Below are 119,486 nucleotides of genomic sequence, written 5' to 3' on the forward strand. Positions count from 1 at the left end.
TGAATTCGTGGTTCACTTGTACCCACGAAACCCACGAAAATTGGTATCCAACGAATTATAATGAATCCACAGTACGGGCGATCAATGATAAAAAGAAGATTAAAATAAATGTGACCTGAAACTGGACTCAATTCTGAACGTTTTGATGTGAAGTAAAAATCTGCAGATTTTTGGTCCACACTTTTTCCGATCGGGTGCTTCATATTTTGAAAGCTCATGGTTAAAGCTTAACTATGTCTGCGAAAAATTTACTCATGTAACATCGTCGAATAAAATTACTTACACGCTAACAACATGTTTACTTGTTGACACAAAGCTGTACGATTTATATTGTTTATACGCTTCATGATTATCTAACAGGAATATTCGTCGTAGATATCATATATTATGTCGTCAGACAAAGGACTTCTTGTGAAGGTAAACATCTGATACTAGACATCAGTGTCAAGGAAATGAAGATTCATCCGTAGATAGATACGTCTTATCATAGAAAAGTTAGTAACAAAACGAAACATGTACATTTGCAAGCTATGCACGGGTTATAAACAATAACAGTTTTACAAATAAAAGCGACCGCAACCTGTGCAGCAATTCTAAACGTTTTGAAATAGGAAATATCAGTATCTCTATGGTCCACAAAATGTCAAAAGTCGTATGGACCCAATATATATGTAATCACTGCAAGATTAACACATAAGCACACAAACGAGCGGAAGGTACATATCACAAAAAAACTCGTGTTTACAATTTCGTAATTTTCGTGACAATTCTTTATTGTACACGAACATCACGTTCACTTATTTGTGATACGGAGCTGTACGATTTATTTTTTCAACACGCTTCATGTTTGTATAACATAAATATTCTTTGCAGATATCATTGATATTGTTAAACAAAGAATTTCTTGTCAAGATAAACATCTCATACTAGCGCCGATTGTGTGGTTCTTATTACGTAAAAAGTAAAATCACAAAAATACTGAACTCAGAGGAAAATCAATTCGGAAAGTCTATAATCACATGGCAAAATCAAATAACAAAACGCATCAAAAACGAATGGACAAGAACTGTCATATTCCTGACTTGGTGCAGGCATTTTCAAATGTAGAAAATGGTGGATTGAACCTGGTTTTATAGCTAGATAAACCTCTAAATGTTAGATATCGGTCGGTATCATTTATAAACGTAGTCTTGGAAAAACTATGTATGTTGCTCATAACCTTATTTAGCTGAAAAAGATTAATTTTGTTTACATAAGATAAGTGGTATCAGCATCTAAATCAAAACCTATAGTTTGATAAAAAAACACAAACGGTTTAAATGCAAACGCAACGCTCTGTGTCAATTAACTGATTTGTTTTTGGCGCAAAACCATATTGAAAATGCGAGAACAAAGTTATTTACAACGACGTTTATCGTTATGAAACACAATTTGAGATTTTGATGCAATCTATTTTTTTAACTCACAAAACTATAACTTTTATAACTATCAATCCAACGTGCAAATACTTCCATTCTAGCGTTATTGTATAATAGCGGACTATTTATTAATATATTTCGTTTTAGAATTATAAATAGACCATAAAGAATTTGATTTCATCCAAACAATTTCTCTATCTATACAAACATTATAATGAAATGTATGATAATCAAACAATATTTGGCATGCAAATGTTTGATCACTAGTCACACTGCATGATTTTAGGGGTATACGCATAAATGTGAAACGAAAACATTAAAATATATCGAATCGGATGATTGACATTCAGTTTGATTTATTTGAATTGCAAGAGCAGCAACACAAAAAAAAAAGCCTCTGCATTTAGTATTCTGGAAAACAAATATTTTCCAATTATTGTGCAACTTATTGGTCTGTAAGATATTACAAATGATGATACTGAACACAGTTAACACTAAAGACTAAACAACACGAATATGCTCTTCTTTTATATTTACTCACGTCTAAAAAACTAAAAGTTACGAATGATAGAATAAACCATATCTGATGATGTTCAATGCTATAAGTCGGATATGGCATGTTCGGAAATATCAACGTGTTTATGATATTTTACCCTTTGTAAAATACAAGTTCTGAAAGTTAATCCAATTTAAAATAATCATGTTTGTTGTGTATGCAAAAGTCACAAACAAATTCTTAAAAAGACAAGGTTTTTTAAAAAGTTTTTAAATATTAGAGCATTTTTGTCAGGTAATCTTTTTATTTTCATCCCTTTTTATCGATTTTATTGATTTTTTGTTTCATAAATCATTCTTTATCCACAATAATTTACTCCTCCGTATTGCATTTCAAACAACCTGAAGTCTCAATCTGTTGTTTCAATGTGACCTTGTTTTTATTTCTTTCAGACACTAATTTAACGAAAATTATAAATCAAGAATAATTGTCCTGTTAAGAAAGTAGTTTACACCGTTATCAATCGTGCTGAAACAATTCAAACCAAATGTTTCTTTTTTAACAAAAAAGAAGGTAATTATACAAAAGAGGACAATGACTTTTATAGTTTTCAATAAGTTTTTCACTGTAATCACATCAGTGGCTATATTTCTTGCGTTAAGAATTGAATCTCTCAAGTTTGACATTTCAATTTTAGAACTGTTGTTACCAATTTATTTGTTTCCTTATTATCTTGTATGAGTCTAAACTAATTATACGATGCACAATGAATACAACAAACACCATTGTGTTTAAATAACCACAGTATAAACAGAAAGCGGTCACTGTCAAATGAAATGCAAATAAACGCTGCTAAAATAGTTTTTACGAAGACATGAATATTGCGGTGTATTTTTCTCTCCCTAGCTTCGCTTTAACACTGGCACATTAATGAGTTGAAATGATACAGTTTCCCTGACATTGACACTATTACCTATAGAATTATATTACAGTCTCTGATTTTATGCGCTCGTCAAAGATATAATTTTATATTTGTACTTAATAGATAGTTATTGCTAAATGTTAATATGGGTCCTTTGTAAGAGTAGCGATGATACATGCATAATATTTTAGGTTCACCTTTAATCATAATACATAACCATTGGCGCATCATGGCGATCTGAAGAGAGTTCACGCAAAATACGGAAAGTTCATACATGAAAGGCGACATGTGAAAAACGAGAAACTATAATTGCTAAATGCTATGGACGTATAAACATTTATATCACCCCTAGTTTTTGGTGGGGTTCGTGTTGTTTATTCTTTAGATTTCTATGTTGTGTCATGTGTACTATTGTTTTTCTGTTTGTCCTTTTCATTTTTAGCCATGGCGTTGTCAGTTCATTTTCGATTTATGAGTTTGACTGTCCCTCTGGTATCTTTCGTCCCTCTTTTATAGATTCATTGCCACTACAGGATCTCTCCTCGCTTTTGATATTTCAATCTTTCTTTTTACTTTTATAAAAGTTGGAAGGTAAAAAGACTCACAAGTCGTATATAAACTGATAGCTGAATGCAAAAAAGCCTACAGAAAACAAAGCAAAAATAAACCATCTAATAAAAACATGTCAAATGAACACAAACACACGCTTTTATTCATATTAATTCATATTTCGATCTGATATCTTTTCTTAAAGGACATGTTTACTGTTGGAAATTTACCAAATGCTTAGCTTGCCACTGAAGGTATTGTTTGTGTCAACAATATTTTACAACCAAAATTTATTATTCCAATCTTGCTCATACTAAAAAATTGGCTGCTCGGTAGATGGCACCATACTAATGTTCAAGTTGTTCTGAACCAGTGGTAGCTAATAAGATATGATACAGAGATTCGTAGTCAATATACTAGTTTCTGGAATAAAGTTTTTCACATACGATCTAGATAAACAACTACACAAGCCACACTTCATTTCGTGAAATCCGAAGGTTTTAATATTCTTTTATATTGATCTAAGGTATCTGTATCATAGTTTTGTTGTTGTAGTGCCTATCATGTCCTTTTTTGTCATGTGTCCTTTTTTTTTTAATTTTTGGGTAATATATATGTCCAATCAGTCTTTCTTCTCGCTTCCGTCCTGTTTGATGCAAAGATATATACTCTTCCTAAGGTCATGAAAGTGTGGCTTTTATTGATTTTGTGATTGAAATGTTTCAACACTAACGCGAATTCAGAGAGCATGAATTATTGCCGCTTAATTTCAAATTATTCCCCTGGTTGTAGATTATTTACTTCCTGCTTCGCTAGTGAATAATAACGTTTAATGACTAGCATTACACAGTTTAACACATTATGTAATAACGATGATCTCCAATTACCAAAGTAATATATATAATGACAGTCCAATGAATCATTTAAGATTGAATAAACAAAGTCGATATATCTGGCCTTTCTCAAGTAAAGCTAAGATAAGCTGACATGATCTGAAAGACTTTTCAAAATATAAACACTGACAAATTCTAGTCTTTGTGTGCATTCGTTTACAACATATATAAGCCGTGGTTTTTTTTATTTAATATACAAGAAGCTTTTTTCTATTAGATATACGATATAGATTTTGGTCATTACGAAAAAAGTCATGCAAGGCCTTTGTTGATAACATCATCGTCCTTCGAGTTGTCTCATCGGTAATCATATCACATCTTGTTATGTACGTAAGTAATCTGTAATATAATGGTTGGTGGCGGTTGCAGTCTGTCATATATGTTTCTCCTTTAGTAATTAAGAAAATATGAAGACGTTGTGTTTCTCGTCAGAATTATTTTACAGTGCCCTACAATTGTCGATGTCGTCGTCCTATAACAACTGGTGGAAACTTGTTTCATTAGCAATCATATCATATGTTGTTATCTTCATAAACATTTTTTTGCAGAGAGTTGTCTCATTGGCAATCATAGCACAACTTCTTTTTTATATTTATTATCTTTTCAGCCTAAGTAATTAAAATAAAAATCATGTAACACAGATCAGATCATGCTAGACAAAACACTCTTTCATGACACAAACAAAATGTTGATCGAACTATACCTAAAATAGACAGACAAATGTGTTAAATTGTGTTCAAACAAAAATGTATTCATTAGTAAGAATCAAAGGCAGAAGACGAGATGACCGGTGGAAATGAACAGACCCTAAACTATTCTCTCAAATTGCGTTCGCAACAATATTCCAATATTAGACAGGGATTCTGGGTAGATTGGTAATATGTACACATGCACGTCTGCACAAATACACATTTAAACCTAAAATGTACGTTATATCACTGAACTTGTATATATATTTGTTTAGGGGCCAGCTGAAGGACGCCTTCGGATGCGGGAATTGTTGGTTGAAGACCTGTTGGTTTCCTTCTGCTGTTGTCTCCTCTATGGTCGGGTTGTTGTCTCTTTGACACATTCCCCATTTCCATTTTCAATTTCATTTGTTCTATTTTAATATCTTACTTGAATTATATAAAGTTTTACTTCTAGGTTGAGAAATTAGCTTTGCACCTTGTGAAACAATGTAGATATAAAACATGCTGAATTTGTTTGGTTCTGAAATATTTTTGCATTATTTTTTTCAACTAAAATTTCAAATGTACAGTCCGTGAAATGAGTACTCAATAGAGGCCATGTAGTTTTATTATCCTTATATGGTAAATCATTTTAAAGTACACAATAATTGTTAAATTAGAGAACACAATAGTTTACCGATGTCTAACTCTTATCAATTCATTAAGAAGATACGAATCAAGGAACAATACAAAAATATTCCAAAGAAACACAACTGGTTTCGTCGGCAAGGTAAATAGTTATCAAAGGTATCAGGCTAAGTATCTAATACATGAAGGCAACAGTAGTATACAGGTGTTCGAAAATCATAAATCGATTGGGAGAAAACGGATCCCGCTAACGTGTTTAACCCCGTCACATTCTCTATGTTTGTGCCTGTCCCAAGTCAGGAGCCACTAATTCAGTGGTTGTTGTTTGTTAATATGTTACATATTTGTTTTCTCGTTTGAATTATTTTACATTGTCATTTCTGGACATTTTATAGCCGACTCTGCAGTATGTGCTTTGCTCATTGTTCAAGACTGTACGGTGACCTACAGTTGTTGATTTCTATGTCATTTTGGTCTCTTGTGGGGAGTTGTCTCATTGGCAATCATACCACATTCTTTTTTTTTTAATATAAATCCGGGTTACGAACTAAAACTGGGGTAGTGTAATAATGTACGTTTTTTGATTGAGTTAAGCCTGCCAGTTGATATTTTATCGTGTGTTTTTCTATGTTGTGATGTTTTCCTATTGTTTCAGAAAAAGAGAGAAGGTTTGGATCCATTAAAACGTTTAATCCCGCTTCAAATGTTTGCACCTGTTCTAAGTCAGGAATCTGATGTACAGTAGTTGTCGTTTGTTTATGTAATTTATACGTGTTTCTCGTTTCTCGTTTTTTTTTATTTCATATAGATTAGACCGTTGGTTTTCCCGTTTGAATGATTTTACACTAGTAATTTTGGGCCCTTTATAGCTTGTTGTTCGGTGTGAGCCAAGGCTCCGTGTTGAAGGCCGTACATTGACCTATAATGGTTTACTTTTTTTTTAAATTGTTGTTTAGATGGAGAGTTGTCTCATTGGCACTCACACCACATCTTCCTATATCTATAAACACATCAACTATAAGAGGAAACAACGAAACAACAGAAATACTGAAGTGCAAAAAAAAAACGACAATGCAACACACACAGAAACGAACTATTTTTTTTTACTTGGTACAGGACATTTTAATATAAAAAAAATGGTGGATTGAACCTGGTTTTGCGGCAAGCCAAACTTCCCTCTTTATCAAATATATCAACTAAAATGATAACATTACATGACTACAGTATAAATAAATGCAAAAATATTACGGACAGAGAAATACACAAGTAAACAATACAATATGACAATTGTTATCAAAGGTACCTGGCCTACAATTTAATGCGTCAGACGCACGTAACGTCTACATAGGATTCATCAGTGACTCTCAGATCGGAATAGTTTTAAAGCTAAACAAGTACAAAGTTGAAGAGCATTTATGACCCAAATTCAAAACGGTTATGCCAAATACGGCTAAGTTATCTATGCCTGCGATAAGAAAATCCTTAGTATTTCCAACTATGCATACTTTCGCAGACGTAAATTTATAAAAATGACCAAATAATTGATATTCATGTCAATAACGAAATGCTGACTACAGCGGTGATGATTCCTAAAGGAACGAAACGTCCATCAGCAGTAGCATCCAAAAAAGTTGTTCAAAAGACGGCTAAGGTTATGTTTGCCTGTGATAAGAACATCCTTAGTATTTCGAAAAATTCATACTTTTGCAAACAATAAATTTATAAAAATGACCATCTGATTGATATTCATGTCCACACCGTATGTAATACTGACTACTGGGCTGGTGATACCCTCCAGCAATGGCATCGACCTACTGATGTAAATAGTTATCAAAGGTACCAGGCTTTTAATTAAATAATTGAATGCTCCGTAATGGAAATGGTAGGAAGTAGATGACTCGCAAAGTTCATTGATACTTTGTACCTATATCTTACCAACAGCCATCTATTATCTATTACGTTTTGTCATTTATATCTCGACGAAAAATTAACAGCCGTCTGCGAATTATCCGGATTCCATAATTGATTAATAGCTCCAACATTGGTGAACAATTTCGCTTTGGCGATTTCTGCACTGTCAATTGTTATTAGATTAAACGCATCAGTAGTTTGTTAATAATTACTGGCTACATTTCCGAAACAAAATGTCTATAAGAAAGAAACTGTACTTTCATGGTACATTTTCATTTTTAATCATGCATACATTAACCCAAAATATTCATAAAACGAACGAAGAACAGAAAATGCAAATATAGTCCATAATTGATTGTTGTTGTTATTGGTTTTGGTAGGCGGCTTACTTATGTAGTGATTGCGCCTTAAATTCATAAAACATAAATATTATGTATATATACTCTCAGTCCTTAATTTATATGATATTATTACGTAAGTATTTCTGTATTGGCCTTGTTATTGGTCCGAGGCTTGCTGTATTGGCCTGAGGCGAAGCCGAAGGCCAATACAGCTGGCCGAGGACCAATAACAAGGCCAATACAGAAATGCACGTAATAATATCTTTATTAATTAACTACAGTGTTACAATATTTTTTTAATTTCATTTCAAAAGAGATAAATATTTTTACCTTGCAGTAGAACTATCCAAATCTCAGTTTGTTTCTTTTTATTAGATGCAATACATAATGATGTGGTGCTGTTTCCAGGTGTCTTCAGCATTTTCTCATCTGATGAATTTTTCTACCCTTTTCAGTTACTATAAAGTGTTACAACTTAAATTTAGACGCACCACATAAATAGTAATTGGAAAGGTACTGCCATTGCATGTGTAATGCAGAAACTAATTTAAAATCGATGTGTACAATCGTGAAATTATGAGGTCGTCAAGAAATGAACTTTGTGATAATCTACTCGTTCCCCAAACCTGAAATAGTTTTATCGTCACGTCTGCTTTCAAAATACCTTTTAAATGAATGTGACCGTCTTTCGCCTGAAATGTATGCCATACTGACATTTTCAGCATGTTTAAGATAACTAAATGACAACTGTGAACTGCGTCTTCAAAACAACTGTTTACTTTCAGTTTGTGTTTATCGTGACTTTCGATGTAAAACCTAGAGACGTTCCGAAATCCTGCACTTGTGTCAACTCGGCCAATATAGAATAACTCGGCCAATACAGAAAAAAATCTGTATTGGCCCAGTTATTCTGTATTGGCCCAGTCTACACATTATATTGCATAGGCAGTTTTCATCATATTAAGTCCAATAACAGTGTAGTTAATTAATAATTTTTAGTATAACGTCTAAGCAAGTAATTATATGAAACTTTGACAAACATGGTTGACTGTGTTACAATAAAGTATTTATAGGTAGAGAGAAAAAAATACACATAACAGAAGGTACATGTAATAGGAAAAAGAAAGAAAAAGCAAATGATAGTTCCTAATAAAATGTACATTATTAATTGATAGGTATCATAAAATTGTTTAGAAATTTTATCTGGTTGTTCACCTTTTTGTCGTCTGTGATATACCTATAAAAAAAAGTATATTTAGAAACATAGATATGTGCTAATTAAATGGTACCAATGTAAGGACGTCTCCCACGATTGATGTAGCAAAAAAAAATCCTTAAGTAAGGATTGATTATAATTTTTCGTTTTCCATAACGGCAAGTTGCGTCTATTTTCCAAATAAATTTCCAAAGACATACTGGTATTTAGTGATATCTCCTTCCCTGACGAGAAAAAACACTTCTGTCATTGAATGAGAAATTACCCCTCCCTACACCTTTAATCATGTACCAGTCGGTGATGTCACTCACACTGAATTAACTGCACTTTCTTAATGAAGTGGGATAAGTGTACGCAATGACATGAATTGTACCTATAACAGGAATATTCGTCGTCGATATCATTGATTATGTCGTCAGACAAAGAACTTCTTGTCAAGATAAACATATCATACTAGCGCCTTTTCTTTGGTTCTTATTACGTAAATGTTAGATATTGGTCCGTATATCATTTATTTAAGTAGCCTTGGGAAAACTATACATGTTGCACAAAACCTTATTTAGCTGAACATAATGAATTGTTTTTCATAATATCAGTTGTATCAGTATCTTAATCAAAACCCAATGATTTACAAGAAAACACAAACGGTTAAATTGTATACCAAACTTTCTATTTGTACTTGTTTGGCTTTACTTTGATACGAGCGTCACTGATGAGTCTTATGTAGACAAAACGCGTGTATAGCGTACTAAATTATTATCCTGGTTCCTTTTGATAACTATTTCAAACTAACAGTTAATTGATCTGTGTTGGACCCAAAACTATAGAGAAAATGTTAGTACAAAGATATTTGCAACAATATTTATCTTTACGAACAACAGTTCCTCTAATGCTAGGATTAAATTGTGATTTATATGCAATCAATATTTTTAACTCACAAACTGATGATTTTTTTGTCATTTTGTTTTGTAGAAAATGATGTTTTTATTCGACAATTAAATCTTGATGAAATTATTTTACCATAATGTTTTGTAGATTAATCTTTAAAAATAACCGTTAAAGACCTGGACTAATATCAGTTATGAATTAAACAAACAAATAAAAATTAAAAGTTAATTAAGACTTTGAATAGAGTAATCATCTATTTAAGTATCAATCCAACACTTATTGTCTTCCAGTCGCACGTGATTGTGTGATGGGACACCATTTATCGAGACAGTTTGTTTTATAAACGAACCAGTTAGAATTTGTTTTCTTCCAAACAACTCACAAACAATTCAAACTTTAAAATGAAAGGTATGAAAATCAAACTATATTGGACATGCACTATTCATACTGTGTGATTAAGTGATATGCGCATACATGTGAAACGAAAGGATTTAATAAGATCTAGGCGGATGATTTACATTCGGATTATTAGAGCAGCAAAAAAACCAACGGTATCTGCATGTAGCATTATGGATAACTTAAAGTAAAGTATAATGAATGATAATACTGAACACGGTGACACATTATTCTTACATTGCCTACATATAGATTGTTTCCCCTTCAAGGCTTTTCTTTGATTGATGGTTGTTGCTTTCAAGGAAGCAAGTGAACCAGGAGTTCGTATTCGAAAAGTTTATCCTTTCAACGGATTTAAGAACGTCATCAGGATAGATCGTATTGATATATTCGCACATATCTGCCTTTACACTATTTCATTGATTTCGTTCTATTCCCAAAATCTATAACATTTGTCGGCCAAAATTCTATGTGAATAGTTTTAGTACACTGCATAGTTTACTAATGCTAAGATGTATTCCAATGAAGGAGGTGATAATTGTCAAGTGTAAAGATACTATTCAAAACAAATATTCTTACTAAATCAAAATACATTTTTATCTCTGGTAACTGTCGTAACTAATTCTATCATGCCATGCTCTATTCTCATTTGAACATGGATAGGCATTATATTTGTAAACATTGTATACCTCGCTAACGCTAAGTATTAAGATGTTGACAAATATAATGCCTACCCATGTTAAAATGAGCATAGAGTATGGCATGAAAGAATACAACTTCTTAAAGTTACTGTATTTTTTTTTATGTTTGTTATGTTTGCAAAAATCTTAAAAAAAAATTGTTAAAAAGACAAGGTTTTTAACGATTATTAAAAATATCAGATGCATTTGTTACATGTGATGTTTTGTTTTTATTTCAACACTTTTTGTCGATTTTAAAGATTTCCCGTTTTATAAATCAGGCTTTAACCACATTAATTTACTTCTCCATATTGTATTTTAAACAACCTAAAGTCCCAATACGTTGTTTCACTGCCACCTTGTTTTTATTTATATCAGACATGAATTTAATGAAAACTGTAAATGAGGAATAATTGTCCGATTAAGAAAATGATTAACAGTGTTATCAATCGGATTCGTTTTCAATCATGCTAAAACAATTCAATCCAAATGTTTCTTTTTTTTTTTACAAAAAAGAAGGCAATTATACAAGGGAGGACAATGACCTTTAATGTTTTCAAGAAGTATTTTCACTGTAATCACAACTATGACATATTTATTGCATACAAAATTGAATCTCTCAAGATTGACATCTTATTTTCATTAATGTATTTGTATCTTTATTATCTTTAATGAGTCTAGGGTAATCATACGATGTTGAAAAAAATACAACAAACATCATTGTGCTTCACTAAACACTTCTTTAACATGCATTGCATATAATAAGTCTATTACCTACTAGTACTTGTATCTCAAAACTCTCAGTCATCCTTACTGACAGTAAAAACGGGAATGAATAATGTACTGCCAAATGAAATGCAAATAAACATGGGATAATAGTTTATGTGCTACAATTTCACAAAAGAAATAAATATTAAGGCGACATTTTTCTAATAATCTGTTTCTCTTTTGCACAGATACATTTAGTGAGGTTGACATTTTATGTGTATTACCGATAAAATTGCATTACAGCACTAGGTCTTCGGCGCTCTTAACATTTTAATTTGAGACAGGTTTAGAAACTGGATAATCTTTCATGCCTGGTCAGTACCTGTTCTATGTAATAATGGGTTCGTCTGTAAGAGGATGACAAGTTTGGGCTTTTCCGAAATTTTAAAATATATAAATGTGCGCAACAAACATTCATGGCGATCTTAATGTAGCTGATGCAAAATAAGAAAAATTCTCCTTGTACGATCTAGACCAAAAACTAGAAAAGTCAACAATAAGTAAAATATACTGCATTTGGCGAAATGTGTTATATTGGTCTACGGAATTTGTGTCATAGTTCTGTTAGTGAAGTATCTATTATTCTTTACGTGTCTGTCTTTTTCAATCCTTTTAGCTTTAAAACATATTTATGATAATTCAGTGTTTCCTCTCGCCTCCATCGTGTTTGATGCATTGATATATACTCTTCCTAAGGTCATAGTGTGGCTTTTTTTTTTTTTTTTTATTGACATGTTTTAACACTCACACAAATTGAGAGAGCAGGGATTACTTTCGCTTAATTTACAATTATTCTCCTGGTTGTTGGTTGTTAGTTTCCCGCTTCGACGAGTGAATAATAACGTCGAATGTATTTCAAACTACTTCCAGTATACAGTCTGAAGACATTATGTAATACAGATCATCTCCAATTACCAATTGAAAGCAATATATATCTATGTATTGACACTCCAATGAATCAGTCAAGATGAAATAAAACAAGATCGATATATCTGGCCTTTCTCAAGTAATACAAAGATAAGCTGACATGAGTGGAAAGACCTTTTAAATATTAACACTGGCAAATTATAACTCCTTACGTACATTTATTTACAAATTACCGGAATAAAATAAACTTAATGTCAATACAAATACGCTTATGTTTACCTTTTGCATATTTGGCATTCACAAATTACAGAAAATATTACCAGATAAGTAAAAGAGATGTTGAAGATACATGAGGGACAATCCAACATATCATATTGCTTTTAAATTTTTTTAGTGTTTCAAACAATTTAAGGTTTTACAATATTGATGTTCTATTTTATGTCACATTGTACAAACCAAGAAATAAAACCCATGCCACTATACTGCACAGCTCTCTGTTTGAAACATGTTTGAAAGTTGAACATGTTTATTTATTGCTTACAAACAGAAATCAAAATCCAATCCAACCACGAATTTGAGTTGTGTCAGAGTATTAAAAGATGTTTAAATATCTATATTGAAAAGTATGAGCGGAGATAAAATGACCTTATTCGTTGCTTATTTTCAGACCTGTAAACAATATAGAAAATCATCAGTAAGAATGTCAAGGTCATTTACAATTTGAAATGGGTCTATCAAAATTGACAACATGGGTATTCAGACGATATCTTTTTTTTGGCGGGGTTCGTGTTGCTAAGTCTTTAGTTTTCTATGTTGTGTTTTTTGTACTATTATTTGTCTTTTTATTGTTTAGCCATGGCGTTGTCAGTTTATTTTCGATCTATGAGTTTGACTGTCTCTCTGGTATCTTTTGTCACTCTTTAATCACTCAAAAAGTGATTATTTCAGGTAAAGCTGAATTGATATGCTTTAAAAGCCCGTTGCACACCAACTCTCTGATTAGACAAATTCATCGGAGTAAAATTACAAAACAAGACTCATAACAGTGTATCGCTACCTAAAACTACAGTGCTCGGCTTAACATTTACAGCGCTAGAATTTACATCGTGTGCGCTAAAGATCTTAAATCTACAGCTCTCTTTTATTACCCTCACATTTCTGCGCTAGACTTTACATCTCGTGTTATAGGCTTTGAAGACCACTGCTCTTTTCTTTAGAGTCTTTATAAATAGACCTACATGACTTGAGCATACAAAACTAATGTCAAAACGCAAACGTGCTAATATAATGAGAACCACTAAAAAGAGATTCATACATGAAAGTTAACCAGGCGTGTTACTGACTTCATGTCGAAAAGTCCACCAGATTTGATTTTAGTTAGTTCAGGTATAGTTTGGTCCGTTAGTTTTAAATTGATTTTATTGGTTCATGTTTTCACAAATGGTAAAATATATTGTGTTCTATTTGGTAAAACCCCTTTTATAGAATTGCGTGTCTTAACTATGCACCAAACGTTAGTTAACGTTCAGTTTTGATTTATGGGTGTTTGTATCATTAGCTCTTATGTCTAATAACTATTTTGATGTATTAAAAGTTAATAAACATCGTTAGTTACAACAAATAAATATTCCTTATGGACCTTTCCAGACACAGCAGGTGTTCACTTAAGCATTTTCTTTTGTAATGGTCTTTTTCCCAGGCCGCTTTCAGCTTTCAGAAGGTTCGCCATTTTAGATTGCACACAGTAAGTATGTTTGAAAGTGGAATGTATTGTTCAGTAATTCTAGTTGTATCGTACGTTATCTATTTGTGCAAAAAAATTGCTAATTTTAGTTTTAGAACCAGTGGATTTTAAAAAGAAACTTTAAACATAATAAACATTACAACCTTAAAACTTTAAAGGAATCAATTGTAAATCGAAACATCAACTGAGATGGCCAATGGAAACGAAAAGATCCAATGTATCACTTTCTAATGCGAACGCAAATTACAAATTTCACATTATATGGGATTGCTTAGTTACATAAAAATTGTTTACACGTGTCCTTTTGCAAAAGTATGTGTTTTGAGAACTATAGTGTAGATGGACTGAAAACATTTTCCTAAATACTATATTATTGTAAAGTGTCATGTCAATGAACGTATTCTTGTGGTAAGATATGTCTTAGGAAAATATTAATAATATTTTCAGGAAGTGTCTGAGACATTTCGTAAGATGTAAAGCAAAGCTATCTAAGAATTGTTTTTCTATCTACGATTGCCCAGTGACAATTCTATAAAAACACTATAGAGCACATTAATTAATGAATAAAAATATGTAGTGAAGTAAAAAAAAATATTATTGGTGCATCTTTTATTGAAATCAAATTTACACAAAATAATGGTTTAACGTATATCCAAAGATACATTACTATATACTAATAATTAAATTAACTTCAAACAACAACTTAACAAAAGTGTCACAAAACTTTGTGGTATGTTTTTATAGTGCTGTAATTTCAGTTTTATAAGCTAGTTTTGTTCTCAAATCAACTAGGTTTTATTACATGCATTGATTTAGCATGAAGAATACAATAACTTCATTTTTATCTGAAACCGATATTCAAATTCTGCTGACTGAAGTAAATAAGCATAGGCGAGTTTAATCAGCAAGCAAAAGAGCAGGTTGGTGCTGCTACAAGGCAACAATCGCACCCGCAAAGTGAAAAGGGATTAATATAAATTACAATAACTTGTTTCCCAATCCAAAATATGTTTAAACTAGGTATGGAATGAAGTTTATAATTAAACAGATGGGATAATGAAAACTGAGAAAGCAGTATACTTGCACAGTTCATTGATCCTTTATATTGACGACATCCAGCTTTCATGAGTTATGTATCATCATTTATATCTCGAAGGGAAATTAACCGCCGTCTGTAAATTATCCGGATTCTATAATTGATTAACACACCAAACATTGGTCAACCATTTGTCATTGGAGATTTCTGTACTGTCAACTGCTATTAGATTAAACGCATCATGAGCTCTGTTACAGTACTGGCTACAGTACCGGACAAAATGTGAATAAAACGACGACAGAGCTCTAAAGGTATATTTTTATTATCGATTCTGAACACTTTAATCAGACTTATCATGTAACGTACGGAGAAAGAAAAAAAAAACAAACAAGACGAGTATAAACTTTTTAAAGTATGTTTGTTGATGTTTGTTTTTGTAGCCGTTAAGTGTTTCTGTTTTCCGTCGATTCTCTCTAATATTCGATGTGTTTCCATCAGTTTTGGTTTATGATAAGGATTTTTTTCTCGCTTAATCGATTTAATACTATTGACCAGTGGTATACTTATGTTGCCTTTATTTCAGACAAAAGTCATTAAAGATTCGTTTTAGCTATATTTAAAATAATACTAATCTAATTCTTAACCATACCTTTATGACACTGCTTTAATATCAAAGAATTCTCTTTATGCACTGCTGAAGTTTACTCAAGGAAACTGGTTTTTAAACCTCTTTTATGAATTGTCCTTTCCAAAATTTGAATATTTAGTTTCACATGAAAAAACTTTACAAAATTAAACAACAAAAGAGACGACTTTTCGTTCTTTATTCTTAATATTCCTTTTTCCTTGTTCCTTTAACCACTCTTAATACTTTGTTTATTTCCCAACGCCTTGCTATGCCCGTGTCTGTTTAGTGACGTTTACGATTTCATTGAACTGGACAACTATTAAGTCAATGATTAGGTTACAACACATCACTTCAAAATTTTAAGTTAGGGTTTGGTTACGAAATCTTATTACAAACGAGATATCACTCCTTATTCGTACGATAATGTTGTTTGGGGAGACTTAAAAGTTAGGTACGCTATACAGTTATGAAATCTAATGGGACAATACACTGTGCAAAATGCCTTGTTTTTTGCACACTATTTATGACGCATCCACACTAAATCTGTTGAATTTGTAAAGATTGCCATTTTAGTATGAGAAAACATTGTTAGTTAAATCGGCTATGATCTAGCTTTCAATATTTGATCGTACTTTTAAATCGGTGTTTTGTTCTTATGTTGCAACATTACTCAGGTTACAGAGAGAGTTGATCGCTCCCAAAGCCTGCCACGTAATTAATGTCACCCAAAGGGTCCTTAACAGGAATAAGCAAATAACACGTAATTTAGTGAACGGTTGTCGTCTACCGATTTTTTTTTCGTTTATCGTTTTTTCTTTCTATTTAAACAAATTTTTCATATTAGATGATGCCTTTCATAGCTTACTATATGGTAAAGATGTTGCTCATTGTTGAAGGCTGTGCATTGACTTATAATATTACAAACATTTTTTTTTATCACCAGTAGATAGTGTCATTGGGATTCATACCGTATCGCCTAATTTTCATAACAAAACATGCTTTGCACCTGACGGAAAAGCAATGGTTATTGTATGCATAGTGTAATAAAGAGATATTAAGATGTAAACTGAACTGTAGTAATTAAATGTAATACGTTTTAGCACAAAACTAATCAATATCAAAGATTACACGCGATTTTATGTCAGAATGACATGTGTATCTCTAATCATATCTTTTAACTGAAAAAACTGAATTGGAATTGTTTTTTTCGATAAAGGTACAAAACAAGTTTGTATATCCTTTTCAAGCAGAAACAGATAAACCCGGTATATTCTATTTTTCATTTCATAAGTTGTTCTATTACGTTGTATTTCATCGTCGTGAATTGCTCGTCAAGAAATGAAATGTGATAATAAAACAATACATAGCTATATTAACACTTCTGTCGGAGGGTAGATTTTGGAATCTTATCGTTAGCTTTTTTTTAAAATCTGTTATCATTTACCTCTTCGTTGGTTTTGTGACTGTTTACTAGCTTATTTTAATTCATCATTTTCTTTGGAAAATTCCTATTCCAAGTTAGGAATATGATTACCATTCGTTCGTTGTCTTTGCTTAGCACACGGCATTGACGAGGCAGATCTAACACTTGTCAGCTGTGTAATAGAGCCAGATCTATGTGCCAAAGTGTGGTGACTTGTCTCTCTACGGACTGTTATCTTGTGAACGAAACGTGTTGGATCTAAAGACTGAGCAGTTTTAAGTTTAAACATATTTATTTATAGTGGATTGGGAAACAAGTTTTGCAATTTATATTAATCCTTTTCCACTTTGCGGGTGCGAGTGCTGCCTTGTAGCGGCATTAGCCTGCTCTTTTTCGAAATCTACAAGGGTGTCTTTAACGTACAAGAGATATGACTCTTTCTCTTAACACGGGTCAGCCATTTATCGTCCCCTTCCGACGGACTCTCATCGTTTCCTGATTTAAAAATCATAACTATCACATCAAAATTTTCTCGTCCTGAAATGCATATAATATCTTCCTTTGTAAATTCTACACCAATCAAGCCATACAACTATATTTATTGCTAGTTCCAATGCCATATTACATTGCTCTTACTAACGTGTTATATTATAATTTTATTTTTGTTTTCTTTAATATTAGTTTTATATTTAGTCTGTTTTAGGTGATACCCATTTGACGTTACTCTGTACTTATTTATCCCGCCATTGTGTTATTGTCCTATATTTTTTTAAATCTTGTTTTTTTATTTTTGCTTATGTTATTTGTCTGAATGCCTTTTAGTGTTTCTTTGCTACATATAACGTGACTCTTAACTTATACAAAGAAAAACTGTTAAATGTTTTGAACAATGCATTTAATAAGAGAAAACACTTTTTGTATAGGAACAATCAAACATGAATTCTAATTTTGTCCGCTGTTAAATGATTATAATTTTTTTATGTATAAATGTTTAAAGTGACTTATAGGTCCACAGGTCCGGATGTTGATACATGTAATTACAACTGCTTATTGAAATATTGTATATTGATATAAAATACATGTCACTATAATAAACAATTTGGTATTGGTATATATATATATATATAAATATATATATCCCGTCATTGTGGTATTGTTATATGATAATTTTTGCATTCTTTTCTATCATTTTTATTAATGTTCTTTGTCTTTATTATGCCTTTTAATGTTTTTTTGAAACATATGACGTGGATCTGTACTACATCCGTTCATTATGTTATTGTACTATTGTAGATTTTTGTATTCTTGTCTTTCATTGGTTTTTTGGTTTTTATAGCCAGTAAGACTATAACACAATGTTGACTGTTGTATTTTTTTTTTACCTATTATGTCTGTTTGTTGTGTTTGTTCCGGACCATATGAGTATTTGGACCATACGCGTATGGTCATGACCATATGGATATATACTCATATGGTCGGGGTAATTAGCAAGTTTACAGGTAACACCTAACTCTTCATAAGGGATAACCCTTGTAGTTGTCACGTCATTAAAAAGAAGATATCAAAGGTCATTTTATTATTCTAATAAAAAATAAAAAAAAATAAGCAGGTTCGTGCATTTAATTTTACTCATTAGTCACTATAGTAAACTCATGTTATACATATAGTCATTACCGACTTGTTGTTACGAGTGCATGGCAATATGTCGACTTAGGTAGATATTTCCATAATTTCTTAATGACTGTTATGGAATCTCCCGAGACCTCGGTATCACTGCACGCAGCTGAAAAGAAGGCTAGCTGTTCGCTGGAATGCAAATTGTGTAACTGCAAAGGAGCGTGCACAATCAAGACGTGCAAATACAGAAAAAAGTAATGGTAGATCTACCGTGTGGAAGTAAATGCCATCCTCATGCTAAGCGTAAATTTAAGAATACAATTCGTGATGGATACTAACTGCGGCATCAATATTTGATTTATATATAGCCTTTGAATTATAAAATTACTACATTTTCATGTAAACATCATTGTTTTTTTTTAGATAAAGTTTATTAATATTTGAAAAAATACCTATATGGTCCAAATACTCATATGGTCCGGCCCGTTAATAACCAAACCAGTATATATACTCATATGGTCCGACCATACGCGTATGGTCGGACCATATGAGTATACGCATATGGTCATGACCATACGCGTATGGTCCAAATACTCATATGGTCCGGAACATGTTCACACATTGTTGTCAATATCATGGAATTTGATGCGACTGTCATACAAATGATAGTTTAAGCTAGCTGTAAAACCAGGTTCAATCCACCATTTTCTGCATAAGAAAATGCCTGTTCCAAGTCGGCAATATAACAGATGTTATCCATTCGTCTGATGTTTATAAGCTTTTGATTTTCCTTTTTGAATTTTCCTCGGATTCACTATTTTTGTGATTTTACTTTTAAGGGAAAAAAATCATTGTGTGAAATGTTAATTTGAACTTAGCAGTATCCATTGCGACTCACTCGCCTGAAAAAAAAGAAATCGCTGTTCAGAGCTTTTACATATGATATTTGGGTAGTTTTCTATCTTCTAGCCTAATTTTAAATTACATTAATGTTAAAACTAGATGTGTCAAAGCAACACGAATGTCCCCGTCTCAAAAAGGTTGAAATATCAGCTATTTCAATAACACATATGGACACAAATAGTCTCACATATCAAAAATCAGCTCAAAATCTGAGGGTGTATAGAAAAAAAAGTCCATATCACTGTGATTTTCAACAATTTTCAAAGTTGTAAACTCTTAATATTGGCAAAATGTTCAAAGTTGTAAGCCCTTAATTGTGGCAAAAATTAGCGGAGCGGAACAACACTTAAACTTGATCTGTAACTCATCATGGTTAGCTCACATACCAAAAATCAGCCCAATATCTGTAACCGTTTAGAAAAAATTCCTTGTAACTGTGATTTTCAACAATTTATCAAAGTCCAAGGGCCGTAATTTCAGCAAAAAATTAGCGGATCGGAACAAAATTTAAACTTGATCTGTAACTCATCATGGTTAACTCACATACCAAATATCAGCCCAATATCTGAAGGCGTTTAGAAAAAAAAAACTCCGTATAGTGGTTTGTTGCGGAATGACGGAATGACGGAATTACGGAATTACCGAATTACGGAATTACGGACAAGGGTAAAACTATATGGCACCGACAACTTCGTTGAGGGGCCATAAAAATATTGTTTATTGTATAACTGACATATTGATCAACCTGTCTGTTCACAGTTCGCAATTTTCTATTTTGATTCAACGATCAATGTAGTAACAAATTGTTTTTCGTATTAACAAACAACTGTATAATTATAAAAAAAAAACACTTGTATGATTAATTATTTGTCGCAGCTCTCCAAAACCAATCATGCAAACTGTTTGTAAATAGAACGTTTGTTTGTTTGATGTAACAGATTGTATTTGAAGAAAGGTTACAAGTTGGAATCAAAAAGGCAAGAAAGGTACATCTGAAAAATATCTTTTGACAAAGTAGTTGTATAAACCTACATTTATATAGAATATTATGAAACATTGAATAAATATGTCGGAATGTAAGAGCAAGAGTAAAGGTAATCTCATTTAATAAAAAAAAACAATATCTTTCAAGAAATAAAATTATAAATTATTTTTAATACTCAATATAAAAGTCTTTGTACTCGCTATCAAACAGATAAGGAAATATTCTGTTTCATAGTCATATACAATTATCGTCTTCATCAAAACTTAATATTTACTATTATCATGTAGACAAGACATTACTTACCCGGATGTCCAATGTTCGAGATTCGAGATGGTTGAGGGATATTAACTTTTGATGAAAACAACTATTGTATAGCTTGACTGTGCTACATATTGAGAGGTATTCTTTTTTTTATACACAAAAGCGCCCCCCCCCCCCCCAATTCAAAGCTGCAATCTTTACAAAATGCATATTCCCAACAGGATGTCTACCCTTAGTTTGCCATGAAAAAAATGTATTTTTCAAAATAGAAATAAAAAGGGTTAGCTGCCCACAATGTCTATTATAGGAAATATTTTTAAAATAACAAAATCAAATAATTGTTGAAAGTTGAAGGGTTCTACGTTCAATAGGTGATATAACCATTGTGTAAACAACTTGAGTGCATCATACATAAATATTCAATTTTAGAATCAATCAATAATATTGAAAGTTATCTTTAAAATGTTATAAATTGACTATCCAAAAAGCCAATAGGATGGTCACCTACAATGACAATTTCAAAATGAAAACATGAAGACAAATAACAGAAGTATGATATTTCACTTTTTTCGTGCTTTCGTAACTGTAAGTGTTCTTCATCAGGGCAATCTGCTGAAATATCTGCACTGAAATAACAACCAATTATTTTCATGTTTTATTTTATCAGCTGAAAATTTTAGACAACCAATGGACTTTGTTGATTCTGAATGCCGTCTTCACTTTGTGAGCTTAAGGTCACAAATAATCCAAAATGTTTTGTTTGCTGAAAAGCAGAGAATCTGTCGATCTAAACAACTTAAATCACACGTAATCAACTTTAGAATATTCTTGTTCCACCTGGATATCTTCTTGTATTCCATTGCTGTTTGAATAGGAATGTGCATTTTTCGTAGATTTTGTTGATTTCCTACACTTCGGTCGCCTATATAGTAGGTACGGAATAGTTAAACACAAAGAAGAATTATAAAAGAAAAAAGTGGAGACAAAATTGGCATGTCTAGGAATGAAATGTCCAGATCCATTCATAAAATTGATAACATAGTAAGGAAAACAGCATATGAAACTTAACAGACTTCCAAAATATATTATCTTAAAGTTAACAATGTTATCAGGTAATGAACCGGAATAGTGGTTCATAAGCACAACTAATCCACAGGCTGCGGTTACAGCAAATGGTAAAATAAGGGTTGTTCCGAATATGTAATATGTAGCTGATTTTTTATAATCATTGACTGAAGAAAAATCCAAAGTACAAACTCCAAGACCTGAAACAAATCGAATATATTATTTCTTAATTATAGAAAGAAAAAAGTTAAACAACACCACACAATGTGTGGACAAAAATGAGTTTACTCGGTGTGAAAACACAACGGTGATGGAAGAAATTATTTCAATAATACACTCGTGATCGAAAATCGTGAACAATTATTTTTTTTTTTTTTTTTTGGCGCCAGTCTCAAGGAAGGAGCCTCTGGCCTTTGTTAGTTTTATATGTCTTTTTTATTTTAGTTTATTTATATGGTTTGGAGTTTAGTGTGGCGTCCATTTTCGGTGAGCTAGTACACGATTTTATTCAGGGGCCTACAGATGAGGACCATCTCCGGGTGTGGGATTATCTCGATGCATTGAAGACCAAATGGTGGCATCGGACTGTTTTCGGCTCTTTGGTCAGTTGTTGTCTCTTCGACACATTCTACATTTCCATTCTCAATTTTAATCTCTATTTCAAATGAAGAGGATTAACTACATATTTTTATTATTTACAAAGAGTTACCATAATATTAGGAATCGTTTGGTCATGTCACCCCACATTGCTTTGAAAAGTATAATGCACACGTTATGTGTAATCTTTTGGTTTGTATGTTGAAGTATGAAGTAAGTTTATCAGGATCTGTTTGTCCTTTAATTTCATGTCAATTTATAACATTCAAGAACCAAAAACCATAGTTAGGTTAGCTCTAAAAATCCCTGCTCCCGGAGTATAGTTGGTTCAATATGCCTATATCATTTTTTTCTATGTAATGCTAAGTGGCGTATTGTAATACTGTCTGTGCAATTTCGGCTTATGGATTTTTTTATTTCCACTTTTTTCATATCTTTCTCCCTCTCCCTTCGTTAATTATGTGCAATAATGTCTTCATGTTTTCTGTATATTTATGTAGTTATCATTCTTGTTGTTATGTAGGCATACGATTATTTACACACATATAAATAAGTGACCATAATAACTTAAAGAAAAGGATGGATGCCTCAATGTTCATTTAAATCAAAGAACGGGTCTACATGTAAACCATTAACGATGGAAACCAATAATGTCAAATAGCATAATCTGTTTTATGAGATTGCTATAGTCATAGTTAATTCTATATTTTCAAAACTAGTAGTCCGACAAAATTTCTCAAAACAAAACTGAGAAAAAAAAACAGCTTCTTTTATAAAAAGTATATGGAACTGACGACAGAGAACTCTCATCGTCCTTTTGTTTGTGCACATACATGTATTCAAATTCATTAAATTCGTTTCTGTTTGTGTACTTGTTCAAAGTGACATGTTGGATTTATATATAAAGTTAACATTTTTTTACATACTTTGAAATGGTAGAAGAACATTTTTATAATTATGCATATTGCTTCTATCCACAATAATCTCAGGTGTATATCTCTCTGTAACGTTATTGTTCAGATGAGTAATTAGGTCATATAGAATATTGCCTGTTTGTTGAGACTCAACATCTTCTAGTAATACTGTTAATGAAGTAACATCTCGAATCCTCACTGTGAAATGGATATCACATTTAGTATTCATTGAACGGATGTACATATTCCATTTTTCTTGCAAGCTTGATGTAATCAATTGTCCAAAATATTGAATAGTTTCAGCATCTGTTTTGGTTAAAGTGGTATTACACAAATCTGTTGACTCTGGTGTATGACGTGAAAGTAATCTCACTTTTATCATCAATAATCCTAAAAATAAAAACTTGAAGTGAATTATCATGTTTGGACGAAAAATGTACACAAAGATATGTATGAAATTGATTATATTGAAGTTGCAAAACCAAAGACATAAATGCTTTCGGATTGTTTTTTTTTAAGATAGGTGGGAATTAAGATAAGGAACAATAAAGCTATTTTAGAACACGATTTGAAGTAAATCATAAATTACGTTTTCCCACATTAAAAGTCAGGTAAGTTTCTAAACAGAACCATAAAGGTGTAAACAGTAAAAGTTTTTAATTCACCACAAAGGATATTTGGTCAACGAAAAATATTGTGTTCAGTTGTTTGGATAGTTAACAAAGGTTCCAGGCTTGTAATTTAATACGCCAGACACGCGTTTCGTCTACATAAGACTCATCAGTGACGTTCAGATTAAAATAGTTAAAAAGCCAAACAAGTATAGAGTTGAAGAGCAGTAACTATCGAGATTGAGACAAGACTATGACAAAAGCAAGAAAGAAAACTATCATGATAAAAAGCTCTTCTAACATGTAATTTACAAAGGAATATGTTCATTCATTAGTCTAAATAAATACCAAAATATATCATCACTTATATAGGTATTGCTATATACATTTCTATCCGAGTTCAAATTTACGGGGACACTGGTACCTTTAAATTGTGAATACTCTCCCCATCCATACATAGGACCCGTGCACAGAAAGAAAGCTGTCATATACATTCCAAATATCAGGATGCGTGTATTGATTTCAGAAAACGTCATCGAGTAACTTCCAGATGATAAACATTTGTATAACCTGAAATTAAATGTCGTATATGAAAAAATTATAATTACTAAGGCGGGATTCATACTAATGTTATTCCATTAATAACAGGTAACAAGACTGTGTGCTGTAAAAACACTTATTCTCTTTGATTTGACTAAGTTTATAGTTTATTCAGAAATTCAGAATTTATTTTTTGTTAACCATCGGTTGATTTGAGAAAATTAGTTAATCTGGAATTTTTCATCGAGCCTCATAGAAATAAAGGATAAACAAAACTGCACTAGATGGAATATTTCGAACTGGTTTCATTTTAACTCCGAATAAAAAACATTATAAGAAAGCTTGTTTAACCCTGTTCAATCGAGGTTAAATAGGATCCTCTACTAAAGTCTTTTAGCAGAGTTTTCTGAATCGATGATATATTTTCTGTAACTAATTTTGACACTGTATATTTGTCTCTGAAGCTTTGTATTGATAATCCTTTGATGCGTTTTCTTAGCAATTTATGGTTAGTAAATAAAGACTACATACATAATTATCTTGTAAATGTCATTTAACCTACACAATGTACTGGACACACATTTGTAAATATTCTGGATTCCTTTCTGGTTTTTCTTTTAAAATCTTAAATATCTAGGATTTGTATACAATGTTTTCATATCCTATAAACTCTAAATACGCCGCCTTTGTACTTAATTCAGAGAAAAGATCATTCCCGCCAGTTTTACATTGCAATCGTAGTCTAAAATCTTTTGATCATACATATGCACTTTCATTGCAATGCACAAGAAAATAATAAGGTATAAACAAATAAAAAACTAGTTCTCAACTACACTATATATATGAATGCAACAAAATTGTTTCGTAAGTGATATATAATAACAAGCACAAGATGATTAGTCATCTTAAAAGCTTTTAGAATGACCACTTCGTCTTCATATCTTGGGGTACATTATGTTTCATATAGCTGGGAAATTAAAACACTAGGAAATATACAAAAAGAAAGTTGAATAACACAAGAAATCATAAAAAGAACTCTAAATAAGATTCGATGTTATCCGAATTTTTTACTAAAAGCTATCTGATGGACGCTTGATATCTGTCAATTAAAAGAGAGTTGAACTACCATTTTGTCCTGTTAAGTTAAAATGTTTTGCCAATGTCAACTGATACTTTGTTTTATCAATCTAAATATTGCCGAAATATTGTGTTATTTAATTTAAATAGCATTCTTTGAACAATATTTTCTTTTCACATAAATTGATATGAAATTAGAATGCTATTTAATAGCATGTTAGACAATACAATTTTGTACTATATGGTGTTTTTTGTAATTGCCAAAACAAATTACCAGCGAAACACATTTTAATCTTAGGAAATGGGATTTACGGAATACATTGAAAGATAAAATTATATGGGGGATTGAAATCTAAATTATGTTTTTTCTTAGATAACTGTTTACAATCTTTGGTTAAAATGGACAGGTAATGAGATAAAACGCAAAATCCTTTCAAGACCCAAAATCGTCCATAATCTGTCATTAATATGCAATGTTGCTTTCGCAATTTGTTGTTATAATAAATTATAAACAAAATCCATTTCACATTAAAGCTATCTTTCAACATTAAATGATTAGTTACATTTTCAAAAATATGACAACAATATACTAAATCGGATATTTATCAAAGACATAATGTATCGGCAATTAAGATTAGATAATAATCGAATGTATAGACTATTAATCTTTCACATGAACAATTATTCTAAAATGACACTATATCAAAGAAGATGTATTGAAATTACCCTGCAATGCAATGAAACATTACAAATCAAGGAGAAATGATGAATCTTATATCGACAATAGTACAATGATGTGGGTTGTCAGAACACACCATGTGAGCTGTCATAAACGAGTGTGCGAGCTGTCATTCATTTCTAACTAGGTTGATTCTTTTACTGTAGGGTGTCTGATATATTGTTTGAATATCACTATTGTCTAGATCAGTGTTAGAAACAAAACTAGTTCACAGTTATTATTTAGGGATTGCGTATAAACTGTACTATACGCAGACCAACACCAATTATGTAAGTTTACTTTCAAATAACACATTACTTAAGGACACGAAATTTAATGTTCTCAGGGTTGGGTGGGCGAGTTATATTAAAGAAATTAGAAAAACGTGTCCCGACATTGCAGCCTCAACAAATTGAAGATATACTATGGCAGTTTAAAAATAATTATCCTGACTCACAAAATATTGAAAAATGAAAATAGATAATACTGTAGCGTTGCTTCAAAAATTAATATTTTTTCCTCTCAATGATTGAAATAAATAGTCATGCGGAAACAAAACCACTCCCCCATACCTTACTACTTCTGATGGTGAACTGAACTAACAGTCTTAACCGATATGCATACGATTATAAACTTTAAATCTCTAGATCACCAAAAAATTGCAAAACCCATTCATTATTTTTTTAAACTCATTAGAGGAACCAGTTTTACAATTAGATACGTCATGCGTTTGTTTTGTCTTTATAAGACACACCAATGGCGTCCGAAGCAAAACACAAAATAGGAAGTTGAAGAGCAGTGCAAGCCTGCAAATACAACTTGATCCATCCATGGCACTCGAATTAAACTACAAAACAAATATATTACAAGAACTGCCCAATTCAAGAATATTGCATGTAGATACAAAGCGTTGACTTGCCGATTGGTGATAACAACTAAGACGAAAAGTCGACAAGAAGTTGTATGGAACAAATGTATTTGAAATATACAGGCGCCTCGTCTGTATACGGACATAACAGTGGTCCTTAAGTCAAAAGCACGATCAATTACGAAGTTTAACCAGGTCTATAGAAGTGTGCCATAATTGGAGATGTGATAGACTTAGGAACAACACATAAACAATGTTAAAATGAACTAGCTTTTGATAGCACCCACAGTGATTATATCGTTATCGCTCAGTGGAATAACAAATAGTAAGAAATAGAATTTGCGATAATTATTTAGGGACAACAAAAACACTTAACTCCACGATAACGTTTTTATTGACATCAAACCCAACATGAACGTTTAATGTCCACATTCGTCGGAAGTTAAATGAGTTAATGTATTCTCGAATGCTAGCTAATGATATTCACTATGCCCATAACGGATTATTTATGTATTTAGAAAACTGCTAACTTGCGAAACAGTAATAAATGCAAATCATTGTATTGTATTTCAGAAGTTAAACCTTTAACATATTAAGACCTCTATGAATGTCAAACTAAGTAAATTACCCTACAAACACAAACAAGAATGACAATTAACCTTCAGCTAATAGTACTAATACATAAAGATTTAAAGTGATTTTTTAAAACAGTAAGAATTAAACGTCACAATCATAATATAGCACAACAATTGTGAAACATTACTTGTACAATCAAATTTATTTAAAACAAGCATAAGAAGATCGAGAAGCGTAAAACAAAAACGAAAAATAAAGATAATGAAAAAATATAAAACAAATAGAATTGAAACTCGTCATTCTATTGTTCAAATATGTATTAGTCTTAATCTATTGCATATCCAGTATGGCGATGTTTTTTTTTTTATAAAAATATCAAAAATAAAATCCTCTTTTTATCATAAACATATATGATGAAAACAAACGTTCACTTTTTAAGCTGGAAAAAGAATGATTACCTTTCAATCGCTGCCAGAGATGTCAACCAGGCAATACTGGATAACAAGACGTAACATACAATCGCATGGATTTGACAAGAAACATCACCAAACATCCAGGTTTCTGAAATATATATTGAATTTCATTGTTTATCATATGGTAACGAAATTACTGTATGTTACTTTCCAATATAATTTGATACTATAACATTGCTTTCTTTTTAAACTTGAAGTACAATATAACAATATGTTGACGTTTATCAAACCGTGTCTTACACCATTCATGGTTAAAGATGAATACCATTGTATGATCCCCAGTCATAACCAAATTTCAGCACTTTAGCAAATTTTTCCGCACGGTTTTATTACTGTGCTTTATATGCTATATATCATTTCCAGACTGTGGATCACATACAGACATTAAGAGTAGAATGAAACACTAATACAATTTCAATATATACTTTTAATGAACGTATTATTGCTTTGTTTACACCAGAATATCACGATTCACCAAATTCATATAATAGCCAACACATAACAATACTTCATGTACATACTTTACCTATTACAATCATAGTAAAAGTTGTAATGGATTAATATTTTTTATGAATGCCCTCTAATAAAGGATACTTATCGAAAAGTGTGAATAGTCTATATTAAACCAAAAGCTTCAATATGCTTAACTAAAAAATATTCAAAATAATTGCTGATTATATAAAGCTCAAACAGGAATCAAAAGTAGGCAGTTGATCTACATGAGTATTCTAGTGATACACACATGTACGTAACTGCCTCATTTGGTACAATTGTTTTGGGGTTCCTTTTGAAAATTGCATACTTTATATAACAATGTTTTAGACTATACAAAAATGTTTTCTTGCCATCACCCGTGAAAGCTCAGTTGGTAAAGCGGGAGACTTTAGTAGAATAAACACAAAGCGGAAGAATGTACTGTTTACATGACCTATATTGAATTCGTCAATTGAATCCCTCTGCTGCTTCCAAACATTTATCCATACTGACGACACCGACTTGTGTCAAACTACTCCTCAGAGAAATTAATATTTATATTCTTGTTCTACGTTGGCGTTTATCATATATGATCGAAAAAATATGTTGTTCAATACAAGATAAAAAGATATTCATCAATCGAATACTAAATCATTTTGTGTCGGAAATATCTTTCGTGCCTACATGTATATTGATAATACACATTTTTAAATATTATTTAGAAGAAACAGAGAAAACATTTGCCTTCCAACATTATAATTGTACTTATAAGAAATTTGAAAATAAAAAGTGCTTTTCCGGGTACATATACAAAAAAAATGGCTAAATAACGTAATTATTGACTACTGCGTTGACCTTCAACAATGCGAAAGTCACTGTTTTTAACCGAAAAGTTTTAATTGTAGTACTCTTTTCTTTTCATCTCTTCTAATATCATTATCATATAATTGATATATATTTTGCGTTATCAAATCTGATACGGTATATCATTTATTTACATAAATGTATTAAAATGTTTCTATTATTTCAATATACATTAATGATCATTAATAATAGAATAAAAAAATGTTTAAAGGACATATTGTCTGAATTGACTTAAGGTGGTATGGGTGTCTTCCTCCATCTTGGATTGTAAAAAACAGAGAACCAAAGGTCCAGATTTTCTATCAAGTTTGCAAAATTTGATGCAGGAATGCAAATTTCATTTCAAAGAATCAATTTATAAGAATATAACTTATAAATATTGATATTTTTGCAAATGGTGATTTTATTTTTATTGCTCTTAAAAATAAATTAAATTGGCATTTTAAGGGGAGGTAACTCTAAAACAGTGCATTTTCTGAAGGATTCTACATGGAATTTTCCTATTTTGTATTTTAGCTGGAAAAAACGTACGGTGACCCTATCTTTTCTTTTGATATTCTCAAAGCATTGTCTGAAAGCTATCTTTTGATTGAGTATTTAACAATTCTATCATTTTGTTTAGTTTCTAATCACAAAATTGTGTTTTTTCCTGTATAATCCATACAAAATGTGTTATTTTGTCACGCCCTGTAGCTTGAGAAAATGCGCGGTGACCTATCATTTTTATAACATTTTTCAACATATATCAATAGATACTACGTTTTGGCAAAGTATGAACAAATTCTATCATTTTTATTTTAGACTCCCATACCACCTTAAGAATCCTTGATCTAAATGAATCTCGAATTCCTTCGAGGAAGTTAAAGAAGACTAGATTCAACGTTAAGAAGGCTAGAGGGTACAACAAATTCAGCGAAAAACATTTGTTTTTTTTTTTTTCATTATAAATTTTATTTATTACACTATTAGTTATTACTTTATGATATGGTACAAAAATCAACAAACAAAACGATTCTGTTTGGCCCCAGATGACTTTTAAAATGTTTATATCATTGAAAAAGCTCCAAATTATCTCCCTTTGGTGCAAAAATGTCATTTTGTTGGCATTAAAATTGAAATATCTTTTTTTAACTCATCGGTGACCTACATTTTTTTATTATTGTTTTCAAATAAGCTGTACATAAGCTAAAAAATTGTAAAATTTAAGCGATTTCTTTCATTTAATTGTTTTTTTTTTTTATTTCAATATTACCTCTATTTCTCCTATTAGTTCAACAGAAAAAAAGAACATTCACAAAAATGTATGCTTCTTTCAGAAGAAAATTGTGAGCTTAAATGAACGGTGACCCCATTGTTTTATTTCATTTTTCTAAAAAGTGTATGATAAAGTCCATTTGTAAAACAATACAGCGAAATCAATCCTATATTAGAAAACAAAAAATGATTTATACCCGCGAGCCCCCGTATAGGACCAAACCATAAGAGCGATGACATGTAAACAGAAAAAATAAGCGAGACTAGGAAAAATCAATTAATAAAAACAGAGGAATATATTCTATTTGATTTACTTAGGGTAATTTGTCTTTGATTGTGATTCAGTCACAACAAATATTCATTTTCCCGTCACTTTATTGACATAGTATGTAAGACAGAAAATTTGATGTCAGATAAAAAACAGATCGTCCATAGCATGAGATGTGATTAAACTTACCTGTTAGCTGCATCTATAATTTTCTATAATTCAGTCCAACAATACACATGATACATGTACATGAAATTGAAAGTAGTTAAATAAAATCTGTATGTACATTTAAGAAAAAGAACAGTCACCCGCTCTAAGATATATGAGACTAACATTTAAGTTAATCAATGATGTCATTAGGTATGGAGACATTTATCAACATTGCCTTGCTTTCCAATGCCCTTTAAATGTTACTAAGTTTGTCGTCATTAACCAAACAAGAGCTTCATTGACCGAAAGATACAATTAAGAATAGACCAGACTTTTAGGACGTCTGCTTTATATATAGATCTTAACACAATTCGAATCTAGAATTTAACCTATAAAAGGCTATTGATAGCAAACCAGCAAATTTAATTCATAACGAATCGTTTAACGAACAACTAGCACACACATATTTTTGTTTTATATCTTAGATCCTTAATTCAAAATTTTAAGAATTTACCTTATATATTGTAAGCATACAGATACGGCAAATGAAGAGAAGCCTTTGTATTTTCCCCTCCGAACATTTGATTCAATAGCATGCCGTTAAAAAATGTAATGTAAATGTTTGACTGCTAGAATCTGTAAGTTACAGGGGTAAAGGTCTAAATGAAGGTATTCAAATGAAAGTATGAAACAACAGTCCTTTAAATAATCTTGGATTCTTTATTTTGTTCGATTAGTCAGACCAATGTTTCAAAACTACTGCATGACAAACAACCTATACCATATGAAAATTTTAACCAAATGTTTCTTCTTTCGAACGATTCCTTTTTTTTTTTTTGTCCGATTCAATTTCTCATGTCTATCTTAACATGTTCGTGATACGTTCAAGTCCCTAATTCAAACTAGTATATTTATTTTATCTTCCCAGACTTCTGCGTCACAGAGCTCTTTAACGTCAAATTGAAACATGAAGATAGACTGAAATGGGATTATTTAGTAACACTTCATTTATAACGTACATTCCCGATAGATTAGTTGAACAAATAAACCCATAATTAGTTCCGTAAAAAGTATACGAACAAAAAGTTGTTAAATATATGAAATAAAAGTCGTGCACTTAATTCATCAAAAATACAGACGTACAAGTATAGATGTTTTAATGTTCATGTTATACGCGTTTGGGTACAAATTCAATACTAAACCAATCTGGGTTGATAAGTCTTAATAAAGAAACAATAAGATCTCAAATTCCATACAATTTAATTCATACATACAAAACAATACCATGTATGCTTATATTTTCTTTTGATTATTGGTCATTTTGCAATCTTTTTTATCTTAAAAAAATCTCTAGCCAACTAAGGTGACAGTTGATACCGACGTTTAAAAGCTCCATGATATGGTTAATCTTAAATGGTTGTTATTTTATTCATTTTTTTATAAATCTCTAGCGATCCTGATGAATAAATTAGTGGCGAAAGATACCAGAAGGACATTCAAAATGATAAATCGAATATAAACTGACAACGCCATGGTCAAAAAACGAAAAGACAAACAGACCAATAAAAGTACACAAGACATCACATAGAAAACTAAAGACTAAGCAACACGAACCACACCAAAAACTGGGGGTGATCTCTGGTGCTCCGCGTCAAGTTGCTCATGTTATTATAAACCCAGTAAATAATCTGATTCGGAAGTCACATTCGCGAAAAGAGAAGGGGATTGTAGCTACGACATACGAAACATATCCCATATTATCTGTGAAACGGTTATTTAATTACAATCAACCAACTCGTGATGGCGTCAGTCAAGTTTACGAAGGGATGATTTCAACTTAACCATTTGGAACTCTTGGTTTAATAGCTTCATTATGAGCAGCAACTCTCTATCAAGTAAATCATGATAGGAAATACTTGCCCGGGAATATCGTTTCAATTAAGAGAAAAATACTCCGAATTTATGCGCTGATGGAATGTTATACATAGAAATAGAAATTAACATTTAGGATGCTTAAATCATCTCTTTTGTCGCATAATTCGTTTTTAAACGACCCTCATCGCCAATTTCTAAACATAAGTCTAGATTCGAAACAGACTTACTATTCTGGATCACATACGCAACTATATTTACTATAAAGTCAATTGGATTGAAATTTCAGACATTCATATTTTCCGGAAATAATCTGGACTTATCCGTATTTTCACTACCGTTTACTTTCTCTTCCTCACCTGTCTATTGCAAATGGATGCCACGACAAATCTGCTCCTGTGGATATTGTGACAAATCACCGTCAAGTACGTTTCAAATCGATTATAAACTGTTAAATATATATACCGTTAATTCCGTTAACTTGAATTCCACGTTTATTCAACAAATACGAACTGTAATTGTTTATTTCTATGAATTGACCTTAGAATTCTACTTTCGTTTTTGACTTGATATTATTATTGCATTGAACATTCATATATTTCTTTCGTACATATTGTAAAATATTGTATTTTTATTTCTTTCAGTTTACCAAACAATACACACTCTGTAAAACTCCTGTATCATTTCTGGTGGAATTACAATCTACAATCTTCACACACAAGTTGTTATTCTTTGTAATTTGCCGAGATTGCGATACAATCACATGGTTATACTAGCTGAGTCAGGCTCAGCATAGTAAATTGACGACAACCTGTCTTTACATATCCAGACAAGGAACGACAACGTAGCAACGTACATACGTACATACCTTTACACTGACAGTGGACTACATATCTTGTGTGAACTCGACAGCAACCCAACAACGTTGAGTCAACATGGATCCCAGTCATGTAGAACAACAAGAAGAGATTCAGCCCCAAGAAGGAGATGTCCCTGAACTATTAGAAAATCCGTCTAATACATCACAGTCAGATGAAACTCCCGAGGCTAGGCGAGTACGTGACCTCACGGAAAAAGGACAAGAGGCTTTCACTGAAAAACGTGACAAGTTCTGTCAGGAACTAGAGGCTCTCTGGGCAGACATTGAATCCCAGTTATTGGAAGTAACAACGCCTCCTAACGATCTCCAGCAACTCCTAACAGTCCAGGACAAACTTGTTAAAGCCTATAATAATTATCGTAGGCTCACAGATGAATACTTAGACTTTCTGAAAAGGACCCGAACATTGGAGAGTCAAAAAGAAATTGATGCATGTAAACTCTCTTTGGATTTACGTCTGTCCAAAGTGGAGCTAGTTATGGAAAAACTACACGAGCATCGCCTCGCTCTAACAAAGGCCAAATCCACTAAAACAAAGACCTCAAGGGGTAAGAAAACCTCTCACAGCGGTAGCTCTAACGTGTCAGACATGTCAAGCCTGGCACGGAGAAAGCGAGCCAAGGCAGAGGCTGCAAAGTCTAAGATAGCATTTGTCGAAAAACATGCCCTTATCCTACAACAGGAAGCAATGTTAGAAGAACAAGCCCTGTTCAGACAAAATGAAATGGAACAGGAAGCAGCACGCAAAAAAGCTGAAATGGAACAGGAAGCAGCACACAAAAAGGCTGAAATGGAACAGGAAGCCAGTCGTAAACAGGCAGAAATGGAGCAAGAAGTCGCTCAACGTAAACATGAGGCCGCACAGAGAACAGTTCAGCTAGAACAGGAGGCTGCTCACAGAAAAGTGCAATTAGAACAAGAGGCCGCTCACAGAAAAGTGCAATTAGAACAAGAGGCCGCTCACAGAAAAACGCAATTAGAACAAGAAGCTATGCGCAGGAAGGCTCAAATGCAACAAGAAGCCGCACGAGTAAGCCGGGAAAAGGCCGAGCTTAAAGCCAAATTTAATCTTCTTGAAGCACAAAGAGAAGCTGCAGCCGCAGAAGCCGAGGCTCGTATCCTGGAATACGATGATAGCCAAGCGTATAGCGATCTCCCTGACGAAAAGGAAGACCCGCTCCAGCGTGTGCAAGATTTCGTCAATAAACTTCCTGTATCAACTGTTGTTAAGGAAGTAACAGGACCTCAAAAGAAAAAACAAATTCCTGTTAAGATCGAGCTGAGTCACGAAGCACCAGCGTTCGTGCCATCCGTGGCATCGAACTTGCTGTCACAGACATCTGCCGTCTTGCCTTTCGATAATAAGTCACCGGAAGTTACCTTTATCCCAGATCTGGGATTAGTAACCGGCATGCAAAAACTAGGTCTTTCAGATGAGAGCACTACTGAACACCAAAAACAGGGTGTTAAAGAAGCGATCCCTGTCTTACGCACAAAACAAGACGTTATAGAAGAGATCCCTGTTTCGCACAAAAAACAAGACGTAATAGAAGAGATCTCTGTTGCACACCAGCAACAAATCAACCTTACATCAGAGATAACTAGATTCCTCTTACGCAAGGACCTGCTTTTCTCCCGATTAACAAGCTTTAACGATCGGGCAGAATCCTTTCATACTTGGAAAGCAAGCTTCAAGAACGTGACTGATGAGTTACAAGTCTCTGACTCAGAACAGATCGATTTACTGATCAAGTGGCTCGGTCCAGAGTCTGCTAAACACGCCATTAGCATAAGAGCGTCGAACGCCAATAATCCTTCAATAGGTATACAGAGACTATGGAAGAGGCTTGACGAGCGGTATGGTGCTCCAGAAATGTTGGAAGCCTCTCTCATGAGTAAACTTGCCAAATTCCCTACATTGACGAATAAGGACAACGCACGTCTCTACGAACTGTCTGACATTCTATCAGAAATAGAATATCACAAGGAAAATCCCAAGCTGGGATGTTTGCTAGCATACTTTGACTCTTCGTCCGGGATAAATCCAATTGTTGAAAAATTACCGTACGGACTCCAAGAAAAGTGGACAACGAGGGCTACAAGATACAAGTCTAAATATGAAGTTGCCTTTCCACCTTTCACAGAATTCTCTGCCTTCATCAGGGAAATAAGCAAAACAAAGAACGATCCTGGGTTCATCTTTGGGTCAAAAGTCACACCAAATACAAAAGGTGCTGCGCCAAGGTCTACGTCTTACCCTAAGACTAAAGTTGGTGCTCATAAAACAGCAGTTGAGCAGCAATCTGGTGAAGCCAGCAAACAAGGTCTTTGTATTCTGCACAATACAAAGCATTCCTTAAATGAATGTAGAGCGTTCCGAGCCAAGTCAATAGAGGAGCGCAAAGGTCTTTTAAAAGAAAACAATGTTTGTTACAAGTGTTGTGATTCTACCACACACAGGAGCCGGGAATGCAATGCACGCATAAGTTGTAAAGAATGTGGAAGTAAACAACACACTACCGCACTTCACATCACTAGACCACAGCAACCTGCAAGTTCTCAATCTAGCCCGCCTAAGCAAGCCTACGGCGGGGAGCCTATAGAATCGGCTGAAACTAAGGCAACCTCAGTTAACTCTACTTGTACTGAGATCTGCAAAGATACATATAGCGGGAAATCTTGTGCTAAAATACTGCCTGTGAATGTTTATCACAAAGATAACCAGGACAAAGTTATTCGCATGTACGCCATCATTGATGACCAAAGCAACCGGTCACTAGCATCGCCCGAATTCTTTAATCTTTTCGACGTCAAAGATAAACCGGAGAACTATACTTTATCAACATGCTCCGGCAAAGTAGTCACCTCCGGGAAAAGAGGAAGAGGTTTCATCATGGAATCAATCAACTGTAATGACAAGTTTGACCTTCCTGTACTGATTGAATGTGATCATATTCCAAATAATAGGGACGAAATACCTACTCCTGAAGTAACAATGCATCACCCTCATTTAAAAGAACTTAGGGGTAGCATTCCACCTATAGAGAAAAATTGGCAAATTCTTCTCTTAATTGGCAGAGACCTTATAGAGGCACACCATGTCCTCGACCAGCGCATAGGACCACCCAGAACTCCATATGCACAACAATTGAAACTTGGTTGGGTAGTGATAGGAGAAACCTGCATTAACAAGCAGCATGTTCCTTTTGAGTTAAATGTTAAAATAACCAACATTTTACCTACAGGACAACCTTCAACTTTTCAACCATGCACAAGCAAGTTTGACATCCGGGAAAATTACACAGACCCTGTAACGAAAGATTTACAATCGCCACTCTTTGAAAAAACAAGGGACGATGATAAGCCTGGACAGTCATATGAGGACAAAATGTTCATGAAGCAGATGGACAACGAATTTGTCAGAGACTCGAAAGGAAGTTGGGTAGCACCGTTACCGTTCCGAGTGCCAAGACAGCCATTGCCAAGCAATAGACCACAGGCTCTTCACCGTGCGAACATGTTAGACGCCAGTCTGAATAGAAACCCTGTAAAGCGGGAACATTTTCTTACATTTATGAGTAAAATCTTAGATAATAATCATGCAGAGCTCGCTCCACCATTGCTCGAACATGAGGAGTGCTGGTATTTGCCATTGTTTGGTGTTTACCATCCGAAGAAACCCGATCAGATAAGAGGTGTGTTTGATTCTTCCGCCAAATGTAACGGAGTTTCACTTAACAGCGTCCTGCTTACAGGTCCAGACTTGACCAATGATCTCTTGGGAGTATTGCTGCGTTTCAGGAAAGAAATGGTCGCAGTTACTGCAGACGTTCAACATATGTTTCACTGCTTTGTTGTCAGAAAAGACCACCGTAATTATCTGAGATTTTTATGGCATAAAGACAATGACCTACAGAAGAACCTTGTCGAATACCGCATGAGAGTTCATGTTTTCGGAAATAGTCCGTCACCTGCCGTTGCTACGCTTGGACTCAGAAAAGCAGCTCAAGCATCAGAACAAGAGTTTGGCAGTCACGTGACTAGCTTTGTTACAAGAGACTTCTATGTCGACGACGGTCTAACATCATGTCCTACTAAAGAGGAAGCTGTTAAGCTCATGAAGGACACACAGCAAGCATTAGCAAAATATGGAAACTTACGACTTCACAAGTTTGCCTCTAATTGTGCGGAAGTTATGTCTGCATTTCATGCCAGTGATTTGGCTTCAAATCTTAAAGATCTAGACTTAGAATGCGACAGTAAACCCCTACAACGTAGTCTTGGTCTCAGCTGGGACGTAAACACTGATAACTTCTTATTTCAATTATCATCAGAAAACAAACCGATCACTCGGAGAGGAATTTTATCGACGATAAACAGTCTCTACGATCCTCTGGGATTTTTGGCTCCGGTGATTATACAAGGGAAACTCCTATTAAGGAAAATAGTATCAGAAACCGTCGATTGGGACCAACCTCTCACTGATGAGACAGCAGATGAGTGGAAATCTTGGAGAGATACTCTAATTGCTATCGAAACATTGCGCATTCCACGTACCTACGTGCCGTATCTCAGCAAAACCACCACAAAGGAGTTACATGTCTTCTCTGATGCATCAGAAAAAGCCATAGCAGCTGTTGCATACCTACGCACGACCGACAGTAGTGGTGAACCAAACATAGGTTTCATTCTTGGGAAAGCTAAAGTTGCACCAACAAGTGGTCATACTATTCCACGCCTTGAACTATCTGCTGCAGTATTAGCAGTCGAGATAACACAGACCATCATGGACAATTTAGATTTACATATAGACACCGTAAAATTCTACACAGACAGTAAAGTAGTCCTAGGCTACATCAGTAACGAGACAAGAAGGTTCTTTATCTATGTCGCCAATCGAGTAGAGAAAATAAGAAAATTTAGCTCTCCAAGTCAATGGAATTATGTACCGACTGACCGTAATCCCGCAGACTCGGGAACAAGGTCCGTACCTGCCCACGAAATTCATAGCAGCGAATGGTTATTAGGACCAAGACAACTTCTTTTCTCAGAGCAAAAGAATTCTGAGGACATATATCAGCTAATAGACCCAGAGGAAGATGGAGAAATACGTGCAACTGTTAATGTTGCAAAAACATTTGCCACACTTGAGCATAAAGGTATCGGAACTGATAGATTCAACAGATTCTCCAACTGGACATCACTTGTGCGAGCAATAGCCTTTTTGGAACGTTTCTCCCGTTTACACGGGTCTAAACAGACAGCACCAGTGACTTCTCTGGAAGGCTTTTCGAATGCCGAAAATTTCATCTTAATATCTGCTCAATATGAAGTTTACGGAGATGAAATAGATTGCATTAAACGTCAGGAACAAATTCATAAGCGGAGTCCGATAGCTAACCTTAATCCGTTTTTGGACAAACAAGGACTATTACGAGTAGGAGGCCGTATCGCCAAATCTGACTTAAACCTCCGTGAAAAGAAACCATTGGTCGTCCCTGGACGCCATCATATAGCGACATTATTAGTTCGACACTACCACAACAAGATAAAACATCAAGGTCGCCATTTCACAGATGGAGCGATTCGATCCGCAGGATTTTGGATCGTAGGAGCAAAACGCTTGATCTCATCTATTATTCACAAATGTGTGACATGCCGCAAACTCAGAGGAAAAACCGAGTATCAAATCATGTCTGATTTGCCAGAGGACCGTCTTGAACCTTCACCTCCGTTTACTAACGTTGGAATAGACACCTTTGGACCCTGGACAATTGTTTCACGTAAAACACGTGGTGGATACGCTAACTCAAAGCGTTGGGCAATTTTATTCACATGCTTAGTGACAAGAGCTATTCACATCGAATTAATCGAGGAAATGAGTTCTTCAGCCTTCATAAACGCTGTCAGGAGATTCACCGCTATAAGAGGCCAAGTCAAGATTTTCCGATCTGACCGTGGAACGAACTTTATCGGCGCAATCGACGATTTAAAGATTGACTCAATCAACGTTGAAGATGGACCCTTCAATAACTTTCTGTATAATTCTGGTACAACTTGGATCTTCAATCCGCCGCATTCGTCCCACATGGGTGGAGCCTGGGAAAGAATGATTGGTATCACTAGGAGAATTCTTGATTCTATGCTTCTTAACGCAGCCGGAAGAAGCCTAACACATGACGTGCTCAACACACTAATGGCAGAAGTTTCAGCAATAGTGAACTCTAGACCTCTGGTACCGGTATCAACAGATCCAGAGAATCCGTTAATATTAACTCCGGCTATGTTATTGACGCAGAAAACCGACTACATTTTTACTTCAGACCATCTTGGGGAATTTGACAAACGAGATCTCTGTCTTGCCGAATGGAGACGAGTACAGGCTCTAGCCAGTGTTTTCTGGTCCCGTTGGAGGAAGGAGTACCTGCCGTTACTACAACAACGACGAAAATGGACCGAAGATCGCCGTGATCTCATCGAAGGAGACGTCATTCTTCTAAAGGACAAAAACATTTGCCGTACCCAATGGCCCGTTGGAATTATAGTGAACTCTTTTAAAAGTTCAGACGAACATGTCCGAAAAGCAGAAGTGCGAGTAATCGTTAATGGAAAAGCCACAACCTACACACGCCCTATCGTGGACATGATTCTTCTCATAGAGAACAAACCTGTGTAATTATATGTATATATTTTTGGAATTATACTTTCTGGAATAGTGATATCAGGTAGATTTCAGACGGGGAGTATTCTGGATCACATACGCAACTATATTTACTATAAAGTCAATTGGATTGAAATTTCAGACATTCATATTTTCCGGAAATAATCTGGACTTATCCGTATTTTCACTACCGTTTACTTTCTCTTCCTCACCTGTCTATTGCAAATGGATGCCACGACAAATCTGCTCCTGTGGATATTGTGACAAATCACCGTCAAGTACGTTTCAAATCGATTATAAACTGTTAAATATATATACCGTTAATTCCGTTAACTTGAATTCCACGTTTATTCAACAAATACGAACTGTAATTGTTTATTTCTATGAATTGACCTTAGAATTCTACTTTCGTTTTTGACTTGATATTATTATTGCATTGAACATTCATATATTTCTTTCGTACATATTGTAAAATATTGTATTTTTATTTCTTTCAGTTTACCAAACAATACACACTCTGTAAAACTCCTGTATCATTTCTGGTGGAATTACAATCTACAATCTTCACACACAAGTTGTTATTCTTTGTAATTTGCCGAGATTGCGATACAATCACATGGTTATACTAGCTGAGTCAGGCTCAGCATACTTACATGTATCCTTTATCTCTTGTTCAACGGGATAGATGAGTTCAACGTCAGTTCAAACATTATGACGTCGCTGATATGTCCGGGTCAAAGTTATTAAGGCCAGGTCAACGTATTTGACGTCACAAAGCCGTGATATGGAGTTTTATTAAGAGCTGAGCAGATTGATATAGACAGTTGGACGACCGATAATTACACATATAGACTCTTACTTGATTGTGCATAGTCGTACTAATAGAGCAATTCTGATGAAAACAAATGCAGACACAAGTATTTATCATCCAATTAATCAACAGACGCTCGTGTTCTGAGATGATACATCTAATTATCTTTATTTTTTGTTTATTTGTACTTTTTGTATTCAAAATATATGTATAAACTAAGATAATGTATCATTTTCATATTTTCTCTATAAGGTTTCAACTATTTTCTTTTAAATGCGTTTTTACAATTTATGTATGAGTAAGGTTAATTTCAAATGAATAGACCAAAGGGTTTTATCCTTGACCCTTTAGTAACACAAGAAACTAAACTTGAGAAATGTTTACTGTTTAAGAATGCAGAAATTCTTAAATGAATGGTAAAATTCTGTTTTATAATGTGTATAATTTACCCTCTACTCTTCAAAGTTCTATGTCGTTTTTATTACCGTTGCATTCGATTGATGGTCAATTAATGGACAGGTAGAAGGAACATTAACAAGAAATATAAATGTTTAGCATTTAGGTTATAGAAGAGGAAGTGAAGTATTTTTTTTTCTGATCTAAATTAGATTAAGTCAAATTGCAGATATTATCAAAACTTATGTTACCGTCTTCATTTTACAACAAATGCTCAATTTTTCAGCTTGGTGCTTTCATCATATTGTCGCTTTGTAACAGATAACATTACAAATAACATCCGCTGGATAACCATGATAACCTATTTGGATATTTTTGGATATCAATGCGCTCGTTGACATTGCTCTGGTACCTGTTTCATTTGTTACGAAGTGATTAAATCGTAATTGTTCTTGTTCGCTTCTCACTTAAATCTTTCTATCTTAACTAAGTTTTTTCTCAAAATGTTTTGCAAACATAATGAAACTTTGTCATTTATTTTACGGTTTTTAGCAGTTTATTCCCAAATACATTTCATATGAAAAATTCAGAAACATCTTTTTTCCTGAGTTAATGGTTATAGTACCATACGTGATAATTAAAACATCATGAAACTGTTCATAATAATTACCAGATGCATCAATACAAAGACGATCATTATCAAAAATCATTATTGGTTTATCCAAAGGGTCACCGTAGTAGATATACAGACTACTAGTAGTCTTTTAATTATCATCAGAGTGACAGTTTCGACAATAGAATGTCCATAATTTTCAACTTCTGGAGTCAAGATGGACATGGGATATTCATTGTAGAGACATTATTGTGACTAGTCGGTGGTTAATGTCAACTGTCATCAGTGAAAAAAATATTGACGAACGTGACCAGTCAATAGAAAATTATTTACGATTATATTGTACGAACGCTGACTTCCGTTCCCTGACTTAGATTTGATTCAGTATCAATGTCAGTAACATACACTCCCAAAAGAAGCTGACTGGTCAAGAGCATACCATTAGGCAATAGCGATAAAGGCACCAAGAACAAGGTCAAAGTATATAAACAGAATTAGAAATTGTTACAACTCGTAAAGCACCCAATAGATATAGTTTTCAAATTAAAACAAAACAATGAAAAGGGCTGTATTTTATCTTAATGACCGCGCTAATACTCAGCATAAAAATATAATGTCGACAAAGTAAGAACTTTTTTTCAAATAGACAAGGGGAAACAAAGGGATACGATTTCGTAAAAACTAAGGTAAATGCTAAAAACAAATTGAAGCGTTTGATTCCAATTTCTGTGCAAAATACACGCACATGTTCTTGAATAACATTTATTTTGTTTGAAAATTTAAGATCAACAGTAGAATGATAGAAAATATCGTTCATTGCTAATATTACGGTAGGTTTACTTTGATTTCTCAAATAGAACTATTCATACAAAATGTCTTCCGCAAACACTGCTCCTTAAACATTAGAAAAAGTACCGTTAATGTTATTATTGAAAATAGTAATAACTGTGTAGAAGATGTAAAGAAAACACATGATTTTGTAGCAAATCACATAACGGGATTTTACGGAGGCCGGTGTCCTATTGTTTTGATTTTTATATTATTTATTTGGTAGAACAAGTAATTGTGATTTACAGGAATTGATGTCAATGTCGTAAAATTAATACCATTGTTGATAATACAAGATAACGTAAATGATGATGAAATACGGTGCGTCTGACGGCAATACAAATCTTCTGCACGAGGTATCGGATTTGATGTTTTCATTTTAACCGGAAGTTGCTGTAAACTTATACACTTCTTATTGAAAGGGTTTGATTTATTACTCTGTGCTGAGTATTCTTGCGTTGTTTGTACTGTCACTTAGTTTTGACGTTAAACGATATTTGTGTATTATTGCCATTGAAGCAGGAGGTTTGGCTAGCAAACAAAAAAAGGGTTTAATGTCCAATACCGAACAAATCCGTGATGCATTGCATGGATAAAATTACGGATAATATCTTTATTTTGTTACGGACATAGAGATATGAGTAAGGATTGAATGATTTCAAAACATCGCATAGTGTTTTAAGAAGTATGTTCAGGTTGGAAATACCAAATACAATCCATGCAAAACAACTCGCACTGGATGGCTTAGTACATGTACATAAAATAAGGGATGATCTCACTCACATGGATAAGGGAATATCAGAGCTCGTATCATTGAGGCTATTTTTTTTTACACCGCTTAACTCTCACTAAATTGTGCATTTCTCAAGAATATAGCAAATCTGATGGAAACATTACTCTGACATTTTTATTATATTATCCATTAATCATCAGACGCTTGACGTAAAATATAATGCATCTACTGATCTTAATTTTTGTTTGTTTGAACTTTTCATTTGATATCTATGTTGCAATATTGTATTATGCTTATATTTTTCTCTTTGTTTTTAATTCGATATCCTCTTGTAAATGCGTTATTCTATGTAATAGTTACGTTAATCAAATGGGTGAACCCATTGGTTCTTCCTTTGTCGGTGTAGTAAAAGCATTAAACATGTTAAAATCTGATCTTTGAATATTTTCCTAGTTCAAGTATGTACATGTAGGAGTTCTTAATTATTTTGTTTAATACTCTTCTCATCAAAGCTTCTTGCTGTTTCTTCTACCGGTGCTTTCAAATGAAAGTCAATTATTGGACAAGTAAAAGAAACATTAACAGAAAATATAGATGTTAAGCACTTATGTTACACACGATAAAGTGTAGTATCTTTTCGATCTAAATAAGATTAAGTCAAACTTTTTATATAATTATTAAAACTGATAATAGCGTCTTGAATAGTATTCGTATTACCGACATTTTACTACAAAGTTTATCATGTTTATATACGTTTTCGACAGATTACATTTTCTGAGGTAGGACATATTGGTTCTCGGTTAAGTAAGTGCAACTTAAAGAAGTAAAATTAAGCGTACAAACGGTTCAATTGAGGGAGAAAGTTGCCTGTTTTATGTATTTTATACACGACAATATAATATGAAAACAGTAAAACATTCCCCGTCAAATTGTAACGAGTACTAAAATGTCTAACCAAAACAAAGGTAACCTGTCGTATATAATCCGTAGTCAAAAGTAAGTAATTTGAAAACGGTCTATTTATAGCAAATTCTGTATTTCTCTTCTAGTTACTTTCATCATTTTCTAAAACATTCGGATCGTTGCTTTGTTTATAAAGTAGTAGTTTTCCTTTTCGTTGTTGACTTAAATAGTAATATAATTGTCACAGCAGAGAACAGTTTATCACAATCTGTCTAATCTGTTTTGTATTATTTCCTCGTATGTTAGCATTGATCTTGTTTCCACTTGATTTATTACAAATTGTGTAAGTTATAATTGGTATTTCTGTTTCATAATGATGTTAGCTCCCCACCTTTATCATATTGTGATCACCTTCATTTGTTTTTAATTCTCTAAACACTCAAGTACATATTTAATGAAACATACCGGAGTTTTGTTATTTCAATTATAATTTTTAAACAGTTCAAAATTCATATCCCCCGATTAGTTTCATAAATAAAATGCATGAACATCTCTTAAGCAAATCTATTTTCTTTAAACGCATACATTTTTAAAGAATCAAACACAAAACCGTATCATTAATCTCTTGTTGTTTAATATATTCTATCTTTTGAAAAGACGTCAATTATAAAAATGTTATCATTTTAAAATGTTACATGTATATGCATCCAACGTTTAATGTGTTAGATAGATATATGAACCTTTCGTTTATTTTAAAGAAAGAATAAACCATATACTTGTAATCCAAAAAGTCAGACCAGGAGCGTAAATTATGTTTTTTATATGTTTAGATAAGTTTCACACGGTATTGTGAAGTACTGACATTCGTATATGTCAAGAAGTGTAGGAACGTGAGATCTGGGGAGAACAAAAAACGAGTTGAATATGCGTTCCCTCATGTTTCAGCTTTTTATTCTATTGCAGTATACCTTTAAAGTACTCTTGCAAATATGGGCTTCTTCAACTGTATTTGTATTTAATCACTTAAATGATCATTTTGATAGTTTTTGCGATCAGTCGCCAAATATTCCCTTGAAGTGTTAAAAAAATATTCTGCATGTATTGCATTTCTAAGAAGTCACATATGTTTTAAGTGTAGGACATTTAACACTAATGTAATATTATTCCTAATGCTCAACAACATGATCCTTCGTCAATTGTCAGAAATATAAGTCCCTGTATTTATTCATCTTCCTTAATGATTTATAAAATCACCGTGTCAATTCCACTGTTTGTGAACACCGTCACCGTAGGTATCCCCAACACTGGAATCGTAAGATTGCACAGACAAGGTCATATGCTGTACAGATGCTGTTTATAATACTAAAATCATTTCAAACTCATAAGTTGTTCTATCGTAAGGTATAGGTGAGTTTTCAATATTCTTCAACTTCAGTAATGGGCAAACCTCCCGAGCCTTTTGATTCGAACTCCACCGCAGAATCCTATGTAAACAAAACGCGCGACTGTCATATTCATATACAAGCCTGGTAATTTTGGTTATAATTTACCTTCAGTTAGTAAGCTATTATTACGTAGAAAAAGAGATTGCATAAAGTTTGATACTCATTAAACAGTTCCACAGTCATTGACCTTCGTCTAGGTTGCATATAATAGTTATCCCATTCGGACTTTGTGTGTCAGTGTAAGATCACTCCGGTTGACGGATGCCAGAGTGTGATCTAACACTGACACATCAAGTCCGAAAGGGATTAATTGTTTAAATACATATGTTTAAACAAGCTATTTTACATCCCAGCTGTTTTAGATGAGACGAAAAACCATTTACAATTCATAAAATCTAGTTTAGAACGCCACACAACCATTATAATATACTTTTTATTTTACTATATAATGTATACCCTTTAGGACCCCCGAACACGATGTTTTAATATGAGTCCATGTCAACTCGCCCCACTGTCCAATTGGACCACACTTAATCGCCACTTTCTAAAAAATCGACCCACTCTTGTTTACCAACTCGTCCCACTTATGAAAAAGGGATAATCCTATTGAACAATCAGTCTGATAACTCGCCTTATTCATGAAAAGGGTTAAAATCCCACTGAAAATAAGTCTGCCAACTCGCCCACTTATGAAAATACCTTGCTCCCTTTAGATATGCTAAATTACCAGTCGTCCTGATGTAAGGGTATGATCGTAGGTTGATATACTAAAGATCTAGATTTGAATCCCAGCATAGACAACGGATTTTTTTCTACATAAATTTTGAAAATTTGTCTTTTTTCTGTAAATAATTTTAGTTTTATTGTAGATAAGTTATTCCCTCAAAAATGTTTCAAAACAAAGGAAAGCATGCTAAACACAGAAACTCAAGCTGGGGTGATCTGGTAGGGGTGATCCGGCTCAGATCACTCCAGGTAGGACAAAGGAGCTGGAATGTAAGTTTATGAACTAAACAATTGGTAAAATTAAGGTTTATTTGGGAAAGTGAGAGTAAAATACAGCTGGTAACACCTTAGTAAAGTCCATCTAAAATATCTTGATCATTTAGATTTTCTTTTACAAAATAATGTTACACTACGCATCGTTTACTTTGTGAAGTCTTCATCTTACAGTACACAGAAAATACGAATGTGTTTCAAAATTACGCATTTCTATTAATATATTTTTTCTGCAAAGGCATATTCAGGCGATTAGTTATACGTTCATATATATGAACCAAACTCGTAAGAAGTTACTAGTATTCCGTTCCAGGCATGGACATATTTAATGAAAATTCTATGCGATTTTCATTCTTTAATCGATGTTGTCTATATATTGAAACTCCTTGATATAACAGCAAACATATGGATCTAATCAATTTTGTATAGATATTAATTACAAATTAATTATAAATTTTCTTCTTTTAAATGTGAAACCATAAAAAAAATGTTGAAATTTTAAATGTTTTGATATATTGTCTCAGATTATTTAGATTTTCCTGGTCACATTAATTATCTGTAAAATGTGTGCTTGCATATTTAAAGATTAAGACTCGATTTTTAAAATTACTTATTCCATTATACGTATGCACTAAAACTCCGTATGGTAGTACATTTATCAATATTTAATAAAAAAAAAAGGGGGGAAAAAAAAGAAATGCGTGTAAATATAATGTGTACTCCTGATATACTTATGGGAATGTTATAATTATTAAAGCTTCAGACGAAATTGTCCGTCTTCATTTAAAAATGAATTTATATTATTGCTAGGAGCTAAGATGAATGGAAAGCCTAATAGCATGAGCTAACGGTGTAATTAAATATAATACCTGGCACTTGCAACATCATGAAATTGTTCAAAGTAATTATCAAAGATATCCCTACAAAATCGTGTAGCGATTTATTTAGACATAATTAAAAACCATTATAGGTTCATCCTCCGTGTTATCGTAGTAGACGTACTAACCAGTATTCTAATTATTGTCAGTATGAAAGATCCGTTCCATTATGGCTATTACGTTTCAACTTCTAGTATCAGGATAGACAATGGATGTTGCTTGTAGAAACACTATTGCGACAATTTATTGGTAAATGTAAACTGTCACTAAACAAGATATTGAAGATATGGACGTAGGTTACATGGCAATGGAGGTTTATTTTCATTTTACGAACGATGTCCTTTTGCACTCCATTTATGATAAAAATTATTTAGTATCAATGTCAGACTTCGAAACCTTACAATTCCAAAAGAATCATGCTGGTCAAGACCACAAAAACAGATGTCACAAATCAATAGCAATATATGCGTAATAAACAACCAAGGTCAGAGGAAATAAATACAGCAAGAAATGATTATCAATCATAACAAATAAAGTTATACAAGAAAACAAAAATATAAACGCGAGGACAACACAAATAGATACAGCTAAGACGGAACCAGAGGGCCTGGGGGCCCGGCCCCCTCTTTAGTGGAAAAATATTGGCTAATAATATATAGGGAATCACTGAAGCATGACGGGAGCGCCACCCCTTCAGGTCAGTCAGCGCCCCCTCTGACATATGAATAGTTCTAGATCCGCTACTGAACACAATGTGAAGTACTGACGTAAAACACTTTTAAGATTGAATGACATATTTTATAATTAGAAGTCAAGCAACCGAAGACTTCTGTGCAAACAACACTTGTTTATTTATTAAAATTTCATTTGTTAATACAAGTAACTGCTGTCAAATCAGAATTCAAATACAAATTATTACGGATTGCAAGTATTACAGTACAGTAAAGTTATCCTTATTTCTCAATCAATACGTTTGTGAACAAGGTCGTCCGTATTCAAAACTTTAGACAGTAATTGTGAAATTGGTACCGTTAATTTCATTATTTCAATTAGTGATCACAGTATAAAAGCTGTAACGAAAACATGTAATGAAAACAATTTTTGATTTTATAGCAAATCACATCACAGAATTTTTAGGAGACCGATAACTGATTGTTTCGCTTTTGTTTTATTATAAGCTTTGTATACCAAGTAATTGAGATTTACAGGAATTGATATCGATGTTGAACAAAATAATACCATTGTTGTCGTAACGAGATAACGTTAATGATGATGAAATGTGTCTGATGGTAAGGATTAACCTTCAACAAGAGGCATTGAGTCTAACATTTTCGTTCCTACCGGACGTGCCTTTTAATTTAAACATTGTTCAAAGCAAGGGATCTACTGCCAAATAAAAGTGATAGCCATCTTTTTATACATAAGCTATAGCCTTGAAAATTGTATTTTTGTAAATCGTCAGTAAAATAATATTTTATTTATACCATAGGGCAAAATACACAGAAAATGATATAATTGCATCGCTTATTTTTGTGTTTTTGCAGTACATGTGCTGATTGTGTGTCAATGATTGATGCCCGTATCCTTTGTTTTTCTCTTATATTACAGTGGTTCAAAGACTTCGAAAACCGAAATGGTTAGACGGGACATCTTGCGTTAGTCTTTAATCCGAACCTGAATACGTAAAGTGCATATTGTATCGTGAACTTTTACTTATTCTACATTTAGTTCATATCAAAGTTAACCGTACTGGAGAATCATCCAAATAATTCTTTCGTATTGGTTGTATGCCATTACAGGATAGATTTGCTTATGATATTTTTTTTATATAAAATGTTAAAAAATCATGGAATAACCACTCATAAATTAAACCAAATATTCTAACAGAGGTCAAATACTTTTTTAAACATATCAAAAACAAACACTCACGGATAAGTGTTGTACATGAATTAATATAATCTATCTATTTTGTTGGAGTCAACTAAGAGGATCGAAATAAATCAAAATATTACCGGGGATTTTAGAAGGAAATTCGGGTCGAAAATATCCAGAACAACTTTCAAAAATTAAAACCCGTATAATACCGATACATTGTTTTTTTTACCAACAACCAAAAACTAAAAGCATGTGTACAAAATGATGAGCCCGATATTCATAGTATCTTTGATAAATTTATCGCGTATTTAAGTTAATGATTCATCATTGGATTTCAAATTTGTTAAAATGTGATCTTTTCATTCAATATTTACTTTAAATGATTTAAAGACCAATCGGTTTTTTTTGTTTTTTTTTTTATTTTGGTTTTCCTTTTTTTTTAAATTGTCATTTTACCATCTCTGTCACTGAACGTAAACCAAAGTCAAATTAATGTTTTGGCAGAGCGCACTTGTGGTTATTAAGATGATAATGTTTAACTGTTCATTGAAATACGTTCTTGTAAATCACTAAAATCCGTTAAGTGTTCACCATTATGTAAAACTTTAAAATGTGCGTTCTTTGATTTCTGATACTAGCATTTACACTACAAGTTTATATTTAACTATTAAAAAATTATCTTTGTCAATGTTGTCTCTGCATCAATACTTTGTACCTTTTTTTATTTCCATACCACCTCTAACGTTATATATCTATTCCTTTATTTTCTAGTCTATTGTAAACCCTCCATACTTAGTAATGTATGAAATGACATGACAGCATTACAGAAAGATGAAATGTCTTTAGATATAATCATACAACAATTTTCTGTAACTGAATGCGTGTCTAAAGCCAAAAGATAGTCTTGTTTTATTTGGTTATACATAATTGGATTGACAGAGGTAACTTACAAAACGGGAAAATTGATATGGTCATTATTTCCACTTAAAAATCTGACTTGAAATGTATTTATTTGTTATTATGTCTATGGTTAGCTGTCGTACCATCGATCTCTTGGTGTATAAAACGTATCATCAATTTTACTGTCTTCAATAGACACAGTTAATTTCCAAAGGCCAAAATGCTTTATCATGCTTGTTTTTGTCGTCTTTCTAAGAGCCGGATAATATGCCTGGTACATGAACTTGGTTAGTCTATTTTAGTATTAAAAGATATGAATTTCACATTCTTAACATTTCTCTATATACAATGTAATAATGAGATTAATTTTCCTTCTGTCTGCATTCATTAAATGCCAACTCGTAATAAAAATACGAATACATTTCATATGTGCATATATTGAACACATTCTTTATTAAATGAAGTCAACAAGGACGCTAAAAATTAACTAAGACCTAAATTGTTATTTGAAAATTCTTTTTTTACCAGATGAATTGACAAATTTTCAAAAGATATTTTTCCTCTTGTTCTTGTGAACATCTCACCAATAATTTCATATATTAATTTTTGTAATACATATGTGAAAACTGTCTCATTTAAGTTGCAATGTAGTAGAATTTTATGATTTATAAATTTACTAACATGTACGTCAGTTCAAATACTAGGACTCCTTTGGGTTTTGTCCTACGATGAGGTGTAATTTTATTTTCCCAATTACACCAACCTTTTCTTTAGTACTCCATAAAAGACCATTTACCAAAATTTAAGCAGGTTCGATACTTATTTTCTTAAAATTGAAGACACAAATAATGCCAGTACTAAACTATGAACATGAAACTAGCATAATATATAACAGTTATTGCAAAACTAATGATACAATAGTTAATTCATGGAATTGATTAATAAATAAGTAAAGAGTATTTTTATATTCAAACAATTACAAAACACATGCCGGTACGTAATATCGTTAGAATTAATTTTGAATGTAACATCTCAATATGGTTCTACTCATAAGTAAGTACCAACATCAACTAAAGTGACCGTCATTTAAACTTTTATCATAAACGTGTATATTTCCATTACGTCTTTCTGAAACTATAATGTGTTTCTTTGTATTTGGGTACAAATGTTCTATATTTTGCAAGTCAAAGGCTAAGTCAGGTAATCTTTTTTATGTAGCAGTTTTGGTATAACATTTCTTCATTGCTAAAACAACTCTATAATTTAAGTTTTATTTCTTCATTGCATATTCAATAGTTTAGTAAATGCTTTATACCGCACATTTAGATGTTATTATGCTACATTATCGCACTTATAACCAAAATAAATTTAATATGTATATGACAAATGGTTGATTGAGCCGAAACAGAATGAATAGCAGCATTGTTATTATACAGTACATACAATTCATATAAAGACGAAGAACAAGTATAATTTTACACATTTATCGTTCGGTCAGATGATTAATATCATGTTTAAATTAATTTTGAAGAATACTGTGATTGCAGTCATTTATGTCCACATAGGCTATGCTAAAGTGTACAGATAAACCATGATGAAATGACCGTCAGTTGAACTCAGTCTATAACGCGTGTATGACTATTTTCTCGTGGCAATGATATGACAAAATAGTTTTCATCTAATTCTTTTTATTTTTGTATCAATGTACCATCTTTACAAGCCAAGCTGAGTCGGGCAAACTTTAACTACAACAATGTTTGAACGGCTACACATTTTGTCATTATCACCACCACTAAATGACCTTTATCACTTTACCTTTTGTTCAATACAAATTTATTCAATAGCAATTCAGTTAATGTTTTACACAGCACATTAAGATGTTGAGTGCTACATTATTGTGCTAATAACCAACGGGAATGTAATATATATGACAGATGTTTGATTAAGTCGATGCAGTGAATGATTGACGGCAGAACAAGAAGCATTGTTAATAGCTGTCTACAGAAGTTCCATCTCACATATTGGGTTCATCGCAATCAGCTACATTGACAAAGATTTTAATCTAATATCTGCCCATGTCAAAAAACTGTGTATATACTCAATATAATAAAAAAAAAGATTTACCGAATACTTCAATTAATTAAATCAATACAAATAGAAAAAGAGCAAAGGACATATTTAAGAAAATTCATAGACTACAAGAGATTAGAAGTAATGCATGGTCTTTGTGTGTAATAACCATTTATCTCAAAACAGAGAAGCGCAAGTGATACAGAACTGGCTTTCAACACCAATGTTCAAATACCATTATGTATGAACAAATCTAGATTATAGTGTGGTGATGGAATAGGAAAAAGTCAATTATTAAAAGAGTTACATTTCACATCAAGGTATACGGCTAAAAATTGGCACAGTCCTAGAAAAATGATTCAACTTGAATTTAAGATTGGTCGTCAAAAAGTCGTATGGTGCATTTTTTTTTTATATTTTAGCATTTAGCCAGCAAATTTGACATCAAATGCAGATCCTGTGGCATGCAGTTAGGTTTTTTCTTCAAACGCTGCGCTCAAATATCTTTCTTTTTGTTTTATTCAAACATCACAAATAATGCATTAGGCGAAAAAGATCATTCTAAAAGCCTTTTGATGACAAATTATGAAGGTAAACATATCTGTAAACGGGAACAATTTGTGTTTCACCTGATTCCCACATCATATAATAAAGCGCTGATGAATGGATTATATCGTAAAGACTATAAAGTAATAAAACTGCAACTTTTCTATGCATGTTCACAAATTTTTATGAGGTAAGATTGTAAAAAACGATATTTTTTAAAACTTTCAAAAATGTCTTCGTTTCAAACATTAATTTAAAACAATTCCGGATAGTTGTGTTCTGTCCATGATTGGGCTGAATACATAGTTTTCATCAAATATTTTGGACTTGACATTTCTTGTTTTTGTTGATGTTTTATTGTTTTGTTGTATCATTTGGGTGTCCGTTATTCTTTTTAAGGTTGTGTTAATATAGATTTATTTATATAAGAGGCAAAATAAGTTTTTCAGTTGTTATTTAAGAAATGGGGATCCGACAAAATCTCGAAAAGATGACAACACTAGAAAGTCCGTTGAAACTTGGCTTGTACATTTCAAAGGAGCAAACAATAAGTGTTATACCTTAAATACTGTTATTAATTTTCCTTAAATGCGGAAGTGAAATTTCAATATATTATTCACCACGTACAGTAAACTGTTGTATTTTGACACAGTTGATAGGTGTAATGATGAAATTTACCCGAAAGTGCGGGAATAATTTTGACTTTAGTTCGATCGATCATTCTATTTGCTTGGAATTTTTTCATTTTAAAAGTTGATACGAATGATGCATAAGTCTAAATAACATAACAGTGTTTACAGTTTGCACTGCATTTGGAAAGGCAGAGCCTTTTCAAAGACATAAAGAAAACCATTTTGCTTAGTTCTAGATTTTAAAATTCGGATATATACTGAATATTTCCTGTCTCTTACCAACATGTCAGTTGAATTGTAATTACATTTCATATACCCAAGTGAGCTTGTGATGAAGGATACTATAGAAATTAGAATGTTTGCTTCATATATTGACATTTACTTTGACATTGACACATATTGACTACAAACAATAATCTTTTGTAAAGGACGATTTTATTTTCCAATTGTCTATTTCCCAATATCTCAATAATACTATATCCTCTGCGCCATCGTATAATGTGCACATATTTCAATTGATACTTTACGCTAGTGCATGATGAGTCAGTGCGGACTTGATTAACTAACTACTTAAAACAGGCCCAGTTTTCAAATGGATATTCAAACTTAGTAGTCGGCAGCAATATCAAGACGTCATGTCGAAAGCCGAAGAACGACGTAATGACAAACATAATTCTACAAAACATTACATAGAAAACTAAAGATCAATACTAATTGAAAATCGGCAGGGATTATGTCGTGTGCCCCCGGAAGGAAGGTTTTGCAGATTCTGTTCAAATTGTGAGACCTTAGTGTCAAAGGTGGTTATTTAGATTTTGTGACATGTATTAATTGAATGAGGAAGAACTGGCGATTGACATAGCCACAACATAAGTTTTTAAATCACCATATCACGAACAATGTGTCTTGTAGGCTCACTAGCAACATCTTTTTCGCGGTTTAAGATGTTTAAATACTAAGTACCAGATCAGATCGGAAATTTGCCATTGATTTGTGTTTGATTCCTATTTGTAACATATTGATAATTTTTAAAGCATATCCAAGTAAAGGCTTTACTTGAATTCAAACTTTATTCATGAATTACAAGGACATTTACAGAAGCAAGTTTTTTTAACATCAGCAGTGCAATATAAATGATAATTTTAGTTCACATATCAAATCAATTATACAGACCTGACTATAGGGTCATGGCAAGTGTATACTGTCGATTAGACATGGCTTCTTTACCTTTGTTTAGAGATATTTAGAGTTGCAATCAGCAGAGAAAACCATTCCTTTCCGGACAGGGTTATTTGACATTTGTCCTATATGTGCACTGATATATTAGTTGTTTTATATTCCCCCATTTATAGATTGATACGGCCAAAGTGTATTTTGCAATGCCGAAATGTTTTGAAATTAATGTCCAATGGTGCTGGATAAAAATGATGTGGTACACAATCATTTTATCCCCACTCTACTCCAAGGCACAGCAGGTTTAATGTCCGAAGCTGAGCATTCATATTCACAATATTATTACAGGAAATGTGACTTAAGAATTATGTCGTGTTCTTTAAACACTTGGGACCTATACTGACTCGAGATTTTCTAAACCTTCCATGTACAAACATTTGTATTTCAGCCTACCAAGGGTCAAAACATCGTAATAACGTTCCCACATTACAAAAGTCATTTGAGGTCTGAACTACTGATTAAATGTAGTAATACGTATATTTAGTGGTATTTTAAACTGTCCTTGATAGAAAAAAATATTATCTTCCGTCACTAAGTTTTGGATTGAATAACCAAAACTTTCTCCATTTTTAAATGAATATATGGCGGTTTGTCATTAAACATGTCTTTTCAAAGTTGTTAGTCTATTTATTTCTCAATGATTTATATTCCTAAAAATGTATTTCATTTCATGGTAATCGTCATGACATTCTTGAAACAAAATTATAAGTTTGTTTTGAAATAATTTTTGTTGCCAGTACCGAATTCAATGTATATGACCAAAACTTAAGTTTCTCTTTTCGTTGCGGCATACCAGATGGTTATATTAACAAATACATATTGGTTCATAATTTTTCATAAATTTGTAAATTTTTGACAGTCATTGTTCTTATAACTTGAACAAAATACATCGTTTTAAACTGAAAGATACCCCCTTTTTGTGAAGTCGCATACGTTTACTCGAAATCTCATTTAATGATAGGTTTCCACTTTTTTAAAAAAAAATTGAATAAGGAAGAAAATGAATTCAAGTTTTCAATCATTCTACTATAAAAAGTGTATTTAAATTAGAATTAAATATTCAATTTTGTTTTTCCTAGAAAACGACATGTGACATTTGATCTTGATTTCTGAAAAACTGCACCACATTTTCTTTTGACTACCAAAATAATCTCAAAGTACACATATTTTCGAATCGAATGATATATCATACAGCCGTATACCATTTTGGACGATTAAAATTTCATAATATCTACTTCGGTCACCGGCCTATAACCCATACAATCGAAAACATGCAGAAACTGAAAGTACTAATATCACCTCCGTATTTTACTGAATCTCACCAAAGATATTGTATACGTATTTTGCGCAATATAGTAAGAAAACATCTCAAACGAACTTGTTGAAACTATGACATCATCATATACAATTGATGTTCAAGGATATTAATACATTGACTATTTGATCATTTAAAACATACTCGTTGTAGGTAATACTTCAGAGATTAGACAGTAGGGGAAATAATGGACATGGCGTTTATATACTTTTATAAATATAATCCAAACATGTAGCAAAGGAACATCGTTTTTATTTGTTTTATTCATCTTTCAGTCAAGTGACATCCAATAGAGCAAACCACACCACAAGGGTAATAGTGTATTTTGTAAAATTAATCGTCGCTATCGTCACATATGTGCAAATATATATCTATCTTAGAGCATTATATGGTCAGAAATATGTGAAAGGAAGGTAAAGGTTAGCAACAATTTTCGAAATACAATCTTAAATTTGACATTCTTAGATATCATTTTAAATGTATGTAGATATATAAGAAGATGTGGAATTAGTGCCAATGAGACAATTTGTAAAAATTAACCATTATATGCCAATGTACGGTTTTCTACACGGAGCCTTGGATCCATCCGAGCAGCAAGCTACAAAGGGCCCCACGAATGACATGTGATATACCATTGATACAGGAACACCAACCCTCTAATTTATATAAAAAAAACGAGAAACACTTATGACCAACATCAACAATCGACAACCACTGAGCATCAGATTCCTGACTTAGGACATGAGCAACCAAATGCAGCCTGCTTAAAAGTCTTAATAGGTACTAACCTTGAACCTTAGCTAAAACAATAGTGTAACATCACAACACATGTACAGAAAGACAAACTATAAAATATCAATTGGATGTGTTCGCAGTACGAAGAAACTTTCGAATCATATAGGTTGAAAGCCGAGAATGTTTGAATACTTGAATATATGAGGAGTTTCAAGGCAACACCGTGGCATAAGTAACCATTTCCCACTTTGAGTTTTAAATAGTTTGTAAAAGAATTTAAGAAAGGTATCAATTGAATTTAGAATATGACATTGCTGGTGGTACATCTATCATAAAAGTTGAAGAATACAATTTTTTTTCTGTTTTCTTAAATTTCTGAATACAATAAAATACGCATTGTTTTATCAAATTTTTTTTTGAAATAATGTATTAACTCGAACCAGGAATGAATGGCATATAGTATTGATATTGTCCATCCATTCGAATCTATAATATTTGTTATTTAGTTGAATGACTTCATAATATGTCTACAGTTTCATAAAATTCGTAAACTGGAATCGATTTTCTGATCAAACTGTCAGTCAGCCATTTGTTCTGCGACAAAAATGTAATATATAAGAAACTTATTCTAGGCCGAAGATAATCTCTCTCCTGTTCATCGCTATCAAAGTGCAGAAAAAGAATTGAAACTTACTTTCAACCCTTTTCAATTTTAATTGTGCAGCAAATAAACACTCATATGATGAATATCTTACGATTGTATGTAACGGATAAGTGTTAATCTAAATTTTTTCAGTCAAAATACCATTATATAAATAAATATAGATAATACCAAATTTGCATGATCTAATTCTACATTTGGTAAAACGTACACAGAACATCGTGTTATGTTATAAGATATATAATCTGGTCTACATCTATAAAATGAAGCTACAAAAATGGTATGAATACACGTTATACTTGTCCCAATTAACCCAAAACAAAACTATATATTTGGATAGATGTTTCATGACATCAGCCAGTTCAGGTCAATCCTGTATATTGATCAGTCTTTTTTTAATCTGACACGTCAAGATATGACGGATTCAAACAATGTAACTATAATGGAACAACATTAAACGAAAATTGAATTGTCTGAGAAATTTAGTTCTAAGAAGTCAAATTCTGCCACGCAATATATAAGGTCATCTTCTCATATTTACGACACTGGAAAATCGATTGTTTCAGATTTTCATTTCTGAAAGATTTTATTTCGGTTTTCAAGTAACCCTACATTTGAGTAATAAATAGTCGTTTTAACTTTACCAACAGTATACCTAATATGAGGCAGGCATAACCTGTGAATGGGGACGAAGTCTGTATGATTTTTTTTATAAATCAAAAATGTTAAAAAGAGAAACGGAAATACCGTAACGTTTCCGATTTTGGTTCTGTTGTTAGGGATTTAGTTGTGACGTTATGACGTCATATTCAATATAAACAAAGAACGTAACGTTTCCGACTTTGGTTCTGTTGTTAGGGATTTTAGTTGTGACGTTATTTAAGTTATGACGTCATATTCAATGTAAACAAAGAAACGCTGTCATCAGGTAACGTTTTTTTTATAACAAACAATTTTTAAAAATGAATTAGTATTGAGTTCCTTTCTTAGACTGATAAATATACATTTTATTCAAAGTCTCATGCAAACAAGACCGGAATCGGAAGTAGATTTCTGCGCAGATCCGGAAATTCAAAAACGCGACAAAAAAAATTGAACGATTTTGAGTTCATTAGTACAATGAAAATATCGGGAAAATTTTCCCGATTTTTTTTTTTTTTTTTTTTATTGAATTTTCTACTGTTATTGGGGACTTCGTCCCCATATACAAAAAACGACATATGATCCGTAAAAATAGACAAGTCTAGCTCTCGTATATTACCTAATTGTGCAAATAGTTTGCAAATTAGCTTAGGTGTCATTCGTTATGTACAAATATTAACGTTCTATCCTTCGTAGCCGCTAGATAAATAGTTGTGATATAATAATGATAAGACGTCTACCTAAGGGGAAATTAAATCAACCTATATGTTCGACTCTAATTGACTTATCGTCTTGTCTTATGCCTGGAGTATGATTTATTTGAAATAATCAACTGGACTACGAAAAACAGAAATAGTTAAAAAAAAAAAAAAAAAAAAACAAACTAAAACAGTAGACAACAACTATTATGAATGTTCGCATATGTGCACACAGGCTGATATGCAAAGGAATATGAAAATCCTGCTTATTAGGTTCTGGTTATATAAGTGATTCTATTTAGCAAGATCATGAAACATACTTTTTTAATCTTTATAATCTGTAACATTCATTGTATTGTTGTTTTAACTGGCAGTTATATCGTTGGTAACGTACCCACTCTGAGTATGTTTGTATTTCAAATAGGTTTTAGAATGCTTTATTATTTTCTAATTGTGTGATGTTGAATTAGTCTTGCAGATGTATAGTTAAGCTTAAGAGTGCAGGCATTAATTTGTGGAGCGAGATTACATAATATATTTTTTTGTTTTCTTCGGACGGAATCATAGTGACATTAATTCTAGTATTGAATTCAAATAACGTTATTCATTATCCCGAATGTCTCATATTATTCTTTTAATGATCTAGTGATTGCATTTTGCAGAATAATCCAGGAACAACCAATTCATCATTTTCATAATGGGTAAAATATATAAAGAACTACAGGATGTAAATTTGATATTTGAATGGCATTTGAATTCTATATACTGACTCAGTTCCTATTTGCAGAAATCATTAAAGAACAACGTTCGAGACTATTTTGTTCCGATAAACAAAAATTTACACAATAAACATTCAAGTCAGATACCTTCTATATATGTATATAATATATTTTATCTTACTTCCGATACATTTCTAGGAATATGATTGGTTAAAAGCGTCCTCGTGGAAACCGTGTATATTTGATATTAGGTTAGTTGGGAGGCGGGGCTTATTTCATACACGGTTAGTAGTGGAGTTACGTCCCTTTATATTCTATATAAGGTAATAAGGAGGCGGGGCTTATTTCATACACGGTTAGTAGTGGTGTTACGTCCCTTTAGAAAAACAAAACAGTACTGAAAAAAAAATCTTAAAGGTTTTAACAGACGAAAAAATAGTTATCAAAGGTACCAGGATTATAATTTAGTAATTTAGTAAGAAATTGATGATACAGTGAAATAAATTCATAAAACACATTAAATTCTAACAAGTTGTCATTGTTGGCATCTGTTTTTGTAAGATCAAAGGAAGTAGTTTCTTAAACATGTAAACTGTTCAACTGTATTGAAGACTTGCTCATTTTGATAGGTCACTTGTCTAAATTTTACACGTTAAAACAGTCGGCAAGATAAATTCGTTACATAGTGTGCTAGTGACGTAATGACGTAGATATGGGGTCAGTAAATTCCATATGGGAATTCGAGCTTCGCTCTCACCCCATATGGAATTTACTGACCCCATATATACCGTATTAGGTCACTAGCACACTATGTAACTAATAATACACACCAAACAAGTTGTACAACACGACACCAGTATCAAAAATATTCAATGATATGAGTTGATCCAAAAGTTGATTTTTATTGACCTCACATGTCTCAAAAGGCCAAATGCATGCAATAGCAAAAAGACAGGATGTACAAGAATGCGCACGTGATACGTCAAATGTTTTCTTATAGGAGTTCTTGTTCCTGTATTATTATGTTTTGCCTGTTATTGTCTTTTTCTGCCAATTATGTAGAAAGCAAAAATGACCAGCAATACCAAAAACAAATTGATTTATTTCTTTTATTCCCTTAATCATGAATGTTTATGAAATGAGGGTTTGTAGGTTTGTCACAAAATGTTAACCATTAATAACTGTACAAATTAAGAAACGCAACAAACACAAAACTTAATCCAAAATATACAATTAAACAACATAGCAAAAACTTTTAAATTGACTACTTAGTATATTTTGAAATTGCTCCACGATTAGCTCTCAGTGAAATAACCAATCTGATTTCATTTTATTTTTAGGGAGTATTGTCTAGATATAGAGAAATAGTAAAACAATGGAATTGAAAGCATGCAATTTGCGACCTTTATTTCTTTTATTCATATGTATAAAATTATAAATTGTGATACACATGTCACTATAATATATACTTACTTACTTACTTACTTATTCACTTATTTACAAAAATATTGTGACAAATGCATTTGAAGGAGCTCAACTGAATTCCTCAGTATTTTCCATCGTGATTTTTAGGTAAATAATGGACCCTTGCAATGAAAATATATAACAATTTGTTGACCCTAATTGCATTTGAACACAATACAAAAGCTGCATAATTCGTAAAAGAGATAATTGTCAGGACACAAATCATTGCAAAGAAAGGACAATTGATATCAACGTTACAATTTTTTCCCAGTTAGTGCATTTACGTTTGTATGACATTCTTCTTGAGATGACAATTTGCTCAGATAAAATATATATGCATCTTAAAGTTTTTTTCTAGCTTTACGATCATCTAAATTTTTCATTGAATTAGGGAAAATAGTTAAATCGAATAAAAAGATGTCAAGAGACAATAACGTTATTACAGTATGAACTTATTTCTCACATCATCGGACCAAGAAACCAGTGATAAGTATTTGGTTTGCATGACTGTACTACATGACACAAAATACAAATAACGTACATTTAGATATATTTATCAAATTTAATTTTTGTCTAGGAAATACTAAGTTAACTATAGCGTAGATTACAAATATAAGGTTAAAATAGGCAGGCAATGTATTGTTATATTTCATAGTAGTCATTTTTCATCAATCTTAAAAAGGGATATAACTGTAACGTGTGATATTTTGATGTAACAACTAGAGGCTCTTCAACGATTTTCGGTACTTATACATCCTCGGGTTTCAAATGTTTGGCTTTGAGCGTTCCTGAAGGTAAATCCAGAAAAGCGCTGGGTCGATACCTCTGCTGGTGGACTATCAGTCCCCGGGGGTATCATCAGTTCAGTAGTGCTAATGTAATGCTTACATGATTTAACAAACTTTACTAAAATTGTTTGTTTATAAATTTTGAAATTATTATGTAACTAAGGTTTCAACTCCATCGGACAAATTTTGCTTTAGATAAATTTGGCTATTTATTTGGGGTATTTTTGGCATATAGCTCTTCAACGATTTTCGGTACTTATACATCTTCGGATTTCAAATGTTTAGCTTTGAGCGTTCCTGATGAAGGTAAATCAGGAAAAGCGCTTCTGACGCAATACATTATTTAACGTGTTGTTTTCCATTTTTTTTAGATACTTACCAAACACAAATGGTAATCATTATGTATATAATTTAATATTAACTTATGTGCGTATTTTCCTATGTGTTGGATTTAAGGGATATACAGGTTTGTTATAGTAACTGAAAATCAAAAGAAATTTTATGAAGTTGCTGGCAATCGATAATGCCTAATACGTTTGCCTTTAAGAAAGTATAAACCATGGAATAAACGGTCGGTTGATCTGTTAGGGAAAAATGGTTCCCATGCTCTAAATGAAATATAAATTTGGCTTTACAAATATTTGGTCTAGATATCATTTTGGTACCGATTTTTCATATTGGTAACATTAGACAAAGTTTTAAAAGCGTACTTCAAAAGTTTTTCGTGAAAATGTCACGTATATATGTAGGTTGGATTACAGCTAAAATTCTAGGATTGCTTAATATTCTATCTTAAAGAGCTTCTCAACTCTATCTAAATGACGCCTTTTCTGAATGCACACATGTTGCATGAAATTTGAAACTATTATTGCAACCATTTCATATCCTAAAGGTTTTGTCGAAATGTTTGATTTCAGTCGTTTATTACAGGGAGATCAATTCCAAATGATGACAAATCCACTTACAAAAGTGAAAGGTAAGCTTTTAAAATGAATTAGTCAATTATCCAATCTAAATCAATACAATTTAGCATATAAAGGACACATTTGAACACACAATGTTATTGAGTTCATTTCAGCGACAGATTCTCGAAAAACACCACGGTAAATGACTATGCTGACATCATAACATATTTTTACGAGCAGAAAAAAAAGGATTGTTTATCTAATCGACCCGTAAGTAGATAAAAGATATTAATCAAACAAAGTTAAACATTTGAATATTTGTACAGACGCTTATTTGCAGAGTTACATTAAATATTAAGTTGTAATACTATACAAATTAATCAACACTTATTGTCTTCTTCTTTTCTCAATCAACCATCAAAATATTTACATTTCTATGAGGTTTTAACAAATCTAAGTGCAAAGACATTTTTGTTTTTAAATCTACAAAAATAGCCGTATAGAACATCTAATGAAATGATTAAAACCATCGTTGTTTTGCTTGACAATATTCATAGTAGTTAGTGATTGTTTTGCTAGTGGGATTTAATGTATAACTCTTATCGCAAATGTGTTTCTGTATTGCTATTACCAATCGCAGTTTATGAATAAATTCAATTAGCAACAAACAAAACCCAACATTTTTGTGATTTTAATCAAAAACTTCAGATAGATATGCAAAAGGTTTCTTTAAGTCCATGTCTAAATGATCAAAATTTTCCAGATCGACAATCCGAATGGGTCTAACCACAGCTTTAAAATTGGTATTTACTATCTTAATTTACATCTTATTCAAATTTAAAACAATCAATTTATTAGCAATAGCAAACTTTGAAACTGGAATGCGTTTTAATTTACGCCTTCAAAAGTGCTAAAGGTCCAAAAGAACATTTTTTCGGTTATCGAATATAAAGGGTATAAAATCAAATTCACATCTTTTTCATGTCAATAATGTATACTAGTATTGGTTATTTTTTTTTTTCAAAGATATGACGGATTTAAACAATGTCGACTCCCTTAATGTATACTGGAACATTTTCAAAGGAAAATTAAATTGTCTGAGAAATTTCGTTCAGAAAAGTCAAATTACATAACGCGATAAATAAAGTCATTATCATCTGTCCTAAGCACTAAAAAAATCAATGTTTCAAATGTTCACCAATGGTTAAAAAAGTTTTCAAGTAGCTCTACATGTCCTAAAACAATATATGTCCATCTCCACCAGTATTATACAGATATAAAGACGATATTGCTACGTAAAAATAAACATGTCTTACTCTATTATATATAACCAAAATGTGTAGATAGTTTGGAAATTATCAAAGCGGTCATTCGTTATGTCGAACTTTCAACGTTTGTTGTATCCTTGTCGCTAGATGAATAGTTTGTTTGATAATGATAAGTAGACTTCTACTTAAAAGCACAATTGAATCAACATAAAGTGATTACATGGATTAAGTTATCATATTGCCATTTGCCCAGAATATGTTTTTTATGATCAACTAGACAATAAAAATCAGTAAACAACAAGTAATCTGCATATTCGCAGACATGCATAAAGGTTGTTCAGTGTGGAACTATGAAAATACTATACTATTTTTCTGACAATATAAACGATTCAATAAAGTGAACTATATAAAAGATTTTTTTTACATTAGTGACGTTGTTGGAAAGACAGTTGTATCATACCACACCTCCTTGTATTTGTACTTCAAAATGAAGGTATTGGAATACTTGATTATTTTCTAATTACATAATTATAAATAAGTCGTGCCGCTGTGTGAGTTAGGTAAAAGTGCACGATTTTTTTTTTCTTGAACGCGATTGCATAATAATTTTGTTTGAATTAAAAGATGCATACACGAAAAAGGAATTAAGGGTTTTCGATGCATTGATTCCTAACAATGATATTAAATCACATTAGTCATTATCACGAATGTCTCATGCTATTAGTTTGATCATCTAGAGTGATTGCATTTTATAGAATAATCTAGGAAATACAAAACCAATTTCTCGTTCGCACATTAGGATAATATGGAACGCAGCAAGATGCAAACATATTTGAAAGGCACTGGTGTTTTGTGTACCAACACAGTTAACATTTGCAGAGTTTAGTAATTAACAAAATTCAAATTTTAACACCATAAGTATTCAATTTATATATTGTGTGATAGAGTCATTGATACTACACGATCAGGGTATTAATATTTTTGTTAATCTCACCTAAATCAATTGACAATGCGATCTAACATCAGTACTTTTTTCTCTAAATAAAAGTATTGCCTTTCTTTCTTACAAACTTAAGAAGATAGACAGAACAGTAAACAGAAAATTGATCAGCAACTTAATCTACTAAGATAAAAACTATATGACTGAAATCCTCTTTTAACTCTTAATAAGAATTGGTTTACCTCAATGACAATTTATTATTAATCTTTATATGCCTGTTCACTATTTTAATATATATGACAAATAGACACAACTGCAGAACTACAGGAATCAACAGATATACAGAAATACCAATTCAATTCTGATAGCAAAAAAGAATCGACAATACCGAATGTACAAAAAATGATCTCGTGACATAAAAAAACATGCATCAACTGTTTTCTTTTAGGACGTCCTATTCTTAAGGGGCATTTGGTACAGGTTTTTTAAGCGTGTTCCCAATTATCCTGAAAGATGAAATATAGAGATAAAATGACAATTGACTATTGGAATTGAACTATGTATAAAATAAAATCGAGAATGGAAATGGGGAATGTGTCAAAGAGACAACAACCCGACCATAGAACAGACAACACCAGAAGGTCACCTTCAATGTTTCTCAGTAAGATTATGGTGGTGGCAGCTTTTGGGGGAGGTTTACATATTTTTTGAAAATCCATCAACTTGATTTTCTAGTAAACAATGTACTGATCAGGATACTCACAGTAAATGATAATTACTTGGCCTCAATTTCATTTTAACGAACTTAAACCATTGCATAATACATGTAGATATAAATTATCCATTCTTGTACACAATTAACAAACGTCAAATAGATGACAATGAATATCAAAATTATATATTTTTGACTGGGTTAGAATTTACCGTTCGACAGATATCCTCCGTTTTGATAGTCTTGTTTTCTAATCAACTGAATTTTCAATTGTGCCAAGAAAAAATATTAAAATTCACAAAAAGTCGAACAATGAGTCGATAAACAATAACGTTATTAAATGTATTCCACAAGCCTTGACTACGGTTGAAGAACCAGCAATAAATTGTTTGTTCGCATGACTGTGCTCCATCTTATCAGATAGAGTTAACGTACATTCAGAGCTATTCGTTATTCGTTGAATCCTTTTTCTTGTGGGTTATCTAAATTAATAGACGCGTATATTATAATTATAAGGTTATAATAGGCAGGCTATACAATGTAATCTTTTCAAAATAGGAAATTATAATTTATGATCGATCTGAAAAAGGGATACATCTATATTTCTAAGAACTACATTTGTAACAGCATACAGCTTTTAGTGGGATAAAATTAAAATGGTTGCAATCGTATTTATTCGTATACTATGGTATATCATTAAGGAAATTAAGTTAAAACTTTTTGTTTAAGTTGTTTAAGGGTGTAATTGTTCTATTGGTAATTATAGACAATAATTGCATTGGAAAATGCTATACTTATATGTAGGTGGGACTTCAACTAATATTCTATAATTCCCTTCCCTATCTTAATTAGTTTCCGAATTGTATCTATCACGATAACGTACTTTTTATGCTCACATGTTACTTTTGCCATATGACAATTATACATTTATTTTCTAGAGAATTTCGTCTGTGTCTATTTTCAGGTAACTAATTCTTTCTTCCTTTGACGATGGGTACGAATTTGTTCAATATTGTTAAAATGCACTCTTTGTTCTTTTTGACGAATTAGTTAAATCAATGATTTTGAGCGATTTATCAGGGATGGATCCAATCATTTTCATTAGACTATCCTCAAAATGTAATCTGAAATTTTAATACCATACAAGTTAAAGTCACATTACATTTCTCTCTTACTGTATAACTCAATCAAGGGAACTTTTCCGTTTCAATGACGATTAACTATACATTTATCCGAAAACAGATAGAAAAATCGTTTACTTAAATCTAAGCGTAACGATATGTTTTAATAACAAAAACTACAAAACCAGCCTAATGGGACTTGCAAGGACATGATTAGAGCCTTCGGTGTATTTATAGTTCTTTTAGAAATGGTAAAGTATTATATGAAGTGATTGGTATTTTGGTGAGAATTAATGAGCTACTCTTATCAAAAATTTGTTCCTGTACTGTTATTACTAATCTCCGTTTATGATATAATTCAATCAGCACCCAACTAACCACTTAATTTTAGATACTTTTATCAATAGCTACAGAGAATTAGGTAATATATTTATCTTAAAAGTAACTGGTTTGTACTTTTGAATATTTTATGATTTTGAAAAATTATTTTAAATTGTGTATGCATTTCATGGGCATGAGGTAAAAGTGTCTCGTATGTCTTTTAATGCAGGAATCTTTTTGAAGTTCACCCTCCTCGTGAGGTTTGGCTAGCCGCAAAGCAAAGTTCAACCCACCATTTTTTTTTCTAAAAATGTCCTGTACCAAGTCGTGATCAGGAAATTGGCCATTGCTATATCATAGTTTGTTTCTGTGTGTGTTACATTTTAATGTTGTGTTTCTGTTGTGTCGTAGTTTTCCACTTATATTTGATTTGTTTCCCACTGATTTAGTTTGGAACCCGGATTTGTTTTGTTTTCTTTTCACAATCGATTTATAACTTTCGAACAGCAGTATACTTCTCTTGCCATTATTTATCAGGCAATAAAGAATCAATCAATCAGATATTAGTAAAGGTAAGAAGACACATGCAAGTCGGATAAACGGAACTGACCATCAAGCTTAACTTTGATTACCAACTAATTAGACTGTCAATTTCAAAGGTTTGAAGACATATGAATGACCCTAATATAGCAAACATATGTATTTTATTACTTATTATAATTGAAGTCACTCCATCCTGAAACGGAGGTCAAAGACAATAAACACATGACCGACAAAACTTCGAAATAAAATGTATCTGTAAACAAGGTATTACGTATTAACGTCATCTGAAATATAACCAAGCAGGATAAGCACACAACAATCTAATATTCTACGACCCTCGTTACAGAAAGGTAAAGAGGAAACATATCAACAACATAAAAACAATCACCTTTAGCCAACAATACAAATACGAAATTTCAACATCTTTAAGGCTGTCTACAATAGACAAACATTCCGACAAAATACATAAATAAATATGTACTTAATGGCAAATGAGAATGAGCGATGGTTATACGCTACATGCAATAGCAGTGCATCTTACTAGTAGCTATATAGACTAGTATATCTATTAGCCCAAAAGATGTCTACGATATTGTGATTAATACATTAACCGATAGACTGCTTTATGACGGGTCATGCAACCATATATGATATTATGGTGTTGTTTTCAATTCAATATAGTGTTAAATTAGTACTTCCTATAATCATATTGATGGAAACATCATGGAAGTAACTATTTTGTTCCGTATCTTTATATTCCCTAGACTTTATGATATATAAAGAGTATATGAGAATATTTGCCGTCGTGTTGTTGTCTTCCTTCACAAACAAATGATGTTGAAAGGTTTCTTTCACTTTGAATCTGCAATTAATAACTGAAAACCTGCATAGTACATTAGTTGTGTTAATTTGTGTATATGTAACCTATTGGTTTTCTCAGAAATCTCTTTGTGTAGAAATCGTTTGATTAAACACGCTTCATTTATGCTACTGTGAATATAATCAAGTAAAAATGAGACAGGTCTTGTAAAATTTGTCAATTAATAACACAAAGAAGTTAAAATGAGAAAAGATTCTTTGATGGTTGAAGATGCAAAAATGTATAAACGAAAGAATTCAAATATTCAATATTCAATGTACATCTAACTGAACTACTTTTTTAACTGCTCATTTTTTTGTGTAGCTTGGAATTGCCTTCCTATTCATTATTTTTTATACAAATATTAAACAATCTATGCAACAGACTTCATCAAATTGCTGTTTATGTCATTTACAATATGAGAAAACATAAAAGTGTGACCTTAGATATGTTGTCATCTAAATTTAAGGTAATCGAACTGTCCAGTAAGTTTTTCTTTTGGCTTCATAAATGTCTAAATATAGGTTCATCATCAGTTTTTAAATTTGATATCGATACATTATTTTAAAGTTTGAAACACGACTGTATTGTAATCATCTAAACTTATTTTCTTGGACATTCACGATATCGTGGTTTTGTGTCGTCCTCATGAAGTACGAAAACTTAATTAAAACCCTTAAATTTGAAAAAAAAACATAAAGGAATGTTTGGCCATGACCTTGTAACTGAGAATGTGATATAACAGCTTAAACAAAGTGATGATGTAGACTACACTGTTTACTCGGACTATTGATGAATTATTCATAATGTTTTCGAGTTCACCAACGATCTAGTAGGAAATACTTGGAGTTGTTTTCTTGCGTTAATTGTCATCTTCTACCTGCATTTGAGTATTTGGACACATAATGTAATCATTTAGTATTGTAGATTTGGATGGCACAGAGAGTATGTTGGAATTTTGGATCCTCAATGCTCTTCAACTTTGTACTAGTTTGGTTTTATAAATATTTTGATATGAGTGTCACTGATAATCCTGGTACCTTTGATAACTATCGAAAAGGATCAGACATGTTTCCTTGAAACAGTACACTAAAGACTCAGAAAAACAATTGTTTCGGTTGTTTTTTTGTAAGCAAAATGAGTGATACAATCTAAGCAGTAAGATATTGAATCTAATATAATCAATCGATTGTGTTTGTATATAGAGACGTCCTACCCCTTATAAAGCATATGTTGACAGGATATAGAAGTAAGGGTGGCCATATCTCCTTACACAAGTTAAAAATGTTGTTTGTTTGTTCAATATGCAGTCATTTTCCCGATATATTTGCTTCCGATAATCATTTTCCCTTATCTTATAGCGTATGTCCTTTTTATTTCCAAATCAATTAAGAGAATTAATTGTAGCGGGATCATCTTTTCAAAATCTATAGACAGTGAGTCAATTTTGTGCAAGTTCTGTAAGTAACTGACGAGGCAGATATAAAAATTATTCTCCCGCCTCTGATTGCCAATGAACATATTTGAAAAGTTATTCCAGTGATTGCATCATATTAATACAAGACCGTTGTTTTATTTCTAATAAGGTCTTTTTCTCAAATGTGAAACAGAATGAATTGTGATTTCAGACTGCATGCGTTTCTTCAACTAAAGCCACAAGACAGATTTTACTTATTCACGACTTAATGCAACCTTTTTTTAAAGTTATTGGAACCCTGATGTCTGGCACACCAACAGCAGCTTTTGCTCATACATGACGCGACAAGTCTTCTCTTAAAAAAAGACAATTACAAGGATCGGAAAAAATCATGCATGTATCAAAATGTATGTTCTTATATTGACACATCTGTTGCAGTTACTTAAGATAGTTTCTGATGTAATTACAGTGCAAAGAACATCTACGGATGCATGTTTTAGAAGTTCAATGTATTTGTAAATATCTAACATATCTTTTAGTAATTAAAATTACGGTATATTGGACTCGTGTTCCCCATATCATACTAATTATACTAGTACTTTGTTCAGTTTAAAAAAAAATAACAAGCACCAATAACTGAATCGTGGATGTATATTCATGGTTTTATTGCAAGTAAACAGCATAAACTTTCTGTAATAGGTGATGCTTAATGAAACGATAATATAACATGCACATTGCACAGATGGTTGGTCTTTATCCGAATGTATATTACTTTTCGTTATCATTGATTATTTTTTTGTCATCTCATCATTACATATGATACCAAAAATTAAGCCACTTAGCGTATAATCAGTCGTTTGAAGTATGTCCAGTGCACGATGTTTTGTCGATATTGTCAACATCGCCACGTCAACTTTATAGTGTCATTATTGTGTTTACATTGTATCCTATCTGTATGTTCTATACCTTTGTGTTGACACCTTTCACATCGTGTACAATATGATGTCGACAATATCGTGTCAACATCGTGTTTATAATGTATGTATAGAGTCTGTACCTTTCTGTTTACATCGTTCACATCGTATACATCGTGATGTTGACGATGTCGTGTCAACATCGTGTTCATATTGTATGCAGAGTCAACCTTTCTGTTTACATCGTTCACATTGTATACATCGTAATATTACAATTTCGTGTCACTATCGTGTTTTTGTTGTAACATCGTTAACATCGTATACATCGTGATGTTGACATTATTGTGTTTACATCGTTTACATAGTCAACATCGTATAAATATAATGATCGAAGCCTGTAACTTTGTGTTTACATAGTTCACATCGTATTTGTGATTTTTGTGATTTTACTTTATACATCGTAATGTTAAAAATATCGTGTTTACATCTTCAAAATTGTATAAATTTTGTGAACCTAGTTTATATTTGCGGAGCTTCTTAAATAACAAAGTTCGAAAATATTTTTGCGATTGAAAACGAATAACATCATGAGCATTAATTTGTATATTTTAGGGTAGAGTTATTACTAGGATGAAATCAGGGTATTGATATTTGTTTTAGCTTACGTGTCTCAATCTGCAATATACATGCGATGTAATTCCTGCTTCTTTTTTTAAGTAAAAATTATTGCCTTTTTTCCCTTTAAAAACTAAAAAGGATAGACAGAAGCTATTAACAGAAAAGTGATCAGCAATTTAATCGACAAAAATTACAATCATGTGACTGAAATCCTTCTTTAACTCTTTTCAAGAACTTTTGTACTCAAATGACGATTTTTCAGTAATCTTTATGTGTCTGTCCATCATTTTGATATATATCATAAATAGACGGAACTGCATAACGACTGCGAAACTCAACTTTAACTAATATACAGAAATACCAATTCAAATCTACTTGTGAAAGAGATCGACAATACAGGATGTACAAAAATCATCTTGTAAATTAAAAAATAAAAAAAAAAACATGCATTAATTGTTTCCTTTAAGGAGTTCCCGTTCTTGAAGGTTCACTTCGTACAAGTTGAATAAGCGTGTTCCATCATTATGTTGAGAGATATAACATGAAGATGAAAAATCAAAATAATTCAATTAGTCACTTGACTAAAAATAACAATTGACTATTGAAGTTGAACAATGTATAGCTCTTAGTAAAATGATGATTTTCGATTATACGTTTTTGTGTGGGGAGGACAGATCTTATATGTAAGTAATATATATTTGAAAGCTAAATTTATATAAGAAGCAAAAACATTTGAAGAGCTATATAACCAAAACAACAAAAGGAAAAACATATTTAAAGATATCTTCAAGACATTACGTTTGACATCAGTGTCTGTTATATTGTGGTGGCTATTGAACGAGCTTTAAAGAGTTTTCTCAAATTTATCATCGTGATTTTCTAGTAAATAAAGTACTGGCCAAGGTCTTAATTTCATTTGAAGGCAGAAAACAAACGATATGTAGGAATTTCGTCTGTAAACAATGTACTGACAGTAAAAAGACAATGAATATCTAAATTACATATTAATGCCCGGATGAGAGTTTCACGATCGTCGGATATCCTCTTTGTTGATGTCCATTTTATGAGATCTACACTGTTTTCAGTTTTATAATCATCTGAATTTTTCATTGTGCCAAGAAAATGATTAAAATTCACATCAGGTTGAATAATGAAGTCAATAATACTGCAGTCCCAAAAGGCCACGATCGCACTACGATCTGTGAAAAAAATTAAAATTTTTACGATCGCAGTAAGGTCGTATCACGGTCGTTGTGCGGTCTTCAAGATCGCGATGAGCGTGGCCATCTTTGAACATGTTCAAAACAATCATGATGTCGTTTGGTCGTGGCGAAATCAGGTCGTAGTAGGAGCGTAGTTTGAGCGCAGTGAGGTCGTGGCAAGATCGTAAAGGTCGCAATACCATCGAAGCGAGAGCGTAGCAAATGCGTGATTATATTCGGAGAGACTGAGCTACGATCTAAGAGCGACGTTAGAACCACCTCACTACGACCATCCCGTTCTCACCGCGACCCCTACTAAGCTGCCACTATGACTATACCACGTTTAAACCACGCTGTTCAAGACCATAGTACGATTCTAGCACGATCATGCAGTACCTCTCATGCTCTTGTTTCGACCTGACTACGTTCATACTACGACTATAATGTTCTTTGTCCTTTTCAAAAAAAATATATAAAATCTCTCAAGGTTTACTTTGTTTGTAATTTATACCTCTTGTCCTTTTTCTCTAACAGCGTCACAATGCTGCTTGAAACATCTGTGTCATCCCTGCTATCGTTCAATAAAACATCGTCATTTCAGCTAAATGGACCAGAAATATGTTATGACTCAGGTTTGATTGGTCGGTCCGACATCTCTACTGGATCAGAATTCGTTACTAACAGAGCTCCCTCAGTCTCATCATCTATCCCTACCACCATGCCCAAGTTTTTTGGTAGAGTTTGGTGGCATTACTGTGTTGTATCCGAGACATCTACGTATTAATCAAAAATAGAAGGAATGGAACAGGTAAGATACAGAAAACGATGTTGACGTTAGTGGTACGTAGTGATGTCGCCGTATGAACGTAGCATAATCGTGGTAAGCTCAGATCGGATAGCTCGTGGTATGGTCGTAGCGAGAACGTAATGAGCGTATTAAGATCTTGATAATCCTAGAAAAAGCGTGGTGAGAACGTGGTATAATCGCAGCGAAATCATTGTAGAAGCGTAATGAGGACGTAGTATCATCGTGAAAACAACAAAAATTAACATTTGCATGTCATTCATACCGCAACCTCATAACCATCTGAATAAACTTAAGAACGTGGCGCGTGGTGCGATCGTGGTCTAGTGGGACTTTGACTTAAATAATCTTATTATTAAGCATGACTTTATTACACTAGCCATGACTACGGCCGAGGAACCAGCAATAAATATGTGTTTCGCATGACTGTGCTACATCACATCAAATACAGTTAACGTACTTTAAGAGTTATTCATTGAATTCATTTTCTTCTGGGTTATCTAAGTTAATAGAAGCGTATATTGTAATTATAAGGTTATAATAGGCAGGCTATACAATGTAATCTTTTCATAATAGGAAATTACAATTCGTGATCGATCTGAAAAGGGATGTAAACATCACATAATTTGTTTTGGTGAAATGAATACACACTTGACAACACAACTGTAAAATAAACCTGTATATATGAATTCGATGTTAACAAAGCAAATTTACTACAATCAAAGCGTATTTTGTTTTGCTGACGTGAAACCCCTTTTAGTCAACAAAACAATATATCTGCAATGTTAAGTGGAACCACTATGATTTGTTTTATTAATATGGAAACGATCAACGCGCACTTTGTTTTACAAACGTTAAATCATCATGGTTTAACTAATCAATACCTTTAGGTTCAGCTGGCTATAAAACCAGGTTCAATCCACCATTATCTACTTAAGAACATGCCTGTACGAAGTCAGCAAAATGACAGTTGGTGTCCATTCGTTCGATGTGTTTGCTCTTTTGATTTTGCAATTTGGTTAGGGACTTTCCGTTTTGAATTTTCTTCGGAGTTCAGTATTTTTGTGATTTTACTTTTTACAATCAACGTGCATTTTTTTTTACTTCAAACCACTCTGATTAACAAATTAATTTTACTATGACCAATGCGTAACTTTTTACTTACTTAAAGGTACTGTATACTTCTAATAACAACATTTTCAACATCATACCGCTTTTAATGTGATAAAATTGTAGGGGTGCAATTATAATTGTAGGTATACAATGATATATGGTTAACAAAATTAAGATAAAACGTTTGATTTAAGGGTTTAAGTGTTATATTAGTAATTATAGAAAACATTCCATAATCGCATTGGAACTTGCTATACTTAAATGTACGTGGGACTTAAATTAACATTCCATGATTCCCTGATTTCCTATATTAATTAGTTTCTTTTTAATTCTATCTATCTATATAACGTTCTTCTCTATGTTCACATGTTACTTTTGCCATATGACAATAATACATTAACTTTTCCAATGAATTTCGTCTTTGTTCAGTTAACTAATTCTTTCCTCCTTTGACGATTGGTACGAATATATTCAATATTATTAAAATGTTACCTTTGATCTTTATAACAAAATGATAAAAAAAACTTATTTATGTGCAGATTTATCACATGTTGGTGCATTAGTTTCCATTAAAACAATTTCTCAAAAGGAATATATACAGCCGAGTAGCGAGATGCGAAATATGTTTTTTTGGAATTTGAATACCATACCAGTTTAACTCACATTACTTTTCTCTCTCTCTGTATAAACCAATCAATGAAACGTTTCCATTTCATTGACGATTTACTATACATATATCTAAATACAGATACAAAAATCGTTTACATAAATCTTAGCGTTACGATATATTTTGGTAACAAAAACCTACAAAAACAACCAAATGGGACTTGTAAAGAAATGATTAAAGCCTTCGGTATATTGTTGATAATATTCATAGTTGTTTTTGGAAAAGTAAAGTATAATATGAAGTGATTGGTATTGTACAGGGATTTAATTAACTACTCTTATCGCAAAGAGTTCCTCTATTATTATTACAAACCGCAGTTTATGAAATTACTAAAACACCAGAATAACCACAACTTTGTAGATCTTTTAATCAATACTGCAGATGGTTAGGCAACATATTCGCTCTAAATGAACCCACAATATATATTTTAACTAACTTGATCGATCTGTTAAAGTGTCAAAGATGACGATTGCCCTACAACAATTATAACTGTTTTTTAAAAGAGGGCGATAGGTACCAGAGTAACATTGAACAATTCTTACCGTAATCTTTATTACTGTTTATATCTAACTTGATAGGGATTACGCTTTTTATTTTCGATAATTTGGTTTACCCTTCCTAAATAGTGATCTGTAATCTAATTTTGTCTTATAATGATATCACATCATGATGATCTTGTTGAAGCGCTCTTTACTTGATGGTACGTTTGTAGATACCTTAATAGTATACAAATTATAAGCGGCATATACATTTAAGATTAATTTTGAATGAACGACACTTAAATGTCTTATCATGAACATTGAAGAAATATTCAACAGCATATCAGTTTCTAAATTGATAATGCTAGATAATTGGAAAATTATTTGTGTTGGAAAAGAATAAACGTGGCTCGTAATGGGATTGATAATCCATGCGAAAAGGATTGAAGGATGAAATTTATAAGTATTTCCGTTTGAATATTTAGAAAGCATATCATACGCTTCCACTTCCTCAAAATAAGAGGTTTTAAATTATCTCATATAGCGACACAGAGCCATATTCAAAATCCAATTTGCATGTTATGTAATTCTGTGGTTAATATCGTGAATTTATTGATAATTTAATTCTTGGTATTATTATCTAAAATAATTCATAAAGAAGAACTTTATTTAATGCGATGACATTATTTTTTTTATTTAACGATTATTTATTATTTTTATTCATATAACCGAGAAACGTAAATGCTGGTTTATGTTTTTTTAAAATGCATGTTTGGTGAATTTGTCAACGGCAATTAAAATTTTGCGCACTTCATCATGGTCGGTCCTTGTTAAAAAAAGATAACACGTTATCAATATCCTTTAGCTTTACTTTCCGCTATATAGATGATGTTCTCTCACTTAATAATTCAAACTTTGGTGACTATATGTTTAGCGCATCTATCCCATCGAAATAGAGATAAAGGATTTAACAGATACAGATAAGTCGACCTTATATCTTGACTTACATCTACATATGGACAATGAGGATCGGTTCAAAACAAAGCTTTACGACAAAAGAAATGATTGTAGTTTCCCAATTGTGAACTTTCCATTTCTATGGAACAACATTCCAGCAGCGCCTGCATACATAATATATATCTCCCAATTGATACGATATTCTCGGGAATGTATGTCATATCATGATTTCCTTGAGTTACTGCTCAAAAGGACGCTATCAAACCACGAGTTCTAAATCGTGCAGTTGAAATCAACCCTTCGTAAATGTTACGGACGCTATCACGAGTTGGTTGACCTTTATGAAATAACCGTTGCACAGATGATATCGGATATGTTTATTTTGTCGGATTTTTTATGATATGATTTATGTAACAATTTCTTCCCTTTTCACGAATTAAAACATTAGACTATTTACCGAATTTGTAATAACATAAGCAACACGACGAAGGATCTGCTAACCCTATCGGAGCATCTGAAATCACGCACAGGTTTTTGTGAGGTTCGTTTTGCTTAGTCTTTAGTTTTCTATGGTATGTGCCGCGTTCTATTATTTGTCTGTTTGTCCTCTTTTTTCCCATGTCGTTTTCAGTTTATTTTCGATCCATGAGTTTAACTGTCTCTATGGTTTATTTCGTCCCTCTATTGATGTCTCTATTATACATATTATTTATTACGCTTTTTGTTTTAGACATGCATGAAATATTTACCACTAGGTGTTAAGTAATCAACAATCAATGAATTAGGACGTAACAATATAGTAAAGGTCAGATGAAAACTGCTAGTTGGGCATACCAACATGACCATAAAACTTTGATCACTAATCCATTGAATTGTCAAAAGTGAAACCTGTATGATGAACATACAGACCTAGGAATTATCTAAAAAGCAAACAGATGTATTATTTTACTTATATATATATATATATATATATATCATTGAGTTATCCATTAGACACAAACCTACGCTGTCATGTATTCAGTCACTTAACCTGGTCAAGAACAAGACAATGAACATATGACAAACAGAACTTAGAATCAAAATGCTCTGTAGACAATACAAAAAATGAAGTATTAGGGTCTGCTGAAATATAAACCCACTGCAATACCACCCAACACTCTCTCATCCCACGACCGTCAATGCAGGCGAGAAAGAAGGGAAACACATCAATTAGAAGATATTAATGAATTTTATTGATGGTTAATTTGCTAGTAGATTTGGACAACTACCTAATAGCACGAAAGATGTCTGCAATGTTTTAATCAATAAATAAACCAATAGACTGCTTTCCACGCAAACGTTTGTTATCAAAATATTTCTTTCACTTTGAATCAGCAATTATAAAATTGAAAACAAGGTATATTAATAACGCCGAATTTGTTAATTTGTGTACACTGTAACCTATTGTAATAGTGGGTTTTTTTTTCAGAAATATGTGTAGAAATATTTTGAACAAAACACGCTTCACTTGGGCTATTTTTGCAGACAATCTAGTAAAAATAGACATGATTGTGTAGTTAAATTTAACAATTAAGGTGGTACCCAACACTTTCACTAAAACAAATTTGGCTCGTTTAATTTTTATAAAATTTTGTCAAAGTAAATATTTAAACAAAAATATAAGGATTTAAAAAATTTTGAACCAACCGTTTTGTCAGAAAAATTATACTGGTTATATAGCAATTTCACAAACACCAATTTTGATCATTGAGAAGCTTCATATTCCTTTTACAACACAACGTAATTAAAACGTTAAGCTGACTTTACAGAGTTATCTCCCTGTAGTGTTAGGTACCACCTTAAGAACACTTAGAAATTAAAATACCTTGAAGGTCAAAAATGCAAACAATTATAAACGCATATTAAACAGTTTAATATGCAACAACTATATATATATATATATATATATATATATATATATATATATATATATATATATATATATATAAAACTGAAATGATTTTGTTTTTAAGCTTGGAATGCCTTACCTAAAAATTAAAGCAAAACCTTTATCAACTTGCAGTTAAGGTCATTCTACAATATGAGTAAACATAAAAGTGTGCCCTCAACTATGTTGTCATCTAACCTTTAGGTAATCGAACCTTCTAGTATTTCTTTCTTTTGGCTTCATAAATGTCTCAATAAAGGTTCTAACGACACTGCTGTTCATTTCATCTTCTTATTTGGGTAATTGATATCGATTCATTTATTTACAGCTTGAAACACGACTGTATTGTTATCATATACAGTAATTTTCTTGGACATTTTCTATATCGTGGTGAAATACGACCACTTTATTAAAACTGTGAAAATTTATAAAACGTAAAGGAATCGTTGGCCATCACCTTTTAGGTGAAACATTGGACATAACAGCTTAAAGAGCTTACTGATGTACAGTATATTGTTTACATGGGCGATTGATGAATTGATCATAACATTTTCTAGTTCGCCATAAATCTACAAGGAAATACTTGTCATTGTTTTCTTGTGTTAATTGTCATCTTGTTTCTGCATTTTAGTATTTGGAAAACAATGTAATCATTTAATTCTGTAGATTTGGATGATACAGAGAGTATGTTGAATAGGATCAGACATGGAACAGTACATTAAAAAAAACAGAAAAAAATGTCTCGGTTTTTAAATGACAAAAACATGAGTGATATTTTAACCTGAAATATTAATAAAGCATGTTTTGACAGGGTGTAGAGGTAAGGGTGGCCATATCAATTTTCTCAAGTTGCAAATATTGCGGTGTCCAATATGCAGTCATTTTTCCGATATATTTGCTTCCCATAATCATTCTCTCTTTTCATAAGACACATATAGCGTATGTCCTTTTTATTTCCAAATCAATTAAGAGAATTTGACATAAGAAATGTATTTGAGTTATTAAATGGGTTACTTCCAGGTAGTGTCTGTTGTATTTACTGTGCAAAGAACATCTGTGGATGCATATATTTGAAGTTCATTGTGTTTGTAGTTACCTAACATTCTTTTGTTAATTATAATTACGGTCTATTGGACTCGTGTTCCACATATCATACTAATTTAACTAGTATTTTGTTCAGTTTAAAAATAAATAACAAGCATCAGTAAAAGTGAATCGTGGATGTATATTCATGGTTTTATTGCAAGTAAACACCATAAGCTATTTGTAATAAGTGATGCTTAATGAAACGAAAATATAACATGCACATTGCAAAGAAGGGTGGTCTTCATCCAAATGTATATTACTTTTCGTTATCATTGATCATTATTTTTTCATCTCATCATTATATATGATACCAAAATTTAAGCCACTTAGCGTATAATCAGTCGTTTGTTATTGTTTGTATTGAGTTTTTCCCTCTTTTTAAGGGGAAAAGTAGGGTAATCCTAGCATAGCAAATAAAGGACCATAAAATCTAGGCAAAAAGTTGGCAAAAGTGTAAGCATATTTTCTTTGGTTATAACCTGAAAAATCTTTGTATCATTTGCAGTCATACCAAATATCCTTGTGTTTGTACTTCAGAACAAAGGTAGTGGAATACTTGATCATTTTCTAATAAAATGATAATTTATAAGTCGTGAAGCTGTTTTAAGTAGATATAAGTGCAAGAATTTATTAACTGAACACGATTACATACTGATTTTATTTGTTTGAATTAATAGTTTCATGCACGGACAAAGAATCATTAGTCATCGTTTCATTAATTCTAATATTGATATCAAATGACATTATTCATTATCACGAATGTCTCATGCTATTATTTTTAAGTGATTGCATTGTACATAATAATGCAGGAACAACAACCAATTCCTCATTCTCATGTTAGTATAATATCAAACACATCGCAAGATTCAAACATATTTGAAAAGCACTGAAGTGCTAAATACTGACACAGTTTATATTTGCAGAGCTTCTTAAATAACAAAGTTCGAAAATGATTTTTACGATGGAAATCGAATAACATCATAAGCATTTATTTATATATTTTAGGGTAGCGTTATTGCTAGGATGAAATCAGGGTATTATTATTTGTTTTCGCTTATGTGTCTCAATCTGCAATATACATGCGATGTAATTCCTGTTTCTCTTTTTTGAGTAAAAAATATTGCCTTTTTTCCTTAAATACTTAAAAGGATAGACAGAAGCTATTAACAGAAAAGTGATCAGCAATTTAATTGACAAAATGACAATTATGTGACTGAAATCCTCTTTTAACTCTTTATTAGAGCTTTTGTACTCAACTGACGATTTTTTTTTCAGTAATCTTTATGTGTCTGTCCACCATTTTGATATATATGATAAATAGTCGGAACTGCATAACGACTGCGAGACTCAAATTTATCTAATATACAGAAATACCAATTCAAATCTACTTGTGAAAGAGATCGACATTACAGGATGAACAAAACATCTTGTAAAATAAAAAATAAAAAACATGCATTAATTGTTTCCTTTAAGGAGTTCCCGTTCTTGAAGGTTCACTTCGTACAAGTTGAATAAGCCTGTTCCACCATAATGTTGAGAGATATAACACGAAGATGAAAAATCAAAATAATTCATTTAGTTACTTGACTAAAAATAACAATTGACTATTGAAGTTGAACAATGTATAGCTCTTAGTAAAATGATGATTTTCGATTATGCTTTTTTGTGAGGGGAGGAGAGATATTATATGTAAGTAATATTTGAAAGCTAAGTTTATATAAGAAGCAAAACATTTGAAGAGCTTTATGACCAAAACAACAAAAGAAATAGCATATTAAAAGATGTCTTCAAGACATTACATTTGACATCAGTGTCTGTTATATTGTGGTGGCTATTGAACGAGCTTTAAAGAGTTTCCTCAAATTCATCATCGTGATTTTCCAGTAAATAAAGTACTGGCCAAGGTCTTGATGTCATTTAAAGGCAGAAAACAAACGATAGGTAGGAATTTCGTCTGTAAACAATGTACTGACAGTAAAAAGACAATGAATATCTAAATTACATATTAATGCCCGGATGAGAGTTTCACGATCGTCAGATATCCTCTTTATTGATGCCCTGAACGAGGAACCAGCAATATATATTTAGTTCGCATGACTGTGCTACGTCACAACAAATACATTTAACGTACTTTCATAGTTATTCATTGCATCCATTGTCTTCTTGGTTATCTAAGTTAATAGAAGCGTATTTTATAGTTATAAGGTTATAATAGTCAGGCTATACAATGTAAGCTTTTCATAATAAGAAATAACAAGTCATGGTCGATCTGAAAAGGGATATAAACATCACATAATTTGTTTTGGTGAAATGAATACACACTTGACAACACAACTGTTAAAAAAACCTGTATATATGAATTCGATGTTAACAAATCAAAATTACTACAATCAAAGCGCATTTTGTTTAGCTGACGTGAAACCCCTTTTAGTCAACAGAACAATATCTCTACAATGTTAAGTGGTACCACTATGATTTGTTTAATTAATAGGAAAACGTTCAACGCACACTTTGTTTTATAAACGTGAAATCATCATGATTTAACTACTCAATACCTTTAGATTAAGCTGGCTTTAAAACCAGGTTCAATCCATCATTATCTACTTAAGAAAATGCCTGTACGAAGTCAGCAAAATGACAGTTGGTGTCCATTCGTTCGATGTGTTTGCGCTTTTGATTATGCGATTTGATTAGGGACTTTCCGTTTTGAAATTTCTTCGGAGTTCAGTATTTTTGTAATTTTTACTTTTAACAATCAACGTGCATTTTTTTATTATTATTTACTTCAAACCACTCTGATTAACAAATCAATATTACTATGACCAATGCGTACCTTTTTACTTACTTAAAGGTACTGTATACTTCTAATAACAACATTTTCAACATCGTACAGCTTTTCATGTGATACCATGAAGTTGTACAATCGTATTTATTCGTATACAATGATATATGGTTAACAAAATTAAGATAAAACGTTTGATTTAAGGGTTGAAGTGTTATATTGGTAATTATAGAAAACGTTCCATAATCGCATTGAATCATACTATACTTATATGTGCGTGGGACTTAAACTAAAATTCTATAATTCCCTGATTTCATATATTAATTAGTTTCTTAATTCTATCTATCTATATAACGTTCCTCTCTATGCTCACATGTTACTTTTGCCATTTGACATAAATATATACACTTTTCCAGTGAATCTCGTCTATTTCTATCTTCATTTAACTAATTCTTTCTCCTGATATGAAGATGGGTACAAATTTGTTCAATGTTATTCAAATGTTACCCCTGATCTTTATAACGAAATGAGAAAAACAATTAATTATGTGCAGGTTTATCACAGGTTAGTGTATTAGTTTCCATTAGACAATTCATCTAAAATGAATATATACAGCCGAGTAGCGAGATGCGAAAAATGTTATCTAGAATTTGAATTCCATAAAAGTTTAACTCAAATTACTTTTCTCTCTTTCTGTATGAACCAATCTATGACGATTAACTATACATTTATCTGAATACAGATACAAACATCGTTTACATAAATCTAAGCATAACTTAATGCTTTGGTACTAAAAACCTACAAAAACTGCCAAATCAGACTTGTAAGGAAATGATTAAAGCCTTCTGTGTATTGTTGATAATATTTATAGTTATTTTTCAAAAAGTAAAGTTTAATATGAAATGGTTGGTATTCTGGTGGGATTGTATGAGCTACTCTTATCGCAAATGTGTTCTTGTACTGTTATTACCAATCGCAGTTTATGACTAAATTCAATCAACACCAAAATTACCACAATTTTTATGATCTTTAAATCAGTACGTACTTCAGACGATTAGGTAACATATTCCCTCTGAATGAATCCACAATATATATGTATTAACTCACTACATCAATCTTTTAAAGTGTCAAAATTGACGATTATCCGTTAAAAATTATAATCGATCTTCAAACATCTCTTACTGTTAAAGAGGGACGAAAGATGCCAAGAGTCAAACTCATAAATAGAAAATAAACTGACAATGAATGCCATGGCTAAAAATGAAAAAGACAAACAGATAAACAATAGTACACATGAGACAACATATAAAACTAAAGACTAAGCAACACGAACCCAACAAAAAGCTTGGGTTGATCTCAGGCGCTCTGGAAGGGTAAGCAGATCTTGCTTCACGTGTGGCACCCGTCGTGTTGCTTAAGTTATTACAAATCCGGTAAATAATCTAATTCGGTAGGTCACATTCGTCAAAAGGGAAAGGGTATTTTAGTTACGACATAAGATAACCTTTATACCAAACTTTATAAAGAATTGCCTTTTTATTTTCTTTAATTTGATTTACCCCTTTCAAATACTAATCTTCCGTTGTAGTCTTATACTTATATCTCGAGTGTGAGTGGTCGTTGGTTTGAGTGATGGATCTTCGACTGAGTAAAACCAAAACTACAAAGCTGATGCTGTCTTTGTCTGTATCTTTTTTTTTTTTGCATTAGAATAGCTCACAATTTTTTATTTGATGGTACATTTGAAGATATTCAAAATATAAAATGTATATCAATGCTAACCAGTATATAAATAGAAATTATTTTTAATGTACGAAATTTAACATCTTATCATATCAGTTTCCAAGTTTGAAAATGCTAGATAACTTGATCTCTTTTTGTGTAAAATATAAATCAATATAGGTCATTGGGGAATTGATAATTCATACGACAAGATTATAAGGATGAAATTTACAAGTATTTCCTTTTTAATATTTAAATATTACGGAAGCATACCATACGCTTACAAAGAATTCCTCAAAATAAGATGCTTTAAATTATCTCATAAATCGACATCGAATTAATAATAGTTACGTATAAAAGTGCAGAAAAGTATTTGAAATTAAATTTGCATGTTATGTAATTTTGTGGTAGATATCATAAATTTATTTTTAATCTAATTCTGAAAATCTTTATCTAAAATAAATCAGAAAGAACATTTCATTTAATGCGATCATATAGGGATTTTTTTTACTAAATAATGATTTTTTTATTCATATAACCGCGAAATTTAAATGCTGGTCTATAAATTTAATGCGTGTTTGGTAAATAAAATGGACCGGAGAAGTATTCTACATATTGTCTTATGGTCTTGTTATCCTACTAAATGAATATTTTACTTTGATTCAAAATACGTTCCTATATTATTCGAAAACACTTGTGTTTCCTATTAATACAAATTTTCTTTCTTCCTTATCAATTTATATAGTTTAATATACTCATAAATATATTGTAACGTAGACAGCTTATTTGTTTCAATAGGATATTTTGAAATGTTTTTGTAACTTCTTTAAACTTTAAAAAAAAAATATGTACTATTTGCATTTTTTAATAATAAACTATAGCTTATTATGTGTATGAGAGGACATTCTAAATTATGAAAACTTTTGGCTGGTCCATTTTGGTCTTGGTATAGCGAATATGACATGGTTAACATAATAGTCTACATGTCATTTTTTTCTCTAGCAGACCAAATATCTTGCCCTCCATCAAGGTAGATCCATATAACGTGATCTAATTATTGTAAAAACTATTTTTTACACAAATACTGTCTTTCGCCAATCAAGAATCAATCAGTTAGGACATTAGTCAAGATAAGATGAAACATTCCAGTCGGATAAACGGACCTGACCATTAACCTTAACTTTGATCACCGATCTATTAGTCTGTCTAGTTGAAATGGGGATGAAAGATACCAGAGGGACAGTCAAACTCATAAATCGAAAATAAACTGACAACGCCATGGTTAAAAAAATGAAAAAGACAGACAAATAATAGTACACATGACACAACATATAAAACTAAAGAATAAGCAACACGAACCCCCATCAAAAACTTGGGTGATCTCAGGTGCTCTGGCAGGGCAAGCAGATCCTGCTCCACATACAAAGGTGTGAAGACATAGAAATGACCCTTATATAGCAAACATAGGTATTTTATTACTTATCATAATTGAGGTAGCAGTCACTAAAATCCTGAAACTGAGGTCAAAGACAATTAACACATGACCGACAAACTTCTAAATGAAATGTATCTGTAAACAAGTTATGAAGCATTAACCCTTTCCCTTTCATGCATTTTAGACCTTTACTTATCGAAAATACATTATCGAAGTTTAAATGAATACAGCATTCGCATCCATGGTCATACACTTGTCATGTTGGGCTCAAATGAAAGATAATTGGTAAAATATTTCAAAAAATTAAGTTTGAAGATAATTCGTCATTTTTTGGTCACGTGGTATATTTCCAAAAGTCACGTGACTGTTGGAGAAAAAGTGAAAAAATACGAAATCCTTGGGCAAAAAGTCGTGCAGAGACATATTGGTGGGCTAATAGGGTCAGGTGTTGGTGGAAACACAATGCCTCGAGTCTGTTTAAGCCATATAAATTATCATAGTGGTATAAATAGACGAATAACGTGCTATATAGGCTTTAATATCGATGTCCGTAACATTCAAAATAATTGATTTTAGACGCTCTTTTTGTCCGATTTCAAACTTGGACCCTAGTTATTTGTCTAATTCGTTTTCAATCAATCAGCAACCTAAACTTTGTTTTTACAAGGGAAAATTCATTGAATTACCAATGCTAGCTTGATCTGGGACACCCTTGACCGAGCCCGATGGAGCAAAGGGGGTAAAAAAGGTGGTCAATTTTGCACACACATTCTTTTAAAATTTTTTTGTAGGTTTCCTCTTTGAAATTGAAAGTAAAGTTAAATTAAGTTACATTTAATATGGGAAATTATTTTTCCAACTCCGGCAGTGGGATTCGAACTCTCAATCTTAGCGCCTTGGGATAGATCAGCGTACCCCTACGCCACTGGCATTGTAGTGAATTTATTGAAATTTAAGTACTTAAGTCTACTACTACGGAAGAAATTAAAAAAAAATATTATAAAGATTCTCACCCACTTTGTTTTTTTTTTTTTTTTTTTGGAATTATGTGTTCAGATGATAATTTTTTGTTGCCAAATGCATGATTTTTACGCAAATCTAGGAGGAATCCATTCTTTAAACTGTCATTTTTTCATTGAAATATACATAAAATTGAGAATGGAAATGGGGAATGTGTCAAAGAGACAACAACCCGACCAAATAAAAAACAACAGCAGAGGGTCACCAACAGGTCTTCAATGTAGCGAGAAATTCCCGCACCCGGAGGCGTCCTTCAGCTGGCCCCTAAACAAATATATACTAGTCCAGTGATAATGAACGCCATACTAATTTCCAAATTGTACACAAGAAACTAAAATTAAAATAATACAAGACTAACAAAGGCCAGAGGCTCCTGACTTGGGACAGGCGCAAAAATGCGGCGGGGTTAAACATGTTTGTGAGATCTCAACCCTCCCCCTATACCTCTAACCAATGTAGTAAAGTAAACGCATAACAATACGCACATTAAAATTCAGTTCAAGAGAATTCCTTTATTCAAACAAAAGTGTTTTCGACTTTAGTATACCACAACACTTACGAAACCATATTTCAACTTTGCAAAAAAAACAATCAGAATATTTTAGCGGTTTTTGTCTCTTTTCTCATAATATCTTTAAGAAATGACTTCAGATTTTTAGTGTATTTCAAGTTTGTGATTGCGCTGCTACACTAAAAATTACATTTGTAACTAGTGTACAAGTTAGAACTATTAGTTTAATACTATTCTTCAAAAACTCACTGCACAGTTATTGAAAAAAGTCATAACTCCTCTTAAAAGATAACTTTTCTTTGCACTTCTTTTTGAGAAAATTCCTCAAATTCCGAAGAAAAATAAATGGTTTCTACAGAAATATTACACATCAGTAAGGGGCGACTTGTTTATTAACTAATTATGATAGAGGTTTGATGCACATTAAATCGCATTGCTGGTTATCTGAGGATTAATTTGAGCCCTTAACCACATCTGTACGTCAGCAAATGGCGATTCAACAAGTCTAAATGTCCCAAAAAAATCTTGAAATTGGTTTCACCGGTAAGCTGTACCGGTGTGAAAGGGAGAGGGTTAAGGTAATCTGATATATAACCAAGCGGTATTAGCACACAACAGTCTCGTATTTTACGACCTTTGTTGCAAAAGGGGGGAAATGAAAAACAACATAAAACCACCTTTAGCCAACATTACTTATACGAAGTTTCAACGCTTTTAACGCTGTCAATAAAAGACAAACATTCCAACAAAATATATAAATCAAATATGCACTTAATTGCAATGAAAATGAGCGGTGGTGTTACACTAAAAGACATAGCCGTGCATCTTCGTGCTTCCAACTTCGATATATCTTATTGATTGATAATTTACTAGGAGACTGATACCAAGATAACAAAAGATGTCTGCGATACATTAACCAATAGACTGTTTTATAACGGGTCATGCAACCATATACATGATATATAATATAATGGTGTTGTGTTTAATTCAATACAGTGTTAAATTAGCACTTCCTATAATCATATTGATGGAAACATGATGAAAAAGGTTATTTTGTTGATATTTTTATTATTTCTTTACTATTTGACATAGGGAGTATACAAGAAGCTACTGTGGTCGTATTTCTGTAAACACACGCAAACGTTTGTTATTAAAATGACTCTTTCACTTTGAAGTTGCAATTTTTAAATGTAAATTTGGTACATTAGTAACTCCGATTTTGATAATAAAAAAAGAAAAAAACTGTTCCCTATTATAATAGTGGTTTTCTCTGAAATCTTTTGATGGAAAATAGTTTGAAACAAAAAAAGCCTTTATTTTAGCTACTTTTCTATACAATCAAGTATAAATAGACAATTTTAGTTACTTTGTAAATTATGAACATCCAGATATTAAAATGAAAGACTATTTCTTGATCTTAATGTTCAAAAATGCGAATATTAATCGAGCATGAATTTCAATATCTTATTCAAGGGTTTATGCAACAACAATCTACGTCTAGGTAACTGAACTACTTTTTTTATTTAATCTTTTTTTATTAACTTGGTAGTTACCTTCCTATAAATATCACTTTTGTAAAAACTTGATCAAAATTAATTACTGTTTATGGCACTCTTCAATATGAGTTTACCCAAAAGTTTGACTTTACCTATGTTGTCATCTTACCTTAAGCTAACCAATCTGTCCCGTAAGTCTTACTTCTGGCTTTATAAATTTCTTAATAAAATTTTTTACTTCACTGCTGTTAAATTCAACTGCGTTTTGTGGTTTTTAATTTCGATACATTTTTTGACAGTTTGAAACACGACTGTATTGTAATCATGTACACCTACATTTACGATATCGTAGTTTTCTGCAGTACTCATAAAAAAGACGTCTTAATTAAAACTGTGAAATTTGATAAAAGATAAGGGACTGATTATCAATGAAATTGAAGGTAAAAAATTTGAACATAACATCTTAATCAATATGCGGATGTACAGTATACTGTTTACGCGAACGATTGATGAATTATTCATAACGTTTTCCAGTTCACCATAGACCGTTTGTAGCGTCATTGTCATCTACTACTAGCAGTTTAGCACGAGGACAAATCATGCAATTTAAGTTTGTAGATTTTGACTACACAGAGAGTATGTTGAATAGGATCAGACATGTTTTGTAACACCAGGACACTAAAGACACCATATTCGGCATCATGCGTAGGTTTTATGGCAGGCTGGAGTGGTACAGGTGACATGTTACAGATGTTGCTCTCTGCAGTATGTAGTTATTTCTAGAACATTTTTTGTTCAAAATTATTTTATTACTAAAATGGTTGAAGCATCTTGCATTAGAAATGCATTAGATTCAGAATTATTGATGTGATTACTTCCATGTAGCTTTTTCTTCATACACAATGCAAGTAACTTCTACGCAGTATGTAGTATATATTCAGGCTATACAATGGATAAGCGTAGATTCTTAAAAAACTGAAATACTGTAATCGCATTTATAAGTATACTATGATAGATGATTAATCTTTTGATTTAAGGGTGAATGTGTTAAATTCGTAATTACAGGCAATGTTCCTAAATCGGATTGGAAAAATTTCATACTTATATGATCTAGGTGGGATTACCATTAACATTCTATTATTCCCTCTTCTATCTTAATTAGTTTCCGAATTGTATCTATCAATATAACGTCATTTTTATGCTCACATGTTACTTTTGCCATATGAGAATTATACATTTACTTTTCTAGTGTATTTCGTCTATGTCTATGTTCAGTTAACTAATTCTTTACTGCTATGATGATGGGTACAAATTTGTTCAATATCATTAAATTGTTCTTTTTTTATATCTTTATGACGAATAAGTAAAATTAATTATAACTTTTCTTTTTAAATGTATAAACCAGTCAATGGAACGTTTCCATTTCAATGACGTTTAACTGATAGAAAGATTTATCAAAATGCAGATATAAAAATCTTTTACATAAATCTAAGCGTAACAATATGTTTTGGTACAAAAATCTAAAAAAAACCAGCCTAATGGGACTTGTATAGAAATGATTAAAGTCTTCGTTGCATTGTAGATAATATTCATAGTTGTTTTGGAAGGGTAAAGTATAATATGAAATTATTGGTATTCTGGAATTGTATGTGCTACTCTTATCGCAAAGAGATCCTCTACTGTGATAACAAATCGCAGTGTATGACTCAATTCAATCAACACCCAAATAACCACAACTCTTTAGATCTTTGATTCAGTAATGTAGATGATAAGGCAACATGTAAGTGTCAAAGTTGACGATTATCCGTTAAAAATTGAATCGATCTTCAAAAATCTTTTACTTTAACCTTTATACCAAACTATATAACGAATTGCGCTTTTTGTTTTCTATAAGTTGGTTTATCCTTTCTAAATATTAATCGTCAGTTGTTGTCTTATAATGATATCACATAACGGTGATCTTGTTGAAGCACGTCCATCTCGAATGTGAGGGGTCGTTGGTTTGAGCGATTGATATCCGACTGAGTGAAACTCACACTACAAAGCTGATAGTGTCTTTGTTTAAACATTAAAATAGCTTATGATTTTTTTTTTTTATGGTACATTTGAAGATATTTAAAATATAAAAAAATATATCAATGCTAACCAGTATATAAATTGAAATTATTTTGAATGTATGAAATTTTACATATCATCATAAAGATTTAAAATATTAAATCGCACATCAGTTTCCAAGTTTAAAAATTCTAGATAATTTGATTCTTTTTTTGAATATAAATCAACGTATTGATAATTCATACGACAAGACTATAAGGATAAAATCATCAAGTATTTCCGTTTTATTATTTAAATATTACGGAAGCATACCATATGCGTACGAAGAATTCCTCAAATAAGAGGCTTTTTTTAATTATCTCATAAATCCACATCGAATCAATTACAGTTACGTATACAAGTGCTGAAAAGTCATATTTGAAATTAAATTTGCATGTTATGTAATTTTGCGGTAGATATCATAAATTTATTTATAATCTTATTCTAAAAACCATTATCTAAAATAATTCAGAAAGAAAAGTTTGGTTTAATGCGATTATATATGGGCTTTTTTTTTATTAAACTGATTATTTATTCATATAACCGCGAAACTTAAATGCTGGTCTATAATTTTAATGCATGTATGGTAAATAAAATGGACCGGAGAAGTATTCCACATGTTGTCTTACGGTCTTGTTATTCTACTAAATGAATATTTTACTCTGAATCAAAATACGTTCTTATATTATTCGGGACAACTTTCTTTTACCTATTAATATATATTTTCTTTCTTCCTTATCAATTTATATAGTTTAGTATGCTGATAAATAATATTGTGATGCTGAACTCTTATTTGTTAAGATATAATGAATATTTTTTTGTAACTTCTGTAAAGTGTTATAATTGTTTTATGTACTATTTGCATTTTTGATAATAAATAATAAGTTATTATGTGTAGGTGTGGGCATTCTAAGTTATGAAAACTTTTATCTGTTTCATTTTGTTCTTAATAATGCGAATATAACATGTTTAGATAAATGTCTACATGTCATTTTCCTGTAGCAGTCCAAATGTGTTGCCCCCCATCAAGAAAGATCCTTATTACATGATCTATTTATTGTAAAAACTATTAATTTGTTTTTGCTCTAGACATGTATGACATCTTTGTTACTGGACCTTAAGCAATTAACAACACATCAATTAAAGCCGTAAAAAAAGGTAAGATGAAACATGCTAGTCGGATAAACAAACCTGACCATTAAACTTAACTTTAATCCCTACTCCATTTGACTCTCTAGGTCAAATGACTCCTGTTCAATAGGTATGAAGACCTAGGAATGAATTTTATATAGCAAACATATATATTCGCATAATTGAGGTAGCAGTCACTCGACCCTGAAACTGAGGTCAACGAAAATAATCACATGACCGACAAAACTCCGAAAACAAATGTATCTGTAAACAAGGTATGAAGTATTAAGGTCTTTTGAAATATATACGGCCGGAATGGCACTCAACGTTCTCGTATTCTACGACCTCCGTTGCAGGCGGGAAAAGGGGGAAAATATCAATGAGAGAGAAAAAATAACCACCTATAGCCAACAATACAAATACGAAATGTCCACGCTTTTTTACGTTGTCAACAAAGGGTAAACATTCCAACAAAATATATAAAATAAATATGATCTTAATTGCAATGAGAATGAGCGGTGGTGTTACACTAAAAAGCTGTGCACCTTCATGCTTTCAACTTTAAAATATCTTATTGATGGATACTTTACTAGGAGACTGGTACAACCAATAGAACAAATGATGTCTGTGATATTGTGATTAATACATTAACCCACAGACTGCTTTATGACGGGGCATGCAACCTTATATGATAATATGAGGCAGGCATTACCTGTGAATGGGGACGAAGTCTGTATTATTTTTTTTTTAATTCAAACACGTTGATGAAAGAAACGGAAATACCGTAACGTTTCCGATATTGGTTCTGTTGTTAGGGATTTAGTTGTGACGTTATTTAAGTTATGACGTCATATTCAATGTAAACAAAGAAACGCTGTTATCCAGGTAACGGTTTTTTTTCTCATATCAAGCAATTATTAAAAATGATTGGGTGTTGAATTCTTTCCTATATTTGTTGATATGTTGATAAATATACATTTTATTCAAAGACTGTTTTCCCGAATTTTTTTTTATTGATTTTTCTACCATAATTGGGAACTTCGTCCCCATATAACGAAGTTGTTTTTAATTCTATAAAGTGTTAAATTAGTACTTCATATAATCATATTGATTGACACATCACAGCAAGAGTTCATTTTTTTGATTTTTTTTTTTCTTTTTTTCATTTCCTAGACTTTATAATACATAATTAAGAGTATACAAAAATGTTTGCCGTCGTGTTGTTGTCATCTTACACAAAAAAAAAATATGATTGAAATGTTTCATTCACTTTGAAACTGCAATTAATAAATGAAATTGTGCATAGTACATTAGTTGTGTTAATTTGTGTATATGTAACCTATAGTAATGTTGGTTTTCTCATAAATCTTTTGGTGTAGAAATCGTTTTGAATAAACACGCTTCAATTAGGTTACTGTGCATACAATCAAGTAAAAAGACAATTTTAATTGCTTTGTAAATTCAAAATACCCAGAAATCAAAATGAGAGACGATTCTTTGATGTTCAAAAATGCGGAAATTTATAAACGCATGAATTTCATTATTTTATTATGCAACAACAATATATATCTAACTGAACTACTTTTTATCTGATGTTGTTTTATTAACCATGGAATGTCCTTCCTATACATTTAACTTAATACTTAAATGTTTACAAAATCTTCATCACATTGCAGTTTAGTGCATTCTACAATATGAGTAAACTTAAAAGTTTGACTTAACTATGTTGTCATCTAACCTAAACTGCTGATAACGTTATCTTATATTTTGGAAAATTTAATATCAGTATATTTATTTAAAGTTTTAAATATATTGTATTGTAACCATGTACACTAATTTTCTAAGTCATTCATGATATCGTGGTTTTCTGCAATACTCATGAAATACGAAGACTTAATAAAAACTGTGAATTTGATAAAATGTAAAGGACTGTTTGACCTTAACCTTGAAGGTGAAAAAATGGACATAACAGCTTAATCAATGAGATGATGTACAGTATGCTCTTTACTCGGACGATTGATGAATTATGCAGAACGTTTCAAGTTCCAAATAGTTATTCTAGGAAATACTTGAATAATTTTCTTTCGTACATTGTCATATTTCATGCATTTTAGCACAACAACAAATAAAGTAATGTTTTTATGGATCAGTCAGGATCTGAAATTAAAATACCATACAAGTTTAACTCACATTACTTATATCTCTCTCTGTATGAACCAATCAAATGAACGTATCCGTTCAATGACTATTAACTGTACATTTCTCTGAATACAGTTACGAAAATCGTTTACATAAATCTAAGCGTAACGATAATATTTGGTAACAAAACCTACAAAAACAGCCTAATGGGAATTGTAAGGAAATGATTAAAGCCTTTGGTGTATTGCTTGAAGATATTCATAGTTGTTTTTGAAAAAGTAAAGTTTAATATGAAGTGATTGGTATTCTGATGGGATTAAATGTGCTACTCTTTTCGCAAATTTGATCATGTACTGTTATTAAAAACTGCAGTTTATGACTTAATTTAATCAACACCCTAATAGCCATAATCTTAAAGATCTTTAAATAAGTACTGCAGATGATTAGGCAATATATTCCCTCTAAAATAACCCACAATATATATTTCAACTTACTAAATCCATCTTTTAAAGTGTCATAATTGACGACTACCCAAAAACATTATAGATGTCTTTGAAAGAGGGGCGATAGATACCAGAGAGACAGTCAAAGTTTCTGACCATAAACAACTAAGAAATATTCAACACCATATCAGTTTTCAAGTTTGATAATGCTGGATAATTGGAAAATGAGTAAATGTGGGTCTTAATCGGATTGATAATTCATTCGAAAAGGGTGTCAGGATTACATTTATAAGTATTTCCGTTCAAATATTTAATAAGCATATCAGATGCTTCGCTGAATTCCTTTAAATAATAAAGAGACTTTTAATTATCTCATAAAGAGACATCGACACAGTAATGTAACTTACATGCAAAGTGCAGAAAAGTTATATTTAGAATAAATTTGAAATTTTATGTAATTCTGTGGTAAAAATCGTGAATTAATTTATAATTTAGAATCATCCTTGATATGGTCATAATCATAAACTAACTGTTCACAAAACGTTGAATTAGGAATACATAACCTTAGATGTATTTGGCAAAACATTTAGGAATTTGTGGTTCCACATACCCCTCAACTCCGTACTTTATTTGGCCTTTTAACATGTTCCGATTTGAGCTTCACTGATGAGTCTTTTGTAGACGAAACGCGCGTTTGGTGCAAATACTAAATGCCAATCCTAATATCTATGATGAGTTTATTTAGAACCACCTGATCGATGCCACTGCTTGTGCAGAGTTAATTTCCCAAGGGTATCACCAGACCAGTAGCAAGCACTTCCGTGTTGACAAGAATTATCATTGATATGGTCATAGTTATGAATTAATTGTTTACGAAACTTTCCATAAAACCATAACTCTTTTGTCACTGATCCATTTAATTGTCAAAAATGAAACCTGTTTGACGAACATAGTGACCTAGGAATGATCCAACCAAAAACATAAATATTCTATTACTTATATATATACATATATATGTTATATACAATTCAGTATTTACTAGACAAAAAATACACAGCCATGCAGACAGTCACTTAACCTGGTCAAGGAGAATGACAATAAACATATGACCGACCGAACTTCGAAGCAGAATTCATCTGTAGACAAGGAATGCAGTATTAAGGTCTGCTGAAATATAACCCCTCTAGATCAGCACCCAGCAGTCTCGCATCGCACGACCTTTTTTGCAGTAGAGAATGAAAGGAAACATCAATTAGAAGAAATCAAACAACTTTATAGCCAATCTTATAAACAAGAAATTTTTACGCTTGGGACGATGTCAATAATGGACGAACAATACATCAAAATATATAAATAAATATGCACGTAATGGCAAAGAAAATATACGGAGGTGCTACTATAAAACATGACAGTTCCACGTCATGCTAGCAACTTTTTGATATTTCATTAATGGTTAATTTCCTAGTAGACTGGTACATCCAATATAACAAAATATATGAATTAAATATGCACTTAATGGCAACGACAATGAATGATTGTGTAACACTAAAAGAAATAGTCGTGTATCTTCATGCTTGCAACTTTATTCTATCTTATTAATGATTAATTTACTTGAGACTGGTACAACCAATAGACTGCTTTATGACGCGTTATGCAACCACATAATAGTGTTGTTGTTAATTCAGTATAGTATTAATTAGTACTTCTTATAATCATATTGATGGAAACATCACGAAAGGAGATATTTTGTTGACGTATTTTTATATTTCCTATACTTAATAATACATAAAGAGTAAACGAGAATTTTTGCCGTCGCGTGTTGTCATTCTACACAAAATTTTCAAAAATTATTATTGAAAAGTTTCTTTCACTTTGAAACTGCAAACCTGCATGGTACATTAGTTTGGTTACTTTGTGTACCCTGTAATCTATTGTTATGGTAGTTTTCTCAGAAATATTTTGATGTATAAATCATTTGAAATAAGCTCGCTTCATTTGTGCTACATTTGCATACAATCAAAACAAAAAAGACATGTATAGTACAATTTTACAACCAAGACCACCTAGAATATCAAATCCCTCGAAAATGCAAAAATTTATAACGCAAAAAAATTGCAAAAACTTGATAAAATTGCAGTTTCGGGCAATCTATATTATGGGGAAACATAAAAGTGGGACCATACCTGTGCTATCATCTAATCTAAGATACTGTCCAGTAAGTCTTTCTTTCGGCTTTATAAATGTCTTGTTTAATGTTCTAACAACTAGGCTATCAATTTCATCATATGTTTTAGGGAATTTGAAATCGATATCATTCATTTATAGTGTGAAACACGACTGTATTGTAATCATATACACTAATTTGCTTGGACACTCACGATATCGTTGTATTGTGCAATACTACTGAAATGCGAAGACTAAAACAAAACCGTTAAATTTAATAAAATGTAAAGGAATGTTTGGCCATGATCTTGTAGGTGAAAAGGTCAACATAACAGTTTAATCAAAGTGAAGATGTAGAGTATACTGTTTACTCGGACGATTGATGAATTATTCATAACGTTTTCAGGTTCGCCATAGATGTACGAGGAAATACTTGGAGTTGTTTTCTGTGTCCATTGTCATCTATTACATGCATTTTAGCACGACGACAAATAAAGTCATGTTCAATTTGGTAATTTCTATTGGAACAGAGAGAATGATGGAAAGAACCAGACATGTTTTCCTACAACAGAACTCTACAGACATTAGATAACGTGTTTAAATAGGTTCTGTTTAATGCAAAGTAATAGGAACAGTTCTAACAGTTATATATCTGACTCTATTGTATTGTGTTTGTTTAAAGAGACACCTTATCTTTCATAATAAGTACGTTTTTGACAGATTGGGTGGTACAGGCGACCATATCTCTTACAAATGTTACTCTTGTGGTGGTCTAGATCTCCAGTATGCATTTTTTACGCTCGATACAATTGCTTTCAAAAATAATGTTCTTCTTTTTTATTCCCAAAACGGTTAAATTAGACATTATAATTGAAGTAGAATCCCCGTTGCTACCTGAAGGTAGCGTTAACTGTATACAGAAAGAACGTAACTTCTGCGCAAGCATTTATTTGAAGTTCAATATAAATAAAGTTATCTAACATATATTTAACCAATTGTAATTTTGGTCTTTTGGACTTGTATTCCAAATATCATCAATTATACTTATATTTTGTTCGGTTTGAAAGAAACAAACATAGGTAATAAGGAATAGGAGTATAATGCCTTCGTGGCATAGTCTATATAGTCTGATGTTAAAGAGTATAGGAATATTAACAATGGCGATGTTATTTACTATAATATATTAAATGAGAGTTTATTGCAAGTTAACACGGTGAGCTCTTTGTAATAAGTAATGCCTAATTTAACGAAAATACAACATGCAAATCGTTAAGAGGGCTTGTCTCTATCCGAAAATATATTAATTTTCGTTATCATTTATTATTATATTTTCATCTAATCATTACATATAATACCAAAACTAAAGCGACTTATCGAAGCAAACAGACGTGAATAATCAATCGTATGAAGTTGTTTTGTTGGGTTTTTCTCCCTTCTTTTAAAAACTGAAAGGAGGGTAACCCTAGCAAAGCATATAAAAGACCATGTGGTCCATGAAATACGTTTGCAAACGCGTCAGCTTAATCTCCTGATTTTTAACCTGTTTAGAAACTCGAAGCTCCCTTTCCGTTGCTTGCAACACGAGTAAAACTACTAAAGTTCGAAAGAGGTTTATTTCTTTGGATACTTTTAACATTCAATTTAAATAAAGATATCATATATCACTATCAATGTCTCAGCAATAACCCATACATACAAGATAACAACTTTTGGGGTTTCTGCTTTGAAACAGCAACACATGTACATAACATTATAGATGGGCGACAAGACGGATATAGAATAGATAATTTTCAATTTGAACATTATTTGCCTTTTATTTGATTCCCGATGATATGACACTTTATAAACGATCACAATTCATGTTTTAACCATTGGTTTTGTAAAATCTGTAAAGCGTGTTACAACAGCAATTACTAAAACATGCCGGAATATGGATTCAACCACTTTCCAAACTTAACTTGTAATCATAGTGGATCAACAATATACCCAGTTTATAAAAACAATCTACTAACAAACGATGTACAGTATCCACCACCGAAAAACTCCGTGAATTGTCAAAAACAGAAATGTACATTGGTGGCTTTCGGCTGTTGTCTGCTCTATGGTCGGGTTGTTGTCGCTTTGACACATTTCCAATTTCCATTCTCAATTTTATCATATAAACATGCAGCGGAGGTAAACTATTACAAAATGGGTTTTTTTATATATATATATATATTTGCTATTTCATCTTTCATTGCTGTCTTAATCAGTGTAACAACAAAAGGTACATACAAGAACATAAAATAAAAATCGGTACGAAGAAAAACATTTTACTTTTAAATAGCAGTTTAACAGATAATAAAAAACAATAATAAACAACACCGTACTATAGCAAAGAATGGTCAAGATACTGAAAACAAACTCAAATGCTTAGCTTTCTGATATACAAAAGCTTGCTGTTCGGAGTAAGTCAAGGCTCCGTGTTGAAGACCGTACTTTTACCTATAATGCTTTTCTTTTACAAATAATGACTTAATAACGGTTAATTACTTATCTGTTAGAGTCTGTCCATTATTTATATATATATAGTAAAAATACAGAACTGCAGAACGACTACTAGAGTCAACTTTAACTGATATATAGAAAAAAACAATTCAAATCTAATAGCAAAAAATATCATGAGTTCTTATTCTTGAAGGGTCGTTGTTGTACAGGTAATATTAGCGTGTTTCTCCCATTATCTTAAAAGATAAAATAAATAGATAAAAAATCACTCATATAAGTCACTTGACCAAAAATTTACCATTGAATTCAAACAATGTATAGCTCTCGGTGATATGATGATTTCGGTTAACTTTTTTTAAGGGGAGGGGGGGGATATTATATTTAAGTGATATATGTTAGCAAAGCATATGTAAAAAGTAAAATATTTGAAGACCTGTATTACCAAAAAAAAGCAACGAACGGAATAGCGTGGTAAATGCTGTCTGGAAGGCAATTGACATCAATGTCTGTATTATTATAGTGGCAGCTTTTGGAGAAGCTTTTCAGAGTTTCGTCAAATTTATCATCGTGATTTCGTGGTAAATAATGTACTGATCAAGGTATTTATTTGATTTGAACGATAAACGATAAATAGCATTGTTTCTGTACACAATGTATTGACTGTAAATATACAATGACTATCAAAATCACATATTCATGCCCAGATGAGAGTTTCGCGATTGTTGGATATCCTCTTTGTTGGTGTCCTTTTTAAGATATTTACCCTGTTTCTAGTTTTATAGTCATCTGAATATTTCATTGAAACAAGAAAGGTGATTAAAATTCACGTCAAGTCGGAAATTGAAGTCAATAAACAATAGCATTATAACACCATGGATTTTTTCTTACAATCTTGCTTTCGGACGAGTACAAGCAATGAATAGTTGGTTCGAATGACTATGCTACATTACATCAAATACAGTTAACGTACGTTCAGAGTTATTCATTGAATCCATTGTCTTCTGGGTTATCTAAGTTTATAGAAGCGTATATTATAATTATAAGGTTATAATAGGCAGGCTATACAATGTAATCTTTTCATAATAGGAAATTACAATTCATGATCGATCTGAAAAGGGATGTAAACATCACATAATTTGTTTTGGTGAAACGAATACACACTTGACAACACAAATGTAAATAAAAACCTGTATATATATGAATTTGATGTTAACAAATCAAAATTACTACAATCAAAGCGCATTTTGTTTTGCTGAGGTGAAACCCCTTTGGCTGCAATGAAAAGTGGAACAACTATTATATATTTAATTAGACAACCAACGCGCACTTTGTTTTATTAACGCGAAACCATCATGATTTAACAAATCAATATCTTTAGGTTGAGCTGGCTATAAAACCAGGTTTAAATATTTTCGTTTAAATATTAAAATATTACGGAAGCATACCATGAGCTTCCGACGAATTCCTCAAAATGATAGGCATTTGATTATCTCATAAATCGACATCGAAAGATTAATCATTGTTACGTACAAAAGTGCAGAAAAGCCATATTTGAAATTAAATTGGCATGTTTTGTAATTCTGCAGTAGATATCAAAAATTAATTTAAAATATAATTCTGAAAAATCATTATCTAAATAATTCAGAAAGAAAATTTCATTTAATGCAATTATATTGTTACTTTACTAAACAATGATTTTTTTTATCATATAACCGCGACACTTAAAGGCTAGTTTATGATTTTAATGCATGTTTGGTAAAAAAAAATTAACCAGAGAAGTATTGTTTCTCGGTAAACTACTAAATGAATATTTTACTCTAAATCAAAATACGTTCCTTTATTATCCAAGAAGACTTTTTTTTTACACTTTAATAAATATTTTCTTTATTCCTTTTCAATTAAAATAGTTACGTATGCTGATAAATAACATTGTCACATAAAGCTCTTATTTTTTTAATAGGATATTGTAAATTGTTTTGTTACTTCTGTTAATTTTTATAATTATTTTATGTACTATTTGCATTTTTTAATAATAAATTATAACTTATTATATTTAGGAGAGAACATTTTAAAGTTATGATAACTTTTGTCTGGTCCCTTTGATCTCGGAAGGCGAATATAACATGTTAAAACAAACGCCTACATGTCATTTTACTGTAGCAGTCCAAAGATCTTGCTCTCCATGGTTGTAGATCCTTATTACATGATCTAATTATTGTAAAAACTATATATTTGTTTTTGTTCTAGACATGCATGAAATATTTGGTACTGTACCTTAGGCAATCAACAATCAAATCGAAAATAAACTGACAACGCAATGGCTTAAAATGTATAAACCAATCAATGAAACGTTTTCATTTTAATGACATTTAAATACAGATACAAAAATCTTTTACATAAATCTAAGCGTTACGATATGTTTTAGTAACAAAACCTACAAACATTGCCTAATGGGACCTGTAAGGAAATGATTAAAGCAGATTGTTGATAATATTCAAAGTTGTCTTTGGAAAGGTTAAGAATAATATGAAGTGATTGGTATTCTAGTGAGATTTAACCTCTTTTAGTCAACAAAACAATATATCTGCCATGTTTTGAAATTAGATTTGCATGTTATGTAATTCTACGGAAGATATCATTAATCTATTTATAATTTAACTCTGAAAATCATTGTCTATGTTAATTCAGAAAGAAGATTTCATTTAATGCGATCATATAATTTCTTTTATAAAACATTGACTTTTTTTATTCATATCACCGCGAAACCTAAATGCTAGTTTATGATTTTAATGCATGTTTGGTGAATAAAATTGACTGGAGAAGTATTCTACATATAATCTTATGATCCCGTTACACTAATAACTGAATATTTTACTCTGAATTAAAATACGTTCCTAAATTAGTCGAGAAAACTTTGTTCACCTATTAGTACATATTTTCTTTCTTCCTTATGAATTTCTAGTTTAGTTTGCTGATATAAAAACATTGTGATGTAGGACTTTTGTTTGTTTCAATAGGATATTGTGAAATGTTTTTGTGACTTCTTTAAACTTTTATAACTGTTTAATGTACTATTTGCATTTTTTAATAATAAATTATAACTTATTATATTTAGGAGAGAACATTTTAAAGTTATGATAACTTTTGTCTGGTCCCTTTGATCTCGGAAGGCGAATATAACATGTTAAAACAAACGCCTACATGTCATTTTACTGTAGCAGTCCAAAGATCTTGCTCTCCATGGTTGTAGATCCTTATTACATGATCTAATTATTGTAAAAACTATATATTTGTTTTTGTTCTAGACATGCATGAAATATTTGGTACTGTACCTTAGGCAATCAACAATCAATCAATTAGGACATAAGTCAATGTAAGATGCAATTCAATTTAATATTTTATTTAAGTCTCATCTCTCAATAATAAATAATATGCAACATTCCAGTCGGGTAAACGGACCTGACCATTAACCTAACCTTTGATCACCGACCCATTAGACTGCCAAGTTCAAATTACTACTGTTCAACAGATATTTAAAAAAAATAGAAATAACCTTAATATACTAGTAGCAAACATAGGTATTCTATTACTTATTATAGTTGAGATAGCTGTCACTTAAACCTGAATTAAACTGCGACCAAAGACAATAAACACATGACCGACATTACTTCGAACAAAATGTATCTGTAAACATGGTATGAAGTATTAAGGTCATCTGAAATATTAACAACGGGATCAGCACACACCTTTCTCGTATTCTATGACCTTTGTTGCAGAAGGAGAACAAGGAAAAATATCAAAACCATAAAAACAAACACCTATAGCCAACAAATCAAATACGAAATTTCAACATTTTTCACGTTGTCAAAAATAGACAAACATTCCAACAAAACAAATAAATAAATATGCACTTATTGGCAATGAAAATGAGCGGCAGTGTAACACTTTAAAAAATGACAAAGCAACTTCATGCTTGCAACTTTAAGATATTTTATTAATGGTTAATTTGCTAGTTGACTGGAACAAATAATAGCCCCTAAGATGCCTCAAATGATGTGATTGATATATTAATCATTAGACGGTTTTATGACATATATAATCACTACAAACTCCTCAGAGTCTGAATTGACCAGTTTTTGTGCTCGACCAGTAAAATCGAGCACACATTTTACTCGACTAGTCTCGACATTGTCTCGACTGTACTTAACTGTACTTAAGTGTACTCGACTAGGTCTCGACTAGGTCTCGACTTTACTTAATTAGTCTGATTCAGTACTTGATGATCTTTGTCTAGTCTGAAATGGTCTTGACCAAGGCTCGACCTGTCTCGACCTGTCTTGACCGGTCTCGACCTGTCTCGACTAGTCTCGACTCAGTCTCAACCAGTCTCGACTCAGTCTCAACCAGTCTCGACCTGTCTCGACTAGTCTTGACCTTCAAATTTAGTTTTGACTGGTGTAAATCAGCCCATCTAACTAAATTAAATATTGATCTTAAAAAATTCAAGCTTATTAGGTAGTTTGATTTATTGCTGTGAAATGAAAGAATTTAATTTTACAATACGTAAAAAAAAAATTATTATATAAAAATTCAGATAGGCATCTTTAATTTTTTTTATAACTTTTTCAAATCAACTTGGATTTTCATCAAACTATGCAGATATCTTACATATATATCAAGCTTACTGAATCCCATTTCATTTAGTTTTTTGTTGTATTGCTGTGAAATTTAAGAATTAAAGTAATCTTGGTATAAAAAGCTAGGATTTGCAATTCGGACAAAATAGAGATAGTACACTTTAATTTTTTAAATAACTTTTTCAAATCAACTTGGATTTGCATCAAACTATGCAGCTATCTTACATATATATCAAGCTTACTGAATCCCATTTCATTTAGTTTTTTGTTGTATTGCTGTAAAATTTAAGAATTAAAGTAATCTTGGTATAAAAAGCTAGGATTTGCAATTCGGACAAAATAGAGATAGTACACTTTAATTTTTTTAACAACTTTTTCAAATCAACTTGGATTTGCATCAAACTATGCAGCTATCTTACATATATATCAAGTTTACTGAATCCCATTTCATTTAGTTTTTTGTTGTATTGCTGTAAAATTTAAGAATTAAAGTAATCTTGGTATAAAAAGCTAGGATTTGCAATTCGGACAAAATAGAGATAGTACACTTTAATTTTTTTTATAACTTTTTCAAATCAACTTGGATTTGCATCAAACTATGCAGCTATCTTACATATATATCAAGCTTACTGAATCCCATTTCATTTAGTTTTTTGTTGTATTGCTGTAAAATTTAAGAATTAAAGTAATCTTGGTATAAAAAGCTAGGATTTGCAATTCGGACAAAATAGAGATAGTACACTTTAATTTTTTTAACAACTTTTTCAAATCAACTTGGATTTGCATCAAACTATGCAGCTATCTTACATATATATCAAGTTTACTGAATCCCATTTCATTTAGTTTTTTGTTGTATTGCTGTAAAATTTAAGAATTTAAGTAATCTTGGTATAAAAAGCTAGGATTTGCAATTCGGACAAAATAGAGATAGTACACTTTAATTTTTTTTATAACTTTTTCAAATCAACTTGGATTAGCATCAAACTATGCAGCTATCTTACATATGTATCAAGCTTACTGAATCCCATTTCATTTAGTTTTTTGTTGTATTGCTGTAAAATTTAAGAATTAAATTAATCTAGGTCAAAAAAGCTAGAATTTGCAGTTCGAACAAAATAGAGATAGTACACTTTAAGCTTTTTAATAACTTTTTCAAATCAACTTGGATTTTATTAAAACTATATAGCTACCTTGGTGATCTTACTAAATCCCAGGTTGTTATGAAGTTTTAAAATATATTTTTGTCAAATTTAATGACATGACACTATACATGATTTAATTACATCAGTACACGTGAGTTTTACAGGTAAAAAGAAAGCCCTACTTTTCTTAAACTCGTGTATTACTTATCTAGTGAATTAAAAGCCCTGCGATTTAGATTTAACAGGATGTTGCAACTTTGAATAAATGTTAGTTAGAATTTAAAACTCTCTGGTAGATGTGATCTTTTTAATAAGTTTGCCCCAAGCAGAAGGTATTGCTTTATAAATCACCACAAATCAGAAGAACTATTTTAATAATTTCTAATATTTCATCCCTTTTTGATATATTTATATAGTTTATATCAAAAGGAATAAAACATTAAAGGAATTATATTAATATGTTATGTATACTTTTTCCCAAATTATGAGAAAAGATATATTTCTAATATCGTAGCTTTTTGACCTAGGTTAATTAAATTCTTAAATTTGACAGAAATACACCAAACAAAATAACAACCTATGATTCAGTAAGATCAATATATTGCAAAGATATATGTAGAGTTTGATGAAAATCTAAGTTGATTTGAAAAAGTTATGAAAAAAATTAAAGTGTACCATCTCTATTTTGTCCGAATTGCAAATCCTAGCTTTTTATACCAAGATTACTTTAATTCTTAAATTTTACAGCAATACAACAAAAAACTAAATGACATGGGATTCAGTAATCTTAACATATATCTAAGACAGCTGCGTAGTTTGATGAAAATCCAAGTTGATTTGAAAAAGTTATTAAAAAAATCAAAGTGTACTATCTCTATTTTGTCCGAATTGCAAATCCTAGCTTTTTATACCAAGATTACTTTAATTCTTAAATTTTACAGCAATACAACAAAAAACTAAATGAAATGGGATTCAGTAAGCTTGATATATATGTAAGATAGCTGCATAGTTTGATGCAAATCCAAGTTGATTTGAAAAAGTTATGAAAAAAATTAAAGTGTACTATCTCTATTTTGTCCGAATTGCAAATCCTAGCTTTTTATACCAAGATTACTTTAATTCTTAAATTTTACAGCAATACAACAAAAAACTAAATGAAATGGGATTCAGTAAGCTTGATATATATGTAAGATAGCTGCATAGTTTGATGAATATCCAAGTTGATTTGAAAAAGTTATTTAAAAAATTAAAGTGTACTATCTCTATTTTGTCCGAATTGCAAATCCTAGCTTTTTTTACCAAAATTACTTTAATTCTTAAATTTTACAGCAATACAACAAAAAACTAAATGAAATGGGATTCAGTAAGCTTGATATATATCTAAGATATCTGCATAGTTTGATGAAAATCCAAGTTGATTTGAAAAAGTTATAAAAAAAATTAAAGATGCCTATCTGAATTTTTATATAATAATTTTTTTTTTACGTATTGTAAAATTAAATTCTTTCATTTCACAGCAATAAATCAAACTACCTAATAAGCTTGAATTTTTTAAGATCAATATTTAATTTAGTTAGATGGGCTGATTTACACCAGTCAAAACTAAATTTTGAAGGTCAAGACTAGTCGAGACAGGTCGAGACTGGTTGAGACTGAGTCGAGACAGGTCGAGACTAGTCAAGACAGGTCGAGACAGGTCGAGCCTTGGTCAAGACCATTTCAGACTACACAAAGATCATCAAGTACTGAATCAGACTAATTAAGTAAAGTCGAGACCTAGTCGAGACCTAGTCGAGTACACTTAAGTACAGTTAAGTACAGTCGAGACAATGTCGAGACTAGTCGAGTAAAATGTGTGCTCGATTTTACTGGTCGAGCACAAAAACTGGTCAATTCAGACTCTGAGGAGTTTGTAGTGAATGTAATGGTGTTGTTTTCAATTAAATACAGTGTTAAATTAGTACTTCCTATAATCACAAATGGAGATATTTTGTTGACGTTTGTTTATATATTTCCTGGACTTTATAATAAATAAAGAGTATACGAGAATGTTTGCCGTCGTTTTGTTGACATCTTACACAAAAAAATTGAAAGGTTTCATTCACTTTGAAACTGCAATCAATAAATGAAAACCTGCATGGTACATTAGTTGCGTTAATTTGTGTACCTATGGTAATGGTGGATTCTCGCGGATATCTTTTGGTGTAGAAATCGTTTGAAATAAACACGCTTCAGTTAGGCTACTTTTGCATAGAAACAAGTAAAAATAGACATGTGTAGTAAAATTTAACAATTAACAACACATAAAAATTAATATCCCTTGATGGTCGAAAATGTTACAATTCATAAACGCAAAAATTTTAATAACATATTAAAAAGTTTATGCAACAACAATACATATCAAACACTTTATATAACTACCAACACTAATGTTTTAACCATTATGACAACGGTATATCTAATAAAAAATGCGTAGCATGTTACAACAGCTATTGCTAAAACATGTCCGAATATGGAAACAATCATTTCCCCAACAGAATTTCTAATCATAGTGGATCAACAATTTACCAAGTTTGTAATAACAATCTACTGACAAACGATGCACGTTATCTACCAACGAAAAACTCCGTGAATTATACAAAAACACAAATGCACAAAGATAATGCCGTTTTCTCGTTTGAATTGTTTTACATTGTCATTTCGGGGTCTTTTATAGCAGACTATGCAGTATTGGCTTTGCTCATTTTTGAAGGCCGAACGGTGCCCTATAGTTGTTAATTTGTGTGTCATATTGGTCTCTTGTGGAGAGTTGTTTTCGGCAATCATACCACATTTAATATTTTTATATATACATGCAGCGAAGGTAAACGGGTACTTTAATGTATTTTCTATTTCATCTCTTATTGCTATCTCAATCAGTGTAACAACAAAAGGTACATACAAGAAAATACAATAGAAATCGAATGAAGAAAATCAATAAACCTTTAAATAGCCGTATTAAAGATATTTAAAAAAAACACCGTATTTTAGCAAAAACAAAAAATAGCCACAGATACTGAAACCAAACTCAAAGTGCTTACCTTGCTGATATACAACCAGATGTTGAATCTATGAAAAATTCTCGTTCGAAACCCATTGTTCACTAAAAACACATACAACGGTGACTTGTGTCAGGTTTCTAATCAAAAGCCTATTATACATATAGTATGTATAAAAAGAGAGAAATCATTCTATGTTTAAATAGAAAACGTATCTGCTTAGTTTTAAGCAATGAATCGTATTTGTACCGTGGATAAAACATTATTATCATCATGATTGGTATTTAAATCACGAATACGTAATACATTAGTATAAATTGGCAGATGTTAGAGAATTGAAAAGGAAGAATATATTCTTACCTTTTGATGCTGAGATACACAGAAGAACAGTATTCAGAATACTACTAAGAAAACTAATGACTACAATGTTCTTCATTATAACACTGGATGCTCTGTCGATTCTTTTTCTCGTTGCCATTTTCACTTTCAGTTAAATCCTTGAACTAGAAATATCTACATTGAAATATTTGTTTTTCCATTTCTATTCCATTTTCAAATTAAAAAAAAATATAAAGTTGCACCGTTATTAGTTCCTAACCAATGGTATTATTGCAAAAGTTTCGACTATTTAAGATTGCATTGATTAATAGTTATTAAACAAATGACTGACCCAACACAGATAAAATAAGTAATAATCAGGCTAGTTACTGTCGAGTATTACATAGTTTTAGAAGTAATCATTACATTTCCTGGCGATAGCTCAACGTGTATAGAATTGACGATCAGATGTGAATTCATAGTACTTCTGCTTAAGCCGCTGACATTTATTGATGAAAATAAAACGATCGATTTAACAAGCCAATTCAACCTACAATTATGGTACATATTTTACAATCTATGCAGATTAGTTCATCCAATCTGATTAAAATCTGTCACACATGTTGTTGATGACAGAATTTGTAATTTCTTTCTATTTCTCATTATCCAGATACAAGAATATACAAATGGAATGGTGAGAAAAAAAAACAAAGCAGCTAAGTCGAGTTAGGAATCATTCACTCATAGTTCTGATGACAATGCAAAAACCACAACCACAGAAAACAAATACAGGTGGACAGACAAAAACAGAAGTAACAAATAAGAAACGTGACACACTGAAATTTGTAAAACGCCGTCTCCATTTAAATCATGAGTGAAATCATATCCCCAGAAATGTTAAGCATGTTCACTTCGAATACAACACCGATCGTATTGGCTTGTAATCTACTACTAGTACATGGAATTGGTTGTAATGGCTTAATTTTGTAAATATGAAACGATATATATGCCATTTTATGAACATTTCAACAATACCCGTATATACTTAGACAAAAGATATCTTACAAATCTTCTTTGTTATTTAATTACCAATGATGTTAAACCATATGAAATTTCCCAACCTTCAAAGTGATCGTTGTTCTTCTTTTAATACGTGAATTTAGGACGTTCACTTAGTTCTGCTTAACAGCGTGTTGTGTTTGTGTGCGAATTTATATGTCCCAAGTTATGTGGTATCATGGACGACCATTTTCTGACCATTTGTTTACTTTCCTTTTATTATAATATATATATTTAAGGGAATGGGAATGTTAAACTCGGTTTAAAAGAAGTCGGAGTCCGATGTCAGAATAGGCAACAAAGGAAACCAAGCGAAATGACAATAGTACATAAATAAACACGGGACTACTAGTAGTTACTGACATGCGTGCTCCAGACTTCAGTTACATTGATTGAAAGATTATGTCTTCATCCTATGAAATCAACCACAATCCCTCCCGTTAAGGGTTTAGTATCCTAGCATCATAAATGTCTTCTATTTTTTTTAAGTTTGTTTGATATGTGCGTCTTTGTAGCGACCTCTCAAATTTGATAAAGACATATTTTTATTTCTAAAATATTCAAAATATTGACAGTTAACATGCATTTGTCTAAGCGTTGACTTGCAATAATAACACACAAAATAATTTCAAAAATACTTAAGTCTTTTAAAATACAAAAACAAAACATAACCGAGATTTAAATAGGAAATCATGTAATCCATACTATTCGTTCCTCGTTCGGTCAGTTCGTCTTCAAAACATTTCTGATTAATCCTAGCAATGTGTTCATACTTTTATGAAAGACCATTTCCTATGTTTAGGTTTATAACCATCATTGATTTTCTCCTATGAGAAAAATTGTGCAGAATTTATCCTTGTTTCAAATAAAGAAATACTTGACACGAGTATAATTTTATCTTGTCCATTACTATAGAAAAAATTTCATAACATAACATTTAATTGCATATAAGCAAATAACCATCAAGAAGTGACCAATAAAGTGTTCCCCCTTTTTTAAACTGTTTCAAGCTTTTGTAACCATGTAAACTCAAGTTTCCAAATATTCTATAGAAACCCCAAATAAAAAATAATGGTGCTTTGAAATACCCAAGATATATGTTCTTGACATACTGCAATAAAAAGTAGAATTTGTTACCTACGACTGTCAAATGCAAGGGAATGATTGTTTTTTTTTCGACCTATTTTCGTATGCAGTTGGATGTGACGTACCATGATTTGGTGGTATTACACCTTTACGTCACTTTCAGATGAACAATGTTAGCTAACATGTTTTCTGATAAGTTGAATTTACCTTTTCAGTTTGACCGATAGGATATAGGTTTTAAACTCAGAGAAATTCAAAACTTGGATATAAAGAAAAGACAATCAGTAGTAGAGTAACCAAATCAAACGCTTGCTTTTCATTTAACTTCATAAATTATGCACTCGCATGAAAATTAACGAATGGTAATTTGTGCTTTCAAAAATATATCAATAAAATAAAAGGTCGGTAATTGTTTGAATCTAGTCTTAAATAATGGTATCACATAATAAATTGTTCGTCTTCAAAATTTTCTTCTATTCAACTCGAATAAAAAAAGTTGTAATAGATTTTTATATTCAAATTGACTTTAAAAGTTTTTAAATTTCTAATACTGTCACTCATATTGGCATTTAATTTTCTAAATATGTTTATTCGTCAGTATAATATATCTCGCTCTGTAACAATCTTTCTCTTAAAATAATGTTTACAAAGTCTTTGCTACTTCCTCTTTACGTTATTGGAATATATGAACCTAAATTAATTGACTTTTGTCTAAAGTATAATACACAGTTGTACCAACAGAAAGTTAGGCAGAATCAATAAACAAAAACAGAAATTTTAAGCAACAGATTATTCATCATAGTTTTTGTGATTTTTTTATATCATTTTAAGTAATTAGCTTGCTTATTACAAGATCAATATTGTTTCTGCAAGGTTTAGGAATAATCTTGCATCATAACAATGCTTTGAATATAGCCGAATATAAAATAAGAAAAGAACCTAATGATTAAACTGTTATCTTAAAATTTTGTGCATTATATTGTAGCTGATCAAAAGTTCATATAACTGTCAATAACTATAGAAATCATTTGTATATAGTTCAATCAAAGCTAACTCGACATTAATAGTTATTAACACAACTTGATATTGATGTTTACTTCTACATATGGCGTGCTAAGACTGGAACATATTATTATAAATCTTTAACAACTATTCAGGTATTGGAACCGTACAGAAAGTAATTGATCTGGTAGCAATTGCGACACTAGATATTTCAGGGTATCTACATTTAATGATTTGTTGTCTGTGGTTATCGTTGCTAGTTAAAATTGAACGCTCAGAAAATTAAATACGATCAACAAACAAGTCTATATGTTAAAAATGCCATTAAGTCTTTTTCTCAAATAACACTAGACGATATACTTCACTTATAAGATGGTAAATTTCAATCACAGGCATAAAATCTATATATTATTTCCTGGTAATGTGATTTGGGAATGAAAATGTATTTGTTATTCATGAAAAATCACTACCAAGTACACAAGGGTCTGTAATTAATTCTGTAAATTTCTTGTCTCAACGTGAAAATTGCTGTCGTATATAAATGCGATACAGAATTATAATATAAAATTGTGAAATAATGACATTGACCAGGATTCAGATTAAACATCACTCTGAATATCAAAGTTCAACTTGTTTCGATGTTTTAGAATCTAAAGTGAATGACAGTTTCTTACTTAGACGAGTAAGAACAGCAGTGTGTGTGTGTGTGTGTGTGTGTGTGTGTGTGTGTGTGTGTGTGTGTGTGTGTGTGAGAGAGAGAGAGAGAGAGAGAGAGAGAGAGAGAGAGAGAGAGAGAGAGAGAGAGATATGTTTGTCTAGTCTGTTGGTAATATATTATTTGGCGTGGTTATGTAACTATACATAACTGCATGACATTGTGTTCTTGTTTTATGGTAACTTCATTCTTGTTATGTGCTTTGTCTGTAGAGTTCATATATGCTGTTTTTCTTTGTTGTCAAAGTTGTTAGTTTTCATAATGATTAAGATATTAACAAACGATTGACTGCTGTGCAACAATTTTTCACATTTTTACCTGTTATATCTGTTTGTTTCGCTCATACGTTGGGAGCAAATTGTGTCCTTCTTCTAGACGACTTGTTTTTTATTATTATGAAGCTGACTTCATATAGGAACTTCTTTGGAAGAGAGATAAGAAATTAGCAATATCTTTTAACGTTACTTTCCGCTATATAGATGATTCAAAATTTGGTGACTATGTTGAACGCATCTATCCCATCAAACTACAGATACAGTTTAATCGGCCTCATATCTTTACTTACATCTAGAAATTGACATTGAGGGTCGTTTGAAAACAAAACTTTACGACAAAAGAGATGATTTCAGCTTTCCAATTGTGAACTTTCCATTTCTAAGTAGCAACATTCCAGGAGCACCTGCAAACGGGGTATATATCTCCCAATTGATACGATATTCCCGTGCTTGCATTTCATATCAAGATTTTCTTGATAGGGGTTGCTACTCACAAGGAAGGTATTAAACCAAGAATTCCAAATGGTGAACTTGAAATCATCCTTTCTTAAATTTTACCTTATGGAATAACTGTTTCACACATGATATCGGACATGTTCATTAGGTCGTTACTACAATCCAATTCCCTTTCATGAATGTGACCTACCGAATTAGACAATTTACCGGATTTGTCATCACATAAGCAACACGACGGGTGCCACATGTAGAGCAGGATCCGATTACCATTCCGGAGCACCTGAGATCACCCCTAGTTTTTGGTGGGGTTCGTATTGCTTATTTTTTAGCTTTCTATGTTGTGTCATGTGTACTATTGTTTGTCTTTTTGTCCTCTTCATTTTTAGCCATTGTGTTGTCAGTTTATTTTCGATTTATGAGTTTGACTGTCCCTCTGGTATCTTTCGTCCCTCTTTGTTGTCAATATTATGGAACTCTATTGGACTGTCATCAGGAAATCAGGAAATTCCTGTACTAAGTCAGGAATATGACAGTTGTTGTCCATTCATTTGATTGCGTTTAAGGTTTTGATTTTTCCATTTGATAAGGGACTTTCCGTTTTGAATTTGCATTAAAATTCGTTAGTAACAAAAGTAGCATGTTGCCAAGAAGTTTTCACTCAGGCAATCCAACATACAAAAAAAACATATCATTTGACAAGGATCAGATTTTGGCGAATCATAAGTCCTTCGTGGCTTCAATGAAAATTTCATTGCACAACAAATAGGAGGACTTACCTTATCTGTATTGGATACCTTAACTTTCGTACAATCAATGGTACATTGTCGGCTCATCGGCATGTTCGACTAAAGAATTGTTCATTACATTGACAAAAATTTGGTCCACAGTAAAAGAGGGTCTTACGAAATTCAGTGAAACTCGCGCAGTGGTATTGACCATGTATATGTTGATTCTAAAAAGAATGTGAAATTGAAAATCGTCTAAAAGAAAAGCAACATATTCGTTGAATTTTAACAAATTGTCGGTATTCTTATGGGAACGACTTGTGCCTGTTCTTGTCGACTCATATGTTTTCATATGAATAGGACTTCACTTAGACACATGTAAAAAACAAGAAAATCAAAGAAGCCAGATCATATAATTTCACTTTCGGATATATTGATGATGATGTTCTTTTCACTAACAATCCAAATTTTCCTGATTAAGTTCCATTAATATATCCCCTAGAACTAGAAATTAAAAAAAAGACACGGCTTCCCCCGTTTCATGTTTAGACTTATTCCTCGAATTTGAAATACACGGTCATCTCAGTACCAGAATCTATAACAAACATGACGATTTCAATTTTGAAATTATCAATTTCTCCTACCGTAGTACCAATTTACCCACTTCATCCGCATATTTGATATTTCATTCCAAACTTATTCGGTATTCAAGAGCTTGCAACTGCTACTCAAACTTAATAAAACGTCACCAGTGTTTGAGTAGAAAGTTGATGAACCAGGGTTATTTCAAAAAACGTTTCGTGTTTTTTCTAAAAAAAAAATGTTTATCGGACGGTACCAGGACCTTGTTGATAAATATTCCATATGAACTTTACAAATAATACACGATGGTCTCTAAGTATAGATTATGTGTACTTGCGTTGTTAATCGTCGTAATAACGTGTTATAGTATTCTTTTAGTTGTCTTTATGAATACTAATTTTACTGTTTAGTATATGTTGTTGGTGATTTCCGTTTGACGTGGCTCTGTACTTATACCTTCCGTCATTGTGTTATTGTTCTATGTTAATAAAGAAATTGTTTCGTGTCTTTCTTTTTTTCTAATATGTTTTATCTATAAGATTTTTTGTGTTCTTTGTTTCAAATGACATGTCTCTGTACTTATACTCCCGTCATTGTGTCATTGGGCTAAATTGTTTGTATTCTAGTCTTTCAATTTTGCTTATGTACTTTGTCTTTATTCCTTTTTGTGCTTCTTTGTTACATATTTGTTTGTTTTCATCGTGATTACGATTATAACACAATATTGACTGCTGTACCCTATTTTTTACATTTTTATCTATTTGTTTTCATCGTGATTAAGATTATAATCTCTGTTTATTTTGGTCACACATCGTTTATAATATACTGAAATTGTATGTCATACAAATGATAGGTTTGTCTAGCTATAAAACAAGATTTATCCAACTTTTTTCAATATAAGAAAATACCTGTACCAAGTCAGGAATATGAAAGTTGTTATCCATTCCTTTGATGTGTTTGAGCTTGTGGTTTTCCTATTTTATTAGGGACTGCCCGTTTTGAATTTTGAGTTCAGTATTTTTGTGATTTTACTTTTCACAAATTAAAAAATAACTTTGTAATTTAAGACTTGCTTCGGTCATTTGCTACAATTTCAAGTTGATGTCATTCCTTCTACTATGCACTCAGTATTTTGTTTATTGTTTGTTAAATAGTTTACATGCATCAAGATTCCTTTCATTTGAATTATCATCAACATCTTTTTATCATAATTGCAAAGATTGGAAAAGGGAGATATCGATATTATTTCGGAACCTCTAGATCTGGAAGGGCAATGTTTGTTTGAATTGTTTTGTATCTCAAAATTATTACCCCACATATCATGTTATTCATTTTCTGATTAATGATTCATAAATTTTGTAACACATATTATATATAATACGACATTAATATCCTAGAAATCGTTACTATATATCATTTCGTAGACTGAAAATCTATATAAGCCATTAACTATTACCGAATGAAGCTGTTCTCTGTTAAAAAAAACCAACGAAATGTAAATATTATTGTCTGATACACAAGAGACTATACTAGAACTAAATTATGTAGTATATTAACCATTCTATTGACTAGCTGTTTCTCATGTTTTATGCACGTTGTTAAATTGTCATATCAGCTTTTAAATATTCTGATTAGGGTGCTCTTGGTGAAGTTAAATATAGACAATCACTTCGTACGAATGAGTTCATAAAGTGTTGTCTTCATATTATTTTTCATAAATTATGCACTTACATTGTAACACCGCTTAAGGTAGGTAATAGAATGAAAGAAATCGTTTACTGCACTTTTATATCGAAACAAGTGCCTAAGGTTTAAGATCAATCAAATTGTTATCTTACAGTCAACACAATAATATCCTATAGCAATTATCATAAAGCAGACATAGAACATATCATCTTTGTTGGATTTATAGGTATGTTGTTTGAATTTTTAAGTCAAATGTGTCTGTTAGTCTGTGATGAATGTTTACATAGTTCTGACTTTACGAAATCGTTTATTGCACTTTTATTTGAAAAAAAAAGTACCTTAGGTATAAGATTGACCAAATTCTTATTTTACAGTCAAACGATAGCAGACATCTAATGCATCGTCTTTGTCGGATTTATTGTTATGGTTGTTTAAATTGTTAAGGCAGCTGTATCAGTAAGTCTGTAATGAATGGAAAGTCCCATATTAAATGGCAAAAATCTCAAGCTCAAAGAATAAAACAAATGAAAAAAGATTGACCAAGTCTTGACGTCAAGTTGTAACAGACATTTCCTTATGTAGAAAATGGTGGTTAAAATAATTGTGAATTGTGAATATTATTGACTTTAACACGCAATGTATTCCAAACTGTTAACTTGCTAGATATGCAGTAATATTTTAATTATGGCTAAGTAGTCTATGGAAATGGTAGTAGTTCAGGACTATAATGTTGCAGTTGATTTCTCAACATCCCGTTTGAATATATGATCAAGGGTCAATACATACAGTTTTACGAATATAACAACTCTGATATAATTATAAATAATATAGAATGGAATGGATAAATTCAAGACGTGTACGACTATATAGATATATGTTAGGCGTTGTAGGAGAAATCTAACAGGTCAATAACAAAGATGAATTAAAAATTGTTTGATAGTTATTTGCATAATCTTAACATCACTAGATATATATAATAATACCGTCGAAGTTGTAAGCATAGGCTCACTAGGAAATATTGCTTCCTTATACCAAAAATGAAAATTTCATGGAGGTTGAAGTCCGACTACCTGCAGTATCGGATCACATATAAATATGGTGTTCTTGTTACACTAACGAATTACATTTATATTCTTAAATGTTCTGCTTGTGACCCTAGATATTAGTGAGTCAAAACTTTCAATTTTGTTTTAATGGACACAGATGCAATGTTGCAAAAACAAAGCTCTCAGTTTGCCAAGAAATTTAACAGTCGGACCATAACTTCAATGACATCAACTGTATGAGAACTTTCAATTTGAATCAACATAACATTCACTAGAATAAACTCATCATAGATAACAGGATTAGATTGTGTATGTACGGCAGACGCGCGTTTTGTCTGCAAAAGACTCATCAGTGACACTCGAATCCAAAATGTTTAAAAGACCAAATAAAGTACGAAGTTGAAGAGAAATGAAGACCAAAATTCCTAAAAGTTTTGTCAAGTACAGCTAAGGTAATGATACTAAACTGATTCAGAGTACTGTCATTATGATATAGAACTAGTTATACATTTGATTCGTAGTTTCTTAATAACAATATTACCACTGCATGCCGATGTTTTTGTAACATCGCTTCAAATGTACCTCTATTAAGTAATAACTACTGGGTGTTTATGACATCGTCTACTCACGAGAGTCTCAGACGGTTGGATATGAATAAATGAGCGAAACTATTTATTATATATACGGTCTGCTCCTTTCATCCTGGAAAGTAATCGGAGTTGTCGCCCTTTTACCAGATAACTGAGATAACAAACTCGCTTATAAATAAAAGTCATATAAAACGAGGTTCTTGAAATCATAATGTAAAAGAAATTTTCAAAACCAATGTATGTGTATATTTTTACTACTGAAATAACGAGGTTCAATTTGTTAGTCGGCATGACGTACAAAAAATGATACAAAGAATTCAACTTTATTTCTATACTTCTTTAAAGGAAGAGACCACTTTCATTGAACTGCAGCTCCTCTAAAACAATACAAAGTCGAAATTATTTGTGATATGGCGTATTTATATAAATGTAGTGTTAGTACTTCCTAAATTATCTTTGTGGCAATCTTTATTCCAAAGAAAACGAAAATATCCCAATTCAGAAACCGTTAGCGATCCGTGTTTAAACGTATTGTGCATGCTCAGTCGACGTTCTGCCTCGAAATGTAAGAATCTCTTTGTTTTAGCACTTGCCAAATATTGTACCGCAACTTCGCGGGAATCTTGTAGTATAACTAACATTGATCAATATCGTTGATTAAAAATTGCAGCACTCCATGCCCATTTGTGATCTCTATAATTAATATTACCCATAATAAACCAGTTCCGGGTCGAAATCCATAACGAAAACAATACCACAAATTTAGCAAAAAGTTTAGTTGATGAGACCTTTTTTTTATCTCTCTTGCCCAATTTCAGTTTTATTTTGGTTTCCTTATTGGGCAA

General features: G+C 31.8%; 2 protein-coding genes and 1 long non-coding RNA gene across 3 annotated transcripts; 2 read left to right on the forward strand and 1 right to left on the reverse strand.

Annotated features, from left to right (window-relative positions):
- Positions 1 to 21,104: 21,104 nt before the first annotated feature.
- LOC143081612 (uncharacterized) lies at positions 21,105 to 109,846 on the reverse strand. The gene is made up of 5 exons (XM_076257394.1): positions 109,462 to 109,846; positions 28,686 to 28,788; positions 24,873 to 25,018; positions 23,850 to 24,227; positions 21,105 to 22,526 (listed from the first exon to the last, which is right to left on the reverse strand). The coding sequence occupies exons 1-5, from the start codon at positions 109,577 to 109,579 to the stop codon at positions 22,063 to 22,065; spliced, it is 1,209 nt and encodes a 402-aa protein (XP_076113509.1). The 5' UTR covers positions 109,580 to 109,846; the 3' UTR covers positions 21,105 to 22,062.
- Positions 33,821 to 35,932, forward strand: LOC143084070 (uncharacterized). Its single transcript, XM_076260487.1, has 3 exons — positions 33,821 to 34,007; positions 34,227 to 34,821; positions 35,925 to 35,932. The coding sequence occupies exons 2-3, from the start codon at positions 34,518 to 34,520 to the stop codon at positions 35,930 to 35,932; spliced, it is 312 nt and encodes a 103-aa protein (XP_076116602.1). The 5' UTR covers positions 33,821 to 34,007; positions 34,227 to 34,517.
- On the forward strand, positions 36,030 to 41,690 carry LOC143082684 (uncharacterized). The gene is made up of 2 exons (XR_012980440.1): positions 36,030 to 41,401; positions 41,621 to 41,690. It is a non-coding gene; the product is annotated as an uncharacterized LOC143082684 (long non-coding RNA).
- Positions 109,847 to 119,486: the final 9,640 nt, after the last annotated feature.

The sequence above is a fragment of the Mytilus galloprovincialis genome, chromosome 7, assembly GCF_965363235.1.
Source record: "Mytilus galloprovincialis chromosome 7, xbMytGall1.hap1.1, whole genome shotgun sequence".
Classification (NCBI taxonomy): domain Eukaryota; kingdom Metazoa; phylum Mollusca; class Bivalvia; order Mytilida; family Mytilidae; genus Mytilus; species Mytilus galloprovincialis.

Excerpts from the sequence above, each read along its gene's own strand:
- LOC143084070 (XM_076260487.1), top strand. The coding sequence starts at position 34,518 with ATGGATCCCAGTCATGTAGAACAACAAGAAGAGATTCAGCCCCAAGAA.
- LOC143081612 (XM_076257394.1), bottom strand. The coding sequence starts at position 109,579 with ATGGCAACGAGAAAAAGAATCGACAGAGCATCCAGTGTTATAATGAAG. Across the intron at positions 28,789-109,461 it reads GTGTATCTCAGCATCAAAAG|AAACCTGGATGTTTGGTGAT; the intron begins GTAAGAATATAT and ends TATATATTTCAG. Across the intron at positions 22,527-23,849 it reads TGTTCTTCTACCATTTCAAA|GTCTTGGAGTTTGTACTTTG; the intron begins GTATGTAAAAAA and ends GATTTGTTTCAG.